We start from the raw sequence: 144,179 nt of genomic DNA, 5'->3' as shown, positions 1-144,179 counted from the left end.
ACATTAGATAATTTGAATAGCTGAAAAACTAGAATAATCAAGTAATAATCCAGAGCTCTATAAATACCAGAATCATATATTTATACACATACACGTGTGGAGAATTGTTACCATTGACTAAGATGGCTCAGAGGCACTGTGAATCTGAAGGTTTCCAGGACAGCTCATAGAATATTGGAGCTGATAATGCTCTCACAATGAAAGTGTATGTTATCATGCCCACAGGTTCACAGGGCTGGAATTGGTCTAGACTAGAATATTTTGAAAAAAAAAAAAGTGAGCTCAATGATTTCAAAGACCAAACTCTTACATTTCAAAATTGAAATGGTATTTCAGTATACATGAATGTCCATAAGGCTAAAATGCAATCTCCTAATGAGAGAGATGAAATTGGCCATAGACTGTGCTCAGATACTGTGACCATGATATTTGATTGGACACCTTCTGAATTTAGAGAATTTTTGGCCTAAAACTGATAAGGAAAACTAAGGTAGTCTGAAGTTTTCTGTGCAAGAACTGACATAAATTAGTTTACTGACAATTTACTCAGGTAGTAGTAACAAATTCAAATATAATTGAAAAATAGACAAATGTACTTTCAACACACATGGTATTTTGATGATTGTGTTTATCAATGGAAATTTCAGTAGCAGCAGAAATAGAATCACAAAGAGATGTAATGGTTATAGATAAATAGTCTTTATTTTTTTAATTGATATCGTCTTTTTTATTTTTTTAACTTTTATTTAATGAATATAAATTTCCAAAGTACAGCTTATGGATTACAATGGATTCCCCCCCCATAATTTCCCTCCCACCCGCAACCCTCCCCTTTCCCTCTCCCTCCCCCCTTCCATTCACATCAAGATTCATTTTCAATTCTCTTTATATACAGAAGATCAGTTTAGCATATATTAAGTAAAGATTTCAACAGTTTGCACCCACATAAAAACACAAAGTGAAAAATACTGTTTGAGTACTCATTATAGCATTAAATCACAATGTACAGCACATTAAGGACAGAGATCCTACACGAGGAGTAAGTGCACAGTGACTCCTGTTGTTGACTTAACAAACTGACACTCTTGTTATGGCATCAGTAATCACCCTAGGCTCTAATCATGAGTTTCCAAGGCTATGGAAGCCTTTTGAGTTCACCAACTCTAATCATATTTAGACAGGGTTGTAGTCAAAGTGGAAGTTCACTCCTCCCTTCAGAGAAAGGTACCTCCTTCTTTGATGACCTGTTCTTTTCACTGGGATCTCACTCACAGAGATCTTTCATTTAGGTGTGGTGTTTTTTTTTTTTTCCAGAATGTCTTGGCTTTCCATGCCTGTAATACTCTCATGGGCTTTTCAGCCAGATCCAAATGCCTTAAGGGCTGATTCTGAGGCCAGAGTGCTGTTTAGGACATCTGCCATTCTATGGGTCTGCTGTGTATCTCACTTCCCATGTTGGATCGTTCTCTCCCTTTTTTATTCTATCAGCTAGTATTTGCAGACACTAGTCTTGTTTATGTGCTCCCTTTGGCTCTTAGTTCTATCATTATGATCAATTGTGAACAGAAATTGATCACCGGGACTAGTGAGATGGTATTGGTACATGCCACCTTGATGGGATTAAATTGGAATCCCCTGGCATGTTTCTAACTCTACCATTTGTGGCAAGTCAGGTTGAGCATGTCCCAAATTGCACATCTCTTCCCTCTCTTATTCCCACTCTTATATTTAACAGCGATCACTTTTCAGTTGTTTCAACACTTGAGAATAACTGTGTATTGATTACAGTATTCAACCAAAAGTATTAAGTAGAACAAACAAAAAAAAATACTAAGAGGGATAACGTATTAAGTTGTTCGTCAACAGTCAGGGCAAGGGCTGATCAAGTCACTCTGCCACCTACATGGGAATTGCAGATAAGGTTCCTGGCTCCTCCACTCCTGGTTCCTGGATCCTAGTTTTGACCTAGACCAGCCTGGTGATTGTGGCCATCTGGGGACTGAATCAGCAGATGGAAAACCTCTCTCTGTAATTCTTGCTTTCAAATAAATAACAACAAACATTTAAAAAAATAAAAACACATAAAAACGCTCACCATAATTGGTCATCAGTGAAATGCAAATTAAAACCTCAGTGAGATACCTAGTCACACCCAACAGAATGGATTATATATTTTTAATAATTTATTTTATTAATATAAAAAGAACAGATGCCATATAGTTAAAACATACAATTCTAAGAATATGATCAGTATTTAGACAGTGCCATAAGCAAAGTGGAGGTTCCCAGGGCTGGTCTAGGTCAAAACTAGGAGCCAGGAGCCAGGAACCTTATCTGGGATTCCCATGTAGGTGTCAGAGTGAGAGGAACTGGACTTATTTTAGCTGCTTTTCCCAAGCCATTAGTAGGGAGCTGGATTGGAAGTGGAGCAGCCAGGTAATGAATTGGTGCTCATATGAGATGCTCCATTACTGGCAAGTAATGACCTGCTATGTCACAATGCTGGCCCCTCATGTGCTCTTATTTATATGTGTTCTTTTATGAAGTGTGTTCAAATAATTTTTCTTTTTTATTGGTTTGTTTTATTGTTGAGTTATAAACATCTGTATATAAGTTGTATGAAAATGTATGCATTACAAATTTCTACTCTGTGTGACTTGTCTGTTTTTTCCTAAAAATTATTTATTATGTTGTGCTCAACATTAGATGATATGTAAAATGCAACTGAGAAAGGGATATCAAAGAACTGTGCTTTCTCTTTGAATCAGACATGAGTAATAATAAGAAGGTAAATTCTACGTAGAGAAGTGTTTGGTTCATTGTGTTTTTTATATATTTTCCTTTCTTTCAATTTCCTGTAATAAACTTCATATCTATTCCCTTGTATACTATAGTTCAATTAACACAAAACATTAGGCAGTCTTTAAAAATTTTTCTATTAACTATAAAGAATATACTCAATTAAGAATTCTTTATCATTTTATTTTAGAAGAAAAGCATCAAATATTCAGGAAACTTTATTGTGAAATCAAATAGACATAGTTTTCATTTACCCCACATGAATATAAAATGCACTCAATTGATAAATCACAGAGATGACAAAGGGAAAACAATTTTCATCTGAAGTATTTCCTGGCTGTTGCTACAGCAATTCAGCAGTAATAGTTATCAAGACAATGTACATTAAGAAAACAAAAAAATCAAAGCTAATTATCTATAGTAAACCAAAAGAAATTTTGAAATGGAATGATTTGATTCAAAGAAAAAGCACCTTCTATGAATTTATAAAAATAACTTTCATTTTAAATGGAACAATAAAATAGAATTAGTTAACCATGACTTGTTTCAAAGAGGAAACAAATACAGGAATTGTACTGGGTGAGAAAGTAACATAACAATTCAATTAAAAATCTGATCTAACATCAGCTGATTCCTTTCTGACTCCAGGGTAGTTAATGCCTATATATCCTTAACCACTGCATTTTTCTCTTCTCCTTTCCTTCATATTTGAGGTTATGAGTATTGCACTTTGTATAGACTAGGTAGGAAATTTTCCTTCTGTTCCTCTTAAAATAGCTTATTTAAAAAGATAACCTGAGGCAATTAACAAAGCAAACATAAGCAGTTTTTATCCAATCCATTAACACTTAGACACTGCTCACACTTTTGTAACCAAATTATGGTTAAGTGCATAAGTAGCCAATATATTCAATTTTCAACAGTAATAAAAATCTCAACAATGTGCCTTATGGCACACTCTTTTAATTTATTTGACAAGTAGAGTTATAGACAGAGAGAGACAGAGAGAGAGAGAGAGAGAGAAAGGTCTTCCTTCCATTGGTTCACCACCAAGTGGCCACAACGGCCAGTGCTGCACCAGTCCGAAGCCAGGAGCCAGATGCTTCTTCCCGTTCTCCTATGGGGGTGCAGGGGCCCAAGCACTTGGGCCATCCTCCACTGCCCTCCAGGGCCACGGCAGAGAGTTGGACTGGATGAGGAGCTACTGGGACTGGAACCCAGTGCCCATATGCGATGCTGGCACCACAGGCGAGGATTAACCAAGTGAGCCATGGCACCGGCCCCCCGGCACACTCTTAACATTAGTAAAAATAAAATTTCAGCAATCATAACCTATAAAATCAAACAATAAGGGGAAGAGTAAAGATTGACCCTGATCGATAAATCAATTTAATTCCAGATGCCATCCTAGTTCGATGTACCTGGTGTTCTAAGAGTATTTCAATCACAGATCTAGAAAACCCATTTCCTTTTTTTATTATTATTATTTTATTTGACAAAGTTAGACCATGAGAGAGAGAGAGAGACAGAGAGAAAGGCCTTACTTCCATTGGTTCACCCCCCAAATGGCTGTTACGGCCGGAGCTGTGCTGATCTGAAGCCAGGAGCCAGGCGCTTCATCCTGGTCTCCCATGCAGGTGCAGGGCCCCACTGCCCTCCTGGGCCACAGCAGGGAGCTGGACTGGAAGAGGAGCAACCAGGACTAGAATCTGGCACCTATACGGGATGCCAGTGCCACAGGCAGAGAATTAACTGAGTGAGCCACAGCGCCAGTCCCATAGAAAAGCCATCTCCAAACTAAGTGTAAAATTTTACATTGTTTTGGTATTAAACATGCTATTAACATGCTGTCTTTAGCACATTGGATTGAACGGTATATTCTGATTAGGCTGCCATTTTTGATGCTATTTTTTCTTTAAAGTTTTGTCTAGCATAGTAAATTATTTTGAGACATTAAAATAATTCTGCTGAAAATAATGTAATATAACAAAACTTCTCTGACCTTGCTCCACTGTGATAGATTTTAGTGAAACTGCAGTGACCAAGTTACAAAATGTTCAACCAAGTTGTTTTTATGAGAATTATGTTCGCATATTCACTCATGCAAAAATGCAAGATAGTGTAATAGAAACAATAGTTAAACATTGTGGCTGTATGCATCTCCCTTTATACTATGTATTTAGAAACTGGTAAAAATCTTAGGTACTAGCAGTTGTGGCAAAACTAGGCAAACTGTGTAGTTGAACCATTGAAAAGGCCCTTCTTACGAGATAGTTACATGACCTTTTCAGGAGTGTGCTTTTAATTAAAGAGATTAATAAAGTGAATAGCTGTTAAAAAATCCAGAAAAGCCCAAATTTTACATTGTGGCTAATTGCATTTCTACATCAGGGTTAATGATATCTAGTCCCTGTCTGCATAGATTTAATCTAATTATCCATACTGCATATTGCTTTAATAGCCACGTTAAAAAAAAACTACTCTTTACTAAGTAGGGTCAGTTATTATAACTTAAAAATTATTTTTTAGGGGCTGGTGCTGTGGCATAGTGGGCTAAGCCTCTGCCTGCAGCACTGGAATCCCATTTGGGCACCAGTTGAAATCCTGGCTGTTTTACTTCTGATGCAGCTCTCTGCTATGGCCTGGGAAAGCAGTAGAAGATGGCCCAAATCCTTGGGCTCCTGCACCCACATGGGAGACCCAGAAGAAGCTCAGAGATCCTGGCTTTGGATTGACATTGCAGCCAGTTGGGGAGCGAACCAGCAAAATTGTAGACCTCTCTCTCTGCCTCTCCTTTTCTCTCTGTGTAACTCTGTCTTTCAAATAAATAAACAAATCTTTTTTTGTAAGGGAAAGGGTTTATTGGGGAAAACCCAGGAAACTAGAGGGAAGGGGCGAAGAAGGACAAAGAAAGTAATAGAGAAGAGAGGGGAGCAGGAGAGAGGAGAGAGAGAGGGAGAGAGACAGTGAGGATGAGAGGAGCTGAGAGAGAGAGAGAGAGAGAAGGAGAGGAAAGAGTGAGAGAGAGAGAAGGGAGAAGAGAGCAATGAACAAATCTTAAAAAATTATTTTTAAAATTTTATTAATTGATTTGAAAGGCAGAGTTACAGAGTTAGAGGCATAGAGAGAGGAAGAAAGGTCTTCCAATTCACTCGCCAAATGGCTGTAACAGCTGAAGTTGGGCCAATCTGAAGTCAGGATCCAGGAGTTTCTTCTGGGTCTCCCATGCAGATGCAGGGGCCCAAGCACTTGGTCCATCTTTGACTGCTTTCCCAGGCCATAGAAGAGAGCTAGATCAGAAGAGGAGCAGCAGGACTTGAACCATCATCAATATTGGATTCTGGCACTGCAGGAGGAGGCTTATTGAATTGTTTTAACAAGGGTATCAAACATCAGGGATGAGTTCAAGTTAAAATTCACTGGAGAATGGGAACATCTAAAAGGGTAGTCACTTCACATGCCCATCAAGATACTTGAATAATTTGGAGAGTTGCACAGCAACAAACAAGAAAATGAAGAGCACCAATAACCAGTGCTACAGACTCCTTCTCTTTGAGCTCATTTTTGAGGTCTTGGCAAAGCTGCTACTCTTGATGACATTCTTGCTATGTTTCTCTTCGACCTTAGGGATCCACTTTCCATTGAACATCTTCATGGAGTTAGCACCTGCATCAACCACCTTTGCATTGGGTTGCTCGCTCCCCCTTTGAAGCCTCTGTGAGACTCTGCTTCACGTGGCCCTGCCACCAGAGCTGGAGGCTCTTGGGCAGTGTGCTAGCTATGGCATCAGGGTCTGATAGCTTACTCAGCAGCAGTGCAAAACAGCACCTGGGGGGAAGAAGTAGCAGGTGAAATGTCCTCAGATGATACTACCTTTCTGGCTGCTGCCTGAAGCATGGATGAAGAAGGAAGGCATTGCAATGCAAGAACATAAAAGTGCAACCTGTTGCCTGCAACTTGCCTTTGTTTTTAAAGTGTTCTTTGAGATAAAAAAAAATGAAATTTTGATGAATGTAAAAAAAATAAGTAAACCACAATACATCCAGATTCCTCATAGGAGATTTGGTATACATTATTGAAAATATAAATGTGACAATAATCAATGACAAGATAAAACAAAGTAAAATTAGTTTAAGTATAATGCTATATATTATGTTATGATTATTAAGGGTAGAAATGGGTAACTTAGCCCTTGATTGTTAGAGAACAATGGTTTTCTTTTTTTGTTTTTGTTCTTTACTTCTTTTTTTTCTTCATACTAATCAGTAAACTCTCTACTTGGTGTAGGGTTAATCTTATGAGTATAAGAATTAACTGAAAATTTATTTCTTTAAAAAATAAGAACAGGAAAGGAAGAGGGTGAAGGAAGAAAGGCAGGATTATGGGTGGTGGTGGGGGAAGCATCATATTCCCAAATCTGTATATATTAAATGCATTAAATTTTATTCCTCAAACAAAATAAATTAAAAATTAAAAAAGAAATTGGTAACTTAGTTATTTTGATTATAGAGTTCCAAGAAGATACAGAGCATATGTTTGAAAAATAATTCTAAATAATCTATTCCAATACAATTCATAAATATTGCAGTATCTTAAGTCTGTACAAGTTCAAGCTATTTGTAGAAAAACTTTAAAACAGTATTATCAGAGCTTCAATCTAATGTATGGAAAATTTTGACATCAACATGATTTTGAGAAATATATGTACATCAAAGTTACTCTGAATAAGATAAATCTGCAATAATGACAAATATGTCCACAAAGTTAAAGGTAAACGTTCTCTTGTTTGCATATATGTATACAATATGGATTTTAAAACAGTTAAAAATGCAAGACAAAAAGTATCCCACCAGAATATACAGGAGATTGATGACTGCGCAACAACAACAACAACAAAATGCAAACCAGGATGGTCACAGTTTACCCATGGTAGGATATTAAGAAAAGAAAGATTACTAATGATATACACAGATGATAGTGACAAAACCAGAATCAAAATGGAAAATAAGTAAGGGATGTTAATTTCATGATTCCAATTATAGTGTGATTACCATATGTAACAATGAATAATATGGTATCAATATTAAAAGACAGACACAAATATACATGGAAATATTTGAAAAGTTTGCCTAACATTACTGGCACTAACACACAGGAAAATGGTAATGGTGAGGAACTAAATGAAAATATTATGGCTATTACTAGAATAATGTAAAAGACGATACCAATGTTTCAATCTAAATAATAGAGAATTTCAAGTCAATGATTAATTTTGAATAACGTAAGAATAAAGTGAAATAAATATGTGACTATAAAAAGATCCCCATATACCTGGTTTTAGGCAGCTGTGTACAATAAAATCACTATAGCAACTATAAGAATTTTGAGTTACTTGATGATGTCACAATGATACAACCTACCAATAAATCAACAGGTTACTTCTAGTGTGGCATAAACTAGGTTAGTGATGATATACCTAGGTGACAGTAATAATTCAAACAAAATGAAATTTGAAAAGGGATGAACTCATTAAGGTATTTATTTTAATTGTCTTTTTTAAAGATTCATTTTATTTTCTTGAAAAGCTGAGCGGGAGGGAGAGGGGTAGGGGGAGGGGGAGGAGGAGGAGGAGGGAGAGTGATCTTCAATTTGTTGCTTCACTCCCCGAATGACCACAAAGCCTCTGCTGGGTCAGGGTGAAATCAAGAGCCTGGAACTCTATCTGGATTTCTCACATGGATGGCAGGGTCCCAAGTACTTGGGCCACCTTCCATAGGAGTGAAATGGATTGGAAGTGGAACAGCCAAGACTCAGCCTGAGCTCAGATGGGATGCTGGCATCACAGAGAGCAGTTTAACCTTCTGCCCCACAGCACTAGCCACTGTATTTTGATTAAAATGAATGAGTGATTTGGCATAATCATTTATAAAGTGAGAAGCACAAATATAGGTTTCCAGTGAAAAAGAGTCCATGTAATTTTCACTTAAAGAGAATATAAAGATAATGCCAGACTTAGATGTAAAATCTAAGGCATTCATTCTCACAGAAGTGGTAGAGTTGACATATAAGAATGAGTGCCTCTTCCTGTTTTGTACCCTACATGCCTTACTTGGCTCATGTTAGTCTGAGCCTTCATCATAACAATTCTGCCAGTGAGTCACAGCTATGCCCTAACCAACAGATATGAACAAATAGGAACCTTAACCCTGGGGAAGACTCTTTCTTGGGTATTCTACCTCAGTCATACTTATATCTGCCATACTAATGACATTTAAATGCCCTGTCTTTATTAGTTACCAATTGTTTATAACTGTATTTATATTACAGATAATTTTAATATTAAAGTTTCTCAGTTCAAATTACTAGTGTTTTCTCTCTCTTCAATAGTTACTGATTGTTATAGAATTCATCCAAAGAAATAGGCCTGTATAGATGGAGTATGGGGATTAGTTTGGCCCTGCATTTTAGCCATCAGTTAATTCTTTGTTGCAAAGACCTGTTCTATTCTTTTTACTAATCCTTTGGATTTAACTATAGTGCAGAGTCTGTGACAATGAGATGTTGTTATTAGAAGTCTGTGACCTGCAGTGACATAAAAGTGAAACAAGTTATGGTAGATTCTGATGTAGTGGCAAGTAAAACACATGACTTGGGAGCCAAATAGTTGCTATGTTTGATCATGGCCATAATGATCATTCATAAGGACTATTGTATGGGTGGATTCATTTGCCTCTTGAGGACATACAAAAAATATTGACAGGGGCTGGGGCTATGGCACAGCAAGTAAAGTCACTGCCTGTAGTGCCAGCGTCCTGCATGGGTGCCAGTTCGAGTCCCAGCTGCTCTACTTCCAATCCAGCTTTCTGCTATAGGCTGGGAAATCTGTAGGAGATGGACCAAGTTCCTTTACCCACATGGGAGACCTGGAAGAAGCCCTTGGCTCCTGTCTTTGGATTGGCTTTGCTCCTGCTATTGTGACCATTTGGGAGTGAACCAGGAGAGGGAAGACTTTCTCTCTCTCTCTCTCTCTCTCTCTCTCTCTATTTATCTGCCTCTCTCTAACTCTGACTTTCAAATAAATAAACAAATCTTTGAAATATAAAACAAACATTGACAATTTCACACTCTAAACTCAGCTCAAGCCACAGTTTGAGAAACAGAACATTTTCTTGAAAATTCTAGAAGAGTCTCCCATTTCCTGTAGTCACTGGATTGAAATTGCTAAACACACACACACACACACACACACACACACAATTATTCAGGTTGCTGAATTAGGATGCCAGTTGAATTCTCAACCTTCTATGTTTTTTCATGTGAAATTTATGGGGATTATTGGTAAAGAGTGAGATACTGACATTTGGAATCAGCACATCTTATTTGGACCCCAATGAACCTCACCATATGAAACCATTTAGTCATTTTGGGATCCTCTTACCAGAAGTAATTTACAGTCCAGTGTCCAAGAGACTAGCTTTCCTCTGAAAACCCAAGCATTATATGGAGTGGAATCTTCAAAAAGGGATGATCATTGGCTTCCTGGCCCACTAGAACTGTTCTGTTGCAACTAGATGTACTCGGTTGCAAGCACATATTGTGACCCAGGAAGAAGTAACATCTTTACTGTTGTTGTCTAGGCAAATCATAAAAGTGCACACTGGCTGGCTTACATAATATAAATCTGTTTGTTCATAGTACTGGAAGTTAGAAGTCCAAGATGAAAGTATCAACAGGTATGGTTCCTTCCAATGCCTCCTTCTTTGATTTGAAGATGGTCACATTCTTGCTGTATGTTCACCTGTTCTTTCCTTTGTGTGTGAACATACCTATTCCTTTTGTCCAAATATCTTTCTTTTGTAAGAACATCAGTCCTTGGATGAGAGTTCATCCCAAAAGGCTCACTGTATATCAGTTATTTCTTTAATGGTCCAATTTCCAAATAAATTTATATTCTAAGGTACTAGGGTTTAGCTTCTTCAAATTATGAATTTTTAGGGTACACACTTTCTCCCCTAACACACACCAACAAGAAATGTGGGAGCAGAGTGGTAACTGTTATAATTGTACATTTTTGTACTATTTAACTTTTACAAATGTCTTGATGTATTACACATACAATCAAACAGGAATCGAGTGATAATGTCAGAGAGTATAAAACAGGAAAAACTTAAATGAACTTCAAATGAAAAACAACCACACTGAATGGGGGAAAACATATCCAAGTAAACTTGTATACATTATTTTGATTATGATACCTCAGTATAAAGACAGATAAAACTATGAATAGATAATGAGTTCTACTATGCTTGATTTTTACTGCAGTATGGATTAGCATCCTAAAACTACATGTTTATATATGCTAGAATTGATGAAATTATAAGATTAAGATTAAAATATTATTTAAACTAAAAAAGTGCTGTAATCCTTTCACTTACACCTTATTTTCTGGTATTCTTCATTGCAAGGAAACAGGTTTATAGTGCAATTGTTTCTTCCAGACTGAAGAAAGATACTAGTATTTAGAAATGACATTGGAACATTTAATCATGCCAATAAAATGGAAATGATTAGATTAATGGAGAGAATTGAAAAGGATACAGAAAGCAGCTTGAATGGCTACAACGGGTCAAATACAGGAGTTGAGTATCTAAATAGTAGCACATTTTAATTTGTTAAGTAAAATAAAATTCTATGAGCACCTCTTGTTATAAAAGTGGATAAATAGGTGTGGGAGAAGGGAACACTTTTATTAAAGTAGGACTACCACTGTTATCAGGTGAAACTGCTGTCTGCAATGCCAGCATCCCATATGGGTACAGATGGGAATCTTGGCTGCTCCACTTCTAATCAAACTCCCTAATGACGTGCCTAGGAATGCAGTGGAATGGCCATGTACATGGGCCCCTGCACTCATGTGACAGACCCACATGAGGCTCCTGGCTTCTGGTTATGGCCTCACTCAGCCCTGACTTTTGTGGCCATTGGAAGAGTGAACCAGCAGTTGGAAGACTCTTCTTACTCTCCCCCCTATCTCTCTCTGTAACTGTGCCTTTTGGATAAAGTAAATCAATCTTTTAAAAAAATAAAATTAAAAATAAATTAAAATAACAACTAATTAAAACAAAATAATGGCAATTGTAAAAACAACCATTTAGAAAACATGCTAGTAATAACAGAGCCAGACAATAATTATCAATAAATACTAAAATGGGTGGATGAAATTTTCCTAATTTAATTACTGTTTCAAAGTATCTCACCACAATTTATTACAAATAGACAACTACCAATTTCACAGTAGAGAAACATGGTAGATATCAGCTTAAGAAATTATGAAATTAACATCTCCAAAGATAGAGCAAGTCAGCATCATGTATCTCCTGACCCAATGTGCTGAGAAGGACACAATATCACTTCTGGGGTCATTCTGCCACAAAAAATCACAACCTGAATGTGGTGTAGAGAATCACAAGGCAAATCAAAGTTAACTGGCTTATCCAGTTAATGAAAGAAAAAGAAAGACAATTCTTCCAGGTTGAAAAAGGTTAGAAATATGGTAAATGAATTCAATGTGTGATGCTAAACGGGAACAGGAGTGGTACATAGAAGAGAGTAAAATGCTGCAAAGGATGTTACTGGGATGAGTGGATAACTCAAATATAGAGTTTGGAGATAAGTAACACTATTATCAAACTGTTATAGTTTCTTAATTACTGTATTATGAATTAAGAGAATACTCTTGTTCTTAGAAAATGTTATATGGTGAACTGTTTAAGGGAAAAGTGGCAAAAAGTTTGCAATTCACTTCCAAACAATAGAGATACAACAAGTATAGTATGTGTTTGTGTGTGATGTGCATGTAGAGAGAACAAGCAATTCCAGGGATTAACTTGTAAATCTGAGTAATGAGTATCTAAGAACACTTGATTCTATTTTATAATTACTTAAAGTTTCATTAAAATTGAAAAGTTACAGAAACAACGCACACTCCTAAATCATTCTTATGTTAAATTTTATGAAACTAAATGGGAATATATACTAGATAAAAATGAATGAAAATGAGAACAATATATATAAAAAATTGAAAAAAGAAATGATTGATAAAAGAATAATAAAATTAACACTTCTAAATAAAGAAAACCAGAGCCAGTGCTGTGGCATAAAATGTTTCACTGCCACCTGGAGTGTGAGCATCCCTAATGAGTGCTGATTCATGACCTGGCTGCTTCTCTTCTGTCCTGGTTGCTCCTCTTCCAGTCCAGCCCTCTGCTGTGGCCCAGTGCAGCTCCTACTGTTGCAGCCATCTGGGGAGTGAACCAGCTGATGAAAGACCTCTCTTTCTGTCTTCATTTGTCTCTGAAACTCTGTCTTTCAAATAAATAAAGTCTTTAAAAAGAAAAAGATGACCTTGTTTCCCACAGCCAAAGCATTTTTTTCAGGAGCTTTAAGGGCAGAAGCCAATAAGTTATTTTGTAAGTTTCAGTCCCTACAGTTTGACACAATTTGGTCATTTCTGCTGTGGTAGTTTCAGGCTTAGTGTGGACTGTGTTTAATATATTTTTGCAGCCTTGATTTGAATTTTCATAAGACTTTTTTTGAGAGGTAGAGTTATAGGCAGTGATAGAGACAGAGAGAAAGGTCTTCCTTCCGTTGGTTCACTCCCCAAATGGCCACTATGGCTGGCGCTGTGCCGATCTGAAGCCAGGAGCCTGGTGCTTCTTCCTGGTCTCCCATGCGGGTGCAGGGGCCCAAACACTTGGGCCATCCTCCACTGCCCTTCTGGGCCATAGCAGAAAGCAGACTGGAAGAGGAGCAACCAGGACTAGAACCCGGTGCCCACATGGGATGCCGGTGCCACAGGCAGAGGATTAACCAAGTGAGCCACGGCGCTGGCCCCCAAGACATTTGTTTTAATAATGCTTTTTTTTTGCTTCTTGATGATCTAATGCTGCCCAAAAGCTTTCTCTAGCCTATCCACAAAGGGCATATAGCCTTCAGTAGGTCCCTGGCAATCTACAGAAAAGGAAGTAGAAGGGTCTTTAACATCAGCAATCTTTTTCCAAGCTTCTAATGCAATATAAGAAATGTGCACATAAGCCTCCCTTCAAAAATAATCAACTTTGCTGGCCAAGATCTGAAAAGGCTCCCTCTCCTAGCAACTGTTTCAAATTAATAGGGATATTATGTAAATTATCTATGGCTTATATGGAAGCCAAATCTCTATATTCTGAGTGTCCTGCTCTGGAGTAACCAAGATTTTAACTAGAGTTTTTGAATCCCATGGCACCATCTCATATCTTTCTCCAATTCTATCCAATATGCCCACTGTATAAGAATTTTGCAGGGCTGGCACTGTGTATAGCCGGTAAAGCCACCAACTGCAGTGTTGGGTCGGTATCCCATATGGGCACCAGTTCAAGTCCTGGCTGCTTGACTTCTGATCCAGGTCTTTGTTGAGGAGATAATGTGGTTCAATCTTATCTTTCTGTTGTGCTGGGGACAGAGAGTTCCCCATGCTTATTACTCACCAGGATCTTGAGATGAAGTGACAAATCTGTAACCCTTGCTGGGCATGATGATTTGTCCTTTGCCCTTCTTGCCAAGGGTCCCTCTTTAGGTGCCAGGTGCTGTGAGTGTGTTGCAAGTGAAAGGAGAGACAGGACACAGAGGCTTTGCCTCTGAGGAGCACTGCTGGAATGCTCCCTGTGCAGCCCCAGTGTGCTTCCTGCATTGACAAGGATTACATCAGCTATTTGTATAGAATATGTGCATATTCTAACATTACTTGTAACATTACTTGATAATCCTCAGAATATGATTGTGAAGACATCATTGGGGTTCTCCCTGTCTTGGTTTACTGGATAAGCAAGCCTGGGAAAGTAGCTGCATGTCCTTGTGGGAGTCAAAGTTCTGTGAGAACTCAATGTTATATAAGTTATTTCCTATATATGTTTAAAAATTATTTGGTTATTTGCTTGGCATAAAAAGTATCCCTGCACATCTGAAAACCTTGAATGGGAGTAAGTCACTTGGGTTTTAAGAATGCTGTATTTTGGCCTGCACCGTGGCTCAATAGGCTAATCCTCCACCTTGTGGTGCCAGAACACTGGGTTCTAGTCCCGGTCGGGGCATCGGATTCTGTCCTGGTTGCCCCTCTTCCAGGCCAGCTCTCTGCTGTGGCCAAGGAGTGCAGTGGAGGATGGCCCAAGTGCTTGGGCCCTGTACCCCATGGGAGACCAGGAGAAGCACCTGGCTCCTGCCATTGGATCAGTGCGGTGCGCCAGCCGCAGCGTGCTGGCCGCGGCGGCCATTGGAGGGTGAACCAACAGCAAAGGAAGAGCTTTCTCTCTGTCTCTCTCTCTCTCTCACTATCCACTCTGCCTGTCAAAAAAAAAAAAAATTGAAAAAAAAGAATTGAAGAAATAAAAGAATGCTACATTTTACGTCTCTTAATGTTTTCAGTGATGATGTTTTAAAGGCTCTGTTTTATCAAAAATGATAAAGACTTTGTTTTTCAGTGCCCATGGCATTACCACCTAATGAAATATATTAAACTAGAATTCTCAGCAGAGTTATTTAATACTGAATTCTAATACGTTGGGATATTTTAAGGTGAGAAAATAGGATTTCTTTCAAATCTCATAAATAAGATTGATAATCAAAATTTGACGATATCTACAGTGTTTCATCATTTTATTTTAAATATTAGTCAAATTGATATTTTTATTTTAATTTTAATTAGTGTTTAACAGATTCAATATGGATTATAGATACAATTCTAAGAATACAATTATAAACTCATCCTCCTTCTGCTCCACCCTATTCTTTCTTTGTCTTTTTTTCAGCTTCTGAGATAACATTTTAAATTTACACTATAGTAAAAAGGCATAATGATTCAAGGAACAAGTTTAACAAATAAAAGAAAAAATCCTAGTTTAGTGGGAATATAGACAGTGGTTAAAAACAACAATTTGAATGGAAAATTAAAGACTTCAAATAATAAAATCAATTTTTTAAATTCTTTACTAAAAGCCTCAGAGAAAGTCTTTCATTATTTATTAAATGTCAATGCAAAATGGATTTATATGATCCCTTAAAAACTGATTAATTTGTGTGCAATAAAGTGGAACTTTTCTCAAGTTTTCTTGACAGTCTCACAGAAATACTTATGTTCAGGGACTGGAAGAATTAATATCACCAAGATGTCCATACTACCAAAATCAATTTACAGATTCAATGTGATCCCAATCAAAATACCAATGACATTCTTCCTAGATCTAGAAAAAAAGGATGCTAAAGCTCATAGAAGCACAGAGACCCCCAAATACCTAAATCAATCTTATACAACAAAAACAAAGCTGAACACATCACAATACCAGATTTTAAGATATATTACAGGGTAATTATAATCAAAACAGCTTGGTACTGACAAAAAATAGAAGTGTAGACCAATAATAGAAACTCCAGAAACCAATCCGTGCATCTACAACCAACTAATTGTTGGCAAAGGAGCTACCCTGGAGCCAGAGCAGTCTCTTCAACAGATGGTGCTGGAAAAACTGGATCTCCATGTGCAGAAGTATAAAGTTAAACCCCTCCCTTACAGATTACACAAAAATCCACTTAAAATGGATCAAAGACACAAATCTACAACCAGATTCCTTCCAATTACTAGAGAATATTGGGGAAACTCTGCATGGCATTGGCATAGAGAAATACTTCTTGGAAAATCCCCAGAAGTGCAGATAGTCAAAGCCAAAATCAGCAAATGGGATTACTTCAAATTAAGAAGCTTTTGCACTGCAAAAGTAACATTCAGCACAGTGAAGAGGAAACTGAAGGAATGGTTGAAAATATCGGCAAACTATGAAACTGATAAAAGATTACTTTGCAGAATCCATAAAGAGATCAAGAAACTCTGGGAAGAATAGAGGAACTGAAGACCCCATAAATGACAGCTCCTGCCCTGCAGGAACCCCATACACACAGCCCAGCCTCTCCCTGGTGACCACTCCAGTCCCCACTGCACAATCAGGGAGACGCAGGGCTGCAATCACACAGATGGCTCTGGGGCCCAGAAGTCTCAGAGAGCAGGTAAGGGCCAGGACTCATGGGGTTCTGGGTGCCAGTACAGGTCCCATGTTGAGGGCCAGGGGGGACCCAGGGAAGCACTGTGCCAGCCATGGGATGGGACCCACAGATTGCAGAGATGACCTCTGGGAGCCCCATGTCCTGTCTTCATGTTCACCAGGTCCACCTTCCCCTACTCTGGACTCCTGACCCCACACACTCACCATTCCTAGGAATCAGAAATGGGTGGTGTCCTGCAGTGAACAGTCAGAGCACAGTGGATGTTTCCTTTATTTCAGAGTTTCCCAGCAGCAGAACACGCTCCTTGGACCTCTCAGAGGTGGAACTGGACTACTATGGTGTCAAATTCCTGCAAGATTACCTAGTGTTTACACCACCGGGCCTGATTGGATGGCTTGCACAGCAGTCAGCATGGGCGACACAAAAGATAGAACAAATCAGCATCCTCCATAGCAGAGATGCAACTTCAGGCCACTCCAGATATGTAGAGAGGCGTAACCTGGATTCTGGTGCTTTGGTCCTCCTTTAGGGCTGTGTCCTTTCACCAGCAAGATCCTGCCTCCTCCTGGGACTCCTCTTGTTTCCCCATGGGTCTTCCTGGGAGAATCCTACCTGCTTAAGGTGAGTTAGAGAGTAATGGCTATTTATTGGCTTCTGGGCCCTTTCCTTTCCTTCATATTCTCTGTGGTTTCATTTGTGATGTTTTTAATATTTATTTTAAGAATCTTTATAATTATTACATAATTAATCATTTTTTTCTTTTATCTCTCTTGTAGGTATTTGTTTCCTACTCTGTTTCTTGTCCTTTAATATTATTTTCTATTTATCTCTTGTTGGTACTTAGTAATTCATGGAAATCTTTCTGGTAATCTCCTTGAATTGTTTATTATTTGTATTTTTTAGATTTTTATGAATTATATCTATGTAAGTGTCATCCTATGTGACAATTTCACTCCTTAGAAAGTATCTTTACACCTTTAATTTACTTTTTGCCAATTTATTCCCCTGACAACCCTCCAGTAGGAAGTTGAAGATAAATAGTGGCAGCCTCCTGATTCAGGCTTACTTCCAGGAAGAAAGCTTGCAGTGATCCTGTATTAGCTGCGTTGTTTGTTGTAGGTTCCCTTTGGTCTTGATCAGATTGAGGAAGTCACTTATTGTCTATTTTTACTGTTAGCAAGTATTTTTTCACTAAATGCCAAATTTTATTGAATGTTTTTCAACATGCAATCTAACTGATCTTGTGATTTCCTTTTGTATTTTTTACCTGCCTGCATGACTTTTTTGGTAAGTTTTTTTGTTTTTTGTTTTTTTTTTTTTTTTTTTTTTTTTTTTTACAGGCAGAGTTAGACAGCGAGAGAGAGAGAGAGACAGAGAGAAAGGTCGTCCTTTCCATTGGTTCACCCCCCAAATGGCCACTACAGCCAGTGTGCTGCGACAATTTGAAGCCAGAAGCCAGGTGCTTCCTCCTGGTCTCCCATGTGGAGGCAGGGCCCAAGCACTTGGGCCATCCTCCACTGCCTTCCTGGGCCACAGCAGAGAGCTGGACTGGAAGAGGAGCAACTGGGACAGAACCTGGTGCCCCAACTGGGACTAGAACCTGGGGTGCTAGAGCCACAGACTGAGGATTAGCCAAGTGAGCCGCAGCTCCGGCCTTGTTTTGTAATCTTAATAAATCTTGTTTTTTATTATCTCTTACTTGCAATGTATCTATTATGTTTTCATACATGATTTATTTATCATAATAATACTTTGTTTATAATATTTGTATCTGTTTATGAAAGGGGTGCTTTTAAAAATTATTTCAAATCCTGGTCCACTTGCCTCATAATTGACGTAACGTTAGTTTCACAAAAGAAATTTAAAAATATTTTTTGCTTATTTCCACTTTGAATAGGTATGGGAAACATTTTTTTTTTTTTCTTTAGATGTTTCAAGTATGCCAGAAAGTTTGGACCAGAAATTTTGATTGTGAAATCTTTCTCTGACTCATTGGTTGGAGTTTTCAAAATGTGATTCAACTTACTTGACATATATAGGAGTTTCCTTATTTTATGTTATAAGGGGAGAATAGCCATAATGATACATTATAGGCAGCAGTTTATCATTTCATTAGTTAATGTGATAAGCTTTCATATGTTATTTGAATAAAGTGGTCAGATTTAGAAAGAAAGATGGCAGTCAGCTAAATTTGAATTTCAATAAGGAACATAAATTTTAGTTTGATTATGTTCCACACAGTATTAGGGGGCACTACATTTTTTTTAAGAAGATTCATTTATTTATTTGAAAGAGTTACACAGAGGGTGAAGGTGAGGCAGACAGAGAGAGGTCTTCCATCCACTGGTTCACTCCTCAATTGGCTGCAATGGCCAGAACTGCACCCACCCAAAGCCAGGAGCCAGGAGCTTCCTCCAGGTCTCCCACACAGGTGCAGGGGACCAAGGACCTGGGCTATCCTCCACTACTTTCCCAGGCTACAGCAGACAGGAGGATCAGAAGTGGAGCAGCCAAGACTTGAACCAGTGTCCACATGGAATGCCAGTACTGCAGAGGGTGGCTTCATCCACTACATGAGAACACTGGCCTGGAAGGTACCCTCTCAGTAGCATACACATTGACTTCCAATCAAGTCTGTTTAACTTGAACTCATAATAGTTTTGCTTTAAAATTGTGTTTCTGAAGGATTTTCAGAGTATAGATTAAAATATAAAAGGACAACCTAAGAGAATCCAGAAAAAAGATGATAATGAGGTGGGATTTTGGACAACTGGCCTTTGTTTCTGGTAAGGCAATGAAATTATAAAATGAATGTGCAAGACTAAATGATAGAAATGGGCTGAAAAATAGATCCAGTCATTTGTCCTGCTCTGTTCCTTGGACATGTCCAACATGTGGAAAAAGTGAAGTAATCATTCTTCATTAAAATGGGTAGAAATACACTGCTGGATATTCATGGAGCTGGCACCGTGGCTCACTTGGTTAATCCTCCACCTGTGGCATCAGCATCCCATATGGGTGCCAGGTTCTAGTCCCAGTTGCTCCTCTTTCAGTCCAGCTCTCTGCTGTGGCCCGGGAAGGCAGTGGAGGATGGGCCAAGTACATGGACCCCTGCACCCATATGGGAGACCCAGAGGAAGCACCTGGCTCCTGGCTTTGGATAGGCACAGAGCAAGCCATTTGGGGGGGTGAACCAACAGAAGGAAGACCTTTCTCTCTGTCTCTCTCTCTCACTATCTAACTCTGTCAAATAAATAAAAAAATTTTAAAAACTCATGAAATCATATAACTGGTGCTCATAGAATGTTCTCATACAGGAAAAAGGTAATACTGTGTTTTCATTATGAGATATGGGTGATATTAGTTAAAAATTAATAGAAAATACATACTATAAAATTTATGCTTGGAGTTAAATATTTTTGCACAAAGTACATGTCTTTTAATCCCATTTTCCACAATCTCAATATTCCCTTGTGTGTATATGCTAAGCAACCTCCTATGAATCCCATGTTGTTTTTGTACTACCCAGTATTCAAAGTGAGTCTTGACATACTGTTTTAAGGTTGTACATTATGACTAAATGAAATAAAATATCACATCTGCAGTTGTTAAAGTTTGGACTTTTATTTTTAAAGATCTATTTATTTATTTGAACGGCAAAGTTACAAAAGGAGAGGGAGAGATAGAGATCTTTCATCCTCTAGTTCACTCCCTAAATGGCCACAGTGGCCAGAGCTGGGCTGTCTGAAACCAGGAACCAGGAATTTCTTCCAGTTAACCCATAAGGCTGCAGGGGCCCAAATAGTTGAGCCATCCTCCACTGCTTTCCCAGGCATATTAGCAGGGAGCTGGATGAGAAATGGAACATTCGGGACTCACACCAGCACACATATGCGATTCCAGCACCACGGTGGCAGTTTTACCTGCTGTGGCTCTGTGCCAGGTGCCAAAGGACTTTTCAATCAGAGACCTCATTGGTTGGAAATTAAACATGTTGATCTTCCTTTTTCTCACAAATATTTGTTAGTGATTACCAATAAATTCAGGGTGCCAACCTCACTTTTTGAATTGCTGTCTATGCTGATATGCATTTATTGCCAGTTGTCTCTTTTATGTGAAATTTGGTTGTATTTAAACACAAAGCAACAGAAATACAAGTACTGATGACACACATACAATTTATGATGAAATACACAATACCTAAACCTTCAGTTGCAACAATCTGTAGTTTCATCCTGTAAATTTTCAAAGCAGCCAAAGCCAACAAGAATAAAATGAGGAACAATAAGACTCAAAGACAATACTTAGCAATACTATTAATGTCAATGATGCTAACATTTTAGTTACATGCCCTATACTAATTAACTTCTTTCAAATTCTGACCCAAACACACAGATCCCCACAACTACCTTAATGTGCACTTAAACATCTGAAATCCTATGTAGAAAAGTGCCAATGTAAAGCAGCCTTCATTTGACAAGAGAAGACTTGGAAGTCTACCATATGCACACTGATTTAGCACACTAACAGGGAAAGAAAGCCGATGCAAAACAGTCCAAATGAGGAAAACTCTGCTTATTGTGATTTCAGATAATAAAGCTTTTTTTTTTACTTTTTTTTTATTTTTTTTATTTTTTGACAGGCAGAGTGGACAGTGAGAGAGAGAGACAGAGGGAAAGGTCTTCCTTTTGCCGTTGGTTCACCCTCCAATGGCTGCCTCGGCCAGTGCGCTGCGGCTCGTGCACCACACTGATCTGATGGCAGGAGCCAGGTGCTTCTCCTGGTCTCCCATGGGGTGCAGGGCCCAAGCACTTGGGCCATCCTCCACTGCACTCCTTGGCCACAGCAGAGAGCTGGCCTGGAAGAGGGGCAACTGGGACAGAATCCGGCGCCCCGACCAGGACTAGAACCCAGTGTGCCAGTGCCACAAGGCAGAGGATTAGCCTAGTGAGCCTTGGCACCAGCCTCAGATAATAAACTTTACAGTTGTTCTCATGGATAATCCACACATACATAATTATTCTTCATTTTCATATATTTCATTTTCCACATGAGGACAAAATGGTGTCTGTAAGCTTTTTGAAGGGCATTATAAAAATCTATTAGCCGGCCAGCTATATATTATTATCCTGACAGCTTTTGTACGTTGAGCCTGGTGTCCTAGCACTGCCCTTTTGCTGGAACTAGCATGAGGCAGCTCATGGAATTCAAGCAGTCTTATGCAAGAGAGAAAATTGCATACCCATTTGCTTACATGTTCACTCTTCTTTTGCTTCTGAAATAATCTTGTAAAATATTCACATCACTTTTATAGAGATTAGCCAAATTAGATTGGTTATTGAAAGTGTTTTCTCTTTGATACCAGCAGTATAATGATATACGCATAACTTAAAATCAGCAAAAAGTTGGATAGAGAGAACACTTCAGTTTTCATAAATATAATAGTTTATAAATTGTTTTTCCTTTCTTAAATAGAGAGAAACCTCCAGAGCACTTTGATAACTTCTCTGAAGACAAATAAAGCAGTGTCTGAACAGTAATACTGACTTTCTTCACCATTACTTTGATGTGTAGATGATAGAGAATAAAGCAAAAATAATGCCCTGTGTTGCACTGTTATCTTTAAAACTAACTTTAGTTAGTGAGATACACACAACAGAATAAAACCATTTCAAATAGACAATACATGCATAGGGCTGCATATTTCAAATATATTTATAGTAAAAATAATTTTTGTGGAGTTACATAACTCCCAGCATTCCTATTCCTGTCAAGGTAACATAGAATTTCAGTATTTCACAAATTTTGATGGAGCATAACTATTAACTTAACTAGAGAGAAACAATTACAACTGGAAAATGTTAACAGTTGGAAAATCAAACCTTATAAGTATGCTAGAAGTTCCCATACCATCTGAACACTTGAGCCTGAAATGGTATCCATTCCACACATTTATATTCAGTAGTACAAGCTCAAACCTCAACTCCTCAACTCTGAGCCAACTATCCCACTTACAGACAGAAAATAATCAAATTTGATAAGAGTTGAATATTATACTATGGGTTGCAATAATGATGAGAAATATCATGATTTCTCTTTTTTTGTATCTCATTCTCATTTAAATTCAGCATGGTATCTTCAAATTCATCAAAGTACTCCATTAAAAATTCATAACATTTTTGGAAATAAGGTGAAAACTGTAGTTTGACAGTTATGCAATTATTCATGGGCAGGTAAATACATTTGAAAATATATTTAAATTATGCCTTAAAATATGTTGTGTATTAGTAACACTGAACAAATCAAATACTCTGATTAGAAAAGCAAACATATCTAGCTTTTGATGATAAAGTAAAATGTAATAATATTTTCTGAGGCTTAATAAGTACTGTAAGTTTGAAATTTTAGAAATTCAATACATGGGTCTGGCACTATGGCACAGTAGATTAAATCTCCACCTGTGATGCCAGCATCCCCATATGGGCACTGGCTCATGTCTTGGCTGCTCCTCTTCCAATCCAGCTCTCTGGTCCAAGGCCTGGAAAGTCAATGGAGGTTGGCACAAGTGCTTGGACCCCAGTACCCATATTGGAGACCCAGAAGTAGTTCTTGGCTCCTGGCTTCAGATTGGCCTAGTTCTGGCCATCATAGCCTTTGGAGAGTGAATCAGTGGATGGAAGACCTCTCAGTCTCTCTTGCCTTCTCTCTGTAACTCAGCCTCTCAAATTAATAAATAACTCTTAAGAAAAATCAAGTCTCAAAACAGCATGATAGGTTGGTGCCATGGCTCAATAGGCTAATCCTCCACCTGCGGCACTGGCACACCAGGTTCTAGTCCTGGTCGGGGCACCGGATTCTTTCCCAGTTGCCCCTCTTCCAGTCCAGCTCTCTGCTGTGGCCTGAGAAGGCAGTGGAGGATGGCCCAAGTGCTTGGGCCCTGCACCTGCATGGGAGACCAGGAGAAGCACCTGACTCCTGGCTTCAGATCAGCGCGGTGCGGCGGCCACAGCAGCCATTGAACCAACAGAAAAGGAAGACCTTTCTCTCTGTCTCTCTCTCACTGTCCACTCTGCCTGTCAAAAAAAAAAAAAATCCATCTACCCATTTAAAAAAACAGCATGCTAAAGATTGAATTTTTTTTTAAATAGAAAGAAACTGAATATACTTGGGGCCAGCTTTGTGGCATAGCAGGTAAAACTGCTGCCTGTGATTTTACCATTCCACATAGATACCGCTTTCTGTTCCAGGTGCTTCACCTCTGATCCAGCTCCCTGATAACAGTGTGGGCAAAGCAGTGGAAGATGGACCAAGTATTTGATTCTCTGCCCCTCATGCAGGGTAGCTGGATGAGGCTCCAGCTCCTGGCTTTCACCTGGTCCAACGATGGGAGTTATCATCATCTGGGAAGTGAACCAGCAGACAGAAGATTTCTCTCTGTGTCTCTCCTGATCTCTTTAACTCTGACTTTCAAAATAAATAAGTAAATCTAAAAAATGAATGCACTCATCAAGCTGCACCTACTGTTTTATTATAAACTTAAAGAATGCACTGATAGTTCTAACAGATGGAACTAGACATAAAGAATTAGAATTTTAATACTTACTAATGTATAGAAACCAAGGTGAGGGATTACATTCAAAAGATGAGTATAAAAACATATTTGACTTTGGAATGTGTTGCTGTTATATTAATATGCATATAGTTCATACTTCAGAAAATTCACTTTCTGCAAAATAGTCTATAAAATCAAAGCTTTGAAGGAATCTATCTCAATCAATCATCTCTTTGTATAAAGAACTTTCAAATGCCCTTGGTAGATACCATTTTGTGCAATAGTTCTAACATGAAAATCAGATGATTTGACTTGTAAATATCCATTTTATTTTTTCAAGTGAAACTATACTTGAATGCCAATATATGGACAGGAAAAACTTGCTGAAATGAGAAGCCTAATATGCTATCTCTCATCAGCCTCTCCTTTTCTTAGGGGTTGTTTCTGAGCTATTTGTGAGGACAGCTAAGATTTGTAGAACCATTTAAACTTTAAACTTTAGGGAGATTTTTCTTTCTCTAAGATTTTGCTTTAGTTATAATCTAAAAGTGAGTTAAGCATGCATCTACATTTTTATTGAGAGTAAAGTTTGGACTTTCACAGACTGATTTTTGATTTTGTAAATAGATGGCAATAACGAATCTGAGTTTTCATTAATATGTTGTATTTTATTGTTGTAACATTGTACCAAATCTATTTGTTTCAAACAAATAATTTTGAAAATTACTTCTTCCTAAGAGAAGAATTTTAAAAATTATTTTTAAATAGATCTATCTGTCTACCAGAAAGGCAGAGTGTTAGAAAGGGAGAGACAGAAAGGTCTTCCACCTTCTGGTTAGCTTCCAAAATGACTGTAACAGCCAGCACTGGGCCAGGGTGAATTAAGGAGCCTGGAACTTCATTCAGGATTCCCACATGGGTTATCAGTGGCTGAGTACCTTGGCCATATCCTCTGCCTGCCCAAGTGCATTAGCAGGCAGCTAGATTGGAAATGCAGAGGACTAGGACTCAAACCAGGATTGTGATGTAGGATGGTGGTGTCCCAAGTGGCACTTAACCTGCTGCATCTTAATGCCAACCATAACAGGAGTAATTCTGAAATAATTTTCAGGCTTTCATATTTGCTTACTGTACTTTTCAGAAAGAATTCTTTAAAGTCATCCTGAGTTTTATAGTATGTTTTTATGTGGAATATAAATAAATAAATAAATAAATATGGAAACATATTAGCTACAGCTTCTAGTTTGACAATATTATGTGTTGATTTCAGATTTTGATTGTTCATATGCTGTGCTGTCTTATATTAAGGTGTGATTTGAATTTATTACAGGTGTTGTGCTAGAGATGTTAACAGTTCTCAAAAGCAATGTTGAAGGCACTAAGCATGTCATGTCTTCATTTTCAATATTGCTTTAAATAGAAATAAATCGTGCTTGTCACACAGAATTGGAAGGATTTACAGGGAAATGGTTTGATGAAAAAAAGTGCTGAAAACATAAACATATCAACATATCAACATGAAAAACACAGCAGTGTTGGATTGTGTTGGGACGGGATGGTTTACTACAATGAGGTATATAGAGCTCTTATTTGTGCTCGGCTGCTTAACATTACAATGTTAGAAGTGAATAGCTGATGGAGAATGGAAATGCACTCATAAGTACATTCCACTGGAATTTCCATAAACTAACATAAGTACTCTTCAATAAGCTCATATATCATAACCATATATTTAATACTGTAAGTAAATCACTGGCACACTTTTTCTTTTTCTTTTTCTTTTTTTTTTTTTGGACAGAGTGGACACTGAGAGAGAGACAGAAAGGTCTTCCTTTTGCCATTGGTTCACCCTCCAATAGCCGCCGTGGCTGGTGTGCTGTGGCTGGCGTACCGTGCTGATCTGAAGGCAGGAGCCAGGTGCTTCTCCTGGTCTCCCATGCGGGTGCAGGGCCCAAGCACTTGGGCCATCTTCCACTGCACTCCCTGGCCACAGCAGAGAGCTGGCCTGGAAGAGGGGCAACCAGGACAGAATCTGCCAACCCGAATGGGACTAGAACCCGGTGTGCCAGTGCCACAAGGCGAAGGATTAGCCTAGTGAGCCGCAGCACTGGCCAGCACACATTTTCAAATTTTAAAAATGCTGCTATAAAAAGTGATACTAATTACACATCTAAAATTAATGTTGGAGCTGGTACTGTGGCACAGCAGGTTAAAGCCCTGGCCTGAAGCACTGGCATCCCATATGGGCACCAGTTCTAGTCCCAGCTGCTCCTCTTCTGATCCAACTCTCTGCTATGGCCTGGGAAAGCAGTAGAAGATGGTCCAAGTCCTTGGGCCCCTGCACCCATGTGGGAGACCCAGAAGAAGCTCCTAACTCCTGGCTTCTGATTGGCACAGCTCCAGCTGTTGCAGCCATCTGGGGAGTGAAGCAGCAGATGGAAGACCTCTCTGTCTCTACCTCTCTCTGTAACTCTGTCTTTCAAATAAAATAAATCTTTAAAATAATCTGAAAAAATGGTTGAAAATGAATAAATAAATAAATGAATATTTTATTTCCTTTCATTCCACGGCCTACCAGAACAAACCTTATGCCTTAAATAGGCTTACACATACTCTGAGATCATCTGAATGTCTTATGAGCAAGCTGGGAGGAAACTGACACTGAGGAGCTCTTATACTATATTTGACAGCTGGGACAATTGGCCCACTTTCAGGCACTTAATCAAGACAACCAAACAACCACTCCTTCAAAGGATTGCACAGCAATATTCCAAGTGGCTGTCTGTTTGCCATTACCCTGTACTAGACACAATTCAAGTGTACATCAACACTGGGTAGTTAAAACATATTATGGTCCCATCACTGTGGCATAGTAGGTTAAACTTCTGCCTGCAGTGCCAGCATCTCATATGGGCACTAGTTTGAGTCCCAGCCATTCTACCTCTGATCTGGCTCCCTGCAAATAGCCTAGAAAACAGCAGAAGATGGTTCAAGCACTTGTACCCCTGCACCCGTTTGTGAAACCTAGAAGAAGCTCCTGGCTCAGGGCTCCTGATCAGCCCAGCCACAGCCACAAAAGAACCAGACTTTTCTGGTTTAATCCACATATGACCGGGAAAATTGCTGTAGAATTCTTATTGATTTTAACAAAAAAAAATCACAGGCAAACTTGTTTTGGAAAAACTAAAATTCCACTGGTGCCATGGCTAATTTGGCTAATCTTCCACCTACAGCTCCAGCACCCTGGGTTCTAGTCCCAGTTTGGGCACCGGAATCTGTCCTGGTTGCTCCTCTTCTAGTCCAGCTCTCTGCTGTGGCCCGGGAAGGCAGTGGAGGATGACCCAAGTCCTTGGGCCCTGCACCTGAATTGGAGACCAAGAGGAAGCATCTGGCTCCTGGCTTCAATTGGTGCAGTGCTCATAGTAGTGGCCATTAGTGGAGTGAACTAATGGAAGGAAGAGCTTTCTCTCTGTCTCTCTCTCACTGTCTAACTCTGCCTGTCAAAAAAAAAAAAAAAAAAAAAAAAAAGAAAAACTAAAATCCCTCAGCTCTACAAAAGCCTTAAATGTCATTTCCACAAACACAAAAATCATCTTGGTCATTGCTGGCTGTAGATTTTGAATCATAAAACCACAATTTGTAGTGTTTTTGTATATCTAATGGGTACTACATCACAACTGTTGTTTTGGGTGAGAATAAAAATGAACGAAAGAGATACGGCAGGAAACAAATAACAAACCAGAAAAACTAGAGCGATGTGCTGAAGAACAATGGCATAATCAGCTGATGAGCCCAAAACAATAAAACCAACATTGAACTCCAGAAAGCCAAATCATGTGCCCTGATTTGAAAAGACCATTCATCCAGTTACCTGAATTCCATTAGTCAGCATGAAAACAAAATGTAACATCATAAAATTCTTTAAAATAGGGAAATACATGAAAAATATGCAAGAAAACACAAAACAAAGGGGCTATTGCAAGAATTGATACTGAGTTAGCCACAAGAAAACTGGATTTTTATGGTTGCATCCACACATGAACAGATGAACAATGGAATTATTGGCTGATGGGACCAAAATTATAAAACCAAATGTAAATACCAGGAAATACATTCTCGTGCTCTGATTTAAAAAGACCATTCATCTAGTTACCTGAATTCTGTTATCTAGCAAGAAAAAAATGTAACATCATAAACTTCATTAAATATAGTGAAATGCACAAAAACTCCTCAAGAAAAACCAAAGCAAAGAGGCTCTTGCAAGATCTGATATTGAGTTAGCCACGGGCGAACCAAATTTTTCTCATTTCATCCACCCATAAATTGGCCAAATTGCAGAGGAATTCCATTTGAGTGTAACCAGAAAATCGCAGGCAAACTCGTTTTGCAGAAAAATAAAATGCTTCTGTTCTACGAAAGGCTTAACTTTCATCTTCACAAACACAAACATCGTCTTGGTCAGTGTTGCCAGTAGATTTTGAACCATAATACTCCAGTTTGTGGAGTGCTTGTATATCAAAATGGATACTACATCAAAACTTAGTTTTTTGGTCAGAATAAAAAAAGGAATGAAAGAGATAACAGCAACAAAGAAATTTAAAACAAGAAGAAATGGAGGGAATTTCAGATGAACAATGAAATTATCGGCTAAAGCGCCCAAAACAATTAAACCAACCTTGAATCCCAGAAAGCCCACTGCCGTGCCCTGATTTAAAAAGACGATTCATCCAGTTACCTGAATTCCATGATCCAGTATGAAACACAATGTGACATCATAAAATTCAGTAAAAATAATGAAATACACAAAATATACGCAAAAAGCCCAAAGGAAAAAGGCTGGTGCAAGATCTAATATTGAGTTAGCCACACGAGAACCAGATTTTTCTTTTTCATCAACCCATAACTGGTGAAATAACAGAGCAATTCTGATTGATGGTAACCAGAAAAGTGCAGGCAAACCCATTTTGCAGAAAAGTAAAATTCTTGTGTCCTATCAAAGGCTTAACTTTCCTCTTCTAAACACAGTGATATACACAAAATATATGCCAGAAAGCCCAAACGAAAGAGGATGTTGCAAGATCTGATATTGAGTTAGCCACAGGCGAACCAAATTTTTCTCATTTCATCCACCCATAAATTGGCCAAATTGCAGAGGAATTCCATTTGAGTGTAACCAGAAAATCGCAGGCAAACTTGTTTTGCAGAACACTAAAATGCTTCTGTTCTACGAAAGGCTTAATTTCCATCTTCACAAACACACACATCGTCTTGGTCAGTGTTGCCAGCAGATTTTGAACCATAATACTCCAGTTTGTAGAGTGTTTATCAAAATGGATACTAGATCAAAACTGTTAGTTTTTTTGGTCAGAATAAAAAATGAATGAAAGAGAACCAGAAACAAACACGTTCAAAATGAGAAGACAATGAGGGAATTGCAGATGGACAATGGAATGATTGGGTGATGCACCCAAAGCTATGAAACCCACCTGGAATTCCAGAAAACCAAATCCTGTGCCCTGATTTAAAAAGATCATTCATCCAGTTACCTGAATTCCGTTACCCAGCATGAAACACAATGTAACATCTTACATTCATTAAAAATAGTGAAATTCACGAAATATATGCTAGAGAGCCCAAAGCAAGTGGCTGTTGCAAGATCTGATATTGAATAAGCCACATGAGAACAAGATTTTTCTCATTTGAGCCATGATAAATGGCAAAATTCCTGAGGAATTCTGATTCTTTGTAACCAGAAATTCGCAGGCAAACTCGTTTTGCAGAAAAGTAAAATTCTTCTGTCGTATCAAAGGCTTAACTTTCCTCTTCTAAACACAAACATCATCTTGGTCAGTGTTGCCTGTAAATTTTGATCCATAATACCCCAGTTTGCAGTGTGCTTGTATATCATAATGGATACTACATCAAATCTGGTCTTTTTTTTTTTTTTGGTTTGAATAAAAACCGAAAGAAAGAGTTACAGCAACAAATTCAAAAAAAGAAAAAAACAATAAAATTGCATATTAACAAAAGAATTATCCGCTGATGTGCCCAAACCAATAAAACCAACATTGAATTCCAGAAAGCCCAATTCTGTGCCCTGATTTAAGATCATTTATTCAGTTTCGTGAATTCCATTTTCCAGCTTGAAACACAATATAACATCATAAAATTCATTAAATATAGTGAAATGCACAAAAAAAAAACTCAAGAAAACCCAAAGCAAAGAGGCTGTTGCAACATCCGATATTGAGTTAGCCACAGGAGAACCAGATTTTTCTCATTTCATCCACCCATAACTGGCCAAATTGTGGAGGAATTCCATTTGAGTGTAACCAGAAAAATCGCAGGCAAACTCGTTTTGCAGAAAACTAAAGTCCTTCTGTTCTATGAAAGGCTTAACTTTCATCTTCACAAACACAAACATCATCTTGGTCAGTGTTGCTTGTAGATTTTGATCCATAAAACTCCATTTTATTGTGTGCTTGTATATGAAAATATACGATGTCAAATATGTTGATTCTTTGGTCAGAATAAATAACTAACACAAGAGAAATGGCAACCAACAAATTAAAAACCAGAAGACATGGAGGGAATTGCAGATAAACAATGGACTTATTGGTTGATGTGCCCAAAAGTATTAAAACAAAACCTGGAATTCCAGAAAGCCCAATGCTGTGCACTGATTTAAAAAGACCATTCATCCAGTTACCTGAATTCCGTTATCCAGCATGGAACACACTGTAACATCATAAAATTCATTAAAAATAGTGGAATACATGAAATATATGCAAGAAAGCCCAAAGCAAAGAAGCTGTTGTGAAATCTGATATTGTGTTAGCCACAAAAGAACTGGGTTTGTTTCGTTTCATCCTCCCAAAACTGGCCAGATTTCGGAGCAGTTCTGATTGATTCTAACCAGAAAATCTCAGGCAAACTCATTTTGCAGAAAACTAAAATTCATCTCTTCTATGAATGGCTTAAATTTCATTTTCAGAAACACAAACATCATCTTGATTAGTGTTGCCTGTAGATTTTGAACCATAATACTGCAGTTTGTAGAGTGTTTGTATATCAGAATGGATACTATGTCAAAACTGTTGTTTTTTTTTGTTCAGAATAAATAACGAATGAAAAGATACAGCAAGAAACTAATTAAAAACCAAAAAATGGATGAATTGCAGATGAACAATGGACTTATCAGATAATGTGCCCCAAACTATAAAAACAACCTTGAATTCCAGAAAGCGCAATCCTGTGCCCTGATTTAAAAAGGTCATTCTTCCAGTTACCTGAATTCTATTTTCCAGCGTGAAACAAAATGTAACATCATTAAATTCATTAAAAATAGTGAAATACACAAAAAATATGTAAGAAATCCAAAGCAAAGAGGCTGTTGCAAGAGATGGTATTGAGTTATCCTCAGCAGAACCGAATTTTCTTGTTCACCCACCCATTACAGGCCAAATTGCTGAGGAATTCCCATTAATTTTTACCAGAAAATCGCAGGCAAACATTTTTTTGTGTGTTTTTTTCCTTTTCTGTACTTACAAGTTGTTACTGCTCGAATTCCTTAATTAGTGGAGGGTTATCCCTGTTTGTAAATTAAATTAAATTTAAAGCATGTCATTGTAATAATAATAAGAGGAAATAAGAAAAGAAAAAGGAGGGAGGTAGACACTAACAGATAGAGGGTATAGTGGGAATAGCATTATTCTCTTAAAACCATGTACATCAAATACATGAAAATTGTTCCTTTCATTTACATTTTTTATTTTTTTACTTTTTTTTATTTGTATGAAAGACAGAGTTTCATAGAGCAGAGGCAGAGATGGAGAGTGAGAGAAAGAGAGAAGTCTTCCACCTGCTGGTTCACTCCAAAATGAGCCACAACAGCAGGAGCTGGGTTTATCTGAAACCAGGATCCAGGAGCTTCACCCAGGTCTCCCATAGGGGTGCAGAAGCCCAAGGACTTGGACCATCTTCTAATGCTTTACCAGGCCACAGCAGGGAACTGGATCAGAAGTTGAGCAGCCAGTTCTTGAACTGGCAGCCATATGGAATGCCATCACTGCAGGTGGCACCCTTACCTGCCGTGCCACATTGCTGGCCCCTCCATTTATTTAAATAAAAATTATTTATAATTGGTAAATCCATTATAGAAATGAAGATATATAATTGAACAATGAACTTAGGAAATAAAGTTCAAACACACTAATAATAACAAAATGTAAAACAACAGTAGATGACATTTTAATGACTCAATAGATGATTCTTTTTTAAACTTTTTTTAATAAATATAAGTTTTTCAAGTACAGCTTTTGGATTATAGCATCTTTTCCACCCCATAACCTCCCTCCCACCTGCAACCATTACATATCCCACTCCCTCTCCCAACCCATTCTTCATCAAGTCATTTTCAATTATCTTTATATACAGAAGATCTACTTAGTATTTACTAAGTAAATATTTCAACAGTTTGCAGCCACACAGACACACAAAGTATAGAGTACTGTTTGAGTTTTAGTTATGCCCTTAATTCACATAGTACAACACATTAAGGACAGAGATCCTACATGGGGAATAAGTGCACAGTGACTCCTGTTGTTGATTTAATGACTCTTATTTATGATGTAAGTAATCACCCGAGGCCCTTGTCATGAGCTGCCAAGGCTATGGAAGCCTCTTGAGTTCACCAACTCTGATCTTATCTAGACAAGGTTACAGTCAAAATGGAAATTCTCTCCTCCCTCCCATTTTTCCCACTGGGATCTCACTCACAGAGATCTTTCATTTAGGCCATTTTTTTGCCACAGTTTCTTGGCTTTCCATGCCTGAAATACTCTCATGGGCTTTTTAGCCAGATCCAAATGCCTTAAGGGCTGATTTTGTGGCCAGAGTGCTGTTTAGGACATCTGCCATTCTATGAGTCTGCTGTGTATCTCCTTTTTAATTCTATCAGTTAGTATATGCAGACACTAGTCTTGTTTATCTGATCCTTTTGACACTTAATCCTATCATCATGATCAATTATGAACTGAAACTGATCACTTTGACTAGTGAGATGGCATTGGTACACATGCAACCTTGATGGGACTGAATTGGAATCCCCTGGCATTATTTCTAACAATACCATTGGGGTAAGTCTGATTGAGCATGTGCCAAACTATACATCTCCTCCCACTCTTATTCCCACTCTTATATATAAACTACTTTCCATTTAAAAGATCATTATTCCTGAAGAAAGGACCTAGGTTAAATAACTTTAATTCTTCTGGAAAAATCTTTTTTTTAATTGTATTTAAGGTCTGCAAATTTCATGTATTTCATATATACAGATTTTGGAACATATTTTAACATGATTAATACAGTAAGGTTGTCAGTTGTTCTTGAGGCTATTTCCATGGCTTAAATCCCCAAACACAAGTCCCCTCTCTCCCATTCACAATCTTTTCAGCTTTCAATAATAACTGTCATACACAGTTTTCATTTAAAAATAAACGAGAGCTCGTTTAGGTGCCTAATGCGTCACTTCAAATCCAGCTTCCCGCTAATGTTAATTCTAATGCTTCTATCAGTAGAGGATGGCCCAAGTAGGTGGGCCACTGCCACCCCAATAGGAGACTCAGATGGGGTTCCAGGCTGCTGCTTTCAGGGTCAGATCCAGTCTTTGTGGTCATTTGGGGCAATAAACCATAATTTGGAAGATTTCTCAATATCTCTCTTCTCTCTCTCTCTCTCTCTCTTTCATGGCCTTTTAAAAATATTTTATTCATTTGAAACTTACAGAGAGAGGGAAAGAAAGAGATATGTCTTCTTTGCTTGGTTCATTCCCCAAAGGGCTGCAACAGCTGAGGCTGGGCCAGGCTGAGCCAGGGAGCAGGAGTTTCTTTCAGGTACCCAACATGGAGGCAGGCACCCAAAATCCCAGACAATTCTCCCCCACTTTCCCAGGTGCATCATCAGGGAGGTAGATGGGACAAAAACTGACACCCATGTGGGATGCTGGCACTTCAGATGGAGCCTTAATCTTGCTGCATCAAGCACTTCCCTCTATTTATTTTAGTGGCAGAGTTGGAGAGAGAGAGGGAGAAGAGAGAGAGAGAGAGAAAGAATCTTACATTCTCTGGTTCACACCCAAATGGCTGCAGTATCTGAGGCTGGGCCAGCCAGAAGCCAGGAGCCAAGGGTTTCATCCTGGTCTCCCACATAGCTCCAAGGTTTCAAACACTTGTGTCACCCTCCAATGCTTTCCTCGGTGCATTAGCTTCAGCTGGAATGGATTTGGGGCATGAACCATTGGATGGAAGACTTTTCTCTCTGTCTCTCCCTCTCTGTCTGTAACTTGGCCTCTCAAATAAATAAATAGACTAATCCCAATTAATGTTAACTATTTAAACCAAGTGAAAGGATGAGATTCCTCCCAAACTCCTATTAAGCAGTTAGCATGATCTTAATTATAAAATCAGAAAAAGATACAACAAATAAAGTGAACTACAGACCAATATTTCTGATGAGCATAGATAAAGAAATCCTCAACAAATTACTATGAAATAGAATCCAACACCACATCAGAAAGATCATTCACCCAGACCAAGTAAGATTTATCTATCATATGCAAGGATTGTTTAACATGCACAAATCAATAAATATGATACATCATATTAGCAAATTGAAGAATGAAGACCATGTGTATGATTATCTAAATAGATGCAGAAAGGTGCCAGCATCATGGCTCACTTGGTTAATCCTCCACCTGTGGTGCTGGCATCCCATATGGGCACCAGTTCTAGTCCTGGTTGCTCCACTTCCAATCCAGCTCTCTGCTGTGGCCTGGGAGGGCAGTGGAGGATGGCCTAAGTGCTTGGGCCCCTGCACCTGCATGGGAGACCAGGAAGAAGCATCTGCCTCCTGGCTTTGGATCAGTGCAGTGCCGGCCGTAGCAGCCTTTTGGGGGATGAACCAATGGAAGCATGACCTTTCTCTCTGTCTCTTGTCTCACTGTTTATAACTATACCTGTCAAATAAAAAAAATAGATGCAGAAAAAGCATTTGATAAAACACAAAATCCTTTCATGATACAATCTTAAGCAAATTGGGAATAGAGGGAGTATTTCTTAACACAAGATAATATATGTCAAATATATGATAATATATGACAAATCAACAGTCACAATGATACTTTTTGGTGAAAAGTTAGAAGCATTTTCACTGAGATCCAGAACTAGACAAGGATGTCCACTTTCACAACTACTATTCAATACAATTCTGGAGGTTTTAACCAGAGCCATTAGACAAAAAGAAAGAAAAGCTATAAAGTTGGGAAAGAAGGATGTCAAATTATCCCTGTTTGCAGAGTATATGATCTGATACATTAGGGAACCAAAAGACTTCATTAAGCAATTATTGGAATTCATAAGAGAAATTTGCAAAGTTACTGGATATAAAATTAACACACAAATATCAAAAGCTTTTATATATATAAACAATGTCATAGCTAAGAAAGAACTTGTAAGATCAGTCTCATTCACAGTAGCTACAAAAAATTAAATCCTTAGGGATAAATTTAACCAAGGATCCAGCCAAAGATTTCTCTAATAAATGTTACAAAATGTTAAAGAAATAAATAGAAAAAGACACAAAAAATGGAAAAACCTTCCCTGTTCATGATTTGGAAGAAACAATTTATCAAAATCTCCATATTACCCAAAACAATTTACAGATTCAATGCAGTCTCATTCAAAATATTGAAACATTCTTCCCAGATCTGGATGAAATGAACCTAAAATTCATATGATATCATAAGACCAAAAATAGCTAAAATAATCATAAACAATAAAATTAAATCTGGATGCATCATAGTACCAGATTTCAATAAATATTACAGCACAGGTATAATCAAGTCAATTTGGTATTGGCAAAAAATTAGACAGATTGACCAATGGAATAGACCTGAGACCCCAGAAATTAACTAATGCATCTACAACCAAGAAATCTGACAAATGACCTAAAATCACTTGCTGGGAAAAGGGCATTCTTTTCAACAAATGATGTTGGGAAAGTTGGAACTCTGTATGCATGAGTATGAAACAAAACCAGTATCTTATACCCTATACAAAATCATCTCATAGTGGATCAAGGATTTAAATCTAAGGTCTGAAACCATCACATTACTCAAGGAAAACAAGGGAAACACTACAAGACATTGGCTCAGGCAAAGACTTCTTGGAAAACACCTCGGAAACACAGGCAATAAACGCAATCACAGACAAATGAGATTACATGAAGCTAGGACGCTTCTACAATGGAAAGGAAACACTCAGCAAATTAAGAGAAGATCAACAAAATGGGATAAAATATTTGCAGACTATAAATTCCATAGAGGACTAATGCTAGGATGTATGAAGAGCTCAAGAAACTCAACAACAACAAAATTAGCAATCGAGTTAAGAAATAGGCTAAGGATATAAACAGAGATTTTTCAAAGGATGGAATACAAATGACCAACAGACACATGGAAAGATGCTCAGGGTCATTTGCCATCAGGAAAATGCATATAAATTCCATAATAAGGTTTTACTTCACAATAATTAGAGTGACAGTACAAAAATCAAACAACAACAAATTGTGGTGAGGATGTGGTGCAAATGTACCCTAATCCAATGTTGATGTGAATGCAAATTAATATAGCCAGTATTGATAGACAGTATGGGGATTTCTCAGAAATCTGAAAATAGATCTCCCATATGACTTAGCAATCCCAGTCCTGAGAATTTACCCAAATAAAATAAAATTCACTTATGAAAGACTTACCTGTATCCTTTGATTATTGTAGCTCAATTCACAATAGCTAAGGCATGGAATCAAACCAGATGTCCATCAACTGAAAACTAATTAATAAAACTGTGATATATATATATATATATATATATATACAGACAGACACACACACACACATGCACGCACACTATGGAATGCTATTCAATCATTAAAAAGGATGAAATCCTTTCTTTTGCAAGAAGCTAGATGCAACTAGAAACTATTATGTTTAGTGAAATATGCCAGCCCCATAAAGATAATTATCATATTTCTCTGATTTGTTGTAGCTAATATACAGAATTTTAAAAAAATGTAGTGCATATGATCAAAATTGATGTTTTTACATTTGACTTTTTAGCCCTTGTCTATACTCTTGAGGATCAACTTTTTTTTTTGGTTACAACTTGTTACTGGTTGAATTCTTTATTTAGTGGGGCATTAAGCTTGTGTGTATAAAGTAAATTAAAAATATGTCATTGTAGGGGCTGGTGCTGTGGTGTAATGGCTAAAGCCACTGCCTGCGGTGCAGGCATCCCACATGGGTGCTGGTTCAAATCCAGGTTGTTCTACTTCTGATCCACCTATCTGCTATGGCCTGGGAAAGCAATGGAAAGTAGCTCAAGTCCGTGGGAGATGAAGTAGGAACTCCTGGCTTCTGGCTTCAGTTCAGCTCAGCACCACCATTGAGGCCACTTGGGGAGTGAATCAGCTGATGGAAGACCTCTCTCTCTACCCCCCCTCTCTCTGCCTCTCCTCTCTCTGTATAACTCTGACTTTCAAATAAATTGAATAAATTTTAAAGAAAAAGTATGTCATTGTAAAAATAAAAAGAAAAATAAGAAAGGAAGGAGGGAGGGAGAGAGAGAGGGTAGAATGGGGAGTATCATTATTCTCTTAAAACCATATATGTGAAATATATGAAATTTGTTCCAGTCAGTTACATTTTTATTTTTTTAAGATTTATTTATTTGAAAGGCAGAGTTACAGAGAGGCAGAGAGAGAGGGGGGAGGGAGGGAGAGAGGGGGAGAGTGAGAGAGAGAGAGAGATCTTGTATCTGCTATTTCAATCCTTAATTGTCCCAGCTCTCCAACACCAGGAGCCAGAAGCTTCTTCCAGGTCTCCCATAGGGGTGCAGGGTCCCAAGGTCTTGGGCCATCTTCTAATGCTTTCCCAGGCCCCAGCAGGAAGCTCAATCACAAGTGGAGCAGCCAGGTCTTGAACCAGCACCCATATGGGATACCAGCACTGCAGGTGGCAGCTTTAGCCACTATGCCACAGCACCGGTACCTCCATTCATTTAAATAAAGATTATTTTAAAACTGATAAAGGCAGTATAGAAATGAAGAAATATAAATGCACAATAACAGGAAATAAAATTCACACACACTTATAATAAAACAAATTTAATGCAAAACAACAGTGAGATGACATTTTAATGACTCAATTGATGATTCCTTTAAAATTTTTCAATACCTCTTATCACTAAGCATTTTCTCAAGAAAATTACTCTTAGACAATTTTGGTAGGTAGCTAAATTACTGGTGTCTTTTCTGTAGGGAAGTTTAGCATTATTTATCATAGTACTTAAAATGCCCCTACTCTGGGACCCAATAATTATTCTCAGGCCTAGTAATTCAACTTACACAAAGCAGTCTAAACTTAAAAATCAGACATATGCATGACTTATATGAAGAGTGTTTCCTATAGTTATTCATCATATAAAAAGTGTTGAAACTTAAGTAGTCAAAAGGAGAGGTTAATATTTTCAGCCAATTAAAATTATGACCTTTAAAAAGAATAGTTAACAAAATGAAGGGAAAAGCTCATTAAACATTGTTAAGTAGGAAAAAGTAGACTACAAAATACCAGGTGTATTTTGGTCATAGTTTTGTTTGTAAAAGTATATGTATATATGTGTGTATCTGTGTGTAAATGTTAAATGATTAAATATAGAAGATCTGATCTCTTCCCATAGCTTATACTAAATTTCCAAATATTCCATGATATACATATAATGCACACATGTAAACAGACATATTTTTAGAATGAAGTTAAGGAAAATCTTCAAATATTTATTTATTTATTTATTTATTATTTGACAGATAGAGTTAGAGAGCCAGAGAGAAAAGTCTTCCTTCCATTGGTTTACCCCTTAAATAGCTGCTACAGCCAGAGCTATGCCGATCTGAAGTCAGGCGCCAGGTGCTTCTTCTGGGTATCCCATGCAGATGCAAGGCCCAAGCACTTGGGCCATCCTCCACTGCACTCCTGGGTCACAGCAGAGAGCTGGACTGGAAGAGGAGCAGCCAGGACTAGAACCCAGCGCCCATATTGGATGCCGGCACCACAGCCAGAGGATTAGCCAAGTGAGCCACAGTGCCAGCCCTGGAAACTCTTCAAATATTTATAAAAGTAGTTATAGAGACAGTGAGGGAGAGAGAGATCTTCCATCTGATGGTCCACTCTCCAAATGTCCATAATAGCCAGGACTGGGCCATGCTGAAGCCAGGAGCCAAGAACTCTATCCAGGTCTCCCACATGGGTGGTAGGAGTCCAAGTACTTTGCCATTCATCTGCTGTTTTGCTACGGTGCATTAAGAGGGAGCTGGCTCAGAAGGGGTCTTTGGGAAAAGTGGTCTCATAAAATATTTTTTGTCAGTTTTGGCAACACAGTACAATAAATTATGATCGTGACAAACATTGAGACTATATGTAGTTTAAAAGTAAATTTACAGGAGGAAACAGTAATACTGTCAATCTCAAACAAAAATCTTGAGAAAATTATAAAGTTGACTATGAAATTTATTGAACCCCTGAAAGCCAAGGGATATTTTAATTTATCTTCTCAGTAAAACAAAGTCATAGAACATGTACTAATATACAAGTTGTTTGAACACTAAAATCTCTGCACCAGAAAATGGGGACAACTACCAAATATGCATTTGATCACACTACAGGTGCAAATTCTCAAATTCATAAGCCTTTCTCCACAGGCAGTCTTACCCTCTCAGGCGGCTTCACTTGGCACAGATTACACTGACTACAACTCTCTGGAGCCAAAAACTGCTGGGTCCCGAACTTTTCAGGTCTGGCGCTACTTAGCTAGAGTGGTTTTTCTTTGTCTTCTGTGACACCCTTCTCCCTTCTCAAGTCTGAAAGAATCTGGTTGGGTATACCAGCATCTGAGTAACTGACTGTTATGTCTCCCAGCAATGGAAACTGTGGTTAGAAGGAAATCTGAACGTCCCAAGGGCTTAGAGATACCGACGGCAGGTGTACCGGGAGTTTGAACCCTGCTCAAGTCGCTGCTCTCAGGAAAAGGCTCAGGGCCAGGGGCTGCCCCCCAGGACGAGTGATGCAGGGGCTGGCATTCATTAGGCACTCCTGGAGGGAGGTATTTTGGACATCATGCCCAGGTAGTTTTAGGAACCAAGACAAGGAAAAAAAGGAGGGTGGGTAGAGGTGACATCACCATGCAAAGTCTGCAAAGGGAAACATAAACCCACTGATGTTCTAATGTCCATGCTTAAGAAGCATAAAATGAGGAGAGGCTCACAGATATTTTGCACTGGAGGGTTTGGTGGGCATTCTCTGCTTTCCTCTCTTGTAAATGGTCACCAAAGTACACGCTTTAAAGTGTCATGGTGATGCCTGCACTGCCTTTGAGCTCTGCCAGCAAGTCCATCATCAGATGCCAACCCCAACCTGGCCTGAAAAGCTGAGCTGAGCAAAAATAAGATTTTCATTTCTGACTTCCCCAGCTTGTAATGTATACGGCTGGGGAGAAAGGAGGGACCGATGACCCCCCAACCTCCTCGCCGCGTGAACGCCACAGCCCATCCACTCTCCCGGATCTCCCTCCGTCCTCTCCACACAACCTGGGGAGAGGCGGACTGCACGCAGGGAGACGGAGAGGAGGCTCTGGAGCGAGCCCAGGTCGCTGGTGCAAGGACGGGGCCTGTCGCCCGTGTCCGGAGCCGGCCCAGCCCTCAGCGGTGGGGTCCGCGGATGGAGGAGCTCACTGGGGGGAAGTCCAGGTCCCTCTGTAGCTGGTTCTGCAGGATCCATCCGCCCACGGCCCCTTCTGGGAAACCTGGCCCCACACACTCACCACTTCCCGCTCGCGAGGTCTCCAGCTTCCCCTTCTCAGAGCAGAGAAGGCCGAGCCACCGTGGGGACGCTCTTCCTGCTGTAGACTGGACACGACTAGGACACAGGGATCTCGCGAGATGATGAAGTGATCCACCACCCTCACCGGGGCCCCTGAGTGGACAGCTGAAAAGCCGATGGGCGCGAGGGGCGTCACAAAAGCCGTAGCCAATCAGCACGCTCGCTGACGCAGTGGGCGGGGGGAGGTTGTTGCCGGGCGACGGGAGTGCGGGCCGGGTTTGGGGTCGGAGGCTGCCCTGGTGCCTGATTTCCGGGCGGGGTCGCTGCGGCCTCCGTGTTCCTCGGGGCTCTCGGGACCTCTAGAGTTCGCCGTGAGCTGCAGAAGCCGCCCCAGGTGAGTCACCGCCAACTGCGCTTCTTCGATTCTGGTCTTTGTTTCTTCATATCCCGAAGGATTTCTCTTTTGGGAAGTTTCTGTGATGTTCCTTGGAACAATGTTTAAAGATATTGTGTAGTGAATCTTCTTGATTCGCTTTTCTTCTAGATATGTATTTTCTAGTCTTTTGCCCTTTAATATGATTTCCTATTTCTTGCTGTTAGTAATGACAGGTTTTTAAAGATCATTGATTTGGAAGGTAGAGGGAGAGAGGAGAGGGGAGGGAAGGGGGAGGGAGAGGTCTTCTGTCCACTGGTCACTCCCCCAGATGGCTGCAAGGCCAGAGCTGGGCCAATCCGAAGCCAGGAGCCAGGAGCTTTTTCCCCGTCCCGGATGTGGGTGCAGGGGCTCAAGGACTTTGGCATCTTCCACTGCTTTCCCAGAGAGCTGGATGGGAAGCAGAGCAGCCGGGACTCGAACAAGCACCCATATGGGACGAACCGGTAATGACATTTTACCCAGTGATCTCGTTACCCTCACTTGTCAGTTGTATGTAGTTCAGGATTACATTGATTGCCTGTATGTAATGGGTGTAATCTGGGTATATTGACATGGTTGCTGGTTTACTTAAAGGTTGATGCTTTTTTTGTTGTTTGATTTCCCTGTTAAAGAGAGATGGGAGAGAAGGCAGGCATGGCTGGGTCTGTTCCCAGGGGAAAAACTTTCCCTGATCTTGTGTCAATAGTTTGTTGTAGTCCATTTTAGATCACATACTGGAAATCACTGTTTTTGCAATTTTGCCAGTTGATTTTTCTGTCTGGATACTGAATTTTATTAAATGCTTTTTAACACTTAATATAAATGATCATATAATTCCCTCACTTTTTCTACCTGGGTCTGTTTGGGAATGTTGAATGCTCTTCACATTTTAGTGTGTCTCGCTTGTTATTGACCTACTATGTTTTCCTGTATGAATGAATTCATATAATAATAATTTGCTTAGGATATCACGCGTTTATGAAACAGATGCTATTTAATTTCATTTTTAATTCATATCCTGAGGTTCTTTGTATCATATATACAACACTGGCTTCCTAAAAGAAATTGAAATATATTCTCTGTTTTGTTACAGTTGAAGCTTGTTTGGGAAATTTAAACCTTTTTTTCTTTCTTAAAAGTTTGGAATATTCTGGCTGGCGCCACGGCTCACTAGGCTGATGCTCCACCTGCAGTGCCAGCATCCCGGGTTTTAGTCCAGGTCGGGGTGCCGGATTCTGTCCTGGTTGCCCCTCTTCTGGTCCAGCTCTCTGCTGTGGCCCGGGAAGGAAATGGAGGATGGCTCAGGTCCTTGGGCCCTGCACCCGCATGGGAGACCAGGAGAAGCACCTGGCTCCTGGCGTCAGATCAGCACGGTGCACCAGCCACAAAAAAAAAAAAAAAAAAAAAAAAAAAAAAAAAAGGAATATTTCATATATCTGGACCCAAAATTTGTGTGTGAAACTTTTATTTATTTTTTTTGACAAGCAGAGTGGACAGTGAGAGAGACAGAGAGAAAAGTCATCCTTTACCGTTTGTTCACCCCCCAGTGGCCACTGTGGCTGCACACTGCGCTGATCTGAAGCCAGGAGCCAGGTGCTTCTCCTGGTCTCCCATGTGGGTCCACTGCCCAAGCACTTGGGCCATCCTCCACTGCACTCCTGGGCCACAGCAGAGAACTGGACTGGAAGAGGGGCAACTGGGACTAGAAACCCGGATGCTGGCACCGCAGGTGGAGGATTAGCCTATTGAGCCACAGCACTGGCTGGAACTTTTTTCTTGGTTGATTTGACTTCTTAAAAATTGGTTCAACTTATTAAATTATATAGGAATTTTTCTATTTGATCTTATATTTGTGTTTTGGGAAATTGATTTTCAGAATGTAGCAGATTTTGATCTCTGGAGTCAAATTTTTACTTTTATGAATTTAGCAAAATCCTCTTAGTAAGTTCTGTAAGCTCTATAAAGAATGATTCTGTTTTAATTTCCTGAAATTAGTTATTGGCTTATTTATTTTCTTAACTTTTAAAACATGCTTTTCCTTATATGCTTCTGTAGTACTTTTGTGACTACCAACTTTTTAAATTGATGTCTGTTGTCATCTGTTCCCTACTTTTATTTAAATGTTCTTCAACATTTTTCAACTGTAATTTTTGAGAAAGATGCTAAGATGGATTTGGTTTCAGCGTCCTCACATGTTCACTTAAGGATTCAAATTTTCTCTAAGCACTAATTTATCTGTATTCTCTTAATTTTCTCATTTGTTTCCAAAACCTATAAGTGTAGACACTGTCTGCCCCAGTGTCTCCATCCCCATGTGCCTGCAACCATGTCAGGCTTCATATATCTCCATTCCTGTGCCTGAAACCCTATGTGTTTTCTGCAGTGTCACTCTCCATAGAACTGTGACCTTTCTTCACTGCTGTATGTTGTCATTTGTAAAATCTCTGTACTCCATGTCAGCTCTTGAAAGTCCTATTCCTTGTGCTTGAAGCATGTGTCTTCATGAGTCTCCATCCTCTATGTCTCCATCCTCTGTGTCTCCATTTTTAAAAGGCTTATTTGAAAGTTACACAGATGGAGAAACAGAGACAGAGACAGAGAGACAGGAAGAGCTTCCATCCACTGGTTCACTCCCCAAATGGCTGCAATGGCCAGGGCCATTTTCTAAGATGGCTCTGGAAAACGGGATTCATGAAAGTCCTCATGGGAAAAAAATTTTGAGGGATTTAATTATTTTACAATGATAAAGCCAATACCAATTGCCATAAATTTATAGTGCTAGGATTTAATTACACCAACATGGTAAAGACGTATATAGAAGTGATACTTGTAAATTCTAACTTGAAAACAAAAAATGGAAAAAGAATAAATATGTTGTCTAACAAAGAATATTGTAATCAATTTGAGAAATGAGTAATTTCAAAAAGGAAATGACAGAATGAAAAGCAGATACGAGGGAATTGCTGAAAAGTAGGTAATTTCAATTACAATCAAAATGGAGACAAAACTGAAAATTCACAAGGAAACATAAGTCAAAGAAACACTGCACATACCAGAATAAAATAAAGGAAAGATTCTAGTATCTATAAAAAATTCCAATAGAGTGTCCAGTGCTGTGATGCAGTAGGTTGGTCCTCCACCTGCAGTGCTGGCATCCCATATGGGTGCCGGTTCTAGTCCCGGTTGCTCCTCTTCCAGTCCAGCTCTCTGCTGTGGCCTGGGGGAGCAGTGGAGGATGGCCCAAGTCCTTGGGCCCCTGCACCTGCATGGGAGACCTGGAGGGGGCTCCTGCCTCCTGGCTTCACATTGGCGCAGCTCTGGCCATTGTGGCCGTTTGGGGAGTGAACCACCAGACAGACGACCTTTCTGTCTCCTCACTATCTGTAACTCTACCTCTCAGATAAATAAATAAAATCTTAAAAAATTCCAATTGAACTTGACAAAATAAAACACCAATTTATAGTCCAATAAAAATCCAATAAATTTAAAAATACATTATCTGGAAAGGCGGAATCACTACTCTGGCCCAATTTGTGTTTGAAACACCAGGTGTATGAACTTTACCAAGGAAATCCAGGGTTTTTGTGGACCCTATGACCTCACAATGAAAAATCAACCAAGATGCTCACATGTTCCCAGCAGTAAAATTGAACTACATCAGGATGTTAAAAGATATATATATATATATATACACACACACATACAAATATGTATATATATGTATATATATACACACACACAGATGATTGATATCAAGAGAAAATGAAAATTATACTGAGATAGTGAAATTTAAAATATATGGTGATTAAAGGAAATATAATAGTAATTTAGAAGGAATGATATTGCTGCCTATATTTTTATATTATTAACAAAAGAAAAATGATTACCTTTAAAAGATTTTTTAAGATTAGAAAACAGGGTGCTGGCATTGTGTTGCAGCACCTTAAGCCACCACCTGCAATGCCAGGCCTTTGACACCCACAAGGGAAACCCAGATAGAGTTCCAGGCTCCTGGCCCTGTCCTCACCCAATCCCAGCTGCTGCAGATATTTGGAGAGTGAGCCACTGGATGGCTTTTTTCTCTCTCTCTCTTCTTTCTCTCTCTTTCTCTCCCAGTCTCTCCAAGTCTCTCCCTTTCTCTATGTAACCCTGCCTTTCAAATAAATAAATATTTTTAAAGGTTTGGAAACAAAAGTAAGTCAGGAGCAGACAAATGAGGATCTGGAGATGGATCCCTAAGAATTTTCCTTTGAAATTTGCAAACTTACCCTGTTCAACAAATGGACTTAGTCAAGATGTTGACCTGGTGGAGGAGATCTGGACAGTTTCCCTTGGAGATTTTTTGGAAAAGTTTAGATTTATCTAAAACCTCTCATAATGACCAGATACTATTGCTCTTTGGCCCTCAACAATTAAAATGCTTCAAACATCCCAATAAAACCTTGCCATGGTTTTGCCTTTGTCAGTCTTCTCAACCACCTTTTGGTAGTCATTGGTTTGATGGGGTTTTCTTCACAATTGTATTGGTACCACCATGATTCATCCCCAGATACAGTTCTTAGAAGATATGCTTCAGGATATTATAGAGAGCAGATAAATTTCTGGTATTATGTTCTTCTGGTTCTATGTTCTTCTTACTTTTACTTATTCAATATGATGGCTAGTGTTGAATTAAGCCTGTGATTGTAGAGTGGATTGAAATTATGTCTGCAAAAGTAAAGAAAAAAGAGAGGAAGGAGAGGGATTGAGGGAGGGAAAGGAGGAGAGAGAAATGTGTACTTATCTTCTTAGAACTCTACCTGTAAAATACATGAAATCTGTTCTCTTTATATTAATAAAAATTTAAGAGGAAAAACATTCCTGCAGAAATGAAGTACCACAGACTGGGTGATTTAAACAACAAAAATTTATTTTTCCACAATTTTGGAGAATAGAAGTCCAAGATCAAGGTGTCAGTAAGGTTGATTTGTTGCAAGTCCTCATTCCTGGGCTGTGGGTGGCTGTCTTCTCCCTCTGTCATTTTCTCAGTATTGTTAATCAGTCTCATAAGGGTACCAGTCATAATATAGTAAAATAACCATTTTACCTTAATTATGTTTTTAAGGAACCTATCTCCAAATATACTTACATTGTGATGTGCTAGGGCTTAGAGTTTTACACGCAAATTTGGGAGAACACCATTCAGCCCATAACCCTGTGGGGGGAAAAAAACCCCAGTTTTTAATTTTTCTATTCCAGTGCCTCTGCCAGCTCTATTTCTTACTTTGTAAGCTGTTTTCCTTATTCAATAATAGTCCTTCTTCTTGATGGTTTTGCACTCGTAAGTTATGGGGGTTAGTTCAGAGATTAGCAGATGCCCCAGGTGATGAAATACAAAGAAATATAATTTTCATTGGTAACAGAAATCCTACACTCCTAATTGATACATAAAAGTTATCAATATTCCACATCAGAGTGCCAATTTCAATTCTAGCTATGCTGTGCAAATCTAGTTTCCTGCTAATACATGTTGGGCACAACACAGATGATAGCTCAAGTGACTGTGCCCCTGCCACTCACATGGGAAATGCTAATGGAGATCCTGTCTGCTGGCTTCAGATTGCCCTAGCCCTTGATGCTGCAGGCATTTAAAGAGTGAACCAGCAGATGTAACATTTCTTTCTCTCTCTGTCTCTCCTTCTCCCTTTCAAGTAAATGAAAAATAAGTAAATAAGCATCTAAAAATATATTTGTGGATTGTCTTCTGATGTTTCAACACATATATCCATTACATAACATTCAAATCAGGGTAAAGACAGCAATATCCTCAAACATTTAGCATTTTTAATTTTTTTAAATTTTTTTTAACTTTTATTTAATGAATATAAATTTCCAAAGTACAGCTTATGGATTACAATGGCTTCCCCCCCATAACTTCCCTCCCACTCACAACCCTCCCCTTTCCCACTCCCTCTCCCCTTCCATTCACATCAAGATTCATTTTCAATTCTCTTTATATACAGAAGATCAGTTTAGCATATATTAAGTAAAGATTTCAACAGTTTGCACCCACAGATAACGTTTAGCATTTTTAATCATGAAAATATTCAAAATCCTTTCTGTTTTACTTTTAGAAAAGTGCACAGTATATTATCTCTTCACTCCATTCTGCAACAGAACACCAAAATTTTTTATTCTATTTTACTGTAAGTTACTACCCACTGCCAGTAACCAAATTTACCCATGCCTCCCTCTCTCCTACTCTTCTCTGTCTCTGATAACCACTATTTAAACACTATTCTAATTTTATTCTATTTTGCTTTTTTAAAATATTTATTTACTTATTTGAAAGGCAGAGTTACAGAAAGAGGCAGAGGCAGAGAGAGAGAGGTCCATCTGCTAGTTCACTCCTCACATGGCTGCAATGGCCAGAGCTGTGCTGTTCTGAAGCCAGGATTGAGGAGCTTCTTTTGGGTCTCCCACACAGGTGCAAGGGCCAAGGACTTGGGCCATCTTCCACTGCTTTCCCAGGCCATAGCAGGGAGCTGGATCAGAAGTGGAGTAGCCAGGACTCAAACTGGTACCCATATGGGATGCTGGCACTGCAAGCGGTGTCTTTACCCACCATTCTACTGTGCCAGTTCCTACTTTCAACTTTTAAATGAACTTTAGATTCCACATATGAGTGAGATCATATTGTAATTGTCTTTCTGTGCCTGACCTATTTCACTTAACATTATAACCTACAGTTCCATCCATGTTGTCACAGATAACTGTGCTCACTGACAATCTATTGTATTTGTATGTATAAGCTACATTTTTTTCACCCATTCACTTCATGGGCATTTAGGTTGTTCCCATTCTGTAGGATGTCTGTTTACTCTGTTGATTGTTTCCTTTGTGGCACTTCAGTTTAGGGAAGTCCTATTTGTATGTTTTTGCTTTTGTTTCTTGTGCATTTGCAGCCTGATTTTATAATAACCTTGCCATAATCTGTGTCTAATCATATCCTATGATTTCTTTTAGTAGTTTCATAGTTTCAAGTCTTACATGTAGGCCTTTATGCATAGTGAAAGATAGTCTATTTTCATTCTTCTCCCTTTGGAAATCCAATTCTCCCTGCATCATTTATTGAGAATATATCCCTTTCTCTAATGCATATTCTGAGCACCTTTGTCAAAGATCAGTTTCGTGTAGATGCGTGCATTTCTTTCTAGGTCTTTATTGCATTCCATTGGCCTATTTATTTCTTTTTATTCTAATACCATTCTGCAGCATATCTAATATATTTTTCTTGCTTTGTTCTTTTTCGATATCAAGATTACAAAGCTGTGTTCTGCTCCTCCCTTGAATTGTACTTAAAAGAATCCACTTTGAGAAGTTTCTCAGGCCTTCCTTTCTTGGCATTCCCTTCCTAACACTGTAGCAGGAGGTTTCTGACTTCAATAAATATACTCTGAAGAGAAATTTACAAAATTGTGACCCATGGGCTACAGAATACAAATTTGGGAATAAGGCAAAGTTAGAGAACATGGCAGACCCAAAAGAATGAAAGAACTGAATTGTGGTGATGCTTTTTAAGACTCTGAATTAAACTATGTCTGAAGGCAAGATTTTTCCCAATCTGTTTCATCAGTCAATATTAACCTTTTTGTCTTAACCATTTGAGTCTTTCCACCTGCCATTCTTAATATAAATAATTTGAATTAGGATAAATGTCTTACATAGATGCAAGGGAAAAGTCAAACCAAGGAATAGGTTGAAATATAAATTGGAAAAGTGTACTTATTTTTAATGTTGGCCTCATGCAGAGCTTTTGTGTTAAATTTCTAAAAGTCAAGATTGTATTATTATTTGAACATATGCCTATAAAATGCTGACTATGAACATACATTCTTGACAGAGATGGTACTGCCCAAAGTGGGCAAAATTGATTTGTCTCAGGATTGAAAAATCTTACTGTTTTTATGTATTAACATAGATATGCATGCAATATATAAAGAGATCTAGAACATATTGGTAGTATTAAAATTTAGTGAAGGAAAGGGAACAATTAGGGGTGAAATTATACAATCAAGTTTTCAGTAGAGGACAATAATGGAATAAAGTTAAGGAGAAATTCAGAGAAATGCATATGCAAACAAATGTCAGTGCTATAAGCAGTATGAGGAATATACAAGTTATAATAAGGATCAAAGATAAATTATTTGTAATACTGAAGTGACAGATGATTAAATGAGGAATAAAATTATGTAATAAAGTATACTCTACCTTATTCATAAAGCTAGGTGATCAAAGAGAAAAGGCACATCTAGTCACAGGGCCCTGTGTTAGTCAAAGCATGGAAGCATAATACAGCCTGGCTCAGTATGTCTGCAGTTTAGGCTATGAATAGAGCAAGCAAGCATATCAGAGAGAAACATCTAGTAAATAGTGGATTAAACACAGAAAATATATTTTTGTCTCTTCAGAATTCTGGAGAGTTTAGTTCAGTGGCTCAAGGATATCAAGGCTGGCATCTCTGAAATTTCTTTTGACTTTTCCTATGTTCCTCCCGCTGCATCTTCATTGTCTGCAGTAACTCCAGACAACTATGATTAAATCCAGAAGATGAAAAATCACACTTATTTTATTCATCTATCAGCATTGATAATGAAAATAAAACTTCATCCTGAAAACCATTGTCCATACTACCCATTGTATCTGTTGAATAATCTGAGTATCTTAGGCAGTCCCCATTCTCAAGGAAGACTGGAAATAGAGACAAAATGATTGTAATTACTTGTTTAAATATTATGACACCTGAAAATAGGCATGTTGCTGCTGCAGATTAACATCAGGCCTGTTAGAAATCGGCAAGAATAGTTAACTCTGGCCTCAGCCTATGTATATATAGATATAGATATGTACTTTTAGGTTAAGAAACAAACTATAAAATATGAAATTATTATTTGGTTTCCTATAGTTAAGACTAGTCGACAAAATTCTGAAGTAATTAAGAAAATTATCACAGAGAAGATAAAATTAATTCTTGGTAATTTTTTTTTATTTCACAGGTAGGGTTATAGACAGTGAGAGAGAGAGAGGCAGAGAGAAAGATCTTCTTTCCCCTGATTCACTCCCCAAATGGCCACTATGGCTGGCACTGCACTGATCTGAAGCCAGGAACCAGGTGCTTCCTCTTGGTCTCCCATGCAGGCGCAGGGGCCCAAGCACTTGAGCCATCCTCCACTGCCCTCCTGGGCCATAGCAGAGAGCTGGAGTGGAAGAGTTGCAAATTTAATATAGTAAAATGTCTTAGTTATATAATCAATAAGAACATATTATAATGCTTTTGTAAGATAGGCCCCAATAAAACGATTACCTGAGTAACAGAAGCAGACTGTTTTAGCAACTAAGCTGGTAACAAATTAAGTATAGTGTTTTTGTTTTTTTTTGTTTTTTGTTTTTTTTTTTTAAAGCAGAATGGACAGTGAGAGAGAGAGAGAGAAAGGTCTTCCTTTGCCATTGGTTCACCCTCCAATGGCCACCAAGGCCGGCGTGCTGTGGCCGGCGCACCGCGCTGATCCAACGGCAAGAGCCAGGTACTTATCCTGGTCTCCTGTGGGGTGCAGTGCCACCCTCCACTGCACTCCTGGACCATAGCAGAGAGCTGGCCTGGAAGAGGGGCAACCGGTACAGAATCCGGCACCCCGACCGGGACTAGCACCCGATGTGCCGGCGCCGCTAGGCAGAGGATTAGCCTATTGAACCACAGCGCTGGCCTTAAGTATAGTGCTTTAAGGTAATTGTACCACCAGATTTCATAGAAAATATGTAACAATGTTAGTAAGACATAACAGTAGAGAAATACTAATTATTTTTTCTGAAATCAATTTATATTCATCTTGATCATTGCTCAAGTTTTTGAAACCTTGGTAGTCAGTTGTTGAAAATAGCTCTTATTTAAAATTAAACTTTATATTAACTTAAAATTCAATAAAAACTACTGAAAATCTTAACTTCTGAGGCCAGCATTATGGTTCAGTTCCAGGTTAAGCCACCACCTGCAATGTTGTCATCCCATATGAATGCTAGTTCAAGTCCCAGCTGCTTCACTTCTGACCCAGCTCCCTACTAATGTACCTGGGAAAGCAGCATCAGATGGCTTAAGTCCTTGGGCCACTATCACAGGTGGGAGATCCAGATAGATCTCCTGGCCCTTGGCTTCAACCAGATCAAGACCCAGCTTTTGCAACCCTCAGGGCAGTGAAACAGCAGATGGAGAATCTCTCTCTCTCTCTGTCTCTCTCTCTCCCCCTCTCTCTTTTTTTCTTCCCCCCATCTCTCTCTTTGCCTTTCAGATGAATAAGTCAAATGAGTTCAAAATGTTAGTCATACCATTACTCAGAAGCAATGAGAAGCAAGATCATGGGTAATAGAAATCCATACATGACATGGGAGAAAGATCCTACCATGGGATTGAGATTATGAAAAAAATCAAAGGAAATATTAAAAATGAAGAATTCGATGTGTCAAATAAAAATACAGAGGAGAGCTTTAGCAACAGACTTGGAAAGGCAGAAGAAAGTATATCTGAGCTAGAAGACAAATCTTTATAAACTTCTTAGAACAAAAAAAATAAGACATTTGAAAAATTTTAAAAATTATTTGAGATTTATAAGATACTATCAAATGACCCAACATATGGGTGTTAGGAATTTCTGAAGGTGTTGAAAGAGAGAATGTATTGGAAGACCTAAGCAAACAATAGGAATATTTAAGGAAAAATAGTAGAGTCAAGTCATTACTTATCAAAAGTAACCTTGAATGTAAATGGACTACATTCTCCAATGAAAAGATACAGACAAGCTGAATGGATTATAAAACAAGAGCCATTTAATTGCTGCCTACAAAGAACATGCCTCAACAACAAAGATACACACACACTAACAATGAAAGAATGAAAAAAATGGACCTAATAACTACAGAACCTTTTAATCGACAGTTGAAGACCACACATTCTTTTCATCAGTGCATGGAACTTTCACTAGGATATGCCATATAATAGCTCATAAAGCAAGTCCCAGCAAACTGAAAAAAAATGGAAATCATACCATAGATATTTTCTGACCACAATGGAACAAAGCTGGAAATTAACAACTCAAGAATCTCTAGAACAAGAAGACCAAGCCACAGAAGCATTCTTAGTATAGTATCTAAACCAGACAGAAGAACTCAGAAAACAAAGTGTTATTCTATAGGATAAACAATGTTTGCCAGTGCCTTGGCTTACTAGGCTAGTCCTTCACCCGCGGCGCTGGCACCCCGGGGTTCTAGTCCCAGTTGTGCCAGTTCTGTTCCGGTTGCTCCTCTTCCAATCCAGCTCTCTGCTGTGGCCCAGGAGTGCAGTGGAGGATGGCCCAGGTCCTTGGGCCCTGCACCTGCATGGGAGATCTGGAGGAAGCACCTGGCTCCTGGCTTCAGATTGGCATAGTTCCAGCCATAGCGGCCATTTGGGGGGTGAACCAATAGAAGGAAGACCTTTCTCTCTGTCTCTCTCACTAACTCTATCTGTCAAATAAATAAAAAAAGTTCTTTCCTTTCTACTTTTAATAAAACATAATTTTGTTGTTTAACAGTGAATGTAACACTTTAGCAGGATATCTTGGAGGTACTAAATAATATTGGAAATCCACCAAAAGGACTGTACCCACTCCCCACCCCCCAAAAAATCTGTGATCTTTACAAATAGACAATGTTTTACCTAAATGAAATCTATAATATGGATAAAATTAAGTCATCATATATCTTAAAGAGTAAATGATTTTATCTATATTCTTTCATTAAAAAGGGATTCTATTTATTATCCCTGGTAGGCAATAATTCAGGATGAATGCAGAATTTCTTATGTATATGTTAATACTCTGAATGTACACTACATAGTGCTAAGCACTTTGTCAGTGGACACTACAGAAATAAAGCTGCCTACTGTTGACTTTATACCAAGTTATTATTAAAACATGCTTTAAAATATTTCAGGATCATGCATTTTGCATTGTAGTTAAAACACCATTTGGATGCCTGTATCTCAGATCCGAGTTCCTTGAGTTCAAGTCCCAGCTTCATTTTCAATACAGTATCCTGCTGACACACACCCTGACAGGCAGCAGATAGTGAATGAACTACTTGAGTTCCTGCCACCAACATGGCAGAACCAGATTGGGCTCGGACTCCTGGCTTTGGGCTCAGCCAGCCCACAGGCATTTCAAAATTGTAGCAGGTGAATGATATATCTCCCTGTCACTATTTCTCTGTGTATGTCTGTGTGTCTTTCCAATAAATACATAATTAAATAAAAGCCTTTAAAATATATTCTATTAGGAATTCAAATTTGCTATATGTACCCAGAAATTAAGTTCTATTTTTTATTAGAAAGGCAAAAAATTTGAGATGTATTTTTGAACTACATTTGTGCCATGAAACAGCACAAACTAGAAAATCATAATCTTCATTTCAACTGCGTACAATATAGCATAATACAAATGGTCCAGATGATAATAGAATTGTTTTTCACCTGTTACAAACTACAGCTGAAGTCTCTGTGTATGTGTGTGCATGCTAGATGGGGTTCCTAGCTCCTGACTTTGGGGTGGCCCAGCCCTGCCATTGTGGTCATCTCAGGAGTGAAACAGGTGGATGATTTCTTTCTCTGTCTCTTCCTCTGCCTTTCTCTGTTACTATGCCTTTCAGATAATTAAATCTTTAAAAATAAATCCATGAGCATATTAATATATTTTCAAATGTGTATCATTAAAAATTTCACTTAATAAATATTTCTCAGGCTAAATGATACAAAACAAAATGGAAATTCTACCTAAAATGATTCTGTAATCCAACTGGAAAAGGTTGTTTTATCAATTGTGGTACTGAGAATGAGCTAAGGTGCAGATTATTTTAAGTGCTGATGATTCCCTGCAGTTTTAAATTTTCACTAGAATATACAGGAGATGTGTTAGCAACATGTGGCTTAACTTTCCCCTGTAGGAAATAATATCAAAATAATTTGTAATAACAGGCCAACTTTTTGGTAGCTAACAGATAATTGGTACGTACTAGTTAGTAGTTATATTGTAGTAAGAATAGAATCTTCAAAAATGAAATCATCGAGCATTCTCAATTCACGTTCGTCTGTAGTTTTGTGTCTTAATCAGTTCTCAAGCCCAAATCATTGACTATAAGTTGACCACTGTGAGCTTCAAAATAATTTAAAAGAAGTTCATATTTTACATTTCTATTTACCCAAATAGTAAACAAGGATATCATGAATAAAAGTTGTATAATTAAGATATGAAGCAATAATTTGAAAACCAATGTCCATGACTTTAGTATAAAATAAAATGGAACCTAGCTATAAGTCATTTAATTTACTGTGTATATAATTAAAGTACTTTGAATAAAATCAAATAATACTAGCACATCAACAGAGAACTTAAAGCTAAAGCTATTATAATAGACCAAGGAAGTTATTAGAATGATATTTTCAAGGTCAGGATAATTCATTTTATTATTGCAAGATAATTACCATATGCCTTCAACCTTCCTTTAAATCTCAATTATCTCCTATACCAACCTGTGTGAATAAGAATTATCCCAAACTTCTACCTGGATTAAAAAAAATCTTGAAATTTAGAAGGTTCTAAGAAGGAAGAGAATATTTCTATTGTTTCATGGATTTCTAATAGTTCCAATATATCAAAAAGATGTGCTAGGGCAGGGAAAAATGCATTATTACCCTGTCCAAAGTTAGACATTTTCTCTTTTACAGGTGAACAATTATGTCACAAAATGTTAAGGGATATCTACAAAATGCAATGCAAGAGCTGACCAGATCAGAAACCTTATAGTTTAATGTCAATTTTGCTAGATAAGAAAAAAATTCAGTCATTCCAGGTTCTCTTACTCCAACTAAAAATACTGTGGAGGAAAGAGACTATGTAGATTTTAAAATTATGACCAAATCATTTTACATTACCAACTTTTATCTAGGGTACAACTGGATTTTCATAAAACATATTTCAGTAATTGCTCCATAAATAAATTTTATTTCATATTTGTATATAGTGAGGCTGACATTGTGCCATAATGGCTTAAAGGGCCATCTGACATGTTGGCATACCATATAGCAGCCTGTTTGTGTTCTGCCTGTTCCAGTTCCAATCCAGCTCCCTACTAATGTACTTGGAAATGATGCCTCAAGTGCTTCAGCCCCTGCCACCCATATGGGAGACCCAAGACAAACTCATGGCTCCTTGCTTCAGGCTGTCTGAAACCTGGCCATTGTAGTAATTTGAGGATTGAACCACTGAATGGAATATCTCTCTGTGTCTATCTCTGTCTCTCCTCTCTACAAATCTGCTTTTCAAATCAATATTTTTTTTAAAAAAGGTGTATATAGTGTCACAATATTTTATGTCATTTATTCTTGTGTAGGTTCTTTCAGTCAGATGCCAATAGTTCCATAAGAGAGTCCACAGTAATGATTAACATGGGGGCCAGTGCCATGGCTCACTTGGTTGATCCTCTGCCTGCAGCACCAGCATCCCACATGGGCACCGGGTTCTAGTCCTGGTTTCTCCTCTTCCTGTCCAGCTCTCTGCTGTGGCCCAGGAGGGCAGTGGAGAACGACCCAAGTGCTTGGGCCCCAGTGCCCACATGGGAGACTGGGAGGAGGCTCCTGGCTTTGGATTGGCACAGTGCTGGACATAGTGGCCATTTGGGGAGTGAACCAATGGATGGAAGACCTTTCTTTCTGTCTTTCTCTCTCGCTGTCTATAACTCTACCTGTCAAATAATTATAAAAAAAGAAATGACTAATAAAAAATATGCCAACAAACTGGAAAATCTAGAAGAGATGGATAGCTGTCTGGAAACATACCATCTACCCAAACTGAGACATAAAGACAGAAAATCTAACCAGACCAATAACCAAGATGAAGACTGAATCAGTAATAAAAATCCTCCCAACAAGAAAAGCCCAGCACCAAATAACTTCACTGTTCAATTCTACCAGACTTCTAAAGAACTAATTCTATTATTTTTTTCTTTTTTTAACTTTTTTTTTATTTGACAGATAGAGTTATAGACAGTGAGAGAGAGACAGAGAGAAAAGTCTTCCTTCCATTGGTTCACCCCCAAATGTCCAATATGGCCGGCATTGTGCCAACCTGAAGCCAGGAGCCTGGAGCTTCCTCCTGGTCTCCCATGTGGTTGCAAGGACCCAAACACTTTGGCTAGCCTCCACTGCCTTCCCAGGCCACAGCAGAGAGCTGGACTGGAAGAGGAGCAACCGGGACTAGAACTCGGTGCCCATATGGGATGCCGGTGCTGCAGGCGGAGGATTACCTAGTGAGCCATGGTGCCAAGAACTAATTCTATTCTTCTCAAACTATTTAAAACAACTGAAAGGGAGGGAGTCCTCCCCAACTCCTTCTATGTGCCTGGAATCATCATAATTTTAAGTAACTCAACAACAAAACAAAGAAACCAGTTAAGAAATGTGCAAAGGACTTGAACAGGCTTTTTGCAAAAGAGGAAATTCAAATGGCCAACAAATACATGAAAAAATGCTCAGAATCACTAGTCATCATGGAAATGTGAATTGAAAACCATAATGAGGTTTTCCTTCACCACAGTTAGAAGGGAAATCACATAGAAATCAACAAAACATAAATGATGGTGAGGATGTTGGGAAAATGTTCCCTAATACACTATTTGTGGGAACATAAACTAGTATGGACATTGTGGAAGACACTATGGAGATTCCTCAGAATCTGAAAATAGATCTACTATATGACCCATCTATTCCACTTATTGGAATTTATCCAAATGAAATGAAATCAGCACATGGAAAAAGTTATCTGTACCACTAAGTTTATTTCTGCTCAATTCACAATAGCTTAGTTATGGAATCAACCAATGCCTGGATAAACAAATTATTGTATGTATACACAGTGGAATACTATTCAGCAATAAAAAAGAATGAAATTCTATCTTTTATGAAAGATTGGGAACAACTTTTTTTATCACTTTTATTTTTAAGGATTTGTTTATTGCATGGACTTAAAGCAATCACAGGATCTCTGGCATGATTTGCCCACCTTCAATCTCCAACCTTCAATGCCACTGCATTACTCTTTCTCAAAATGTAAATCTTATCCAGTCACATACTTCTTTACAATTCCATCAATAGCATTTAGAGTAAAATGCAAATTCCTGAGTTGGCATACAAGATACTCTAATATCTTACTCTTTCTAATCTATCCCCTATTTTCATAGACCTATGTGACTTGAGCTATGCTGAACTGTATGTACATGAATTGTGCACTTCATTCTGCTGTCCGTAGACATAGGACTATATGGTCCACTTTGCACAGTGTGTTCATCTATTTCTTAGCGAATTTCATTTCATTCTTAAAGACCAGTCCAGATATCACTTTCTTCTAAGAAGCCTTTCCTGATCTGAGACTAGTTGGAGTACTTATCATAATATACTATAATTTTTGAAGCCTCCAAGAGGATTATTTTCTTGCTCAGTGGCCTCAGCAGATGGAAATAATTAGGCATGTTAAAAAAATCATATAAAGAATTGAGATATCAAGGATTAGAACTGCAAATACATGATAAAACGCTTTCAACTAAACCTTACATGGTAGACTATGAAAAATATCTGAAAGGAAATAACCTACAGAACTATCTGAATGCTTATATGAATTCTCTTTAAGTTTTTGTTTTCTTATGCTTGAGCATAGGTTCCTCAGCTAAAAGCAAACATAAGGTGATGTTTTGAAAATGAATTAGAAATAAAACAAGAGAATAACTATAAATTGCTCAAGCTGACTTGCCCCAAATGGTAGAGTTAGAAACATACCAGGGGATTCCAATTCAATCCCATCAAGGTGGCATGTGCCAATGCCATCTCACTAGTCCAAGTGATCAATTTCAGTTCACAATTGATCATAATGAAAGGACTAAGAGTCAAAGGGAGCTCATAAACAAGTCTAGTACCTGCTAACACTAACCAATAGAATAAATAAAGGGGAGAGTGATCCAACATGGGAAGTGAGATACTCAGCAGACTCATAGAATGGCAGATGTCCTAAATAGCACTCTGGCCTCAGAATCAGCCCTAAAGGCACTCGGATCTGGCTGAAAAGCCCATGAGAGTATTTCAGGCATGGAAAGCCAAGACACTCTGGCAAAAAGATCTCTGTGAGTGAGATCCCAGTGGAAAGAACAGGTCTTCAAAGAAGGAGGTACCTTTCTCTGAAGGGAGGAGAGAACCTCCACTTTGACCATGACCTTGTCTAAACAAGATAAGAGTCGGAGAACTCAGAGGGCTTCCATAGCCTTGGAAACTCATGGCTGGTCCATAGGGAGATTACTGATGCCATAGACAGGAGTGTCAATTTGTAAAGTCAACAACAGGAGTCACTGTGCACTTACTCCTCATGTAGGATCTCTGTCCTTAATGTGCTGTACATTGAGATTTAATGCTATAACGAGTACTCAAACAATATATTTCACCTTGTGTTTCTATGGGGGTGCAAACTGTTGAAATCTTTACTTAATGCATACTAAACTGATCTTCTGTAAAAAAAAAAAGAAAAAGAAATTATCAATTCCCAACTTGACTCTCACTGGGATTAAACATGACAATAGGTCTGATCTGATTTCATCATCATTTAAAAAAAAATCATCTATTACTTTTCACTTTATGTTTCTGTGTGGGAGCAAACTGTTGAAATCCTTACTTAATGTATACTAAGCTGATCTTCTGTATATTAAGATAATTGAAAATGAATCTTGACGTGAATGGAAGGGGAGAGGGAGTGGGAAAGGGGAGGGTTGTGGGTGGGAGGGACAGTATGGGGGGGAAGCCATTGTAATCCATAAGTCGTACTTTGGAAATTTATATTCATTAAATAAAAGTTAAAAAAAGCATGATCAAAGAAAAAAAAATAAGGAATAGATATTTAAGACCCTAAAAAAATGAATTAGAGATAAAACAAAAAAATAACTAACTATAAATTTTAATAAATAGAATACAGCATTTTGATAAAACAGAAACCATATAAATTAATGTACAATGCAATCAAATTTATGCATATGAGATGAAGCAAATTTATTAAATTCACTGCTTCTCAGATACTATTCTTCTAATCCTAACTTTTCTATGAAAGTAGCAAACAAGTAGGAAACTAGTTAGAATAGTAAAATATTACAAATATCTACACACATATACTCTGGTTTCTCTTCCAATCATTTAATCTTTCACCTTTTACAAGTATCTACACACATACTATTATGAACTATGATCTTGAGCAAGAAATATTTGGTGCCAATTTTGAAAAGCATTTCAGAGAAAGCTTAATTTCCAGAATTAAGTACTATTAATCAGAAAGAGAAAATAAAACATCTATAAGGAACACAACTATGTGATTCTACCTGAAAATGATCTCATTATAGTTGGATATTTATACATTTCAAATGGTGAAAATACTAGGAAGGGGATTATTAAAAAAGAACACCTCTGGATCTCAAGAGCACTTTTCAATGAAGTGCAGGGTTGACTAGATAAAGTAAATAAGATTAATGCCCCAAATTTTACTTTAATAGGTTATTTTCCAAGCAGAAAGAGATTCTGTAAACAGTTAAAAGTGAACACACACACAAAAAAACTGTTTATAAATTCTATGCAGGATTGTCATATGGCTAGGCCACTGTAGGGGACTATGTAGAACCTGAGATCCTTTGTTGACAGATGTCCAAATGTCAGTCAGTATAGGTCACATCATCTATTGAAACCAATTCTCTGGAGAGAAATTGTTGCAAATAGTGTCTCATCTTTGATAGTGCAGTCCTCGGTGAAGACTTTCTTTGTCTTTCTTTCCTGAGAGCAAATCTCTAAATCTTCTGTTGGAACGAAGAATCAGCAATCATGTTGTTGAATAAGGTTGTTGAAAGGAATAAGAGTTGCCAGCGCCGTGGCTCACTAGGCTAATCCTCCGCCTTGTGGTGCCGGCACACCGGGTTCTTGTCCTGGTCGGGGCTCGGGATTCTGTCCCGGTTGCCCCTCTTCCAGGCCAGCTCTCTGCTGTGGCCAAGGAGTGCAGTGGAGGATGGCCCAAGTGCTTGGGCCCTGCACCCCATGGGAGACCAGGATAAGTACCTGGCTCCTGCCATCGAATCTGTGCAGTGTACCGGCTGCAGCACACTGGCCGCAGCGGCCATTGGAGGGTGAACCAATGGCAAAGGAAGACCTTTCTCTCTCTCTCACTATCCACTCTGCCTGTCAAAAAAAAAAAAGGAATAAGAGTTTATGACCCTTAAATCTAAGTACTTGCCATAGCCTTCACAAATTTGGATTGCAAATTCTAAATTAGTTACAGAATTCTGTCTTAGGCTTGCTGCTCCTCCCAATACCCAAAACTATTAACATCTCCTGACTTCTGTTGATTCTTTTCCTCTTCTCTCTGCTCCAGCACAATATGGCTTCTTAAATGTCCTAACACCAATCTCTACAGGCATAGGGAAGGTAGCTAGGGGAAATGCACTTGTTTATCCCAATTCATTTAACCTAAGGTAAGTTATTTTTAGTTTTATATTTTACAATTGTTATAATTTAAAATATTAATTATATATTTAGTTAGTGTTATACCAAAGCTAATGAAATTAAGTACAGACTTCTGTTAGAAATTTCCCATTTCTTCTTCCAACATCAATAAAATGTTGTCAAGCATCAAAGATGGAGGCTGGGTGAAGAAGAGGAAAGAAAGCAGAAAAAAGAAAGAAAACAGTTTCTGAATAATTTGTTCCATATTTATTTCTTCTTTCAAAAAGATACCTACATCTTCTGCTTCCAAATAGCTAATATTTGGCACAACTTGATAAGGTATAATGATTTTTCTAGCCATTGCTGGAATCTTTATAATTAAATATGCCAGTTAAGAAAACTTGCAAAAATTATTTTTGTTTTCTTAGGTTTACAGATTTATTTATTTGAAAGGCAGAGTTACAGAGGTAGAAGGAGAAGGAGAAAGAGAGAGAGAGAGAGAGAGAGAGAGAGAGAGAGAGAGAGAGTTTTCTATCTGCTGATTTACTTCCTAAATGACTGTAACACCCAAGGCTGGGCCAGGCTTAAGCTAAGAGCCAGGAATTTCTCCTGGGTGCCACATGGGTGTCAGGGTCCCAAGAACTCAGGTCATCTTCTGCTACTTCCTAGATGCATTGTCAGGGATCTGGATCAGAAGTGAAGCAGCTGGGACACAAACCAGCATCCATATGGGATGCTGGCACTGCAGGTGGTAGCTTAAGTAGCTATACCAAATGCCAGTTCCTCAATTTTATTTTTAAAAAAAGTTAAATATCCCATTAGTTCTAAGGTATGGTAATATTAAGTAGAAACAGTATAGAATACCTAATGATTTCCAGAATTTACAAGGCTGAGAAAATTTTGATCAATGTAATTACAATTTTTTCTGTGAGACTTCCAAAAGTTCCATTTTATTACACACATATTTTAGGTATGATAGAAGTTCATTTTTACACTTTCCTGAATTTGATAAATAATGAAATACTTTCTCTGAGGCTTTGAGTAAGGAAATTAAAATATATTATTTCATCATTAAATGCATTCAATTTAAAAAAACTGTAATAGTATACAATTATTATCATTTAGTTTGTCAAATAGTTAAATCAAAGTGATAAAACATTGTAAATATCTTCAATATTGATTATAACTTATCTGTGAGCTCTGCAAGAAATACTATTTTTTAAATTTAAAAATATCCTAATATAGTACAGTTCATTGGGAAATTATTCTGTTGAGATGTCTTGCCTAATATGCTGCCTAAATGGTAATACTGTGGTCACTGAAAAATCAAACTGTTAGCATTATTGATAGAACACAGAAAAAGCCTTTGAAATATCATCACTTAAAACATTATAAGACCTAAAATATGATATAAAAACCAAATGAATTAATACCATTCAAAAATTTCCAAATATGCAGATATTTCATACTGCCAAGTAAATAACCAAATTAATTGGTGTGTATATGTGGTGCTGGCATCACAAGCAGTGGCTGAATATGTTGAGCCACAATGTCAGCTCCAAACTGCAAATCATTTTCTTTACATTGAACCCTGGAAATGATTAAGAATCTGTTAGTTCTCACTCTGTCTCTCCCTCTCTCTGCCAGCCTCCTTTCAACTAAATAAATCTCTAAGGAAAATGAGATCAGTGCTGTGGTACAGTGTGGTAAGCCACTACCTCCAACTCCCAGCTGCTCCACTTCTATTCCAGCTCCCTGCAAATGTGACTGGGGAAGCAGTGGAAAATGGCTTAATACTTTGGCTCCTGTCACCCCATGGGTGACCCAGATCATTGAGTTTCTGGCTCCTGGTTTCAGCCTGGCCCAGCCTAACTGTTGCAGCCATTTGAGGATGGATGGATGATGGATGATCAATTTCTCTCTCTTCCTTCCTCCCTCCCTATCATTCTGCTATTCAAATAGATAGAATACAACTTTTTAATTTTATTATTATTATCATGAGAGAGAGAGAGACAGACAGACAGACAGACAAACTGACTCTATCTACTGGTTCATTCACCAAATAGCTTCAATGGACAGAGCTGGGCCTGTCTGAAGCTAGGAGCTAGCAGCTCTTTCTGGGCACAGGGGACCAAGTACGTTATTTAGCACATAGAATAAGTACTAGGTATTATTGTTAGTATTGAATAATAACAGAAATATACTAGGTGATAAGCTTTAAAATGCAAATTGACATTAAGAAGCCTAATATGAAATTTCTACATTTATGAAAATAGTCTAAATTTTCTCACCACTAAGTTTATACTCAATAAAATATTTTGACCTTATATCAAAAATAAATGCATAAATGTTCTCATAAAAATTAATTACTGTATTCTAAGATCCCTCTAATTCTAAATGTCTGTGACTGTTAAATCATTAGCATTTATTGGGAGCCAAGATGGCGGAATAGTGAGGGCGTGCACCGATAGTCCGGGAAAATTTAGTTTAATAAAAGGGGAGTTACGGCAGCCGCAGAAAATAGAACCAAACAAAAAATTGCAGGGGAAACCCTTCTGGATGGAGCAGGCGTGAATCGGAGGACCTACTGGGAGAACAAGGTCGCCCACCGCGCGGAAGCCAAGTCGCGGGACCCAGCCGCAGAAGCCCCAGGGTCTGCGCGACAGTGCTCCAAGGGGAGTGCATGCCACACAGAAAACAGCGGGGAGACTTGGGATGCTCAGGGCTCCGAGTCCACACATCGGCGCTGGAAGGGGAGGTGAGCTCAATAACCCGAGACATTGGTGGGGAAACGGGGGTCAGAATCTAGAGGGGGGCCGGAAAGTGCAGCAAACTCACTACCGGAAAGAAGGAAAAAAAAAAGCTTCAGGGTTTCTCTTCCCCCTAACCTTGCAAAGGTTACAAGGCTGCAAGGCTTGAAGAATTCCCAAGAGACAAAGAGCAGGCCTCCTCTTTGGATTTACATATCAATGGGGGAGAGTTAAGGAACTGAGTCACTACAATTCAGTAGCCTAGGCAACCCAGTGGGAGTCCAGAGGAGCCAAAGACTGGAAGCTAAATACCATCAATTCTGCACAGCCCTGCCCTGCAGTGTTACTTACCCCCTGAATAAATAAAATAAATAAATAAATAAAAAGAGAGAGATTTACCACGCATAACCTGAGGGTGTCACCTTTGCACACCCTTAACCAGGAAGAACCAGGCAGAGCTCTCAGGCCGCACCCATCTCAAGCCTCCAAGGCTCCTCCAACAGCAGGCAGTCCACTTAACACGGACACAGTATAAAAAAAAAAAAAAAGAAAAAAAAGCGCACAGTGACGCAAGAAGAATTAACTATGCCGAGTAACAAACACAGAAATAGAGGGAGCAAGATCAACGATGACACTCTGATGCCTCCAAATAAGCAAAACACCCCAAGCCAAGATTATGAAAATGATGAGATAGAAGAAATGCAAGATACGGATTTCAAAAAATTTATGATAAGAACATTTAGAAGTTTTCAAAAGCAAATCCTTGAACTACAGAAATCCTTAATGGACAAGATTGAAAATCTTTCTCGTGAAAATGAAATTTTAAGGAAGAGTCAAAATGAAACTCAGAAACTAGTAGAACAGGAAAGTGTAATAGTCAAGAGAAATCAAAATGAAATGAAGAGCTCAATAGATCAAATGACAAACACATTAGAAAGCCTTAAAAACAGAATGGGTGAAGCAGAAGAGAGAATATTGGACTTAGAAGATAGAGCACAGGAAAACATACAGTCAAACCAAAGAAAAGAAGAGGAAATTCGAAACCTAAAAAATATTGTTGGGAATCTACAGGATACTATTAAAAAAACCAACATTCGAGTTCTAGGAGTTCCTGAAGGCATGGAGAGAGAGAAAGGATTGGAAGGCCTTTTTAGTGAGATACTAGCAGAGAACTTTCCAGGTTTGGAGAAGGACAGAGATATCCTAGTACAGGAAGCTCATAGAACCCCCAATAAACATGACCAAAAGAGATCCTCACCACGACACGTGGTAATTAAACTTACCACAGTGAAACATAAAGAAAAGATCCTAAAATGTGCAAGAGAGAAACGTCAGATTACTCTCAGAGGATCTCCAATCAGACTCACAGCTGACTTCTCATCAGAAACCCTACAAGCTAGGAGGGAATGGCGAGACATAGCACAGGTGCTAAGAGAGAAAAATTGCCAGCCCAGAATATTATATCCTGCCAAGCTCTCATTTGTGAATGAAGGTGAAATAAAGACCTTTCATAGCAAACAGAAATTGAAAGACTTTGTGGCCACTCGTCCGGCCCTGCAAAAGATACTTAAAGATGTGCTACACTCAGAAACACAGAAACACGGCCATCAATATGAAAGAAGGGAAAGGAAGAACACCTACCAGTAAAAGAGCATGGGAAGCTCAAAGCATATACTAGAAAATATTTCCGGGAAAATGGCAGGGCAAAGTCACTACGTATCAATTGTCACATTGAACATTAATGGTCTGAATTCTTCAGTTAAAAGACACCGTTTGGCTGACTGGCTCACAGAACACAACCCAACTATTTGTTGCCTACAAGAAACACATCTCTCTAACAAAGAGGCATGCAGACTGAAAGTGAAAGGTTGGAAAAAGATATTCCATGCCAACAGAAACCAAAAAAAAGCAGGTGTAGCCATATTAATATCAGACAAAATAAACTTTAATACAAAAACTGTTAAGAGAGACAAAGAGGGACACTATATAATGATTAAGGGTTCAATTCAACAGGAAGATGTAACTATTATAAATGTATATGCACCTAATTACAGGGCACCGGTCTATTTAAAAGATATGTTAAGGGACTTAAAGGGAGATTTAGATTCCAATACAATAGTACTGGGGGACTTCAATACTCCACTCTCAGAAATAGACAGATCATCCGGACAGAAGATCAACAAGGAAACAGCAGATTTAATTGACACTATTGCCCAAATGGATCTAACAGATATCTACAGAACTTTCAACCCTACATCTACAGACTTCACATTCTTCTCAGCAGCGCATGGAACCTTCTCTAGGATTGATCACATACTAGGCCATAAAGCAAGTCTCAGCAAATTTAAAAGAATTAGAATCATACCATGCAGCTTCTCAGACCACAGCGGGATGAAGCTGGAAATTAGCAACTCAGGAAACCCCAGAAAGTATGCAAACACATGGAGACTGAACAACATGCTCCTGAATGAACACTGGGTCATTCAAGAAATCAAAAGAGAAATCAAAAACTTTCTGGAAGTAAATGAAGACAACAACACAACATATCAAAACTTATGGGATACAGCAAAAGCAGTATTGAGAGGCAAATTTATAGCAATAGGTGCCTATATCAAGAAATTGGAAAGGTACCAAATAAATGAGCTTTCAGCGCACCTCAAGGACCTAGAAAAACTGCAGCAAACCAAACCCAAATCTAGTAGGAGAAGAGAAATAATTAAAACCAGAGAAGAAATTAACAGGATTGAATCAAAAAAAAACATTACAAAAAATCAGCCAAGCGAGAAGCTGGTTTTTTGAAAAAATAAACAAAATTGACACCGCATTGGCCCAACTAACTAAAAAAAGAAGAGAAAAGACCCAAATCAATAAAATCAGAGATGAAAAAGGAAACGTAACAACAGACACCACAGAAATAAAAAGAATCATCAGAAATTACTACAAGGACCTGTATGCCGGCAAACAGGAAAACCTATCAGAAATGGATAGATTCCTGGACACATGCAATCTACCAAAATTGAACCATGAAGACATCGAAAACCTAAATAGACCCATAACTGAAACAGAAATTGAAACAGTAATAAAGGCCCTCCCAACAAAGAAAAGCCCAGGACCAGATGGATTCACTGCTGAATTCTACCAGACATTTAAAGAAGAACTAATCCCATTTCTTCTCAAACTATTCAGAACAATCGAAGAAGAGGGAATCCTCCGAAATTCTTTCTATGAAGCCAGCATCACCTTAATCCCTAAGCCAGAGAAAGATGCAGCACTGAAAGAAAATTATAGACCAATATCCCTGATAAACATAGATGCAAAAATCCTCAATAAAATTCTGGCCAATAGAATACAACAACACATCAGGAAAATCATCCACCCAGACCAAGTGGGATTCATCCCTGGTATGCAGGGATGGTTCAACATTCGCAAATCAATCAATGTGATTCACCACATTAACAGACTGCAGAAGAAAAACCATATGATTATCTCAATTGATGCAGAGAAAGCATTTGATAAAATTCAACACCCTTTCATGATGAAAACTCTAAGCAAATTGGGTATAGAAGGAACATTCCTCAATATAATCAAAGCAATTTATAAAAAACCCACAGCCAGCATCCTATTGAATGGGGAAAAGTTGGAAGCATTTCCACTGAAATCTGGCACCAGGCAGGGATGCCCACTCTCACCACTGCTATTTAACATAGTTCTGGAAGTTTTAGCCAGAGCCATCAGACAAGAAAAAGAAATCAAAGGAATACAAATCAAGAAGGAAGAAGTCAAACTATCCCTCTTTGCAGACGATATGATTCTGTACTTAGAGGATCCAAAGAACTCTACTAAGAGACTATTGGAACTCATAGAGGAGTTTGGCAAAGTGGCAGGATATAAAATCAATGCACAAAAATCAACAGCCTTTGTATACACAAGTAATGCCATGACTGAGAAAGAACTGCTAAGATCAATCCCATTCACAATAGCTACAAAAACAATCAAATACCTTGGAATAAACTTAACCAAGGACGTTAAAGATCTCTACGATGAAAATTACAAAACCTTAAAGAAATAGAAGAGGATACCAAAAAATGGAAAAATCTTCCATGCTCATAGATTGGAAAAATCAACATCATCAAAATGTCCATTCTCCCAAAAGCAATTTATAGATTCAATGCAATCCCAATCAAGATACCAAAGACATTCTTCTCAGATCTAGAAAAAAATGATGCTGAAATTCATATGGAGGCACAAGAGACCTCGAATAGCTAAAGCAATCTTGTACAACAAAAACAAAGCCGGAGGCATCGCAATACCAGACTTCAGGACATACTACAGGGCAGTTGTAATCAAAACAGCATGGTACTGGTACAGAAACAGATGGATAGACCAATGGAACAGAATTGAAACACCAGAAATCAATCCAAACATCTACAGCCAACTTATATTTGATCAAGGATCTAAAACTAATTCCTGGAGCAAGGACAGTCTATTCAATAAATGGTGCTGGGAAAACTGGATTTCCACGTGCAGAAGCATGAAGCAAGACCCCTACCTTACACCTTACACAAAAATCCACTCAACGTGGATTAAAGACCTAAATCTACGTCCTGACACCATTAAGTTATTAGAGAACATTGGAGAAACCCTTCAAGATATTGGCACAGGCAAAGAATTTCTGGAAAAGTCCCGGGAGGCACAGACAGTCAAAGCCAAAATCAACTATTGGGATTGCATCAAATTGAGAAGTTTCTGTACTGCAAAAGAAACAGTCAGGAGAGTGAAGAGACAACCAACAGAATGGGAAAAAATATTTGCAAACTATGCAACAGATAAAGGGTTAATAACCAGAATCTACAAAGAGATCAAGAAACTCCACAAAAACAAAACCAACAACCCACTTAAGAGATGGGCCAAGGACCTCAATAGACATTTTTCAAAAGAGGAAATCCAAATGGCCAACAGGCACATGAAAAAATGTTCAAGGTCACTAGCAATCAGGGAAATGCAAATCAAAAGCACAATGAGGTTTCACCTCACCCCGGTTAGAATGGCTCACATACAGAAATCTACCAACAACAGATGCTGGAGAGGATGTGGGGAAAAAGGGACACTAGCCCACTGTTGGTGGGAATGCAAACTGGTCAAGCCACTATGGAAATCAGTCTGGAGATTCCTCAGAAACCTGAATATAACCCTACCGTTCGACCCAGCCATCCCACTCCTTGGAATTTACCCAAAGGAGTTTAAATTGATAAAGAAAAAAGCGGTCTGCACCCTAATGTTTATTGCAGCACAATTCACAATAGCCAAGACCTGGAACCAACCTAAATGCCCATCAATGGTAGACTGGATAAAGAAATTATGGGATATGTATTCTTTAGAATACTATACCGCAGTAAGAAACAACGAAATCCAGTCATTTGCAACAAAATGGAGGAATCTGGAACACATCATGCTGAGTGAAATAAGCCAGTCCCAAAGGGACAAATACCATATGTTCTCCCTGATCGGTGACAACTGACTGAACACCAAAAAGGAAACCTCCTGAAGTGAAATGGACACTATGAGAAATGGTGACTTGATCAGCATAGCCCTGACTGCTAATGGACAACTTAATACATTATCCCTCATAGTATTTTTTTTGTCTGTTCTACTTAATATGACTGGTTTAATTCTGTAATTATCACACAGTTATTCTTAAGTGTTGAAAATTAACTGAAATGTGATCCCTGTTAAACATAAAAGTGGGAATAAGAGAGGGAAGAGATGTATAATTTGGGGCATGCTCGGGCTGACTTGCCCCAATTGGTAGAGTTGGAAACATACCAGGGGATTCCAATTCAATCCCATCAAGGTGGCATGTGCCAATGCCATCTCACTATTCCAAGTGATCAATTTCAGTTCACAATTGATCATAATGAAAGGACTAAGAGTCAAAGGGAGCACATAAACAAGTCTAGTATCTGCTAACACTATCCGATAGAATAAATAAAGGGGAGAGTGATCCAACATGGGAAGTGAGATACTCAGCAGACTCATAGAATGGCAGATGTCCTAAATAGCACTCTGGCCTCAGAATCAGCCCTAAAGGCACTCGGATCTGGCTGAAAAGCCCATGAGAGTATTTCAGGCATGGAAAGCCAAGACACTCTGGCAAAAAGATCTCTGTGAGTGAGATCCCAGTGGAAAGAACAGGTCTTCAAAGAAGGAGGTGCCTTCCTCTGAAGGGAGGAGAGAACCTCCACTTTGACTATGACCTTGTCTAAACAAGATAAGAGTCGGAGAACTCAAGGGGCTTCCATAGCCTTGGAAACTCATGACTGGTGCATAGGGAGATTACTGATGCCATAAACAGGAGTGTCAATTTGTAAAGTCAACAACAGGAGTCACTGTGCACTTACTCCTCATGTAGGATCTCTGTCCTTAATGTGCTGTACACTGAGGCTTAATGCTATAACGAGTACTCAAACAGTATATTTCACTTTGTGTTTCTATGGGGGTGCAAACGATTGAAATCTTTACTTAATGTACTGTCGCTCCCCCTCTTCGTGGAGGAACGACACAGGACCCTGCGCTGTTCTTTCATCTGCTCGGCCCTCCCCGGGTTTGCTGCTGGTTCTTCCCGGGTTGGCTACTATCCCTTCCACCTCCGTGGAAGGGCAGTTCCCCCTGGCCACATTCCCCACTTCCGCAGGGGAGCGGCACACCGCCGGCCGGCTCTCTCGGGGGCTGCTCAGATGTTCCCCTTAGATGTTCCTGGTGCATGCCGTCTCTCTCCTCCTTTATAGTCCTCCTCCGCCAATCCCAACTCGGCTGCCCACACGCCGAGTACGCTGCTCTCCAATCAGGAGCAAGTCCTACAGTTTATTAGTTGAACTGGAGGCAGCTGTGCGGAAGCTGTTTACTTCTCTCCCAACGCCATATTGTGGGAGAGCAGATGCATAGAATAAGTCCTAATTCCAGTAACTCAGTCTAGTCCGGTTTGCTCCCCACAATGTACACTAAACTGATCTTCTGTAAAAAAAAAAAAGAAATTATACTAAGCTGATCTTCTGTATATTAAGATAATCGAAAATGAATCTTGATGTGAATGGAAGGGGAGAGGGAGTGGGAAAGGGGAGGGTGGTGGGTGGGAGGGACGGTATGGGGGGGAAAGCCATTGTAACCCATGAGTCATACTTTGGAAATTTATATTCATTAAATAAAAGATAAAAAAAAAAAGAAAAAAAATCATTAGCATTTATTGACTTCTTTTCACCTAAGAAAGCATCATAATTCACAATTACTTGACTTTTACATATCAATACATGCTTTTGCAAGTCATATAATGTATGTAGGGTATATACTTTGCTTCCAGTAAAGTTGCCATGCTTAGTCCTGTAAGCCATGAACAAGACAGTTTCAATTCTTCAGCATTACACACAGCTGTAAATTCCAGTAGCATAGCAGAGGTATTATCAGTATATACAAAAGAAGATAGAGGTATACAAAATTTTTGGAAAGGCATTAGTATAGTAAATAAATATATTTATTTCTAAAGTTATTTATAACATTGAATATTTAGAACTGGAAAACTAAGCATGTCCTGGCCAATATAGAACTCATTTTCCATCTTATGATACCAACATAATTGGGGTTATAAGGAACAAATAAAGTCACACATGCAGAAATTTTAAGCAAAACAGAATATAGACGGTGTATTTGTGTCATCTATAATCAAACACATAACAACATACAATATTCCAGTAAATGATTTCTGAATATTTTTATGTTTCATTGATGAATGAATTTCCTTTTCACTGTACAACAGTTATTCCCCTTTCCATACAAGTGAAAATGATGTTTCTTTTTTTTAAGATTTATTCTGTTTATTTGAAAGACAGAGCCACAGACAGAGGTAGAGACAGAGAGAAAGAGGTCTTCCATCCACTGGCTCACTCCCTACATGACTGCAATGGCCGGTGCTATGCCAATCCAAAGCCAGGAGCCAGGAGCCTCCTCCAGGTCTCCCACATGGGTACAGGGGCCCAAGGACTTGAGCCATCCTCCACTGCCATCCCAGGCCACAGCAGAGAGCCAGACCGTAAGAAGAGCAGCTGGGACTAGAACCAGTGCACACATGGGATGCCAGTGCTCCAGGCCAGGGTGTCAACCCACTGAGCCACAGTGCTGGCCCCGAAAATGATGCTTTTTTAAAATAAATTGATGAAGTAATTCTATAAAATATATGAATGTTAATTAATCTATCAGAACTTATTTACATACAGACACACAGAAAATAAGTGCTTTTACATCTTATACTGATCATGATAGTACAGAACTTGATATATTGTGCAAAGTATTCTACAGTTACTTACAATCCCTATAGCCTTACATATGGAATAATCTGCTTGGTTAGAGAACTTCCCAGCATCTTTTACCTACACAGCATTTAACATTAGCTTCTTGAACCCCTCCACTTCTCTTCTTCCTTACTCTGAGTCCCAATCAATACAGGAACATGGTTATGGAATCACTCTTTTGCTGAGTTCTGGGAAGATGAAGAAATTAATGAGGAAAGAGAATTGTACACAAAGACCAAGACAAACCACAGGTGGTCATCTGACCAAGTGAACTACATGCTCTGTCTTTTAATGCTTTTCTTTTCTTGCTTAAAAAGAGATTAAGGCTATTGCTATCTTTCATAACTAAGGAGAAGATACACAAGTGGTCAAGAAAAGTGAGTCAATAAGACACCGGAGCTAAGACAAAATCCCAGAAAATAATAATTCGAAAAAAATTGCCATGCACTCCCTTCACAGTTCCTGAAATAACAATGAAATAGAGCAAATATAAAATTAGAAAATAAAAAACCTCATGGCATTTTAAGGAATTTTAACCTTTGTATAACATAAATGATTAAAAATATTTAAACAGAGAAGACAGTTAATTTTTTTAGAAATCAGAAGAGAGAAATACTATTTAAGAATTACTGTGACAACACACAAAAGGGATGGAAAATTGTTACCGCAACTAGCATAGTGATTGAGAGTATAAAAGTGGGGGAAATATGACCTACAGAGTAAAACTGGATCAGTGAAAAAAAAATGGATCATAAAGAATAGGAATGAAACTAATGGAAACAATGAGTAGCGAAAAGTTTGGGAGAAAAAAGCATGGTTTGTTGAAATATATTAATGAAAGAATTACATATAAACTCCAACAAACAATAGCACATGGATAATTAAAACCAGAGTCATAGCCAAACTCAGAACAAGCAAAAACATTCCACTTTCAAACACTCAAGCTTAAAATCCCCATAAATATTACATCATTCTTATTATTCAAAGTTTCATGACATTTCAATACAAATTAACATTTTCCAGTCTAAGATGTGAACTTTTCATATATTTCTGAGATTAGGATGTGCTAGCAAATGATGGCATGCCATCATTGAAAGGCTTTTGATTTTTTTGTGTTTAAAAGAAGATATATTTTACTATGGTAACATGAAATCAATAAAACAGCTATCCCTGAAGCATACAGATAAAGGGTTAATAAACAGAATCTACAAAGAGATCAAGAAACTCCACAAAAACAAAACCAACAACCCACTTAAGAGATGGGCCAAGGACCTCAATAGACATTTTTCGAAAGAGGAAATCCAAATGGCCAACAGGCACATGAAAAAATGCTCAAGGTCGCTAGCAATCAGGGAAATGCAAATCAAAACCACAATGAGGTTTCACCTCACCCCGGTTAGAATGGCTCACATACAGAAATCTACCAACAACAGATGCTGGCGAGGATGTGGGGAAAAAGGGACACTAGCCCACTGTTGGTGGGAATGCAAACTGGTCAAGCCACTATGGAAGTCAGTCTGGAGATTCCTCAGAAACCTGAAGATAATCCTACCGTTTGACCCAGCCATCCCACTCCTTGGAATTTACCCAAAGGAGTTTAAATTGGCAAACAAAAAAGCGGTCTGCACCCTAATGTTTATTGCAGCACAATTCACAATAGCCAAGACCTGGAACCAACCTAAATGCCCATCAACGGTAGACTGGATAAAGAAATTATGGGATATGTATTCTTTAGAATACTATACTGCAGTAAGAAACAACGAAATCCAGTCATTTGCAACAAAATGGAGGAATCTGGAACACATCATGCTGAGTGAAGTAAGCCAGTCCCAAAGGGACAAATACCATATGTTCTCCCTGATCGGTGACTGCCGCTCCCTTGCCCGCAAAGGAACGACACTGTTCGCAGCTCATCGGTCTTCAGCAGACTTTTAATGGGAAAATAACAGGGACAGTGAAAGAATGAAAGGAGGAGAGTGGACAGGAAAGCCCCCTCCTTCCTCAGCACATAGCTTATATACAAAATCTGGCCAATTGCAAGCGGGCTCAAGTCCATGCACGGAACACTCCAATCCGCTGTCTGTTCACGCAGTGTGCACGCATCCTCGGGCCAATCAGATGAGGTGTCACGCAGCAGGCAGGCTCACCGCGCGGTCCTCGGTGCCATCTTGTTGTTTACAACATTCTCAACTCCTCTGGAACGTCCCGACCGTGGGAAAGCATTGCCCTAACTGAAACTAGCAACATTCGCCTTGTGATAAAGACACAGCAACAGCTATCAGACCGACCTTGACGTGGGGGCTCCATGGCTGCGCATCCCATGGAGCCCCACATCTCCCCCTTCTTTATTATTTAAATGGCATGGAAACGTGCCTGTCTTAGGTACCCAATGGCGCGCTACCTGCTTACCCGTCATGGAGGTAATAGGAAGCCTGTCCTACCCTCTGTCTTAGGTTGCTAGGAGCGCCCATCAGTGTTTACCCGTCTTTGACTACCGCTCCATCATGCTAAGCCATACTTCTTTATTGGGGTGAGATCGCAAGGTGGCCAGCATAGCCTGTTGGATTATCAAGTTGGTATTCTGCTGATGGAGTGCTAAGGCTCTGATCCATCTGGCTATGAAGGCAAGGCCCAGTAGTACCATGACAAACAAGCAACCGATAGTGACCCATTCTTTAACTTGAGCCCTTACCCATTTTTGAGTACCATTTTAGCCCAACATTAGGTGAGAGATGAAACATACAGCCAAATATTAATTATTTTTGATTACAAAGGAGGTTTGGTACAAAGTTTTAACTGATGAATGTCAGTCCATACAGACTGTAGCGAAGATAGCACAAATTGTAGAACACATGGAAAATATCCCATACAAAGTATGAAAAGCAGTAACAATCCAGCCCGCATTAATAACCAATGAATCCATTGAAACCCTTCAAATGTTAGTGGGTTAGTAATAAACATATGTTGCATTTTACTCATAAGTTTATCAATAACAGACTCTATAAATGGCATTGTTAGTAATGTTAAAACAACATTCCCTTGGAACAGATTTACAGCTTATATGATCTTTTAACAGCAAATAATCGATAGCTGCTCGGTATAAGAGTTTCCTGAATGAACTTGATCCAATTCTTCAGCTATATTGGATAGCGCAGTAGCAGTAAGATTGATTGTTTTGGTCACCAAACATGTAAGCCTTCATAGTCCATGATTATTTCCATAAGCCAATCAAGGAACTCCCACTAGCTGTATAGCCATGGTGAAAGCAGGTCTCCAATTAAGATGACATTATCATCACAGTTCTCAGGTAATGAGCATCACTGTTGTGCCTTTGGAAATACAGATGTTAGCATTGGGACCACACGGCCCAGTGAGCAGTTGTGAAAATCATTAGGGGCTAACAATGTAAAAGCAAATTGGTTGCATAAAAATACCCATCCCTTAAGAGTCCATGTCCCATACCAGTACTGGATCAGGTCCATTCCAATGATTGGTGATAGGATCCTTCCATTTTACCATTGTTCTTACCCCAGCTGTTTGTGGATGCCACTGTTGATCAGCTGCAAAACGACCATCTTTATCCAATGTGAAAAAATTTAAAATGAATAAAGCACATGAGAGCCATTTGTTAGGAGAATGGGCAAGAACCCTAAACTCCCCCTTTTGTTTATATTATTAAAATATTGTTTTAAAGTGTTATGTGTATGTAGAATATTGTCTTGACCCTGAGGATTATAAGGAATGTCAGTAACATGAGATAGAAAGTTACACAAAAATTTCTAAAAGCGGCAGAAATATAAGCAGGTCCATTATCCGTTTTAATCTGCTTTGGAGTTCCTAGGGAAGCAAAAGCTTGTAAGCAACGGGCTATAACATGTCTTGTAGCTTTACCTGTATGTAAGGAAGCAAAAATAAATTTAAAACAAGCATCAATAGACACATGTATATATGTTTGTTTACCAAATTCCATGAAGTGGGTGATATCCATTTGCCATAGTTGATTGGGGGAATAAATTACGAGGATTAATTCGAAAGTGAGGTACTGGTAACTGGATGGAGCAAGTAGAACAGAATTTTACAATTTGTCGAGCTTGTTCTTGAGTAATATTATGTTTTAAGTGTAACGTATGAGCATTTAAATGATGTAAAACATGATCTTTTGTTGCTGTATCAATAGAATATATTTATAGAGCAGAATCTGCCAAACAATTGTCCTCTACCAAAGGTCCAGGAAGATTGGAATGTGCTCAAATATGACCTATAAAGAAAGGGCAGGTATGCTGTTGAATGACAGTGCAAATGCGAGAAAACAAAGGAGAAGCAGCTGAGGATCCAGGAAGGAATGAACAAGTGTCCAATTGAGGCACTGATAGGAACACATATTTGCTATCGGTGTATATGTTAACCGCTACATCCAAAGTAGACCGCAATGCAAGTGCAACAGCAACTAATTCAACTAGCTGTAGAGATGAAAAAGAGGTGTTAATAACCATACGGTGACCATTACAAATTACAGAAGCTTGACCTCCTGTTAGGATATTGAATAAAGGTTTAAGGTCTCCTGTTGTGAGGTGGAGATGTACAGAAAGCAAATTAATATTCCCTAGAAGTTTTTGAAACTTATTTAAAGTCTGTAAAGAATCCAATTGTAAGGTGACTTTTTGTGGAAGTATTTTTCATGGGTACAATTGGAAGCCTAGATATTGATAAGGATATTGAAGTTGTATTTTTTTAGGGGCTATGATAAGACCAAAAGTAGATGATTGCTCTTTCATTACTGTTAGACATTGCATCTCCAAAAATTCCTCGGGTCCAGCTATTAAAATATCATTTATATAGTGTATAATATATAAATTGTTATATTTTTTGCAAATTTTTTGAAGAGCAGCATCAATGAATTGTTGGCACAAAGTAGGGCTATTAGCCATTTTTTGAGGTAAGATCCTCCATTGGCATCTTTGTATAGGTTTTTTAAAATTTACTGATGGAACACTGAAAGCAAATCGGGGACAGTTTTCTGGATGTAAAGGTATAGTATAAAAATAATCTTTTAAATCTATTATTGTAATATAAGAGTCCTTTGGAATTGCAATAGACAATGGTAAGCTTGGTTGTAAAGCCCCCATAATTTCCACAGTAGCATTAACAGGCCTAAGGCCTTGAAGCAATTGCTATCTCCCAGATTTCTGTCTGATAACAAAAATAGGACTATTCCAAGGAGAATTAGAAGGAACTGTATGTCCTGCTGTTAATTGTTCTTTCACCAATATCTGTGCAGCATTTATCTTTTCCTGCAGTAAAGGCCACTGATCCACCCACACGGGATTATCTGATTTTTATTTTATTTAATTTTTTGCATGGGGCACAGGCTGACCAGTAGCCATCAAGGGAAACCCAAGCCTCTCTGGTCATGATTGACAGTTACAGTAACTGGAGATGTGATGCTTTGTTGTTGTTACTCTAAACCCTTACCTGGCAAATGACCTTGTTGAAGTATGTTAATGGTAATAATCTTATTTGGACTGTGTATTAAAGCCCCCATTTGAGTTAGAATATCACGTCTCCAGAGATTAACAAGTAATGCAGCCAAAATATAGGAGCGACAGGCTCCAGCATTACCTGCTTCATCCTCCCATTGCAGCAATTTGGAACTTTGTGTTAATCTTTGACTCCGACCAATACCTTGCAATTGAGTTATGGTAATTTTCTTTTTTTTCCAATTTGTGGGCCAGCTTGCTGCTGAAATAACAGAGACATCAGCTCCAGTATCTAAAAGACCACTGAATAACTTTTTATTTAATTTTAAGGAAAATTTGGGTTGGTCCTTAGTTATGGGTTGTATTCAATAAGCATTAGAAGATCCAAAACCGTTATTTTCTCTTTTATTTAAAAAAGACCTACCAATTGAAGAGAAGGGGAACAGAATCAAGTGAGCAATGCATTATCCTGGAGTTAAAGTTACATTATTGGCTTGAGTCATAGTTTTTATCTCACCAGTAAAGTCAGTGTTTATAACTCCAGGAAAAACCTGTAACCCTTTCATAGTTATACTACTTCTGCCCAGTAGGAGACCAAAAAACCCAGCTGGCAAAGGAGCAAAAATCCCAGTAGGGAGGCCTTGTGGGCCCATCTCAGGGGTCAATACTGTATAGGAGGTGGCACTGAGGTCCAGTCCTCTGTGGCTCTGTGGAGGAAATTGATGGATTTAGGGTGTTCTGTTGAGGAACAAATGTCATGGCCCCCAAAATTTGTTGGGATGGGGCCTGGGGCCAGCCCCGCTTTTAGTTTTCTGAACTTTATTTATTTAAGGAATTATCATTTTTATCAGTTTTGGAGTGACATTTATTGGTCCAATGCCTTTCCCTTTAGCACCAGGGGCAAATCCCAGGAGGAGGGGCTTTTTTGATGTTTGACTTTTGGACAATATTTGTACATGTCCTTGTTGCCCACATTGATAGCACCCTCATTTATTAGGTATAGCTCTTCCTGCTGATTTTTGTAATGACATACCAAGCAGAGTGGCAGGTCCTGAATGTTCTGTTTTTTAAATTAATTTATTTTGTTAATTTTTTATTAAGGGGACTGTTACAGAACACCTCAGCCACAATAGCCAATCGATTCATATTTGCGTTGTACTTATGCTTTGTAGAATTTAGAGTACTATGGGCATTACTAAGCAATTTTTACACAGCACCAGAAAAGGATCCATACTGAGAATCAAACATTATTAGTAATCATCACGAGCACGTTTAACGTTCAGCTTGACTGCGTGTTCCCCCGGGATGAAACAGCAGCAGCAGAGGCTTGCTCTGGCTTCCCCTTAAAGCCCCCAAGGACAAGGGAGGCTCATTGCCAAGATCTTAGGCAAGCAGTGCGTCCCATCCCGGATCTTGGCCAGAGAGCCGAGACACGAAGCATGCCCACCTGTTTATCAGAAAACATTCCTTTATCCCCTCCCAGGGAGCTGGCCAGGCTCCCAAGGAGCAGGAGAAGGTTATCTGGCAGACAAGTTACTTGTTTATCAGAGCCAAACAAAGACACAAGCCTCTCCATCCCAAAAATCTGTCCTTACATTTGGCCCTAGAGTTGCACCAAGGTATAGGCATAATTAATACATCTTAAGAATATAATACAAATTTTCTATACAAATATACATCCAGCAATCAAACACAATAATATTCACTATGTTTTAAGGATAAATTGAAACATATCTGAGGGAACTAGCCTCTTATTATCTGTAATTATTACATTTCTGTAGGTGTGTGGAATCTTAACTACTTGTGGCATATTTTGACTTACATTTTTTTTTTTTGTAAAGCAAACCAAGCATAATCTGCTCAAGCATTCCTATCAATAATAGGGGTAGAGTTAGTACATAAAACAAAAACAAAATGGGTAGTCCGGACACTTTGTCACCACAATTTCTCATTGCACATAGTAATATTAACTTTATAACAGAGAACATTTACTTTAAATGAAATATTTAAATGCAAGGTGAGGGCTGTCCAGTGTACACTGATCTATATTTTTTACTCCCAGTGTTTCTTATTCACAACACCCTCTTCAGCAAACCAAGGACTAATTGTTTCAACAGCACTGATAATCTGCTCTACAGTTTGTTTCTTTAACCCTATTCTCTACATCTGTAACAAAGTTTTCACAGCCTTTGTCACGGCTTGCTTTGTTTCTTTAAATGCACATTTAAGTTTTTTCTGAGGAAATCCCAATGTTGCTTATTCACGACTCCTTTTGCGAACCAAGGACTGACTATTTTTATAGCATTAATGAACTGTTCTATGGCTCGCCTTGTTTAACCCTATTCCCTGTATCTGTAATGGAGTCTTTATAGTCTTTTTTTTTTTCTTTCTTCTAGGAGCCGATTTAGGGAGAGTCAATGGACGATACCGCGGCGGCAGTTCGTCCTCTAAGGAGAAATTCGCTAGCCTAGTCAAACTGGGATATAAATGAGATGGCCCCCTCGAGTGCAGGGGTGCCCTCGATGGGGGATGGTCCTTCACTGAATTTTTCTCTGTCTCATCCGGTGGCTGGTCCCTACAGGGACCTTTGTCCGTCTGTTTCCTGTCCCACTGACTACCACAGTCACTAGACTGACTATCATGCCGAGACTCCTCCTGAACCTTCTCTAGGAGCTCGCATCCTTCATCAAGTAAAAGCCCTATGCTCTCAGTGGGGTTCTGAAGTGTCTGGTCAGTGAGTTGCCATAATCTAAGTATTTCTGCCGGCTCTCTGGCTGCTCTCAACTGTCCCCCTACTCTCCGCCACTGTTGCTCATCTAATTCGCCACCTTCCACAAACCATGGTGACGTCTTGGCAACAGCCCTAGTGAATGCACACACTGTGGCAGCCTTAACGGGCGTCCCCGCAGCTTTTAACAAGCAGCTCAACAGCATGCTCAACCTAGTGGTGGACAGAGAATAGTCCGTTTGGAGGTAAAAAGGAAGTTTCTGAGTATTGTCCATTTCGAGGTAAAAAGGAAGTTTCCGCCTATTTCCTGGCGTTTCTTAACACTTTGTACTCCCGCCTTTTAAGGGATTCCTTTACCCTTTTTTCTGGCGCTTAATTTCCCCGTCTTTCCTTGACGGAACCGCGGTTTCTATTCTTTCCCCAGCTGGATTTCCGTGCACTCGCACGCTTACCTTTTGTTTCTTACCTATTCCTGCGTGGAAAAAGTGGTCCGGATCCGAGTCACGGCACCACTTGCCGCTCCCTTGCCCGCAAAGGAACGACACTGTTCGCAGCTCATCGGTCTTCAGCAGACTTTTAATGGGAAAATAACAGGGACAGTGAAAGAATGAAAGGAGGAGAGTGGACAGGAAAGCCCCCTCCTTCCTCAGCACATAGCTTATATACAAAATCTGGCCAATTGCAAGCGGGCTCAAGTCCATGCACGGAACACTCCAATCCGCTGTCTGTTCACGCAGTGTGCACGCATCCTCGGGCCAATCAGATGAGGTGTCACGCAGCAGGCAGGCTCACCGCGCGGTCCTCGGTGCCATCTTGTTGTTTACAACATTCTCAACTCCTCTGGAACGTCCCGACCGTGGGAAAGCATTGCCCTAACTGAAACTAGCAACATTCGCCTTGTGATAAAGACACAGCAACAGCTATCAGACCGACCTTGACGTGGGGGCTCCATGGCTGCGCATCCCATGGAGCCCCACAGGTGACAACTGACTGAACACCAAAAAGGAAACCTCCTGAAGTGAAATGGACACTATGAGAAATGGTGACTTGATCAGCATAGCCCTGACTGTTAATGAACAACTTAATACATTATCCCTCTTAGTATTTTTTTTGTCTGTTCTACTTAATATGACTGGTTTAATTCTGTAATTATCACACAGTTATTCTTAAGTGTTGAAAATTAACTGAAATGTGATCCCTGTTAAACATAAAAGTGGGAATAAGAGAGGGAAGAGATGTATAATTTGGGGCATGCTCGGGCTGACTTGCCCCAATTGGTAGAGTTGGAAACATACCAGGGGATTCCAATTCAATCCCATCAAGGTGGCATGTACCAATGCCATCTCACTAGTCCAAGTGATCAATTTCAGTTCACAATTGATCATAATGAAAGGACTAAGAGTCAAAGGGAGCACATAAACAAGTCTAGTACCTGCTAACACTAACCAATAGAATAAATAAAGGGGAGAGTGATCCAACATGGGAAGTGAGATACTCAGCAGACTCATAGAATGGCAGATGTCCTAAATAGCACTCTGGCCTCAGAATCAGCCCTAAAGGCACTCGGATCTGGCTGAAAAGCCCATGAGAGTATTTCAGGCATGGAAAGCCAAGACACTCTGGCAAAAAGATCTCTGTGAGTGAGATCCCAGTGGAAAGAACAGGTCTTCAAAGAAGGAGGTGCCTTCCTCTGAAGGGAGGAGAGAACCTCCACTTTGACTATGACCTTGTCTAAACAAGATAAGAGTCGGAGAACTGAGAGGGCTTCCATAGCCTTGGAAACTTATGACTGGAGCTTAGGGAGACTACTGATGCCATAGACAGGAGTGTCAATTGGTAAAGTCAACAACAGGAGTCACTGTGCACTTACTCCTCATGTAGGATCTCTGTCCTTAATGTGCTGTACACTGAGGCTTAATGCTATAACGAGTACTCAAACAATATATTTCACCTTGTGTTTCTATGGGGGTGCAGACTGTTGAAATCTTTACTTAATGCATACTAAACTGATCTTCTGTAAAAAAAAAAAAAGAAAAAGAAATTATCAATTCCCAACTTGACTCTCACTGAGATTAAACATGACAATAGGTCTGATCTGATTTCATCATCATTTAAAAAATCATCTATTATTTTTCACTTTATGTTTCTGTGTGGGAGCAAACTGTTGAAATCCTTACTTAATGTGTGCTAGGCTGATCTTCTGTATATTAAGATAATTGAAAATGGATCTTGATGTGAATGGAAGGGGAGAGGGAGTGGGAGGGGGGAGGGTTGTGGGTGGGAGGGACGGTATGTGGGGGAAGCCATTGTAATCCATAAGTCGTACTTTGGAAATTCATATTCATTAAATAAAAGTTAAAAAAATATCGTGTAACAGATAGCAGGATATTAGCATAAATTACTGAAGAGAGGCTATGACAGTCCCAGGAGACAGCTGAACATTCCCTGTGGAGCCTACAGATGGTCTAATAGCTGCCATCTAAGATGTTACAATTGTGCCCAAGGGAAGACAAGGACATCATCATCTCTGCCAGCCTCTGTGTTAGGAAGAGTGCAGAGACAGGTGCTAGAGAGCAGTCAGCCTCTCTCCTCGCCAACAGTACCAGAATCTGCCAGAGAACTCGGGTTCACACAACTACTGCATTGGAACACAGCAGTGAACCCGTTCCTCTGCCTGCCAGTACTTCCCTGAAAGCTGCCTTTTTTTTTTTTGTACCAAATTCAAATCTATTTCCCAATGAGTTTCAGCAAATCAGCTTCCAGAGGCTTCCATTTCCTTCCTCCCAGGAGCTGCACCCTCAGGGCCCATCTTGGAGGCCAAGCTCAGCTCCTGCTGGCCCACAACAAGTGGGGCAAATTCATGCCTTGGTCAGTTAGTGCTGTGGTCTGAATATCTGTGTCCTGCATATCCATGTGTGGAATCCCAGCTTCCAGGGTGATAATCTTAGGAGTGAGACCCTGGGGAGGTGATCAGGTTCTGAAGGTAGCACCTTCCCAAGTGGAATGAAAGCCCTTATAAAAGAAACTTCAGGGGCCCAGCACTGTGGAATAGGAGGTAAAGCCACTGTCTGCAGCACCGGCATCCCCTATGGGCACCGGTTCTAGTCCCGGCTGCTCCTCTTCCAATCTAGCTCTCTGCTATGGCCTGAGAAAGCAGTGGAAGATGGCCCAAGTCTTTGGGCCCCTGAACCCATCAGGGAGACCCAGAAGAAGCTCCTGGCATCTGGCTTCTGGTTTCGATTATCCCAGCTCCGGCCGTTGCGGGCATCTGGGGAATGAGCCAGTGGATGGAAGATTCTCTCTCTCTCTCTGCCTCTGCCTCACTGTAACTGTCTTTCAAATAAAGAAATAAATCTTAAAAAAAAGAAAAAAAAGAGACTTCACACAAACAAGACTCGTGTCTGCGAATACTAACTGATAGAATAAAAAAGGAGAGAATGATCCAACATGGGAAGTGAGATACACGCAGACCCATAGAATGGCAAATGTCCTAAAGAGCACTCTGGCCTCAGAATCAGCCCTTGAGGCACTCGGATCTGGCTGAAGAGCCCATGAGAGTATTTTAGGCATGGAAAGCCAAGACACTCTGGAAAAAAAAAGAGGACCTAAATGAAAGATCTTTGCAAATGAGATCCCAGTAGAAAGAATGGGCCATCAAAGAAGGAGGTACCTTTCTCTGAAGGGAGAAGAGAATTTCCACTTTGACTATAACCCTGTTGGAATAAGAGCAAAGTCGGCAAACTCAAAAGGCTTCAATAGCCTTGAAAACTCATGACTAGAGCCTAGGGAGATTTCTGACGCCATAAACAAGAGTGTCAAATTGTTAAGTCAACAACAGGAGTCACTGTGTACTTACTCCTCATGTGGGATCTCTGTCCTTAATGTGTTGTCCAATGTGAATTAACCCTATAACTATTACTCAAACCTGTGTGGGTGCAAACTGATGAAATCTTTACTTAATATATGCTAAACTGATCTTCTGTATATAAAGAGAATTGAAAATGAATCTTGATGTGAATGGAATGGGAGAGGGAGCGGGAGATGGGAGGGGTGTGGGTGGGAGGGAAGTTATGTGGGGGGGAAAGCCATTGTAATCCATAAACTGTACTTTGGAAAATTATATAAATTATATTGAATAAAAGTTTTAAAAAAGAAAAAAATATTTGCATTTTTCAGTTAATGCCAACTCTGATATTTCTTTCAACCAAGATATAGGAAGATGATCAGCTACTGCAAGAACATGACAAACCAAATCTACCTTTTGAAATCCTTAAAAGAAAGCCTGTCTGCTTCTCCTTGGGCTCCTGCAGCTTTTCCATAAGAAAACCATTCAGTGATATGTTGATGGTCATAAGGCACATTACACCCTGGGTGGTGAGGGGCCCCAGAAGGGGGTGATCCCTAGCTTGAGAAGTGAAGAGAGCAGCCCGCACCTCTGCTTGGGGCAGGGAAAAGGAAAATAGGACAACACGCATGAGTGTGAATGCTTTCTCCTTGAGTCTTTGGCTGATGGAGGGAAGGACACTCAAAAGCCCTGCTGCTGGCAGTGCCACACTCAGACTGGCAGCCCTCAGCCTCCAGAGCCTGGTGCACTCACCACCATTATCAGCCTGGAAGAGGGGCCAGGTGCTCTGGTTCTGGAACTCTCACTAGGTATTGCAGAGCTCTCTGACCAGTGGCTCCTTCATCTGCCCCGTGGCCGTGTCCAGCTCATAACCAGCAGTATGCAGCACCACTGCTTCTTCCCCGCCTCTCATGTAGTCACAGCTTCTTCCCCACCTCTCATGTAGTCACAGCACCCAGGGGCTGCCTGCCCAGTTCCACTGTAGCATGGGCAGCTTGGGCAGCGTGGCCAGCAGCACTCAGAGGTTCCTCTCCTTGCCCTCTACCCAGCTCCAGGGCTTGAGTCAGAGGGCATTTGTGCCTCTGGTCAGGTTTGTGGTTTCTGGCCACTGCCTGTGGATCTTGGCAGCAAAGCCATGATTAGAGGTGGATCTGCAAAGTGGCTCTGAGATTTTCACATTCTGGGTGGTGCTGGGTGCACAGAGGCCCTCTCCTCTTGGCCACATCAAAGTGAAGCCCCATGCAGGGTTGGGCTTCAGTGGTGCATTAGCTTTGGGAAGTGGGTTGGCCTGGGGAACACAGGATGCACCCTGGACTGTCAGCCACCTTGTGGGCCAGCCACCTCAGAGGCTGGAGCTGAGGCACCAAGGTCAGCAGTGTGGTCCAGGCTCTGAGATTAGATCCAACAAATCTCAGGGCTGCCATGGTATCTGGGCCTCCCAGCAGGTCCCTGCAGCTGGGGGATGCCTCATCTTGCCAGACCCTGCCTACAGATTTTCCTATGTGCCAAAGTCTGTGTTGCAAGACAGGGTCCTGGTGTCTCCCTGCTCCATGCCTGGCCATTTTCTTGAATGGATTTACTGATGTGTACATGGCTGTTTGATTTTCTGGTTTTGTGTTGATCTGAAACCATGTGCTATGGAATTACAGGGATTTATTATACTTGCCCAGAGTCACTGAAATGCAGATTGTAAAAATTCACCCAAATATTTATTTTAAACACACAATTCAAGATTTTAGATGGTTTCCTTTTTAGATGTTTAAGAACAATTTTGGTAGCAACTTTGTTTTGACAAAAATACACTTTGAAATTTCCATCCCGCACAAATTGATATAGTATAAAATGGGTGTTGTGGCTGATGTTCTCATTTGTTTGCTGCTGACATTGTAAGTTCATGAAAACTGAGCATTTCAAGTGGTAAAACCCACTGGATTCTGTAAGAGATAGAACTCACTTGTGCTTTTCATTCCTTTCCAGCAGATGTCTCCCAGACTTGTTTCCATTACAGAAAAGATTCCTTTCATGCTTCATTTTATGTTTGCAGGTGAGAATGCAGCTTTTGCTTTACAAATACATCGCTCCTGGTAAGGTCCAATAAAGGGAGGAATGGATAAATACTGAGATCCCTTTCCATGCCAGCTTAGTAAAATAGAAATAAACAGAAAATCAATGTCAGTTAAGAAATTTTTTTCCCAGTGCAATGAGGTTTTATATATATTACATAAATATACTTATATGCATATATGGTGTATTTTATTTATACACATATATTTACACATATAAATTTATATACATGAACTATATTTTATATAGTTATATACATATTATATATAATAAGAGAACAAGCAGTTGGCCAAAGCAAATACAGTGCTGATCTCAAGTGATGGGTTCAGAGTGCTAACTTGTTGTGCTTTATATCTCAACATATCAACTGTACTCTTTTGTATGCATCAAATGTTACATAAGAATGTAAAATTAAAGCAACAAGAAAACAGTTAGTTTATGTGTTTGGTGTTTACAAAACAGGAGTAACTATAAGAGAAGTAAGCATTAGTAATATGGAGAAGTACAAATTTATTATTTATGAATGGTTCAAAGAATTATAAAGCCCACTATTAATAGGATAACCACACATGTGAATTATCACTTAGCTACATGGAGTGAAATGGAAGTTACATATTTATATTAAAATACACATTCAAACACTTAATAGTCTCTCTCAAGTGCTCACCATACACTGCTTCAAAAGCAGGAGGCATGAAGCTGTACAATTTAGAATACACATAACACACATAAATATCTCAAGCATAAAAACTGTACCTAATTTGCCATAATAAATTTTCTTTCTCCAAATATTTAGGTTTCAACTCAAGAAAAGCAAATATTGAACACCAATGATTTCATACTATGAAAATATAAACAGGTTAACAACAGTTGTAAAAATCCTGAAAAATGTGGAGTTTATGGAATGAAAAATTCATTTCATAAAAAAGGTCATAGCAGATCTATTTCATTATGGCTCTCAAGTTTTAAGAATTAAAATTTGCTACATGCAAGCTGCAAGTTAAGCCAGAACAAACATGTGAAAACATCTAAAGATGTTTGTAGTTTGTACTGTGAAGTTCACAAGCTAAAGAGGTTTAAATTGTTAAAAATACAAACATAAAGGAGAGGTCAAGTTAGTGTCATAGCAAAGCCACCATCTATGATATCTGCAATGCATATGGGTGCCAGTTTGTATCCTGGCTGCCCCAGTTCTTTTTTCTACATATTTTTAAGATTTATTTATTTTATTTATTTTTATTTTTTTATTTTTTTGACAGGCAGAGTGGACAGTGAGAGAGAGAGACAGAGAGAAAGGTCTTCCTTTTGCTGTTGGTTCACCCTCCAATGGCTGCCACGGCCAGCGCATGGCAGCCAGTGCACCACGCTGATCCAATGGCAGGAGCCAGGTACTTATCCTGGTCTCCCATGGGGTGCAGGGCCCAAGGACTTGGGCCATCCTTCACTGCACTCCCTGGCCACAGCAGAGAGCTGGCCTGGAAGAGAGGCAACCGGGACAGAATCCGTGCCCCAACTGGGACTAGAACCCGGTGTGCCAGCGCCGCAAGGTGGAGGATTTGCCTAGTGAGCCGCAACGCCGGCCAAGATGTATTTATTTACTTAAGAGGCAGAGTTACAGAGAGAGAGGTCTTTTGTCCACTGGTTCATTCCCCAAATGGCCACAATGGTCAGAATTGGGATGATCCCAAGCTAGGATCTAAGATCTTCCTCTGGGTCTCCCAAGTGTGTGCAGGGGCCCAAGCACATGGGCCATCTTTCATTGCCTTTTCTGGTCATCAGCAGAGAACTGGATGGGAAGTGAAGCAGCCAGGAATTGAACTGGTGCCCATATAAGATGCCTGTCCTGCAGGTGGAGACATAACCTCCTATGCCATATCCCCTACCCCCTGACTACTCCACTGCTGATTCAGCTCCTTGATAATGGCTAAGGAAAACAGTAAAAGATGATTCCAGTGATTGGGCCCCTGCCACCCATGTGGCAGCCACTCATTCTGAAGGAGATCTTGGCTCCTGGCTTCAGCCAGGCCCAGCTCTAACCAGTGCAGCCATCAGAGGAGTGAAAAAGTGGGTGGAAGCTCTCTCTCTCTGTCTCTCCCTCTCTCTCTCTGTATCTTTCAAATAAACAAATAAACTTTAATAAAAACATACAGATGACCAAAAATTAATTATTAATCAGTTATCATTTTTTCATATTGATAATGATATTGGTCATAATGATCATGCTTTATTGAAAAACAATAACTGGGTTGACAAACATGAAGTTTATTCTCATACACTGTTGATAAATTAAATGGGTGCATTAGTAAGATATGCTCAAATTTGAAATATATCATCCTTTCTACCTTGTAACTATTTCCCTCGAATTTGATCCTGAAGAAAATAAGAAATATTATGCATTAATATTCACATCTATGTTAAAGCCATTTATAATGTATTATATATAACATAATGGGACAATATATATAATATAAAAGGGCCTACATTGCTTAAAATATTTCATACATATATGACATGTGTAACTAAGAACATTAAGGATACTGCAAAATCATTAAGTTGGAGGTAGTCTAATAGCCAATCAATAAAATAATGTATAATGCATTCATTTTCAAAATGAGGAAAAATCTATAGTATACTGATTATTACACCATTACCATATATTTAAAGCCTTTGGTTTGATGACACATCTTAATAAATTTAGTTAATATTTGAGATATCTATTGATGTACAAAGAAAAGCCCCATGCTACTCTGGCTTTCTGATTTGTTTGTAAAAAGTGACTAATCATGAGATTTTTGGGTTTGGCTCCCAGCACATTAATGCTCAAATGATAGACACTCAAATTATTGTGACTATTGTTGAGGGATTGTATACAATGTTCCATACTCTGTAACATTTCTGAATGATGGATAAAACCTTTTAAAACATATCAAAGGGTCTTTGATCTTCTAAGCCTAGTTCTGGCAAACCTTTTTGTAAAGAGCCAGAAAGTAAATACCTTATGCTTTATGAACCATAATATCTCTGTTGTTGCCTAAAATATGTATAGGCTATAAGTAAATAGATGTGGTTGTATTCCGACAAAAATTTATCTACAAAAACAGCGAGGAGCTGAATTTGGCCCACAGGATTATTAATGCAGTGAATCTTTCTGTTCAGAATACCATGCATGCATGCCATTACCCATTTCAAAGACAACAATGTGTGCAACACAGCATTTTTCAAGAGGGAGTTGAAATAAAATTTCAAAACTCTAATTACAAAATAGGTTACTTTTTACATTTTCCTCTTATTTTATAAACAATTCAAAATTTGTTATGATTAAGAACTTTTATCTTTGACTAGTATAGAATTATATGATGTGTACCGAGCCTTTGAGATTTTTCAATCTTTCTGTGGTATTAGAAGTCTAAACAAAATGATAACTAGTACACATACTACATATATGGGAATTGTCAAGAGGTCCTTTTTTTCTCTAACTTTAGAAATGTATCATTTAGTGCCTTGGTCTGCCTTTTAGTGCTACATATTCATTTCACAGTTTAAAAACTGTGAACTGTTGCAAATATAATTCATAATTATTATTTAAGGATTAGAAAACACAGATGAAGGAAAATTTGATCATGTATGATTATGTCACTCAGCAGTAATACCTTTACTCACTGCCTTAAATATCACCTCCCTTTACTCCAGTAATTTCCAATCCCAGGATCCTGTCAAAGCTTGTTCTCTCCAAGTTAACACTTATTTCTATAAAATTAGAGGTCATTTCTTCAATGTCATTTTATGTAACCTGTCAGTAGTATTGTTATGAACACAAAATTCTTCTCCAAAATAGCTTCCTCTTTCATTTTTCAAACTATCTTTCTGTCTAGGGAGTGATTTTATTTCCCTTGTCAAATATTAGTTGGTTGCCAATATGTGAGTTCATTTCTGGGGTTTCTCTTCTGTCTCATTGGTCAACATGTCTTGTTTTGTTCCAGACCAGGCTGTTTTAATAATAACAGCCCTCTAGTATGCCTTGAAATCTGGTATTGTGATGCCTCAAGCTTCATTTTTATTTAAGATTGCTTTAAGCATTTGGGGTCTTCTATTTTTCCATATGAATTTTAGGATCATGTTTTTTATAATTGTGAAGAATGTCCTTGGTGTCTTGATTGGGATTCCTTTGAATCTATCAATTACTTGGGGTAGTATGATATTTTGATATTAATTTTTCCAATCTATGAACATGTGAGATTTTCCCAATTTTTGTGTCTTTTATTTCTTTTTCTTTTTTTTAAGATTGTATTTATTTATTTGGGATGTAGATTTATAAATAATGAGAGGGAGAGACAGAGAGAGGTCGTCCATCTGCTGGTTGACTCTCCAAATGGCCACAACAGCCAGAACTGTGCTGATCTGAAGCCAGGAGCCAGAGTTTCTTCCAGGCCTCCCATATGGGTACAGGGGCCCAAGGACTTGGGCTGTCTTCTACTGCTTTTCCAGGCAATAGTAGAGAGCTGGATTGGAAGTGGAACAGCCAAGACTCGAACCAGAGCCCATCTGGGATGCCAGCACTTTGGGTTGTGGCTTTACCTGCTACACCACACTGCCAGCCCTTCTAATAGTCTTTTGGTTTCTCTATATAAAGAATTATATCAACTGCAAACAGGGATTATTGTGCTTCCTCCTTATCACTTTGATTTTTTTTCTTGCCTAATGTCTCTGACTAAAACTTCCAGAAGTATATTGAAAATAATGGTGAAAATGGTTGTCATTAGCTCCAGATTTAGTGGAATTTCTCCCAGCTTTTCCCCATTCAATATGATGCTGCCTGTGGTTTAGTCATATATTGCTTTGATTGTGTCAAGGTGTGTTTCTTCTATACCCAATTTTTAAAGATTTTTATCACGAAAGGATGTCATATTTTGTCAAATGTTTATCTGCATCTATTGAGATAATCATACGGCTTTATCTTTCATTTTGTTGATTTTAAATAACACATTTATTGATTTACATATGTAAATCTGCATCCCTGCAATAAATTCTACCTTGGGTAGATAATCTTGTTGATATATTGCTGGACTCTATTTGATACTATTTTATTGAGAATTTTTGCATCAAGATCCACTAGGGATATTGGCGTATAGTTCTTTTTTATTGCATCTCTCTGCTTTTGTAATTAAGGTAATGCTGGTCTCAAAGAATGGGTTTGGATTGATTCTATCCCTTTCAATTGTTTTGAATAAGAGTGGGGATTGGTCCTTCCTTTAAAGTTTGGTAGAATTCAGTCTCTTCAGGGCTGGCACTGTGCGTGGCATAGAAGGTTAAGCCTCCATTTGCAGTTTATGCATCCCATATGGATGCTGATTCAAGTCCCAGCTGTTTCACTTCCAATCACCTTTGTGCTAATGCACATTAGGCCCTTGCACACATGTGGAAGAGCCAGAAGAGCCTCCAGGCTCCTGTCTTTGATCTGTCCCAGCCCTGGCAGTTGCAGCCAAACAATTTGGAGAGAGAATTAGTAGATCTCTCTCTGTCTCTCTCTCTCTCTGTGTGTGTGTGTATGTCTCTCTCTCTGTCTCCCTCTCTTTTTCTCTCTGTATCTCTGCCTTTTAAATAAATAAATAATAAAGTAAGTAAATAATACTTTAAAAATGAATTCAGCCTCTTCTACAATGGTATTTGGAAAGTTGGATTTTCACATGCTGAAGTTTGAAACCAGTTTGATCCAACTCACAATGGATCAAGCATCTAAACCTGATACCCAAAACATCACATTACTAGAGAAAAACATAGAGGAAAGTCTATAACACATCAGCCTAGGCAAAGAATTCTAGGGTAAGATCCCAGAAGCAGATGAAATTACATCATGCGAGAAGTTGCTGTGCAAAAAAATGAAATAACAAAATGAAGAGGTAATCAACAGAATGGGAGAAAATATTTGCAAAATATGCATCCAATAAAGGATTAATATCCACAATACATAAGGAGCTCAAGAAATTTAACAACAAAACACACTCTAGTTAAAAAATGGACAAATTGCATGAACAAGCATTTTTCAAAGGAAGAAATAAAAATGGCCAACAGACATGAACAAAAATTCAGGATCACTAGTCATCAGGGAAATAAAAGTAAAAATCACAAAGAGCCAACATGCTAGGGTAATTTATCCTTTTTGTTCAATTATAGATTATATTTTTTGTCATATCTAGGAAATCTTCACTTAATTTAAACTCACAAAAATCTTCTATGATTTCTTCCTGCAAGTATTATAGTTTTCATACTGCAGTTAGATATGTCATGAATTTTTTACATTTTTGTTAGTGGAAATTTCTTTTGGAAATTAATATCATATTGTGCCAGCACAATAATTGTAAAGACTATACTTTCTCCCCTGCATTGCAATTGTGACTCTGTAGAAAACCTGTTCACTGTGTTTCAATCTTTTATGGATCTTCTTTTGTGTTCCATTTTTCTGTCACACTTTAGATTAGTATAAATTTATAATTCTTGTAGTCATCTCTCCAATTTTATTATTTTTTTCAGAGTTACTTTCCCATGAGCTGATATCAGCATGTTATTTTAAAAAATAATCAGATTGCTTGCTGGGAAGGGGATTGCGATTTTGTTGAGTCTATAAGGTAATGTTAAGATAAATCCTGAGATTTTTTTGAGTAAAATGTCTCTTTCTACTTAAAAATTTTAATTTCATATGAATATTAAGTTGTTTTTGTAGATCTGTCAATATTTCATCAGATATATATTTTATATTTTAAATGAAATAGTGGTGATTCTAAAATTTTGATTACTATTGCTGGTATATAGAAATGTATTTTATTTTTCTGTATTGATTTTTTTTATCTTCTAGTTTTACTAAACTCATTTGTTGCTCATTACAATTTTGGCTTATGCATCAGAATTTTTGTATAGAGCAAAGGTTGTCAGTTGTTTCCTCTCTTAAACTACTGTCTTACTAATGATAGTAAATGTTTCTGATTTGTAACAATACAATTTTTGTGACAACTTTTTATCACTTTAGTATTAAAGCATCCATAGATAAGTAAATTAATGAGCATATCTGTGTTCCAATAAAACTTTATTACTAAAGCCTAAAGCTGGCCTACAAGTGAGAGTTTGAAGATGGAGAATTTGCACCCCTATTATGTGGTCATTGTTGTGAATAGAGATCCTCACTTCTTCCTTTCAACTTGATTGCTTTTATTTATTTTTATTGCCTCAGCATACTGACTACAATCGTAACTACAACATTGAATAACAGTAGTGAAAACAAATTATTATCTTGTTTCTGATATTAAAGGTAAAGTATTTTAATTTCTGTCATTAATTATGTTTTCTGGAGTTTGTTATCCATGCTCTTTCTTATGCTGATGAAGTCCTCTTGTATTTTAAGTTTCCTGAGATTTGTGAAGTCAGGAAAGATTAAGTTTGTCAAAGGCCTCTATCCACTGAGGAGTTATAGGGACTGGACACCCCTACCCAGGCATGAATAGACTAGGAAAGCTGCCTCAGGCCTTGGGAAGGGCAGAAACCAGTGACAGGAACTCAGATTCCATCTTGAGACCTACCTTTACTCTGACTGAAGTTATCCCATCTCACAGGCACTCACCTGCATGTTCAGGCCATGAAACAGGATGAGGTATTTAATGCTGATGGCCCACATGAGCCAAGTCCCACCTACCTTAGCCACAGAAAATTTTTTCACCAAAAAGCTTGTGTGTTCAGAACCTTAAACAAAGACCCCCTGCCTAGCAACCATATGTCACAATGTGGGCCAAAGATGTTCTGCCCTTTGGAATACAGGCCAATGGTCCAGCCAAATGTAGACCCAAGTAGAGGGTGCAGTCCTAAAACAGGAACCTCTGCATGTCCCCCCCCAATAAAAAAGCATCCCATGGATAGTGGTAAAGGCTAAAACTGAAAACTCAAAAACAGGCTCACTCCTCTGATAATGGACTCCCAGCTTTGAGCCCCTCCTCTCTCTCGGGAGTCTGTACTCATTTCTATGCAATAAATCCACTTGTGCTTTGCACACTCTTGGACTCAGCCCTTTATTTCTATGCTGAGAGAGAGTCTTGCACCAGGGTGTCCGGCATCCCTAATAGGAGTGAAATAACAGTAACCCTGCAGTTTTTCTCTTCCATATTATTAATACCATAATAAAACTAATCATTGTGTTAGTGTTAAACAAGCCCTGCATTCCTGGAATATATCCCATCTGTTTAGTCATTTATTTAGCTTATTGATTGAATTTGATGTCCTAAATTTTTTTCTTCATATTATCCTTTATTGATCAAAACTTCCAAACAAAGGTAGCCTCTCCCTAAAACTGCCCCCCTCTGCTGCCATGGCACCTGCCCTTACCCCTGTCTCAGCTACCACAGTGCAGAGCAGAAACTGTCACAGGGCCCTGCAGCCCTATGAGTTCGTTAAGTAGCAGCTTAACAATGTTAGCTGAACGAGTAGGTGGTGCTCCCAGGGCTGCCTGCCACAAGCCAGCATCTCCCATGATTATCTTCAAAATCCAGAAAATGGGCACTCGCTCAGGTCTGGTGAAGGGCGAGGACTCTCCTCCTCTGAGACAAGCGTGGCATCTGGGTCTGCACACCAGCAGCTGCCTCACTGCCTCGGTAGCACGCATGGGCTGCTCCCCACCCCAAGCTGGAACTGCACCTCTGCCCTTCACCCCATCTTCAGAGACCACACACACATATCCACACAAGGCTGCTGGGGGCAACTAATAAGGCAGGGGACTCACTTTGTGGCATCAAAGGTCAAAGAGGAAGAGCATCATATCTGGTTGGTTCATGCACTGCTGGATACTTTCCAGCTGGGTGACAGCCAGGGCACAGGCCTCCTCGGCAAAGCGGTGGCGTCCCTCCTCAGTCAACTTCCAGAAGCAGGAGCGGGATGGGGTGATGGCCGCGACCTGCATACTGACTGGCACTTTCTCAAAGCTGTCTCGGAAACACAGGTTGTGGCCGATGGTGTTCTTCCAGCCTTCCGGAGCCATTCGGAAAAATGGAAAGTGTTGTCGAGTGAAACTGTAGATCTGCTGCATGTTGAGGCCACGGGGGGAACTGTTTCTTAATGCCAGGGCAATTAGGTGGAAGTAATTGAGAGGGGCCAGGGCCAGAGCCTCCCCTCCTGGCTGCTGGCTTGCTGAAGCCTCCGGCTCTGGAGGGGGGCCCTTTTGTGAGGGGACGGGAGAGCCACACAGGAGCTGTCATCCTGGTCCTCGGCCTCCTCCTCTTCCATGAGCTCCCAGCTGCTGGGGGAAGACGAAAAGTGCTTTGGCGATGGAGACTGCTCAGGGAAGGAAGGCGACAGTGCGCCGGCCCCGCAGCCTCAGGGCAGCAGGCATCTTCCTGATGGCAGGGCAGCCAAGGGCGAGGGACCGCGCCCGCCAGTTCCTTCTTCTCGCTAGTCCCTTGGGCTTCCAGTTTTCCCGGTGGGTACACGATCTTGGGGTTCACCCACATCCACAGGTTAGGCTCAACCTCTGGACCATCTCTGTCAGCATGGGGCTTCTTCTCCAAAGGTAACCTTGGTGGTTCGACTATTTGAAGCCTGTACCTGGCAAGGTTCTGCTCGGCCACAGGCAGGTGCGATGTGGTGAAGGCCAGAAAGGTCTCGTTCCCCATGTCCCAGTCCAGCAGTCCCGGGACCTGGCCATGGAGGTTGGCCCAGACTTCGAGCTGCTGGAGTTTGAGGTCCACCTTTAGGGAGAGTGCGGCACGCCCAGCCACGCACGGGGTGAGCCGAGAGAGACTGATGTCCCAAATTTTTAATACATTTTATCTTTAGCGATATCTTAGGTTCATGTTAAAATTAAGAGGAAGGTACAGAGATTTTCCAAAAATATCTGCTGCCACAGTGGCATAGTCACTCCTCTTATTAATATGAACCTGACCAGTGTAGTATAGTTGTTATGATTACATTTGATACATCATTAACACCTCAAATCCATAATTGACACTAGGATTTTGTATTGAAAACAATGAATTCATGCAAAGTTATAATAATGTGTGTCCATCATTTTATTATGCAGCATTTCATTACTCTAAAATCTTATCTGCCTAGTCACCCATTTCTTCCCTCTACAATCCTGTCAACAACTAATCTTTTTACTAGATGCATGCATTGCAAGCTGTCACTTCCTTGTGTAATTTGATTGTACTTATAAACAAAGCAAAGGAAATACTAGCACTGTTCACAGACATGAAATTTAAAATAAATATATAGACCTTCAAATGCACAACAGTCCATAGTTTCCCAGTTTTATGCTGTAAATTTTCAAAACATCAAAAGCCAATAAGAACACAATGAACAATAAGATAAAAAGAAAATACTTAGTAATACTGCTAATGACAATAATGTTAACATTTTAGTTACCAATTATTTTCTTTCAAATTGTGACTCAAGCACACAGACCCCCATAACTAGCTTAATAAGCACTCAGGAATCTAGAATCTTATGTAGAGAAGTGCTAATCTAACCCAGCTTTCATTGGACAAGAGAAAGCATGACAATCTCTAAGATTCACACTGACGTATCATAATAAAGGGGAAAGAAAGCCAAGGCTAAACAGTCTAAATGAGGAAAACTTTGCACACTGAGATTGCAGATCATAAATTTTACGGGTGTTCTTATGGATAATCCCCACATACATAATTTATCTTTCATTTTCATTGATTTAATTTTTCAAATAGGGCAAAATGTAGTCAATAAGCTTTTTGAAAGGCATTACAGAAACTATTAACCAACACTGCATGGGAGTATAACCTAGACATTCATTTCTCCAAGTTGGGACAATGAAGATATTTAACTAGCAAGTGGTTTTAATCAGGATTTCTAAAACTCAATAAAAACACTTAAGAAGAAATATTTGTCTAAATACTTTTTTATTATTCAGTCAACTAGCTTAAAACCCTAGAGAAGCCAGCGCCGGGGCTCAATAGGCTAATCCTCTGCCTGCGGTGCTGGAACACCAGGTTCTAGTCTTGGTCGGGGTGCCAGATTCTGTCCCAGTTGCCCCTCTTCCAGGCCAGCTCTCTGCTATGGCCAGGGAGTGCAGTGGAGGATGGCCCAAGTGCTTGGGCCCTGCACCCACATGGGAGACCAGAAGGAAGCACCTGGCTCCTGGCTTTGGATCAGCGTGATGCACCGGCTGCAGTGCGCCGGCCATGGCGGCCATTGGAGGGTGAACCAACGGCAAAAGGAAGACCTTTCTCTCTGTCTCTCTCCCTCTCTCACTGTCCACTCTGCCTGTCAAAAAAAAAAAAAAACCCTAAAGAAAAAGAGTACTTAAAACTCATGTCCACTCTCACTGTATTCTAAACTTTTCACTCTGGTTCTAAATTAAAATTGCATCAAAATTTATTTTCAGGCTCCATAAATACTCAGAATGTAAGTCTACTGCCTGGATGGGAACATCAGTTGTGGCTGCTCTACATTTTAGTGGGTGAAACATGGGGAGATTTGGAAAGTACATGGAAAGAGACTTAAAAGTATGAGTTTATTTTGGTATAGTTTTTTGGAAAAAACGACATTTTTTTAATATATGGAAAGTGTGTAAGCTAAAAATGCATTTTATGAATTCCAAATTGTTACTGCACCAAAATAAAATCATATATTTAATTTTATTTTATGAACCCTTAAAAATATTTTTATATTTGTTTATTTGAAAGTCAGAGCAACAAAGAGAGCTATCTTCCATCCTCTGGATCATTTCCCAAAATGCTTGCAACAGCCAGGGCTGTGCTAGTCTAAACCCAAGACCAACAAATTCCATCTGGGACTCCCATGTGGGTGGCAGTATCAAAATACTTCATTCATCATCTTCTTCTTGTTTTTTTTTTTTTTCCAGATTCAGGTCAAGTTTACTTTCCAAAATTAGTTCAGGTCACACCAAGGAAGCCATGAAGACATTACTTTGGGGAAAGGGTGCTGTGGTCCAGCGAGTTAAGCCATCATTTGGGACACCAGTATTCCATTACTGGAGTGCCTGGAGGACACCTCTTCTGCTCTTCCAGCTTCCAGTCAATGCACATGGACAAGTTAGGAGATGGAACCCCCTCTCATCAGCTAGGTTCCCAAGTTGAAGTGGAACTGCTCTCTATACAGCACTTCAAGGCCCTCTGGGTAGCTGTATACTTGGTCAGAAAGTTCGCCGTGAGATAACGGCCCAACAGTCGGGTAAAGCGTCTTCTCTTTCTCGGCAGAATATTTAAAGGGGGATGTGGTAACCTTGAGCAGAAAGACCCAAGGCGGCCTGGGCCATAAACTGCAGGAACGACGTGGGGGGAAAAGCGAGGCACCGACACCAGCTGGGTGGTAGTGGCGGTGGCAGCCTGAGAGAAATGGAGCAGCGAGGGCAGAAGAAGAAAGGCGCGGGCCCGGTGAGGAAGAGGGTTCGTCCATGTCACACCGCAGAGCGCCCCAGCGAGAAAGATGAGAAGAGGCAGAGAAGGAAACGACCAGAGAGAAAAAAGGGAAACGCGATGACCACTAGGGGAAGCAGAGTATGGTCATCATCTTGGCCTCCCAGTACAGTTAGTATGAAGATAAGAGGAGAAGCAGAGGTGGGACTTATCCCCAGCACTCTGCGGTTGTATGTGACATCCAAAGTTCTGTCTTGATCTGTTGCCCCTCAGACCAGCTACTCTTCAAATGGTTTGCAGTACATGCATGCTTTGATGACACCATGTCTCTGATATTCCAGATGTGACTTATTACCCACACAGGACCTACTTTCCCCTGTCCAGCAAAGAATATCATAAACGAGTATCATGAAAAGTTAGCAAAGACAAACCGAGTCTTAAAACATGATGATTAATCAGGAAACTTATTTCAGAGGATTAAAACTTGAGAAGATTTTTCTATGCAAGGTCATATATTTGGTAAAATTTTTATTTAGTAGATAGAAACAGTGTGAAAGCAGATGATTCCATTAAATAAGAGTAAAAAAATAGTGTTCAGCAATGTGATGATTTCTAGGATGGGAAAATTTGCTTTCAAACCCCAAGCATGAAGCAATCAATTTCATGAGACTTTGATATAGAAAATGAGTAAGAATTTTAAAGAAAATAGTGTGCTCTAGTTTAAAGACCACATTGAAGGAAATATTTCTTACTATCACTTTTCCACTGTGCTGAGGGCATTTCCTTAATTTGAGATGAAGTATCATGACCATGAGAGAAGTAGTAAAAAGATGGCTTGTGTCTGTCATGAAAATGACTTGTAACAAGGTACTCTTTGGAGCCAAAGTGCAACAAGGCCCACTGAGTCTTTGAAGGCATTATTTTATTAATAAACCATGAGCCCCTGCCTGAATTTTTAGTTTATTTCCCATGAAGGAAAACCTGATGAGGCTGGGGCCATAGTAGAATATGTGGAGGGTGGTATCAAGATCATTATTTCAAAGTGGTTTTTCTATGTCAGTAAATAGATCCTCAAAAGGACTAAATATGTATATGGCCAATACACATAACCACAATTCTTTTTTTAAAAAAAAGTAAGAAGTATCCAAGATCCAAAATTCCCAAGAAAAGTGAAGTCTTCATCCTGAGGAGAAATTTGATGGGATGCCTTTAAGAGAAAAGCTGAAATCAGCTAAGAATGTTAAAGAGTAGCAGGTTTTCTGTAAGGTTCATTGATGCTGGTGGGGCCTAGGAAGAAGTAACTCACAAAAGTCATAAGCACATGCACTTGTTTCCGAGCAGAGATCTACAATGAGGAAGCTCCACTGGGAGGAGAATCCAATGTGAATGTTGGCAAAACTAAAATCAAGGTAAAGAGAAAGTTCTAACATATGATGAAAAAATAGCAGAAAGGAAGCTTCCAGAAAATAGAGAAGAGCCATGTTTTAGTACAATTCATAAGCTCATACGAAACTTTAAAATATGATGCCAGAAGATTCTTCCCTGCCTGTCTCCTAACAACCTACACAGAAGCCTCCCCATAAAACAGCATAGAGCCAATGTGCTCCAACATGAACATGGAATAGGCACAGTTGCAATTCACACACAGAGCAACAGAGAATAAAAAAAGCAAAGTGAAGACACATGAAAGACATGATCACCACACAGCAAAAACAAAAATATAGCATTAATAAATGATGACATAAATAAAACATTAGATTGTGAAAGAACAAATTTGTCAGAATCAGAAAAATCAAATATGAATAATAATTAGATTACTATGTAAATACCCAAAAGAAAAAGAATTGCAATTCAGTAAACATGAATTAGAGAAGAAAAAATGACTGCCAGGAAATAAAATTAAATAGGTAATACAAGAGTGGTACATAAAGAGGTGGTAATATAAGAAAGAACATAAAGAAAACAGATTTGAGAGGAAACAAAGGATATACAGAGTTAGACAACATAATTCAGCAATGGTGCAACACAGAAGCAAGCTGAAGCAATGGAACAGAACACATGCTGAAAATCTAGAGGGGCTGGTGCCATGGCTAACTTGGTTAATCCTCCACCTGCAGTGCTGGCATGCCATATGGGTGCTGGGTTCTAGTCCTGGTTTCTCCTCTTTTAGTTCAGCTCTCTGCTGTGGCCCGGGAAGGCATTGGGGGATGGCACAAGTGCTTGGGCCCCTGCACCCGCATGGGAGACCAGAAAGAAGCACCTGCTCCTGGCTTCAGATTGTGCAGCACTGGCCGTAATGGCCATTGGGGATTGAACCAACAGAAGGAAGACCTTTGCCTCTCTCTCTCTCTCTCTCTCTCACTGTCTATAACACTACCTGTAAAATAAATTTAAAAGAAAGAAAATATAAAACTAAAACACACTTTAAGTTTAAAATATGTTTATACATTGTAATGTGTTTAAGAAAATCACCCCATAACATTCAAAACATACACTAGCCACTGATGAGAAAAATGAGTGGTAACGAGGGGTTTCACATTATCTGAAACTACAGAAAGAAAAATGTGAGAATATAAAACATCTCTTATACAGATGTGCTAAATCAGAATCTTTTAAAAATTCCACTTGACAAAGGGATTTACAAATTTTATTCTTTTTTTCTGTAAAATAATAGCCATGTCTTTAATGTGGTTTAAAGGACACAAATATACTAACACACTTATGAATTAGGATAAATTTGAAATTTTTAAATTATTTGAAATGAAGAGAGACAGAGAGTGAGAGTGAAAGAGTGAGGGAGAGAGAGAAAGAGAAAAATTTATTTTCCATCTGCTGATTGACTACCCAAATGGTTGCATGGCTAGCATTTCTCCAGTTCAGAACCAGGGGTGTGGAACTCAATCCAAATCTCCCAGATGAGTGGCAGGGGCTCAACCATCTGGGCCATCTTCTACCTTTCTGGGAACATTACTAGGGAGTTGTATTGGAAGCAGATGATCTAGAACTCAAACTGACACTCGGATATGGTATGCCTGCATTGCAAGCAGTGGCCTAACACCAACCCCAAATTATTTTGACTTTACATAAACTTACTTTATGTCATTCAGTGTATCTTCCAGCTATGAAATTCTACAACAGAAAAATATTTATCTTTGATTATCCAGAGCCAAACACTTATAGCATAGTATTAGAAAATTGGTATCATAATAATTAGAACTTCTGTGCTCTGAAAGCTGTTCTGGAAATAATGGTATTTAGATACAAGACCTTATTATGTTAATTTAGGTTTAAATTTTATTCAATGACTTTCAATTCAAATGACCCCTGGTGCTGAAGAAATAACCTGGGCTAAATAACTAATTCTTCTGGAAAAATGGATTTTCCAACTGTATTTAAGGTATGCAAGTTTCATGTATTTCATATATACAGATTATGGAACATAGTTTAACTTGATTAACACAGTAAGGTTGTCCATTATTCATGAGGCCATTTCCATGGTTTAAATCCCCAAATACAAGCCTCCTCTCTCCCATTCACAATCTTTCTGGTTTTCAATTGTCACTCTTATCCATAGTTTTCATTGAAAAAGAAATGACAAAAGCAGTAGGCAGCATGAATACTTTTAAAAAATATAAAGTCATTTAGGAAAAGTGGTTTATAAGGCAAAAACTCTAAACTTGATAGGATAATAAATTTTTATTCTATAAAAACAGTTAATCATAAGACAAATTGTCAGTAAGACAGGATGCTTGAAATGTAAATGGCCACAAAATATTGTTTGTAATGGTCAAATTTGTCTCTATGAAGTTGATTGTAATGATTACGATTATAATGGAGAATATCACAAAATCAACACATGTGAGATAAGTCAAGACTTTAAAATAATTATTTCTATATTAATAGAATACATTTTATATTCAATAAAACAAAACATAGAAACATTTTTATGGCGGTCCATAAAGAAAATGATACTCATGGATTCCAGTTAAGAAAACACAACATCAAAGCACTGGCATTGTGGCACAATGGGTTAAGCTGCTATCAGTGATGCTGATATCCTCTATGAGAACTGGTTTGGGTGCCTACTCCCTCACTTCTAATCCAGCTTCCTGCTAATGCTTCTGAGAGTGCTGCAGAGATTGGCCCAAGTACATGGCCCCCTGCAAACCCACTGGGAGACCCAGATGGGGTCCCAGGTTCCTGTCTTCAGCCTCAGCCAGCCCCAGCCATTGTAATCATTTGGGGCAATAAACCAGAGGGTGGAGATCGCTCTCTCTTCTCTTCTCTCTCTCTCTCTAATTCTGATTTTTCAAATAAAATACATCCATAACAAAAAAGAAAAAGCAACATCTAACAAATGTATAACATTTGTGGCCTTTTAAAATATTTATTTATTTGAAAGTCAGAGAAAAAGAGAGAGAGAGGTGACAATGTAATTGTTCATTCCCAAAAAGGCTGCAATAGGTGAGGATGAGCCAGGCTGAAACAAGAGCCAGGAACAGGAACTTCCTCTAGGTTTCCCATATGGTTGCAGGGGCTCAAGGACACAGGCCATTCTCTGCTACTTTCCTAGGAGTATAATAAAGGAGCTGAATGGGACTTGAATGGGCATCCATATTGGGTACCAGCAATGTAGATAGTGACTTAACCCACTGTACCAAGCACTGACCCCTACTTAATTATTTTAGAGGCAGGTTTGCAGAGAGAGAGAAAGAGTGAGAGAGAGAGAGAGAGAGATCTTGCATTCTCTGTTTCACCCCCAAAAAGCTCTAGTATCTAGGTAGGGCAGGGAGAATTCCAGAACCAAGGGTTTCATCCTGGTCTTCCACATAGGTAAATGATATCAAGCACTTGTGCCATCCTCCATAGCTTTCCTGGGCACATTAGCATCAGCTGGATTGGAAGTGGAGTAGCATTTGGGGAGTGAACCAGCAGATGGAAGCCCTTTCTTTTTTTTATTTTTTTTTAAATTTTTTTGACAGCAAGAGTGGACAGAGAGAGAGAGACAGAGAGATAGTCATTCTAGTTGTGGTGAGGTAAAACCTCATTATGATTTTATATGCATTTTCCTGATGGCAAGTGACTCTAATTGTGAGAGATAGCCATCTCTCACAATTAGAATGGCCATTGGCTGGAAGCCCTTTCTCTCTGTCTCTCCCTCTTCTCTGTATGGAACTCTCCCTCTCAAATAAATAAATAAACTAATTCAATTCTTGTCAACTATTTAAACCAACTGAAAGGATGGGATTCCTCCCAAACTCCTGTTAAATGATTAGCATGACCTTAAATATAAAATCAGGAAAAGATACAAGAAAGTGAACTATAGACCAATATCCCTGATGAGCACAGATTCAGAAATCCTCAACAAGTTTCTATGCAGTAGAATCCAATATCACATCAGAAAGATCATTCACCCAGACCAAGTGAGATCTATCCATCATAAGCAGGGATTGTTTAACCTGCACAAATCAATACATGTGGTACATCACATTATCAAATTGAAGAATGAAGACCGTATGTATGATTATCAATAGATGCAGAGAAATTATTTGATAAAACACAAAATCCTTTCATGATAAAATCTTAATCAAATTGCATACAGACAGAGCATTTCTCAACATATTCAAAATAATATATGACAAATCAACAGTTACCATGATACTTATTGGTGAAAAGTTGGAGGCATTTTCACTAAGATCCTGAACCAGACAAGGATGTCCACTTTCACCACTACTATTCAGTATAATTCTGGAAGTTTTAGCCAGAGCCATTTGACAAAAATAAATAAAAGGTATACAATTGGGAAAGGAGCAAGTTAAATTATCCCTATTTGCAGATCATATGAGCCAATACATAGGGGAACCAAAGGACTCCATTAAGAGATTGTTGGAACTCATAAGAGAAATTTGCAAACTTACAGGATACAAAATCAACACACAAATATAAAAGCTCTTATATACACAATATCAGAGCTGAGAAAGAACTTGTAAGATCAGTCTCATTCACAATAACTACAAAAAAAATAAATCATTTGCATAAATTTAACCAAGGAATCAACCAAAGAATTCTACAATCAATGTTATAAAACATTAACAAAAGAAATAGAAGTCACAAAAATGGAAAAATCTTCCATGTTCATGGGTTGGAAGAAATAATATTATCAAAATCTTAATACTACCCAAAGCAAATGCAATTCAATCCAAATACCACATTCTTCTCAGATCTGAGTAAAATGAACCTAAAATCATAGGAAATCACAAGACCAAAAATAGCTAAACCAGTCATCAACATTAAAAATAAAGATGGGGGCACTTTAGCTTAGTGGATAAGGCTGAGGCCTGCAGTGCCAGCATCCCATATGTGTGCCAGTTTGAGTCCCTACTGCTGAACTTCTGATCCAGCTGTCTGCTATGTCCTGGAACAGCAGTGGAGGATGGCCCAAGTCCTTGGGTCCATGCACCCACATGGGAGACCCAGAGGAGGGGGCTCCTGGCTCCTGGTTTAGATCGGCACAATTCTGTCCATTGCAGCCAATTGTGGAGTGAACCAGTGGATGAAAGACCTCTCTCTCTCTCTCTCTCTCTCTCTCTATACATATATATATATATATATACGCAACAAGAACAAAACACAAAATCCAGTTATGAAAGGGGCTAAGAATATAAGTGGATTTTTAAAAGAATGGAATACAAATGGCCAGCAGACACATGGAAAGAAGCCCAGAGTCACTTGCCATCAGGAAAATGCATATAAAATCATAATGAGGTTTTACCTCACCACAATTAGAATGGCTATCATAGAAAAATCAAACAACAAATGCTGGTGAGGATGTGGTGAAAAAGGTACACTAATCTACTGTTGATGGGACTGGAAATTAGCACAGCCATTATGGAAGACAGTATGGAGATTCCTCAGAAATCTGAAAATAGATCTCCCATATGACCTAGAAATCCCAGTTCTGGGAATTTTTCAAAGTGCAATCAGCATATTAAAGAGTTATCTGGATATCAAGGGTTATATTGTATCTCAATTCAAAATTGATAAGATATGGAATCAATCCAGATGGCCATCAACTGATGACTAATTTTGAAGTTGTGAAATATGTACACACACACACACAGACACACACACAATGGAATACTACTCATTCATTACAAAGAATGAAATTCTCTCTTTTGCAAAAACGGGATGCAACTGGAGACTATTATGCTTTTCAAATAAGCCAGTCCTATAAAGATAAATATCAAATGTTTCTCTGATTTTTGGCAGCTAATATACAGAGTACAAAATGTAGTGCATATGATCAAAATTGATATTTTTACCTTTGACTTTTTAGGCCTTGTCTATACTCTTGAGGAAGTGTTTTATTTTTAATTTTTTTAGTTACTTCTTGTTACTAGGGGGTTTCTTTATTTACTGGAGAGTTAAGCTTGTGAGTATAAAGTAAATTAAAGTATGTCATTGTATAAATGAGGAGGATGGAAGAGAGAGGGTAGAGTGGGAAGTATCATTATTCTCTTAAAACCATAAGTGTGAAATACATGATATTTATTCCATTCATTTAAATAAAAATTCTTAAAAAGTTGGTAAAGGCAATATAGAAATGAAGAAATATTGAAGAAATAATTGGATAGTGAACTTAGGAAATAAAGCTCAAACACACACTTATAATAAAACAAATTTAATGACCTTGAACATTTTTTCATGTGTCTGTTGGCCATTTGGATTTCCTCTTTTGAAAAATGTCTATTGAGGTCCTTGGCCCATCTCTTAATTGGGTTGTTGGTTTTGTTTTTGTGGAGTTTCTTGATCTCTTTGTAGATTCTGGTTATTAACCCTTTATCTGTTGCATAGTTTGCAAATATTTTTTCCCATTCTGACGGTTGTCTCTTCACTCTCCTGACTGTTTCTTTTGCAGTACAGAAACTTCTCAATTTGATGCAATCCCAATAGTTAATTTTGGCTTTGACTGCCTGTGCCTCCCGGGTCTTTTCCAGAAACTCTTTGCCTGTGCCAATATCTTGAAGGGTTTCTCCAATGTTCTCTAGTAATCAGGGAAATGCAAATCAAAACCACAATGAGGTTCCACCTCACCCCGGTTAGAATGGCTCACATGCAGAAATCTACCAACAACAGATGCTGGCGAGGATGTGGGGAAAAAGGGACACTAACCCACTGTTGGTGGGAATGCAAACTGGTCAAGCCACTATGGAAATCAGTCTGGAGATTCCTCAGAAACCTGAAGATAACCCTACCGTTCGACCCAGCCATCCCACTCCTTGGAATTTACCCAAAGGAATTTAAATTGGCAAACAAAAAAGCGGTCTGCAGCCTAATGTTTATTGCAGCACAATTCACAATAGCTAAGACCTGGAACCAACCTAAATGCCCATCAACGGTAGACTGGATAAAGAAATTATGGGATATGTACTCTTTAGAATACTATACTGCAGTAAGAAACAACGAAATCCAGTCATTTGCAACAAAATGGAGGAATCTGGAACACATCATGCTGAGTGAAATAAGCCAGTCCCAAAGGGACAAATACCATATGTTCTCCCTGATCGGTGACAACTGACTGAACACCAAAAAGGAAACTTGTTGAAGTGAAAGGGACACTATGGGAAACGGTGACTTGATCAGCATAGCCCTGACTGTTAATGAACAACTTAATACATTATCCCTCTTAGTAGTTTTTTTGTCTGTTCTACTTAATATGACTGGTTTAATAATGTAATTAATACACAGTTATTCTTAAGTGTTGAAAATTAACTGAAATGTGATCCCTGTTAAACATAAGAGTGGGAATAAGAGAGGGAAGAGATGTATAATTTGGGACATGCTCAAGCTGACTTGCCCCAAATGGTAGAGTTAGAAACATACCAGGGGATTCCAATTCAATCCCATCAAGGTGGCATGTACCAATGCCATCTCACTAGTCCAAGTGATCAATTTCAGTTCGCAATTGATCATAATGAAAGGACTAAGAGTCAAAGGGAGCACATAAGCAAGTCTAGTACCTGCTAACACTAACCGATAGAATAAATAAAGGGGAGAGTGATCCAACATGGGAAGTGAGATACTCAGCAGACTCATAGAATGGCAGATGCCCTAAATAGCACTCTGGCCTCAGAATCAGCCCTAAAGGCACTCGGATCTGGCTGAAAAGCCCATGAGAGTATTTCAGGCATGGAAAGCCAAGACACTCTGGCAAAAGATCTCTGTGAGTGAGATCTCAGTGGAAAGAACAGGTCTTCAAAGAAGGAGGTACCTTTCTCTGAAGGGAGGAGAGAACCTCCACTCTGACTATGACCTTGTCTAAACAAGATAAGAGTCGGAGAACTCAAGGGGCTTCCATAGCCTTGGAAACTCATGACTGGAGCATAGGGAGATTACTGATGCCATAGACAGGAGTGTCAATTGGTAAAGTCAACAACAGGAGTCACTGTGCACTTACTCCTCATGTAGGATCTCTGTCCTTAATGTGCTGTGCATTGAGATTTAATGCTATAATGAGTACTCAAATAATATATTTCACTTTGTGTTTCTATGGGGGTGCAAACTGTTGAAATCTTTACTTAATGCATACTAAACTGATGCTCTGTAAAAAAAAAAAAAAAAAAAAAAAAAAAAAAAAAAAAAAGAAAAGAAACTATCAACTCCCAACTTGACTCTCACTGGGATTAAACATGACAATAGGTCTGATCTGATTTCATCATCATTAAAAAAAATCATCTATTATTTTTCACTTTATGTTTCTGTGTGGGAGCAAACTGTTGAAAGCCTTACTTAATGTATACTAAGCTGATCTTCTGTATATTAAGATAATCGAAAATGAATCTTGATGTGAATGGAAGGGGAGAGGGAGTGGGAAAGGGGAGGGTTGTGGGTGGGAGGGACGGTATGGGGGGGAAGCCATTGTAATCCATAAATCGTACTTTGGAAATTTATATTCATTATATAAAAGTTAAAAAAAAATAAAAAATAAATAAAAAAAAAAACAAATTTAATGCAAAACAATAATGAAATGATAATGACTCAATTGATGATTCTTTTAAAATTATTTCAGTATCTCATTACTGAGCATATTCTCAAGAAAATGAATCTTATACAATTTTGGTAGCTAAATTACTGGTGTTTTTTCTGGAGGGAAGTTTGGCAATGTTTGCCATAGTCCTTAAAGTGTCCCTACTCTGGGACCCAGTAATTACTTTGGGGCCAAGAAATTGAATTTCTATAAAATAATCTAAACTGGAAAATCAGACATATGTATGATTTATCTTGAAGAGGGTTTACTATAGATATTCATCATACCAAATTATTTTCTTATTTTTATTTTATTTTATTTCATTTTTTTCAAAATTGCTAAAACTTAAGTTATCAAAAGGAGAGGTTAATATTTTAACCAATTAAAATTATGATCTTTAAAAAAATAGCTAATGACATGAAGGGAAAAGCTCATTACAGATTATTGAGTAGGAAAAGTAGACTACAAAATACCATGTCTAATTTATTCATAGTTTGTTTGTAAAAGAATATATATATATGCATGTATGTATGTGCAAATGTTAAGTGACTGAATATAGAAGGAAGTTTTATCACCTCCAATAGACGATATTAAATTTTCCAAGTGTTCAGTGATGAACATATAATGCATACACATGTAAACAGAGATGTATTTTCAGAATTATCTTAAGGAAATTTCTTAAATATATATTTACTTTAAAGGCAATTAGAGACAGGAAGAGAGAGAGAGAGAGAGAGAGAGATCTTCTATCTGATGGTCCACTCTCCAAATGGCCATAATGGCCAGGACTGGGCCAAGCTGAAGCCAGGAGCCAAGAACTCTATCCAGGTCTCCCAAATGGCTGGAAGTGGTTCAGATACTTTGGCCTTCTGCTGCTTTTTTGCCAGAGTGCATTAACAGGGTGCAGGCCAGGACTCCAACCAGTGCTCATATGGAATGCCAGCATCACAGCTAGCAGTCTAATGCACTATAGCACAATGCTGGCCTCTGGAAATCCTTTTAAAACAGGATTCTGGAAAGGACATTTACAGAAAAGCAATGGAAGATGGCTAAGATGATTCTCATGGTCAAGGATTGGGGTTGGAGGTAACAATATGAACACATTTAGCTTAATATATATGTACATACAGATAGTTAAGTATAGGAAATTTATACATACATACATACACAGAGTGGTATACATACATTTCCTTGCTCTGACAGCTGATAGGGCTTGGAAGTAACAACAGCCCAGGAGCATTGAACATACGTGGTGCCCTGATCTTTTTCTAAACAATTTTCCTATTACAAGGTCCAGGGATCTTTGGAAAAATGGCTGAGTCTCAGTCTCAGGAGATATATAAATATGACATTGGGACATCTTACAGTGCCAGAGAACAAAAGATGTTTCACTAATAAATGTCCCCATCATGAGGAGGCATGACAATGGAACCAGGTGAAAAGTTTCCCAATGGCTAAAACTGAAATAACTTAAGTAGTAACATCAATGAAATTGTATAGGAACTTCAAAGTTTGATAGAAAATTGAATTACGATACATTTTTGGTTCAAAATGTTAAATTCATGCACATTTTTCTTTTTTCATGATGTGCATCTTCTGTGAAATCTTTGAAGGCCCCTACTGGATAATATTCAAAGTATAAAGTCAATATTCCTGAATCAACAGTGACATAAATGAATGGTTGAATAAATAAAATAAATAAATGAGGAGATAATTTTTCCATCCAAAAGAATCCCAAATAACTACTACCTTCAAGAATATGTGTCTGTCTACTCCTTAAGCATGGGCTATGCATGGTGAACTACTTCAAAAGAGTAGAGTATGGAAAAGGGCTTGAGGTAGGCACAGAGTGGCTTCACATTAGTGAAACCTGAGAAATACTACTGCCACCAGGTGTTCCAGACCAACATCAACAGTGATATTGTGTTGACAGTGACTTATTCTTGTTGTGCTGCAATAAAAATCATGGCCCTACTCTCAAAAACCCAGAAACTTAGTCTAATCAAGAGGGCATGAAAATCACATGAATCCCCAGTGAAGAACAATCTATAAAGATCCAAGGAAACCATGGGAAAAGTCACACAAATCTAAATTTTGGTCCCAACTTACAGAATATTCAAAGCTTTTAAGGGAGAAAAGACAAATCTATGTTTCCCAGACCTACCCAAAGTGGAAGTAAGCAGAAAATACTTTAAAATGTATTTTGGAAAATCAGCATTACATTGATAATGATGCAGGTTTACCACATCTTGAAATAAAAAGTTTCCTGAAAGTATCCCTTTTTGTTATCTCTTTCTCTTCCTCTCCTGATCTCTGTCTCTCTGTCTCTGGATCTGTTTCTTATGCACTCCTTCTTCCTCTTTTCCTACCTCGCTCCTTCCCTCCAGTCTGTCAGATTTTCCCCAATAAACTCTTTCCATTATGCAGGAAAAATAAAAATATCCCTTTCACAAACAGAGCTAGAAGTATCCTAAACAATATATTAACATGATAAATGAAATCACATAAGAAAACATAACAGATTAATAGCAAGCAAATATAATAAAACATGCAAGAGTGGTTAAGATTCCTGTACAAGTCACCCAGGCAGGTAAAAAACTACAAGAAAATCACATGCTCACTTTGGTTCCATGTTTAAAAGCATTTAATAAAGTCCAGCATCCAATTAAAAATAACTCTGATCAAAACAGAGTAACAAACAAAACACAAGAAAAACACAGGGAGTTTCTTAATCTAATCAACATAGGATAGAACCTACAACAAGCAACACAAGTATTAGGGTCATTGAAATTTTTCTCCTCTGGGAGTAAACCTAGACCCTGATGCCTGCACTACCTCTCTACAACTTCCTACTGCAGGAATAGTCAGTGAAATATAACAGCAGTGCTAGGGCCTTAGCGATCATTTGGGGGGGGGGGTAAACCAACAGAAAGAAGACCTTTCTCTCTGTCTCTCTCTCTCAGTGTCTAACTCTCCCTGCCAAAAAAAAAAAAAAAAGAAGAAGAAGAATAAAAAAGAACATAAATGACTCATCAGAGAAATGTGTTACATATAAGTTGAAAAGGAAGGCTCAGATGCCAATAAACGGCCAGTAGATTGTTACTGATCTGAGGCAGGGTCCTGTACCCTCCAGGTAGGATCCTCTGAGTGAAAGGGACCAGGGATAGGAGAGCGTCAAGCAGGAGGCAGGACCAGGGGTGAAAAGCTCTCCCACTGCAGGCAGGGTGGAGCCCTGGAGAATGAAGTTTTGGTACTGAACCCAGGACTCCCTCTTACTTTTTCCCATGTTGCACATCAGCACTGTGGAGGATGGCGATTGGTTGCATCTTTTGTGACGTAGTACATGCTCACGGTTATCAGAACTGTCCAATCAGGAGCAGCCGCATAAACACTATGTAATCACGCAGGATCTTGACGCCATAATCATTGTCCAGTTCTGCAGTGGAGAGAGGTCCGAGGAGGGGGCTGTGCTGCTGGGAGGTTCATCCCCTGTTCACCGCGGGTGTTTCCCCCACAGGATTCCGCACCCCTCAGAAGCTGTGAGAAGGTGAGTGCAGGGCAGACGTGCAGAGATGGGGAAGGCGGTGAGGGTTCTGGAGTCTGTGGCCCCATCTCGCTGCTGGCCCAGCACTGCCCTCAGCCCTCTGTCCACCTTGTCCGGGCTGGGCTGGCACCTGGATCCCAGGAGTCCTATCCCTTCCTGGCAGGGACTTGTGGGCTCAGGATCCCGGGAGTCGTCTCTGGGCAGCTGTGTGGTGGCAGCCTTGTGTCTTCCCCAATAGTGAGTGGGGACCAGGTGGTCGCTAGGGAGGATCCAGGCTGTGGGACTGGGGTTCATGCAGGCGAGGGGCTGCCATTGTGGGGTCCTTGGTCCCTCTTTTCTTCCCAGGGTGACCTGACTCCCCAAGTTTCTGGAAGGTGTTGGAAGCAGGGCCTCAGTCAGACCTCTCAGCATAGTTCTTTCTGGGGGTTCTGACCTCATTTTTTGCTGCCAACAGAAGAGTCATAGACTAGGTTGAGGTAAGAACAACAGGTTTATTCAGCACAGGGTTTTTGTCGAAGTGTTAGAGGGGCAGGAGGCCACTGTAATTTGGTACTTGGATGTCATCTTAGCACTTACACATTACTTTAACAGATGATCATCTGTCTTTGAACTCTCAAAATAGAAACTTCAGCTAGTCACATGTATGAGTGCTTTAAAAATTATTTCTGTTCCATGATAACCTTCCCAATCCCAAAGATTGCAAAGTTTTTTAAATTTATAATTTAACAGGGTAATTTTTCAAGATTATCTGGGAAAAATTGACAAAATTTGTATGTATTCAAGGTCTGCAAGCTGATGTTTTGATATCTGAGAGGACTTTTAAAAGTTTACAAAAATTCAAATTATCTTTTAAAGCTATTTTTCATGAACTTTTGTGTTCCCTTGTGCATATATATTATTTAATGATAGGACAATCAGACTAACAAAATCACCACCTTTAATAGTTTGTAAAAAAATTTATGATCTTAACAAATTGTGAGTATCTAATACTGCAGACATATTCAATGTACTGTGCTGTATATTAGGTCTCAAGGAGTTATTTTATCTCCTAAGTGCAAACATGTGTCATTCAATTACCATCTTCTCATTTCCTTCATTCTCAGAGCCTGGCAACCACTATTCTGTTCTGTGCTTCAGTTTGGTTTTCTTAGATTCCTCACGTATGTGAGATCGTGTGGTGTTTATCTTTCTGTGTCTTATCTCAAGCATCCTAATGTCCACATTCATACCTTTGGATCCATGTTGTGAGAAAATGGCAGATTTTTTTTTTTTAGTATTGAATGTGATTCCATTGTGTGTGTGTATCACTTTTCCTCTATTCATCTGTTGACAGACAATGCGGCTATTTCCATGTCTTGTTCTTGAGCATAATGCTCACATGAACAGGTGCATCTTTGAGATAGTGACTTTAGTTCCTTTGGTTATATATCCATTAGTAGGGATGCGTTGTCATTTGCCAGTTTGATTTTTTTTTTTTGGACAGGCAGAGTGGACAGTGAGAGAGACAGAGAGAAAGGTGCCGCCAGTGCACCGCAGCCGGTGCACTGCGCTGATCCGATGGCAGGAGCCAGTTGCTTCTCCTGGTCTCCCATGGGGTGCAGGGCCCAAGGATTTGGGCCATCCTCCACTGCACTCCTGGGCAACAGCAGAGAGCTGGCCTGGAAGAGGGGCAACTGGGACAGAATCCGGTGCCCCGACTGGGACTAGAACCCGGTGTGCCTGCGCCGCTAGGTGGAGGATTAGCCTCTCTTTTTAAAAAATTTATTTTGAATTTCATTATTTTATGGCCTTTCATTTCTTAATTTTATTGCAAAATAGTATGCCATTATTAAAGATATATACACACTGTTTTTCTTACAAGTTATTATTTGAGTGTCTTTCATTTCTCTCTTTTTTTAAAAGATTTACTTTATTTATTTAAAATCAGATTTACACAGGGAAAAAGAGGCAAACAACACACAAATACCTAGGACTGCATAATATTTATATGCTATATCTTGGATATTAAAAATAAGAAAAAATAACCATGAAATAATAGCAACTTTGAATCCCCATTCTTTTCTAGACAAGTTGTAATCCTACGTGTCTCTATAGTGTAAATTATTGTTGTGGGTACTATCACTCTCACATATTTTTCTGTATGAGAAATCTGAGATTTTAGAAACTGAGTCATAAGACAAAAGAACAATTTCTTAAACCGGTATTATATTTTGATTTGCTTTTTATAAAAGATTTATTTATTTATATGAAAGTCAGAGTTGCACAGAGTAGGAGAGGCAGAGAGAAAGAGAAATACAGAGAGAGAGAGAGAGAGAGAGAGAGAGAGAGATCTTCCATCTTTTGGTTCACTCCCAAATTGGCTGGAAGGGCTGGAGCTGTACCCATCTGAAGCCAGGAGCCAGGAGCTTCTTCCAGGTCTCCCACGCAAGTGCAAGGGTCCAAGGACTTGGACATCTTCCACCACTTTCCCAGGCCATAGCAGAGAGCTGGATCAGAAGTAGAGCACCCAGGATTCAAATTGGCACCCAATATGGAGTGCTGGCACTGCAGGCGGTGGCTTTACCTATTATGCCACAGCACTGGACCCTTGATTGGTTTTTAGCTTAGACTTTTTAATGATATTGCTATGGGAAATTTTTCTAAACACTTTGCACCAGTTTTTGCTTTGTAAACTCCATGTAATACTATTCCCAGAATTAAATAAGGTATAAATGATATGATGTAAGGCATTTAGCCCCTTAACCTGCCTCCCTGAATACTCAGCTCTGTTAGCTCTGTGTCCCATTCCTTTTTTGTCTCTGTACTTGGTGAATTAAAAGACTGTGTTAAGTGATTTGAAAAGAACTCAAAGGGGTCAGCACTGTGGCACTGCTGCCAATTGGGGAGTGAACCAGCAGGTGGATGACCTCACTCTCTACCTCTCCTTCTCTGTGTAACTCTGATGTCCAAATAAATAAATAAATAAATATTAAACAAAAGAACTGTAAACATCAATAAAACACAAATAAAAAAGGAATTCTCAAAACTGGATGTTAAACCATGCCTTCTACACCTCTGTTAAAAGTTACATTGTATTCATAGTCATCCATGATTTGGGAGAAGTTTCCAGGTACAAGGCTGTAAATAAGATTTTTCTGGAAGAGACAGAGGTTATGAGGGAGCCAGTATTTGGGGTCAGTAGCAGCAGTGGGTGTCACTCTGTAAATTCTAATTCAGGAAAGGAAGAACAGCAACTGATCCTTGAGATTTTGGGGTGGGAAGGACAGGAAGGAGGGACTTAACAAAAGCAAACGCCCTTGGGGAGGGCCAGCTGGTGTCTCTGGGATGCTGCGGCCTGGACTCCATTTCCCAGAGTCCCCAGGAGCTCTGACGTAATCTGCGTTCCAAATGCCTGTGCGCATGCGTGTTCTAGTGCCCGCCTGTGGGGCTCTGAGTTGGACCAGAGGGAGTTCATTCCCAAATCAGGGTCAGCCCTGAGGGCTGTGCTGCTCCTTCTCGGGCATTTACTGCATCTCCTGCTCTGCACATGCAGTCCCAGGCAGTTTCCGAGCACTCACCCCGAGCCTGCCTCCTGCTGCTGCTTCCCTCTTCATCGTCCGCTTGTGGGTACCACGTGCCAGGGGCTCTTTCTGCCCCACACTCACCGTTTCACTCCCCGTGTGTGCAGAAGAAAGGGTACCTGCTCCCGGGACTTTCTGCAGCAGGTTTGGGGTACAGGAAGGGGCGGGGATACGTGTGTGGGAGGATGGGTGCTAGGGCGGCTGGCAGCCCCCAGTGAGGCTCACTTCTCAGTGATCATGGCAGCTTACCCTGAGGTCAGGACTGGAATGCTCTAGGGATGCTGTGGCCTGGACTCCATTTCCCAGAGTCCCCAGGAGCTCTGGTGTAATCTGCATTCTGAATGCCTGTGGGCGTGGGCGCGCTAGTGCCCACCAGGGCTGTTCTGTCTCCCACCTCCGCTTCCCAGACTCCCAGTGCCTGGCCTGTCCCTGCAGAACCTCACCCAAACAGTCGCTAATGTGCTTTATTTAGTGGTTACAGGAGAGAGAGGGCAGCGTTCTGGGAACCTGCACACGCAGGGAAGGAAGGCGGGGAGGCTTCCACTCTCCAGTTAAATAAGCCCGGTTTGCACTGTGCATGGTCTCAGAATGCAGTCTGAGCCGGGCCTCCTGCTGTTTCCTGGGCTGGTTCCTGTGGGGTGGGGCTGCATGGCCTTCAGCCAAGAGCCTGGGGCAGCGGGTGGGTGGGAAGGAGGATCTGACTAGGATCTGCCCCACTGCTCTCATCCTGCACCTCATCTTCCTGGTGGGGTCCCCACGGACACACCTGATAGAAGTGACCCTGAGTGTTCAGCTTTTTCCCAGAGGGAGCAGTGTGAAGCGTGTGCAGTAGCTTTGGGGATTGATCCCATTTCTGTATTTAATTATCAGATTTTCCAATCTGGAATTTGAGGCTGTTACAGAAACCTGGGGTGGGAAAACTCCCTCCTTTCAAACAGGCACAAAGAGAGTGGAGGACCCAAGGGGTTTATATTGATGGCCCCGGGCTCAGCTGCAATGATTTCCTGAGAATTGAGCATAAATTCAACTTTTACAATATTTATAGGATCATCAGCATCATACCTCAGCTGTTACAGTACTGGTGGGTTTAAATGCAGCCTACGTGACTTAGGACCACATTTCCAAAGGTCGGTGGGTCCAGTATGTTTGTAAAAGAGATGCCAGGGACAGATTTATGAGGACAGATTTATGACTGGAGTTTACAGAAGCAGAACTTAGGACATCTTCCCTCCCTAGACAAGATTTCAGTGGGCAACTGTTTCACTCATTAATTGTGAGCATCCACTTTTCAAGGTTTGTGTTGGATGGGGACCACTTCTCTCTCTTTTCGCAGGTTATGACCATATTTCTTCTGCAAGGCCATGGAATCATGGCTGATGATTTCTTTGGCTGCTTTTCATTTTCTGTCCTCAGCTCTTCTTTCCCCTGTTAGCAAGGCTGTCAACTGTTTTTACCTGCCACTGATCCCTTTGTAAAGTGACAAGTGAACTAAAATTAATACCAGTCTACTGTGTTGTCAATAACTGGAGCTATGTTTTTAAAGAATTATTTATTCATTTGAAAGCCAGAGTTAAAAAGAGAGAGGAGAGACAGAGAGAGAGAGACATCTTCCATCCAGTGGTTCACTTCCCAATTGGCAGTAACAGCCGGTGCTGTGCTGATCTGAAACCAGTAGCCAGGAGGTTCTTCTGGGTTGGAGCTATTTTTTAAAATAATTATTTATTTGAAAGGTAGAGTTACAGAATAGCAGAAGCAGAGATAGATGGCTGGAGCTGTTCTGATCCAAAACCAGGAGCCAGGAGCTTTGTCCAGGTTCTTTAGGTGGGTGCAGGAGATGAGGGATTTGGGCCATCTTCCCAGGCCACAGCAGAGAGCTGGATGGGACATGGAGCAACCAGGATTCTAACCTGCACCCATATGGGATGCTAACACTGCAGGCAGTAGCTTTACCCACTATGCAACAGTGCTGCCCACTAACTGGAGCTCTTTTAATCTGAGTTTGCATAAAGTGGAGAATTACAGCATCATGAATACAGATTAGTAACAGTTTTCCTCTGCCCAGTACTTTACAGTTCCCCAGTGATCCACTGAGAATCTTATAGTCCACGCTGTGTAATTAAGAAGGCCAGTTACTTGTCTTATTTTGGTTTCTGTGTTTAAAACCATGACATTTTTGACATGGGAGGATATTAGTTCTATAATTTCATAAAGACTGGTCTGTGGAAGCATCTATAGAAGTTATAACTGTGAGAGTGGTAAGAAAGAAGAGGGGAAGAAATAAGTGCCCCTTGCCCCCCACAGAGATGTCCACATAGTGGAGTAGAAGGTGTGCCCTTTAAAACTATGACTGACTTTCCATGACAAACTGTTCTGATAGAAAGGTGTTGTCACCAGGTTACTACTTTATTTATTTATTTTTTAAGGATTTTATTTATTTATATGAAAATCAGAGTTACACAGAGAGAGAAGGAGAGGCAGAGAGAGAGAGAGGCCTTCCATAGGATTCATTCCCCCAATGGCTTCATTGTTGTGAACTTTGCTCAGTTCCTGGCCTATACCTTTCCTTTAATGTAGTACTTTGCCATATAGTAGCCCATGAAAACTGCAGACTTCATAAATGAATGAATATTTTGAGGGTTGTGATTTTTTAGAGGAACACCATGAGACAGAAGGAATAAAACAAAACAAAAGTATCCTCAGTATATATAAGGTATACTGTTTTTGGAAGCCACAGAGAAGAGGGAGAAGAAGGAAAGTAGTGAGACTGGAAATTTGTGGCAAAGGTAATAGGCACTGGTCAAGAATTTAATAAGCCCATCAGGAAAACATTAAGGTTTCCTTACTTTCATGTAGACTCTGCCCTCTAGTGGTGAACAGGGTCCTCTAAACCCACTTGTTGCACAAATGAAATCCCAAGGATTGTCTTCTCCCACAGATGGAGTCTGCCATTGTTTTTTTTTGTTTTTTGTTTTTTTTGACAGGCAGAGTGGACAGTGAGAGAGAGAGACAGAGAGAAAGGTCTTCCTTTTGCCGTTGGTTCACCCTCCAATGGCCGCCGCTGCAGCCGGCGCACCGCGCTGATCCGATGGCAGGAGCCAGGATCCAGGTGCTTTTCCTGGTCTCCCATGGGGTGCAGGGCCCAAGCACCTGGGCCATCCTCCACTGCACTCCCTGGCCATAGCAGAGAGCTGGCCTGGAAGAGGGGCAACCGGGACAGAATCCGGTGCCCCAACCGGGACTAGAACCCGGTGTGCCGGCACCACAAGGTGGAGGATTAGCCTATTGAGCCACGGCGCCGGCTTGCTATTGGTTTTGATTTACATTTCCCTAATGGCTAGCAACATTGGGCATGTTCATATATGTCTCGACCATTCACATTTCTTCTTCTGAGAAACATCTATTCTGATCATTGCCCATTTCTTAACTGTACATTTTGCTTCTTGTTTGGGGTTTTTACAGTTCTGTATATGTAAGTTCTGCCTATCAATCTTTTGTCATATTCAGAGTTTTCAATGATTTCTGCCATTCCGTTCATTGTATCTTCACTCTGATGATTACTTTGATGTGAAGATGTATCTTAATTTGATATACTCAAATTTGTATGTTTTTATTTTTGTTACTTGTGCTTTTGGAATCTTACCCAAAACTGTTGTCTATGCTAATGCTTTACAGTTTCTCATATGTTTACTTAGTTTTTGGTTTTATATTTAGACTTTTAATTCACCTTGAGTTGTTTTCACATAGTGTATGAGGTGTTGGGGTATATTTTCAGGCTTCTACATATGGATAATCACTTTCCTCTAGACCATTTGCTAAAGGGATTCTTCTTTCTCCTGTTTGTTTTATTTCCTTTGTTAAATGTGAGTTGCCTGTAGAAACGTCGGTTTATTTTGGCTACCTATTTTCCATCGAACTATGTGTCTGTTTTTACAACTGCTTCTATTTTGAAAGGCCAGATGCTTCTTCCAAGTCTTTCATGTGGGTGCCAGCACCCAAGAACATGGGCCATCTTCCACCAATTTCCTAGGTGCATTAGTAGGGAGCTGGATTGAAAGTGGAGCACCTGGTCTCCCAGCAGCACCATATGGGATGCATTCACAGCAGGTCAAGCCTCTAACCCATTGCACCACAGCACCAGCCCCTTCCTTATTTATTTCTGCAGTGATCTTTCATTATTCATATTTTTCTACAACCCTGCAACTTGACTCATTCTTGTTTTTTTCTGGGTCCTGGGGAATGGTGGTAGGTTGCTTCTGGGATATGTTTGTTTATGTTAGTAGATACTACAAAATCAAGGTTTTAATAACCCTGATTTTTCCAGAAGCCTTTCACCTGATGTGACAGAAATATATATCATTTGACCTGCTTAAAAGCACTTTCTTCAGGTAGAGTCATGTTGGTGGTTAGCACATCAGTGTTTGAGTTTTAGGGAGTCACATTTCAGTGCATAACAGCAAAAGGGGCCCTGTGGTCTACTTCAATGACAGCCAACTCTAAGGACAGAAATTTTGAAATCAGTGTTAGGATTTCTTACAGTATTACTGTCAGTGCTATCTCCATCAAATGTGCATTCATGTACACACACAAACAAAACTACCTGTACACATAAATGCATTCTACAGTGGAAATGCCTGATGGTTGTGTAAAGGTAACATCGATATAATAATCCATAAGATGACCTATAAGCAGATATTAAAAAGAGAATTAGAAAGTATGACAACAAAATCTGCAGGTACCTATATTTATGTATATATGTATGATATTCAATATTAATAGTTGCTAAAAGAATACTGATGTGTGGGAAATAAAAGCTAAACCTTACCTTACAATATTGCAGCCTAGTCTACATGAAAGGTGTCTTCCTAAAATCTTTCACTGGCCCACTCTGTGGCACAGTAGATTAAACCTCCACCTGCAGCACCAGCATCCCATGTGGGCACCAGTTTGAGTCCCTGCTTCTGCACTTCCAATCCAGCTCTTTGTGAATGGCCTAGGAAAGCAGTGGAATATGGCCTGAATGCTTGGGCCCCTGCACCCACATTGGAGACCTGGAGGAGGCTGCTGACTCCTGGCTTCTGGCACCTGGCTTCATATTGGCCCAGCTCCAGCTATTGTGGCCACTTAAGGGGTGAACCAGTGGATAGAAGACGTCTCTTTCTCTTCCTCCCTATATCTGTAACTCTACCTCACAATAAATTAATAAATTTTTCAAAAACCTTTCACATTTTAAATTTCTTACTTTTAAAATATTTATGTATTTGAAAGTCATAGTTACAGAGAGAGGAGAGATTGGTCTTCCATCTAACATTCACTCCCTAATTGGTTGCAACTGCTGGAGCTGTGCCTATCCAAAGCCAGGAGACAGGAGCTTCTTCCAGGCCTCCCAGATGGATGCAGGGGCCCAAGGACTTGGGCCATCTTCTGCTGCTTTCCCAGGCCATAGCAGAGGGCAGGATCAGAAGTGGAGCAGCTGGGTATCGAACCAGCACCCATATGGGATGAAGGTGCTTCAGGCCAGGGCGTTAACCTGCCCTGCTACAGCGCTAGCCCAACACTTTAAATTTCTGATACTCTAAACTAGCTCAGGACTACATTACACATAGGAAAGATGCATTCAAAAATTATAAATCCAGTGCATTGTAGCAGAAATTTTAACAAATACTTGTGATTTTCTCAGCATTATGTACTAAATTAATGACATTTTGAGTCATTGTCAGATTTTTAGCTCTTTGACAGCCACTTATAATACTTTTTAAAATTTATTGCTAGTGAGTTCTTTTCAACACATGCCCTGGATTTTACCAGTTTAGTGAACATGGAGTTGCCTATTATAGGATTTGCATTTTAATGCATTTTAATGGCACATGTAATCAATATCTGAAAAGCCTCCAACACATAAATAATAACATGAATCAGGTTTTTTTTTTTAAAGATTTATTTGAAAGTCAGAGTTGCACTAATAGAGGAGAGGCAGAGAGAGGGAGAGAGACAGAGATAGATAGAGAGGTCTTCCATCTGCTGGTTTACTCCCAGTTGGCCGAAGCCAGGAGCCAGGAGCTTCTTCTGGGTCTCCCACATGTATTCAGGAACCCAAGGACTTGGGCCACCTTCTATTGCTTTCCCAGGCCCTAGCAGAAAGCTGGATCAGAAGTGGAGCAGCTGGGACTTGAACTGACACCCATATGGGTTGCCAGCACTGCAGGCAGCAGCTTTACCTGTTATGCCAAAGTGCCGGTCCCACATTGCATCTTTTTAAGATGATATGGATGGGGCCAGCGCCGTGGCTCAATAGGCTAATCCTTTGCCTTGCAGCGTTGGCACAGCAGGTTCTAGTCCCGGTTGGGGTGCCGGATTCTGTCCCGGTTGCCCCTCTTCCAGGCCAGCTCTCTGCTATGGCCTGGTAGTGCAGTGGAGGATGGCCCAATTCCTTGGGCCCTGCACCCACATGGGAGACCAGGAAAAGCACCTGGCTCCCGGTTTCAGATCAAAGCAATGCGCCGGCCGCGGCAGCTTTTGGAGGGTGAACCAATGGCAAAAGGAAGACCTTTCTCTGTCTCTCTCTCTCACTGTCTACTCTGCCTGTCAAAAAAAAAAAAAAAAAGATGATATGGATGTAAGTTCATGAGAAATTATTAGCATAGTAGGAACCGATAGATATAGATGATTCAGGATGGCTTATTAGGAATGGTGATGTTAATTGTCTTATAAAATAAATAAACATAAAATCAAATATGGTCAGACATAAATGAAGACTAAATTTTATTAGTGGTGATCCAGAAAACACTGATCAGGTCTTTTTCTTCTAGTGTTAAGTTTATATTTTAAAATTCATATTAAGTGAACAAATTTCATGTAATTTATATATATAGATTTAAGACCAAAATGATACATCCTACTCTATCTTCCTTTGCCTCATATACTTCCAACTCCCTCCTTCTTGTTTTATTTTCTTTTAATTTTTACAACTGCATGCTTTGAGTTTATTTTAGAATCACAAGCTTTAACCTTCTACAAAATAAAAAAATTCAGCACATAGTAGCAGAAATATCAATGAGTATATTTTCTATACTCTATCAAAGAGTACAGAAAAGGGCTATGAACAATACTCAAATCTCAAAATATCAATTTAACTCAGATGCTACTTTTTGTTGTCTATATATTAATTACCACCAATCAGAGAAAACATATGGTATTTGTCTTTTGGGGACTGGCTTCTTTCACGAAGCATAATTGTTTCCAGTTGCATCCATTTAGTTGCAAAAGATAGGATTTCATTCTCAATTATGGCTGAATAGTATTTTACACTGTATATATAGCTCATATTCTTTTTCCAGTCACTAGCTGATGGACATCTGGGTTGATTCCATGTTAGATATTGTGAATTGAGCTGTCATAAACATGAGGGTAATGATAACACATGCATATTCGATTTTATTTCTTTTGGATAAATTCCCAGGAGTGGGATGGCAGGATCATATGGTATATCTGTTTTCAGATTTCTGAGGGTCTTGTATACTGCCTTCCATAATGTCTGTACTAGCTTCATTCCCACCAACAGTGGGTTAGGGTACTTTTTCTCTGCCTCTCCACCAGCCTTTATTGTTTGTTGACTTTTTCAAAAGAATTCTTTATTTGAAAGGTGGAGTTACAGAGAGGGAGAGGCAGAGAGACATATGTATTTTATCTGCTAGTTTATTCTCCATATGGCCCAACAGGTGGTGCTGGTCCAATCTGAAGCCAGAGTTAGAAGCATCTCCCTGGTCACCCAAGTGGGTGCAGGGGCCCAGGTACTTGGGCCATCTTCTGCTGCCTTCCCAAGCACATTAGCAGGGAGCTGGATCAGAAGTGGAGCAGCCAGAACTCAAAATGGCATTCATGTGGGATTCTAGTACTGCAGGCAGCAGCTTAACCTGCTGCACAAAACCTCCCTCCCCTGACTTTTGGTTTCTGTATGAGAGCCATTCTAACTGGGTGAGGCAAAAGGTCATTGTGGCTTTTATTTGCAGTCCTCTGGTGGCTATTGTTCCTGAGCATGTTTTCACGTGTCTGCTTGCTAATTGAAATCCATCCTTGGGAAAATGCCGATTTATATCCTTTGCCTATTTCTTGACTGGATTGTTTGTTGTTGAGTCTTGAGCTCTTTCTAGATTCTAGATATTATTCCTTTTTTCAGTTGCCTAGTTTGCAAATATTTTCTTCCATTCTGTCAGTTGCTTCATCTTGTTGAATGTTTACTTTGCAGTTCAGAAGGTTCTTAGCTTGATGTAATCCCATTTGAGTATTTATACTTTTCTTCTGTGCTTCTGGGAGCTTTTTCCAAGAAGGTTTTGCTGATGCCAATATCTTGCAGAATTTCCCTCTAGGAATTTGATGGTATCACATCATAGATTTAGATCATTGATCCATTTACACTGTATTTTATATAAGTTGTAAGGTAGAGATCTTGTTTCATTTTTCTGCATCAGAAGCTCAAATTTTCCCAGCACCATTTTTGAAGGTTGTTCTTTGTCCAGGGATTTCTTTTAGATCATTTGTCACAAATTAGTTGGTTATGGATTTATGGATTTATTTCTGGGGATTCTACTCTGCTTCATTCATCTACATGACTTTTTGGTCCAGTACCAGGCTGTTTTGATTATAACTGTCTTGTAATAGGTCTTCAAGTTTGGTATTGTGCGGATTCCAACTTTGTTTTTGTTGTTTAAGATTCCTCTAGGTATTTGGGGTCTCTTGCATTTTCATACCAGTTTTAGCATTATTTTTTCTAGATCTCAGAAGGATGTTGTTGGTATTTTGATTGGGATCATATTGAATCTGTAATTGCTTTTGGGGTCTGGTGCTGTGGTGTACTAGATTGAGCCTCTGCCCCCCACACTGGCATATCACATGGGCATCAGTTTGTATCCTGGCTGCTGCTCTAATGATCCAGCTCTCTGTGAATGGGCTGGGAAGTCAGTGGAAAATGCTTCAAGTACTTTGGCCTCTGCACCCACATGGGAAACCCTGGAGAAACTCCTGGCTCCTTGCTTCAGATCAGCCCAGCTCCAGGTATTGTGGTCATTTGGATTCAATTAGCAATGTTTTTTATGAGGATTTTTGCATCTATGTTCATCAGGGATATTTTTCTTTCTTTTTTTTTAATTTTTTTATTTGACAGGTAGAGTTACAGACAGTGAGAGAGAGAGACAGGGAGAAAGGTCCTCCCTTTGCTGGCTCACTCTCCAAATGGCCACAATGGCCAGAGCTGTGCTGATCTGAAGCCAGGAGCCAGATAACTCTCTCTGGTCTCCCATGCGGGTGCAGGGCCCAGGCACTTGGGCCATCCTCCACTCCCCTCCCAGGCCAGAGCAGAGAGCTGGACTGGAAGAGGAGCAACCACATGGGTTGCCAGCTCTGCAGGTGGAGGATCAACTCAGTGTGCCTCGGCACCGGCCCCCATCAGGGATATTTTTCTATAGTTCTCTTTCTCCACTGTATCTTTTTCTAGTTTAAGAATTAAGATGATGCAGGCTTAATAGAAGGAATTTGAAAGGATTGTCTCTCTTTGAATTGTTTTTGAATAGTTTGAGAAGAATTGGAAGTAGTTCTTCTTTAAAAGTGCAGTAGAATTCAATAGTGAGGCTGTCTGATCCTGGACTTTACTTTGTTGGGAGGGTCTTTATTACTCATCCAATCTCTGTGTTGGTTTTTGATCTGTTTAGCTTTTCTGTGTGTCTTCATGACTCAATTTTGGTATACTGTGTGTGTCCAGAAACCTGTTGATTTCTTCTAGGTTTTCCAATTTGTTAGCCATCACAACAGATGCCCACATCCTATATTGCAGTGCTAATCTGAGTTGGGCACTCCACTTCCAAATGAGTTTCATGTTAATATCCCTGGGAAACAATGGATGATGGCTCAAATTCTTTGATTCCTGTCATCTAATTTGGAGAACTGTAACCTAAATGGGGACTTGAGAACCTGGTCTTGCACAGTTGTAGCCATGTAGAAAGTGAACCAACAGATGGGAGATCTCTATGCTTCTCTTTCCTTCTTTCTTTGTCTCTGTGTCTCTCTGCCCTTTTTTTATCATATTAAAATATTTAATTATTTATTTGAAAGCATTACAGAGAAAGGAAGAGACAGAAATGTTCCACCACCTAATTCATTTTTGAGATGACTTCTATAGCCAGAGTGTGGCCAGGTTGAAACCAGGAGCTTCTCCTCTGATGTGTGTGACAGTAGCCCAGGCACTTGGGCCATCTTCCACTGCTTTTAAGTCCATTGGCAGGGAGCTGGATCAGAAATGGAATAGCTGGTACTTGAACTGGTGCACATACAGGATGCCAATGTAACAGATAGCAGCTTTGTCCACTGCACCACAACACCAGCTCCTCTTTCTGCCTTTTGAATAAATAATTTTTTTGAAAAAGAACTTAAGGTAGTAAAAGGCATCATGACTGAGCAATGGCAACTATGTTGATGTAATCTACTTTTTAAAAATCTATTTATGCATTTGAAAGAAGTACTAGAAAGAGAGAGTGGGAGAGGTTGATCTTCCTCCTGGTTTGTTCACTCCTCAAATGGCTGCTATGACTGTGGCTAAACCAGACTGATATCAGGAGCCAGGGGCTCTTTCCAGGTCTCTCACATGGGTGCAGGAGCCCCAATATTTGAGTCATCCTGTGCTGCTTTCCCAGACACATTAGCAGGAAACTGGATCAGTTTGGAGCATTAATGTCTATGATAGTCTCCTTGCAGTTAAAGGATTTAGAATACATCTCGATTATGGGTGGGCCAAGTACAACAGCTTCCAGTTGTCCAAGGTTTGGACTAGATGGGTTCTAAGAAATTTTGTTAAAATAGTTATTAATCATAACTCTCAGTTTAAGCTTTTCTTACCAAATTTTCATGTTTGCTGCTGTTAATATCTAAGGGAAATTTGGGTCTCTGGATTGCAATGGATGAAAGCATCCAAACTAACAGTAATAAGGTCAACAGGCAGTAGAATGGTGTCCTCTGAACCTAAATAGCTTTTCTTGTTTGGTAGAGGGGTTACCTCCTGCATTATACTGACATACTGACATAGATAGTAGATATTGGAGCCCATTCTTCTGCCAAATGGAGAATGCCACATTTTGGTCCATCATACATATACATACATATATATATGATATATATATATAAAGATTTACTTATTTATTTGACAGATATAGTTATAGACAGTGAGAGAAAGAGACAGAGAGAAAGGTCTTCCATATGCTCGTTTACTCCCCTAATGACTGCAATGGCTGGATCTGGGCCAATCTGAGACAGGAGCTTCCAGGTCTCTCACATTTTTGCAGGGACCAAGGCACTTCCCATCTTCTACTGCTTTCCCAGGCTATTGCAGAGAGCTGGCTGGGAAGAGGACCAGTGGGGACTAGAACTAGTGCACATATGGGATGCTGGTACTGCAGGTGGAGGATTACACCACTGCACCACAGTGCCGGCCCCAGTCCATCCTTTATTAAGGAGACCTCAGTAACCATGCTCAGGTTTTACTGTCCTATATTCACAGCCAAAGTCCTAGCAGACAACATGGTTTGGAGAATCATAGGCACAAGGTGTGTAGGAACTTCATTTCCCATATGGCACAGTTAATAACAAAGATCCAAGAGGGAAATTACTTGCATCATAGTCTTTGAGAACTAATGGACATCACAGGTGATCTAGAGAATTTAGGAGTTTTGTGAGCGCCTAGAGTGAAAAAGTCACTGGGAGCACAAGGACAGTGCCTGGAGTTTATTTTGATGAATTTTAGCCCCTTTCATCAGAGGGAGGCCCATATAAGCTGGACTGATTTGTAGCAAAGGTGACAATTAATTTTGTAAATGAGGTATGCATTGCACTAAAACCCAAGTAGGATGATTAGCCTTGTATGTACTTGAGAAGTCTGTCAGATCATCTCATTCATGCAGCTGTCATCTATGTGATGCATGCTTGTGTTCCTGATAAGTGGTGGATGTGGTTAATTTTTTTTGCAAAAATTCTGTTTGATGGCAAAGTCAATGAGGTGCCCATGTATACCTCAGAAGAAGTATCTTTTCAAGGTGAAGGCAAACTGAGACTGAGGGGCTTTTGGAAAAACTTTGAACAAAACACATTTGCCATACCTGGTTAAGACACATCATTTATCTATTGAGATGCATCAGATTTGTTAACATTAGGTATAAGGTACAATGGACATGGTAGATGGCATATAATAACATGATTTTAGTAATCTATCGTGAGGTGCTATTTTTTTTTTTACTGTATTTAGCAGATAAAATTGGGACGCCTAATGCGGAATAGCTTGAGTAATCACCTTTTTGTTAATTAAATATGAGATAATAAATGTTAGTGTATGAAGATATTGAGTTTCCTTTTATTGGGCCATCTTTGTTATTTTAATCTGGGATCTGTGAATTCTCATTTTCCCTAGCCAAGTTGTATCTTAAAAACTTGATTTTATTGCTCATCATGTTAACTCTGCCGCTTCTGGGATTTTTTTTAGTACATCTGACAATTGGAAATGTAGACAATAGTGTAGTTAAAATGAGATATACTAAGTAAAGTATTTCTTTTTCTTCTGATACATGTTTTGGAATTCTTCTAAAATTCCTATTGAGTGCCCTTATTAAATTTAGTTGCATCCCTGGTTAAGACTTATTGGGGCCACTCTACTGAGTACACCTATGAAACTTTGTTCATAAATGCATATAGCACCTGGGAAAGTTGATGTATATCTTATGCTATAGAGACATAAGATGGAACATCTTTTTTATCCTTTTTCACTATATAATTTAAAAACAAATTTTAGGTTTTCAATAGGATCAAATTATGTACTTTTCAGAAATGTACACATGCAGACCACTATAATTTATGATTTTACGTTTTCCTGCTTCAGATTTTTAAAAATCTTTACTGAGATTAGTGCTGTTATATAGCAGGTCAAGCCCAGCTCTGGTCATTATGGCCAGTTGGGAGTGAACCAGTGGGTAGAAGGTGTCTCTGTCTCTGCTTCTCCCTATCTGTAACTCTTCCTCTCAGATACATAGATAGATTGATCAATAGATAGACAAATAAATAAATCCTGTAAACATTTAAAAATAAAAAATATAGAAGACTGACCTCCCTCAATTTGCAGAATAAAGTCACTGAGTTCAAAGATGACACAGGAATTTGAACAACACAATTCAGACATTATACCTAGTAAAAACTGACCAAAAGCTGTGGGCCAAGTGTCAGTGCCCATTTACAGTACCACTCAAATCCTCAAGAACATGATCATAATTTCATGTCCATTCTCATTTATACAGGAAAAGGAGAAAAGCAGGAGTTCTGTGGCACCCCTATATCTGTCTCTCTGCCTATTTTGTCATAGAAACTACAAGTTAAGTGCAAATCTCAAAAAATAAAGTTTTTTTGAAACTAAATGGAGTGATTCATAGATGAATTTCAGGAACTTTTAGGTAAAGAATTACCATGTGGTGCAATTTTAAATATTCATGAAGATTTTAGAAGGCACTCAGCCCAATTTCCAGCCATTTTAATCTACTGAATGTATTCAAATAAATTTCCTTACTGTGAAATATGATGCATTGATAGGTGAAAAATTGTTTTAGTAGGTAAAATCAAGCATCATTTTACAAGATTAAAAATGGGTTGTTCAGGAAGATTGGTTTCTTTGAATATTTTAAGTTACAAAGAATCCTTGGAGTCTTTTGCTGAGCATCTGTAAGAATTATATATTTAGGGAGGCTGGTGTTTTTGTGCAGCAGGTGAAAGCCCTAGCCTGCAGTGCTGGCATCTCATATAGGGCCTGATTGAACTCCCACCTGCTCCACTTCTGAACCTTGTTTCTGCTATGGCCTGGGAAAACAGTGGAAGATGGCTCAAGTCCATGGGCCCCTGCAGCTGCATGGAAGACACAGAAGAAGTTCCTGGTTCCTGGCTTTGGATCAGCTCAGCTCTGTTTGTTGTGGCCATTTGGAGAATGAACTAGCAGATGGAAGATCTCTCTCTTGCTCTACCTCTCTCTGTAACTCTATCTTTCAAAGAGATAAAATTTAAAAAAAGAAGAAATATGAGAGGTTTTTAGAACCATATTTTAATTATGAGATTTAAAAATAATGATAAATTTAAATACAATTCCCAAGAATTCTTTCCACATTTGAATTTCTCCACTTATACTATGTTTCTTTCAGTTGTATATATGTCAAACATTAATAAGGACTTGATTATTATGTGGGTATCTCATGTGGTTAGACAAGTTCTGATGTATCCCCTCCGTGTCCCAGGAGGCTGATTCTCCAGCTGATACATGGATCATCTTCATTTCTTCCTAATGGAGGTGTGCATTGGTATCTGGGAATCTAGCCTCATCTGCCCATGATGGCAGCAGGTCAGGACCATGGGAAATCTCCTCTGGCCTCCTTCTCAGCATGTGCCATTCCAACCACTCCCACCATCTTCACAGAATTCCTGACCCTGGGGCTTTCCTCATATGCTCAAGAGCTGTGTGGTTGGTTTCTGTGTCTGTGGATGTTAGTGTGAGGGTGAAAGGAACCTTGGAGAGCAGGACAGGTGTCTGTCTCTTGTTGGCATAGGTGACAGTCATAGATCTGAGGTGTTAAGTTATGTCATTCAGGCGCACCCTGCAGATCTTGGCTGGCCCAGGAAGGGACACCAATGCCACATCCTCAGTTCTGGAGCTGGAGAAAGGGTGAATAAGGTTGAGACTTTAAAGATATTTTTGTCAAAAATTGGTGCACTGAAAGAAGACCAATGTGTCTCCAGGTGTACAGAAGGCAGCTCCAAAAGTTCTGTAGACAGTCTGTTTCATCCGGGGCCGGTGCTGTGGTGCACTAGCTTAATCCTCTGTCTACAGTGCCGGCACCCAAATGGGTGCCAGTTCTAGTCCCGGCTGCTCCTTTTCACATCCAGCTCTCTGTTGTGGCCTGGGAAAGCAGGAGACAATGGCCCAGGTGCTTGGGCCCCTGTACCCACGTGGGAGCCCAGGAAGAATCACCTGGCTCCTGGCTTCAGATCAGCACAGCTCTGTCCGTTCTGACCACTTTGAGTGTGAACCAACAGAAGGAAGACCTTTCTCTCTGCCTCTCTCTCACTGTCTGTAATTCTACCTGTCAAATAAAGAAGATTAAAAAAAATAAAGTCTGTTTCATCTAAGATGGCAGTGGGATGGAGCTGGATGTTCAGGCCATTTGGATGAAATGTGTGTGTGTGAATGTTGATTGCACCTCTGTCATTGTTTAGCTGTCTGTAAGATGAGTACATTAACACTGCTAGTGAAATGTCCCTGCATTTCCTGAGAAATCCTTGTGAGGTGTGTGCAGGCTGACTTACACTATGTGGCAGTTGCATTTTTGGGGTTTCATTGTATGTCTTCTTATAGTAAAATGTCTGTTTTCCTGCATTGTGTAGCCTGCCTTGCACTACTCTTTCAAGGTTACAGAACTTTATACAAGACCTAATTTGCAAAAATGTGGAAGTTTGGATACTCTGTGACAATCCCATTTGCAGAGAGAGTTGTCTTCCGTTTGCTGATTTACTCTCCAACTGGCCAAAATGGCCAGAGTTATGCCAATCCAAGCCAGGAGCCAGGAGCTTCTTCCAGGTCTCTGACACGGGTGCAGAGGCCCAAAGACTTGGGCCATCTTCTATTGCTTTCCCAGGCCTTAGCAGAGAGCTGGATTGAAGTATAGCATCTGGTATTTGAACCGACACCCATATGGGATACAGGCAGCAGCTTTACCTGCTAAGCCACAGTGCCAGTCCCCAAAATAACTTTCAATAGTGTAAATTTTACTGAACATAATTTATTTCAATAATTACAATGTTTTACTGTTTTTTATTGTTACATTATCATTTAATAAAATTTTGGCAATGCTTTCATTTAACCAAGGATAACTTCTGGTTAATCTCTGCCACTTAGTAGAGGTGGGTGCACTTGCCTATATATTTCCATGTTTAAATGCTTACTCCTCCACGGTGAAGTTGACATTTTCTCTATTTATGTATTCATGATTCTTTATTCATTCTATCACTCCTTTTTCTACAGTGCAATGTAGAAGGGAAGCCAAGAAATTTTCTTTTAAATACTTGCATTCATGTTTTCTTCCAGATTCAGGGCACCTCCAGATATTTCAAAGAAAATTAATACATCACCTGCTAATTGTGCACTTTTTAAAACATATTTATTTTATACATTTGAAGGACAGAGTCACAGAGAGTGCTAGGAAAAGAGAGCGAGAGATAGAAAGAGAGTCTTCCATGTGCTGGTTCATTCCCCAAAGGCCACAATGGTCAGAGCTGAGCCAATCTACAGACAAGAGGCAGGAGATTCTTCTGTGTCTCCCACATAGTTGCATGGGTCCATGCACTTGAGTCATCCTCCAGTACTTTCCCACTCATTAGCAGGAGCAGGATTTGAGGTGGAGAAGCCAGGACTCAAACTGCCACTCATATGGGATGCTGGCTCTGTGGGCTGGGGCTTTAGCCCACTGTGCACTAGCCTCTCCAAGTGGTTTTCTTAATTATTCCCCAGCTTGCTGTCAGTTTTCATTTTAGATTTATAATAATTTATGAATGAAAATGGAAAAATAAAGATAAATTTTATTCTCAGGGGATATATAAAAACAAGATGAATGATGAATTTGTCATGACTATCAAGCATTGCAGTTATCCAAGATAAGGCACTTTGGTATCATCTTTCTGTTGCCATAGCAAAATATACATTAGTTATATTTTCAAATGAAGCTTCAAGGTTAATATTCTAAATCTAGGGGTCATGATGTCCAATACAATCTTTATTGTCATACAGATGATGTAGTGGGCCGTGTTTTAGTGCCACCCTAGAAATAACACATAGCATTCTACAAGGGAAAGAGGTACTTAGGGCTAAAACAGAAATCAGTTGCACTTATTTTTTTAATTGTTAGAATAATGCAGTCCTTAATAGTTTGAGTAGCTGAACTTGATTCTGAGATACAGTAAGGACTGTGTGGGGAAAATAAGCTACTGAAGGTTTTTTCATATTTTAAGATTTTATTTAACAATTTATTTACTTATTTGAAAGAGTTACACAGAGAGAGGAGGGGCAGAGAGAAAGAGAGAGAGGAGAAATCTTTCATTTGATGGTTCACTCTCCAATTGGCTGCAATGGCTGGGCTGCGCCGATCTAAAGCCAGGAGCCAGGAGCTTCTCTGGGTCTCCATGTGGGTTCAAGGGCCCAAAGATTTGGGCCATCTTCAACTGCTTTCCCAGGTCATAGCAGAGAGCTAGATGAGAAGTGGAGCAGCTGGGTTTTGAAACGGCACCCATATGGGATGCCAGTGCTTTAGGCCAGGGCATTAACCCACTGTGCTACAGTGCCAGCCCCAAGATTTATTTATTAATTTATTTGAAAGGCAGAGTAATAGATAGAGGGAGATATGGGTAGTGAGAAAGAGATATCTTCCATCTACTGGTTCATTCACCAAAAGGGCCACAATAGTTGGCCAGGCCAACCAGGAGCCTGGAACTCTATTTGGGTCTCCCATATTTGTGGAAGTAGCCCAAATACTCAGGCCATCTTTCACTGCTCTTTCAGGCACTTTAGCAGGGAACTCAATTGGAAGTGGAGCACCAAGGACTCAAATTGTCTGTCTACATGGGTTGCCTGAATTGCAGGTGGAGGGTGCAGGCTTTCCTGCTGCACCACAATGCTGGTGCCTACTGCAGGTTCTCAAACAAATCTCTCTGCATTTCCCTCAGTCACAAATGCAGATTATACTGCAGAATTTCTCAAGGTCTGTTCTTGGGTAAATAATTCCATTGATTTTACTTAAATTTGTGATAATGTTATTTCAGTTCTTTAAATGTTTATGAGTAGAATAATTACAGGAAAAGAAAAAGCTACTTTCTATTTTTTTCTTGAATCTCTTCCCTTATTTAAAAATATTTATGAGCTTGATAGAGAAAGAAGTTGATGGAGTGAGAGAAAGCTAGAAACTCCCATGCACTTATTTACTGCCTAAATAATCATATCAAGCAGGAATGGGGCACAACTGAAGCCAAGAGTCAGGAATGGCATCTAGGCCTTCCTCTTGGTTGGCATCAACATTCCTTCCCCTGTTCTGCATTAGCTGAGAGCTGGAAACTGGAGCTGGCACTGAAATCCAACTTTGGAAATTTGATGCTGAGATAGAGTATCTGAGCTAGCATCATAAACACTAAGTTAAATGCTTACTGTCTCTTTAAAAGCATTTTTTCTCTGCCATAATTGCACTGACTGTGCATGGTGTTTTCCTGGAAATTCTTCTCTGTTCAATCCCTTCATAGCTTCCTGATGGTTTCTTGTCCTTTTCCCTGAATACTTCTACATTCTTCTGAACATTGCTCATTCCAGAGTGAATGTTGTCCCCCTTTCAACCTACTGTGCAATGGCCATTGACATAGTCTGGCCTTTTGAGCTGAAACCCCTGTTTCCCTCCAGTTTGGGAATTTTTCCCAGTCTCTATACTGTAGGTTTGACCCCCTGTTAAACTGGGGGAATACATAATTTCTTTAGAAATCAGAAAAGAAAAAGAACACTTAAAGGCTACTGTGACACCACACAGAAGGAATGGAGAATCTTGACTTCAGTTAGCCTAGAGAGAGAATAAAAGGGAGGGAAATAGGAACAACAGAATTAAGATGAATAAGCTTTGACAGCTGGGAGAGTTTGAATGTAAAGAAAAGGCATTAACTATAACAATAGAGAAAAGTCTGAGAGGAAAGAACAATGTTAAGACATATTAATGGGGCCAGTGCTGTGGCTTAGTAAAGTCAACACCTACAGTTCTGGTCCTCCATGTGGTTACTGTTTTGAGTCCCTGCTGCTCTACTTCTGATCCAGATCTCTACTATGGCCTGGGAAAAGAGCAGAAGATGGCCCAAGTGCTTGGATCCCTTCACCTGGGTGTGAGTGCTTAGAGGAGGCTCCTGGCCCCTGGCTTTGGATCAGCTCAGCTCTGGCCACTGTGGCCATTTCTGGAGTGAACCAGCAGGTGGAAGAACTCTCTCTCTCTCTGTGCTTCTGTCTCTCTGTAACTCTGCCTTTCAAATAAATAAATATTTTTTTAAAAAGGACATATTAATGAAATAATTACATAGAAACTCCAGCAAGCAATAGAAAATTGGTAGTTTAAAAGCATAGATACAGCCAAAATCAGGACAAGGATAACAACATTCTACCTTCACACTGTCACCCTTGAAATTCATATACATTTCACATCATTCTTATTATTTGAGGTTTCATGAAATTTCAATAGAAATTAATGACATTTCCAGTGCTGGCGCTGTGGCATCACAGGTAAAGCTGCTGCTTGCAGTGCTGGCATTCCATTTGGGTGCCAGTTCTTGTCCTGGCTGCTCCATGTCTGATCCAGCTGTCTGCTGTGGCCTGGGAAAGCAGTGGAAGATGGTCCAAGTCCTTGGGCCCCTGCACCCAGGTGCAGCATGCAAGATAGATTTATAAAGATGCATTTTGGATCTCAATTTTACCCAGAACCAAGATCAGAGTGAGGTTGGTACTTCCTGGTGCTCCACCTCCAAGGCCAGTTCTGACTCTGAACACTGTTGTAAAGGATTCAGAAGATGCATCAGAAAGTGCAGGAATGTAGTTCCATGATTAGCAATGTGTTTCCTGGGAAAACAGAACGGGGGAATGCTGTGAAGCCTTTGAAACATCTATCATCCTGGCCTATGCATTCATAATTTATTTTCTGACTACTTATTCTTCTCACACCTAAATAGAAAGTAATTCACAAAATGTCCTATCACTGATTTCATCACAGGGCTTTTAAAAAGTTTTTCCTCACTTCGACGTCTCTGTCTGTACTTCTCTCTATGTAACTTTGCTTTCTCATAAACAAATAAATATTTCTTTAAAAATCTCCCTGGTTTGGTCCCGGTGCTGTGGAGCAATCAGTTAATCCTCCACCTGTGGCACCGGCATCCCATATGGGTGTCGGTTCTAGTCCTGGCTGCTCCTCTTCCCATCCAGCTCTCTGCTATGGCCTGGGAAAGCAGTAGAAGATGGCCCAAGTACTGGGCCCCTGCACCCAGGTGAAAGACCTGGAAGGAGTTCCTGGCTCCTGGCTTCAGATTGGTGCAGCTCCGGCCATTGTATATATTTGGGTAGTGAACCAGCAGATGGAAGACCTTTCTCTCTGTCTCTCCCTCTCACTGCCTGTAATTCTACCTCTCAGATCAAGACATAAAAAAAAAAAAATCTAAAAATAAATGATTTATTTAAAAAAAAATCTCCCTGGTTCACTTTTCTCCCAATCTTCATAAATGGAAACATTTCATTGTCTCTCCAAGCACCAGCACTTCTGACAGCTGCTAACTTGATATTCCTGGTCCTGGCATGCTGGAGCATAGTGTGGGGGCAGGGTAGCAATAGGGTCTGGGGGAAGACATGCTCGTGATGGCCCCTCAGGGTAGCTGGGAACACAGCAGCAGTAAGTGACCCAAATGACATCAAGTCCACCATGTTAGAGCCCCTAGGTCAGCCTCTTGTCTCCTCACCATCTCCTTCACCAAGACTTATGATAGACAAGCACCTGCATGGTGTTGGGCTGGCCTCATGAGAGGTGATACCAGAGCTGAGGTGAGCCCTGGATGGGTATCCAATGTGATGAGGTGGTTTGGGAAGATAAGAAAAGCCCACAAATCTTGCCAACATAGTCACTTGGGCAGAGACAGTCCAAATGCATGTGAGCCCAACAGCAGTCCCCTCTAGCATGGGCAGCTTAGAGAGTTTATCTAGCTCAGTGGTGCACAACAATCCCTTAAAGCCTACAGAGCAGAGGTAGGGGAAGCCGTTTATGCTGTCAAGGCACGTGGCACCATTAGCACAAGGCCATGTTGGACAGCCATCACATTTACCTGGTAGCAGTACCCACAAAGCCCACCAGGCAGGGGCAAGTGAAGTTGATGACAAAGTCATGGACATCTTGGAACCACCTCTATTCTGGCATGGGGAGCTGGAGTGGGGTGTGAAAGAAGATACTGATGCCAAGTGGCTGACATCATCAGTGCAGCACAAGGCAGAGTCCACAGTCATCCTGTGCTCAGTCATCCCTGACTCTGTCATACATGCACTGGCTGTGTTCTGGGGGGGGGTGCTACAGACATGCTCATCTGGAGAGGAGATGAAAACTGGGGGAAAGCCCCTTACATCTGGTTCTCAGACAGGACTGGACCTGACTTAACAGGTCCTCCAGACTCAAGGTTGCAAGGATGTGACTCATATTAGAAGCCAGCCACAAGGTGGGTGTAGTGTTCTGGGGGAAACCACATTGAATTTGGAGTCAGGAGACTCTTGAGTGTGTCTCACACAAAATGCCTTTGTACAAGTTAGAGCTCTTCTATGGGCCTCAATTTCATCATCTGTAAAGTAAGCATAATATTTAGCAGCTGCTTTCCCCTACTTTTAGATTTATATGAAGATTTGTCAACAGATATTACATTTTCAAAATGGTTAATTATCACGTATTTGAGAGTGAGCAGTATGCAATATGTAATATGTATTAAATCAATATATGAAACTTCTCTGGAGACACGTGGAGCCCCAGCCATGAGCTCCCCTCCTACCTTTGTCACAACACTTGCCCTCCCTGCCATTGTGGCAAATTCACATGATGCATGATGCAGACAAGTCATCCCTGTCTCCCTCCCTTCTCTGCTCCCACAGTGCTAAGGGCCCTCAATCTTCTCCTCCTCCACCCCTCCCTCTGCACAGCTACCACCACCATGAGACCCCCACACACCATTCTCCTCCACCCTCTATGACCCCATGTGCTCTTCAGTTCCAGTGGCTCCAAACAGAAAGATGCAGCAAGCTTAGTTCTGTCCATGAAGCCAAGATACTGTGATCCATCATCACTCAGTGAGTTGTAGATGTTGGCCTTGAATGCTCTGATGGTGCTCAGTTCTCCTAGAGCATTGCAGTCTCCCAGAAATCAAATGTCTGCCTGCATATTACATTCAGGTAGGGCCATGGAGCTCCACAGCACTCTTGTTGGAACCCTTTCAACTTATTCACAGTTCACATCTGTTGTTCTCCTCTTCTCTGTGTGCCCAACTACTCCTGCCAGAGCAGCCAAGACAGAGTGAGTTTATTTAAGAATCACCATGCTGAGCCTGTGGCAGGACACCTCACTTGAACCTTATAATGCATATTTTGGCTATTCTGGGAAACATTATTACTTATATTCTCCTTTATTGTACTTCGAGTACCTGAGGTTGGCAGATGAACTCTGAATTTGTGAGGTATTCCAAATTCAGCTTTGAATTAAATAATTTGAATTTAACTTTTTAAAGACTGTTCTTACAGCCTCTGATTATGCCTTCTGGTTTCTAAGTATAACTGCATCATAATGAGGACCATTGTATATAGTAGCAGTTAAAAATGTTTGGCTTGATGACTGACATAGGGATTACAGATCACGTATTCCTATGAGATTGTGTCCTGGCTTTATGGGCATTTTATAAGTGGATTGGAGGAAGCATGTATTACTGATGAACATTAATATGCTGAGAACACTTTGTCCTTTAGTAATACAATCCAAATTAAGATTTACACATGACTTTTCTCCTGCTTTCATCTGCCATAGTAAAGCATTGAACTCCTGTTGATTCTACCTTTTAGATCTCATTGTAATCTTGCTTCTACATTCCCACTGCCACAGTTCCTTGGTTCAGGTCCTATTAAATTACCTTTAATAGACTTTTTCATTATCCTCCCTACCTTTTGTTTCCTTTCCTTTGTGTCCAAAGCCTTTTGTTATTCAGCCTACTCTCCCTGCCTACATCATGCTGCTGAGTATCTCTTACTCCAATTTCTAGGGAAATCAAGTGGCTGCTAATTCTTTCAACATACCACACAAAAGAATGCTCTATAAATGCTTATTAGAGGGACTGGTGCTGTGGCTGGGCAGGTAAAGGCGCTGCCTGCAGTGCTGGCATCCCATATGAGTGCTGGTTCAAGCCCTGGGCTCTCCACTTCCAATCCATCTCTCTGCTGTGGCCTGTGGCTTGGGAAAGTAGTAGAAGATGGCCCAAGCCCTTAAGTCCCTGCACCCATGTGGGAGACCCAGAAGAAGCGCCTACCTCCTGGCATCAGATTGGTACATTTCTGGCCATTGCTGCCAATTGAGGAGTGAACCAGTGGATGGAAGACCCCTCTCTCTCTGTCTCTCTCTCTCTCTGCCTCTCCTTCACTTTGAGGAACTCTGACTTTTAAATAAATATTTAAAGAAATGCTTATTAAATAGAGAAATGGAATGCCTTCCACAGCTAGGGTTAATGTTTAACTTGTTTGGCCCAAGATGTTTCTGGTTTATACATATCAACAGTGTATAATTATTAATATGCCCTTTTTATGATCAAACTTGCATCAGAACTAATTATATACTCACTTAAGTGTGGCAGTCATCAAATAGATCTCTATTTCCTAGGCCTATCTATTAGGTAGTTCTTGGCACTCAGAAATCTTATTTATTTATTTATTTATTTATTTATTTTGTATATCCTCAAATATTCATTTAAATAAATACTGACTCTGTCAAGATGCTGAATTTTAATTTCACATCAGATATGTTTCTTGCCCCATGAAGTTTTCCATCTGGCAAGAAGGAGCAATCTACACAAAGAATATTGCCTGACCTTGTAAATACTAGTGTGAAGTCAGTGGATAAAGATTTAACCACTCCTAATCCAGCAACAAATTAAATTCCATGAACTCTAATTCAGAGAAGTAATCACTCAGTTATCCATTTGAACTTCTACTTAAAAAATTGAACAATCCAGAAAACACACAACTACCTAAGAATTCATAATACATACATGCCATTTTGATATTAAACATTAGAAAAAATGACCATGGAATAATAGCAATTTTGAATCTCCTCCCTTTTTCAGACAAGTAATAATCATATGTGGTTCTCTACAGTGTAAATTATTGTCAGCACTCTTCTGCTCTCTCATATTTTTTGCCCTATGAGAAATTTAAGGTGTTAGAAACTGAGCCTCAAGACAGAAGAATGATTTTTAAAACCAGTATTATTTTCATTGGCTTTTAGCTTAGACTTTTTAATGATGTTGTCATGGGCTTTTTCTGAACTCTTTCCACTCAATTTCCTGTTTGAAAATTGATAATATTGCCCACAGAATTGATCTAAGGTATAAATGCCATGATGTAAGACATTTAGCCCCTTAACCTGGCTCCTTGAAGATACTCAGCAATGTTGACTCTGCATCCAGTTCCTCTGTTTGTCTCTGTACTTGGTAAATTAAAAGAAGGTGTAAAATGGTTTGAAAAGAACAATCAATACAACACAAATAAAAGTTGTATTCTCAGAACTGGATGTTAAACTGTGCCTTTTACACCTGTGCTAAAAGTTACATTCTATTCAGTCATTTATGATTTCAGAGAAGTTTCCTGGGACAATGCAGGAAATAAGATTTTTCTGGAAGAAGACAGAGGTTATAAGGGAGTCAATATTTGGGGTCAATTAGCAGCAGTGGGTGTCACGACATAAGATTTTGCTTCTGGGTCTGGCACTGTGCTAAAGCCACTGCCTAAGTGCTGGCATTCAATATGGGCACCGGTTCAAATTCCAGCTGCTCCATTTCCCATCTAGCTCTCAGCTGTGGTCTGGGAAAGCAGTAGAAGATGGCTCAAGTCCTTGGGCCCATACACTCACGTGGGAGACTTGGAAAAATTTCCTGGCTACTGGCTTTGGATTGGCTCAGCCCTAGCCATTGCGATGAATTTGGGAGTGAACCAGTGGATAGAAGGCCTTTCTCTCTCTCTCTCTCCCTCCCTCTATCCCTGTCTCTGTCTCTCACTTTCTGCCTCACCTTCTCTCCTAACTCCGACTTACAAATAAATAAATAAATACATCTTTAAAAAAAGAGAAGAGAGAAAATTCACATTATAAAAAAGAAAGATTTTGTTTCTGGAAAGGAAGGTCACCAACTGATGATCCTTGATATTTTGGGGTGGGAAGGACAGGAAAGAGGGACTTAATAAAAGCAAATGCCCTCTGGTGGTGGACATCCACCCCAGCCTGTAGCCCTTGGGGAGGGCCAGCTGGTGTCTCTGGGATGCTGTGGCCTGGACTCCATTTCCCAGAGTCCCCAAGAGCTCTGATGTAATCTGCGTTCCAAATGCCTGTGCGCATGCATGTGCTAGTGCCCCCGCCCATGGGGCTCTGAGTTGGACCAGATGGCATTTATTCCCTGATCAGAGTCAGCCCTGAGGGCTGTGCTGTGCCTTCTCAGGCATTTACTGCATCTCCTGCTCTGCACGTGTGGTCCCAGGCAGTTTCCAAGTGCTGACCCCAAGCCTGCCTCCTGCTGCTGCTTCCCTCTTCATCCTCTGCCTGTGGATCCCACGTGCCAGGGACTCTCTACCCCGCACTCCCCGCTCCACTCCCCATGTGTGTGGAAGAAAGGGTACCTGCTCCTAGGACTTTGCAGCAGGTTTGGGGTACAGGAAGGGGCAGGCATGCGTGTGTGGGAGGATGGGTGCCAGGGCAGCTGGCGACCCCCAGTGAGGCTCACTTGCTTCTCAGCGATCATGGCAGCTTCTGCCAAGGTCAGGACTGGGAACTGGGCTGTTCTGTCTCCCACCTCCGCTTCCCAGGCTCCCAGCACCTGGCCTGTCCCCTGCGGAACCTCACTCAGACTGTCCCTAATGTGCTTTATTTAGTGGTTACAGGAGAGAGGGCAGTGGTCTGGGAACCTGCACATGCAGGGAAGGAAGGCGGGGAGGCTCCAGCTCTTCACAGTTAAATAAGCCGGGTTCCCACTGCAGGTGGTCTCAGAATGCAGTCTGGCCATGCCTCCTGCTGTTTCCTGGGCTGGTTCCTGTGGAGTGGGGCTGCATGGCCTTCAGCAGGGAGCCTGGGGCAGCAGAGGGGTGGGAAGGAGGGTCTTACTAGGATCTGCCCCACTGCTTCATCCTGCACCTCATCTTCCTGGTGGGGTCCCTGTGGACACACCTGCCAGGTGTGGCCCTGAGTGTTCAGCTTTTTCTCAGAGGGAGCAGTGTGAAGCGTGTGCAGTAGCTTTGTGCATTGATCCCATTTCTGTGTTTAATTATCAGATTTTCCAATCTGGAATTTGAGGCTGTTACAGAAATCTAGGGTGGGAAAACTCCCTTCTTTTAAACAGCACAGAGAGAGTGGAGCATCCAAGGAGTTTATATTGATGGCCCTGGGCTCAGCTGCAATGATTTCCTGAGAATTGAGCATAAATTCAAGTTTCTTAGAATATTTGTGGGATCATCAGCATCATACCTCAGCTGTTACAGCATTGGTGGGTTTAAATGCAGCCTACATGACTCAGGACCACATTTCCAATGGTCGGTGGGTCCAGTATGTTTGTAAAAGAGATGCCAGGGACAGATTTATGAGGACAGATTTATGACTGGAGTTTACAGAAGCAGAACTTAGGACATCTTCCCTCCCTAGACAAGATTTCAGTGGGCAACTGTTTCACTCATTAATTGTGAGCATCCACTTTTCAAGGTTTGTGTTAGATGGGGACCACTGCTCTTTCTTTGTCTCAGATTGTGGCCATATTTCTTCTGCAAGGCCATGGAATCATGGCTGATGATGTCTTTGGCTGCTTTTCATTTTCTGTCCTCAGCTCTTCTTTCCCCTGTTAGCAAGGCTGTCAACTGTTTTACCTGCCCAGATCCCTTTGTAAAGTGACAAGTGAACTAAAATTAATGCCAGTCTACCGTGTTGTCAATAACTGGAGCTATGTTTTTAAATAATTATTTATTTATTTGAAAGGCAATTACACTGAGAGAGGAGAGGCAGAGAGAGAGAGTGAGAGAGAGATGTCTTCCATCTGATGGTTCACTCCCCATTTGGTGGCAATGGCCGGAGCTGTGCTGATCCGAAGGCAGGAGACAGGAGCTTCTTCCAGGTTGGAACTATTTATTTTTAGAATTATTTATTTATTTGGAAGGCAGAGTTACAAAGTAACAGAAGCAGAGAAAGATGGCTCAAGCTGTGTTGATCCAAAACCAAGAACCAGGAGCTTTATCCAGGTCTCCTACCCCTAGGTGCAGGGGATGAAGAATTTGGGTTACCTTCTTCTGTATTCCCAGGCCACAGTAGAGAGCTGGATGGGAATTGGAGTAGCCAGGATTCCAACCAGCGCCCATATGGTTTGCTGATTCTGTAGAGAATAGCATTTGTAGAGAGTAGTCACACTTGCCTCAGTGCTGCCCACTAACTGGAGCTATTTTAATCTGAGTTTGCATAACGTGGAGAATTACAGAATCATAAATACAGAAAAGTAGCAGTTTTTCCCTGCCCAGGTCTTTACAGTTACCAAATGATCCACTGATTTTACATTCCCAGTGTTTAATTAAGAAGGCCAAATACTTGTCTTATTTTTGGATTCTGTGTTTAAACCCATGACATTTTTGTCATGGGAGGATATTTTGCATTTTCATAGAGACTGATCTGTGGAAGCATCTATAGAAGTTATGACTGTGAGAGGAGAAAGAAAGAAGAGTGGAAGAAAAAAATGCCCCTCTCCCCCCACAGAGATGCCCAAATAGTGGAGTAAAAGGTGTGCCCTTGAAAACTGTTGCTGACTTTATGTGACAAACTGTGTTTGAGTGTTTCACATGTTCTTATACAGAGTTGTCACCAAGTTACCACTTTATTGGCACCTGAAGCGCCAACATCCCATATGGGCGCTGGTTCCAGTTCTGGCTGTTCCACTTCCAATCCAGCTCTCTGCTGTGGCCTGGGAAAGCAGTGGAAGATGGCCTAAGTCCTTAGGCCCCTGCACCCATGTGGGAGACCCAGAAGAAGCTCCTGGCTCCTGTCTTCGGATTGGCAGAGCTCCAGCTGCTGCGGCCAATTGGGGAGTGAACCATCAGAAAGGAGACCTCTCTCCCTCTCTGCCTCTCCTCTCTCTGTGTAACTCTGACTTTCAAATAAATACATACATCTTTTAAAAATAAAAAGAAAGTAAAATTCAGTAGATGTCATCTTGTTTCACATTCACACCTTCAACTAAGCCATGAC

General features: G+C 39.7%; 2 long non-coding RNA genes and 1 pseudogene across 4 annotated transcripts; 2 read left to right on the top strand and 1 right to left on the bottom strand.

Annotated features, from left to right (window-relative positions):
- The first annotated feature begins 1,405 nt into the window (after nucleotides 1-1,405).
- Nucleotides 1,406-24,386, top strand: LOC103346477 (uncharacterized). 2 transcript variants are annotated; one of them, XR_011385779.1, is made up of 5 exons: nucleotides 1,406-8,333; nucleotides 10,495-10,532; nucleotides 15,315-15,408; nucleotides 15,642-17,508; nucleotides 24,135-24,386. It is a non-coding gene; the product is annotated as an uncharacterized lncRNA (long non-coding RNA). The 2 variants fall into 2 exon arrangements; XR_011385780.1 differs by having other exon boundaries at nucleotides 1,607-8,333; nucleotides 16,691-17,508; nucleotides 24,135-24,381.
- A 17,226-nt stretch (nucleotides 24,387-41,612) lies between these two features.
- On the top strand, nucleotides 41,613-101,313 carry LOC138847904 (uncharacterized). 2 transcript variants are annotated; one of them, XR_011385785.1, is made up of 4 exons: nucleotides 41,613-41,760; nucleotides 86,473-86,536; nucleotides 93,085-93,179; nucleotides 98,426-101,313. It is a non-coding gene; the product is annotated as an uncharacterized lncRNA (long non-coding RNA). The 2 variants fall into 2 exon arrangements; XR_011385784.1 differs by lacking the exons at nucleotides 93,085-93,179; nucleotides 98,426-101,313 and adding an exon at nucleotides 61,284-61,383 and having other exon boundaries at nucleotides 41,631-41,760; nucleotides 86,473-86,807.
- LOC127488569 (forkhead box protein R1 pseudogene) lies at nucleotides 46,670-96,490 on the bottom strand (annotated as a pseudogene).
- Nucleotides 101,314-144,179: the final 42,866 nt, after the last annotated feature.

The sequence above is a fragment of the Oryctolagus cuniculus genome (genome assembly GCF_964237555.1).
Source record: "Oryctolagus cuniculus chromosome 17 unlocalized genomic scaffold, mOryCun1.1 SUPER_17_unloc_3, whole genome shotgun sequence".
Taxonomy (NCBI): Eukaryota; Metazoa; Chordata; class Mammalia; order Lagomorpha; family Leporidae; genus Oryctolagus; species Oryctolagus cuniculus.
Note: the sequence above shows the minus strand (reverse complement) of the source record. Positions and strands in the feature narration are given on the sequence as shown.